Source organism: Balaenoptera musculus, chromosome 9, assembly GCF_009873245.2.
Source record: "Balaenoptera musculus isolate JJ_BM4_2016_0621 chromosome 9, mBalMus1.pri.v3, whole genome shotgun sequence".
Classification (NCBI taxonomy): Eukaryota; Metazoa; Chordata; class Mammalia; order Artiodactyla; family Balaenopteridae; genus Balaenoptera; species Balaenoptera musculus.
In genome coordinates, this window is record NC_045793.1 from 74,530,796 (window position 1) to 74,674,974 (window position 144,179).

Genomic DNA, 144,179 nt, shown 5'->3' on the forward strand with positions numbered 1-144,179 from the left:
CTACTATTATTATATTGTTCTCTGTTTCTCCCTTTAGATCTGTTAGTATTTGCTTAATATGTTTAGGTGCTCCAGTGTTAGGTGTATACATATTTACAATTGTTATATCCTCTTGATGAATTGACCTCTTTATCATTATTTAATGATTACCTTCTTTGTCTCTTGTTACATTTTTTACTTAAAGTCCATTTTGTCTGATATAAATATGGCTACCCCTGTTCTCTTTTGATTTCCATTTGCATGGAATATCTTTTTCCATCCCTCACTTTGCACCTATGTGTGTCCTTAAAGGTGAAGTGAATCTCTTGTAGGCATATAGTTGGGTCTTGGGGGTTTTTTTATTCTGTCAGCCACTTCATGCCTTTTGATTGGAGAATTTAATCTGTTTACATTTTAGTAATTATTGATAGGTGAGGACTTACTAATGCCATCTTATTGTTTTCTGGCTATTTTGTAGTTCCATTGCTTCTCTCTTCCTCTCTTGCTAGCTTCCTTTGTGAATTCATGATTATCATAGTGGTAGGCTTTAATTCCCTTCTCTTTATCTATTGTGTATCTACTGTAGGTTTTTACTTTCTGGTTACCGTGAGGGTTATTTAAAACATCATTTGCCAGTTATTTTAAGCTGATAACAACCTAACTTTGATCACATCTAGAAACTCTACCCTTTTACTCCTTCCCCCCTTTTATGTTTTAATGTAATAATTTAACTCTTTTTATTATATTGCATATCCATTAACTAATTATTGTAGCTATGGTTATTTTAATACTTTTGTCCTTTAACCTTTATACTTAGAGTTAAGTAGTGCCACCATATTACAGTGTTGGACTATTCTGAATTTGACTATATACTTAACTTTACCTGTGTTTTTTATATTTTTATATATTTACATGTTACTAATTAATGTCCTTTTATTTCAGCTTTAAGAACTCCTGTCAGCATAGGCAGGTCTTGTGGTGATGAATTCCCTCAGCTTTTGTTTGTCTGGGAAAGTCTTTATCTCTCCTTCATTTATGAATGACAGCTTTGCCAAGGTATTCTTGGTTGGCAGTTTTCTTCTTTCAGTGCTTTGAATATATCATCCCACTTTCTTCTGGCCTGCAAGGTTTCTGCTGAAAAATCTGCTGTTAGCCTTATGAGAGGGTTCCCTTATACGTGAGGAATTTCTTTTGTCTTGCTGCTTTTAAAATTCTCTCTTTGTCTTTGATTTTAGACAATTTTATCATAATATGTCTCGGAGAAGATCATTTTGAGTTGAAATTGTTTGTAAACTTATGTGCCTCATGAACTAGAATGTCCAATCTCTCCCCAGATTTGGGGAGTTCACAGTCATTATTTCTTAAAATAAGCTTTCTACCCCTTTCTCCCTCTCTTCTCCTTCTATGACTCTAATAACACATAGATTATTTCTCTTTATAGTATCCTATAGTTCATGTAAGCCTTCTTCACCTTCTTCACTCTTTTTCATTCCTTCATTTATCATTTTATTTTCATTTTTTCTTGTTGTCCTCTGGCTGGTAATTTCAAATGACCTGTCTTCTGCTTCATAGATTCTTCCTTCTGCTTCATTGATAGGCTGTTGACAGATTCTATTTCATTTTTTTCCATTCACTGCATTCTTCATCTCCAGAATTAGTTTGGTTCTCTTTTTATGATTTTTGTTTCTTTTATACTTCTCATTTTGTTCATGTATTGTATCCCTGATATTGTTGAATTGTCTTTCTGTTTTCTAGTAGCTCACTGAGCTTCCTTAAAACAGTTATCTTGAATTCTTTATCAGGCAAATCTCAGATCTCCATTTCTTTGGGATCACTTACTGGAAAATTATTGTGTTCCTTTGGTAGTGTCCAGTTTCCTTGATTTTTTATATTTCTTGAAGTCTTACATTGCTGTCTTTGCATTTGAAGAAGCAGCCACCTCTTCTAGTCTTTACTGACTGACTTCAGGAAAGAAATATACTCCATCAGCCCTGTTAGGGATTCTGAAGTTTTCTTAGACCTTTTCTGTGGGTATGTCTACTCCACACTTCTTACTCCCTCTTGGAGGGAAATTCTTAAGACTGTATGCCTTCTCTTGATCCTGCAAAGCCAGACCAGGTTCTGACAGCTTCTCATTTTCTTTATTTTCCTAGGGCATTTCTCACTTTTGTGTGCTTTTTCCCAGTCCTGTAAACTTGGGTCAGCTTTCTACACATGTGCATACATGCTCACTAGCTATTTGCAAAGCTTTGCTTCCACCATCCTCAGGGGTGTACACAGGGAGCCAGCCACAGGGTTGGGAGGTAGTAGATTGTGGGTGAGGCATACAGAATGTTGGGGGTACCCATGGGCCAATTGGGGAGATCTGTAGGCAAGGCATCTCAAGCAGCTTAAGAGCTGGCTTCTTGATGGAGTCTGCCATATGGCTAGTAGGATCTGCATCCCTTTGATATGTTCCATTCTGAGCTCTGACTGCTATTATCCCAGCCACTCCCTGTCCCTTAGTCATGCAGCACACCTCAGTGTTCTAGATGGGGCAAGAAAGGAATTGGTATCTTTAACGGTCTCCTGCATAGCTGAGAAAGTTAAACTATTCCTCTTACCCTCTTCAATCCATTCAATCTCAGATTTTTGCTCCAACAGTGTGCTGGAACTTTTCCGCTGGACTACCCCCAGACATCTCCAAAGGCACTCTTGTCTGTGAGTGATTGTCTAAATCAGTGTTTTTTGGATGGAAGATGGTAGAAATCTCCTACTTCACCATTTTGATATCTAACTCTGCCTTCACCTCTTTTTTTTAAATCATGATGTTACACTGACATCTTGTGGTAATTGATATGGCTTGTGTGTCCTAAACTGACAAAATTAAGCAAGTAGTGACATAATTCAAAAAGGAAGAGAGGTATTATTGAGTTGTAGACATTGTGCTTAGTGCTGTAGTAAGAATTAAATAGCTTGCCCAAAGTTATATGTGTGGGGAATCCAGAATTTGACTTTAGGTAGTTTGACTCTAGCAATGTGCTTTCCAATATGATAGCGACTAGCCATGTGTGGCTTTTTAAATTTAAATTAATTAAATTATATAAAACTAGAAATTCAGTTCCCTTGACAGCCACATTACAAGTGCTCAATAGCTACACATGCCTAGTGAGTACCATCTTGGACAATGTAGAGAATATCTCCATTTTTGCAGAAACTTTTATTGGACAACACTGCCCTAGAAGCAAAACTCTTGACATCTCTACTACACCACTTCACCTGTGCTTTTATATAACATTGTCAGATTATTAAAGCAAGTTTATTCTCAAAATTTTAATTATTCCTTCTCTGCAGATGACTATTACAAGTATATATCTAGCTTGGCAATTTTCCTAATTATCAGTTCCACATTTCCATCTGTATGGCAGATTTGTTCACTTGGACACTCTAATATAAACCCAAACTTTCATTTTTGAACAGAATGCCACTTTTTCCCCCAAACCAGCTTCCTCTCCTCACTTCCCCATTTCCATCTTTCCTACTCTTTTATTCCCAGTTTCTGAAGTTTAGTCATTGAACTTTTATTTTTGATTCCTTCTTTCTTGTCCTCTGAATCTGTATCTTGTCAACCTTTCCTTAAAAATATCTCTCAAATATGACTTTCTTACTGCTATCAAACTAGACCATAATGGGTCTACCTGAACCTTGTCTTTTCCCAAGTCCTTACAGTCAACCCTTGACATCAGATTAAATGTATCAAATATCAATGGCCCTGTCACTCTCATTCTCAGAAAATTATAATAGTTGCCTGAAAAATTGGGCAGTGCCTTCTACAATCTTATCTACCTTATCTCTTCCTTGATTTTGGCATGAACTGTTCATTCTAACCAGAACGGTCTCATGCCTCTATTGTGAAATAATTCACCTTTGCATTCCTGAAATTATGTTCTTGTTCCTCCTCCACAAATCTCCATTTATTGACATCTTAACCATCCTCCAAAGACTAACCTCAGGGCCCTTCTCATCTGTGTGTTAAAACCATTTAGGTCATCATGTTCTTTGTAGATGCTGGAATAGTCACTCTATGTACTATTCATCACATAACTTCCTGTCTTGCTGGGTGTAATAGTCAGGATTCTCCAGAAAAACCTATTTGTTTTGTCTATATCTATATCTATCTGTATCTGTCTATCTAGAGAGAGAGAGATTGGAAATGGGGAGCATTGAGTTTTAAAAATTGGCTCACATGAATGTGGTGGCTGGCAAGCCCCAAATCCTCAGGGCAAGCTAGGAGGCTAGAAATTCTAGCAAGAAGTTGATATTTTGAGTCTGAAGACAGTCCTTGAAGCAGAATTATTTCCTTTTTAGAGGACCTCAGTCTTCTCTCTTAGGGCTTTAACAGATTAGATGATGCCCACCCACGTTATGAAGGGTAATCTGCTATACTCAAAATCTACTAACCTAAATGTCAATCACAACTAAAAAATTACCTTCACAACATCCTTTAGATTGGTGTTTAATCAAAAAACTGGGTGCCATTGCCCAGCCAAACTGACACATAAAATAAACCATCACATCAGATATATATAATTTTGGAGCTCTTATATATAATTCTCAACTCTGCAATCTAGGTAGACATGTGGAGGGAAGAGGATAACAGCATTTGAGGAAATGCAGTAAGACAAAGTATAAATATTAGAGGATATGTAAACAATTGGATCTTGTTTTTTTTTAAATTTTTATTGGAGTATAATTGCTTTACAATGTTGTGTTACTTTCTACTGCAGCAAAGTGAATCAGCTATACATATACATGTATCCCCTCTTTTTTGGATTTCCTTCCCATTTAGGTCACTACAGAGCATCGAGTACAGTTCCCTGTGCTATACAGTAGCTTCTCATTAGTTACCTATTTTATACATAGTATCAATAGTGTATATATGTCAATCCCAATCTCCCAATTCCTCACACCCCCCTTTCCGCCTTAATAGCCATATATTTGTTCTCTCCGCCTGTATCTCTACTTCTGCTTTGCAAATAAGATCATCTATACCATTTTTCAAGATTCCACATATATGCATTAATATATGATAATTGTTTTTCTCTTTCTGACTTACTTCAGTCTGTAATGACAATCTCTAGGTCCATCCATGTCTCTACAAATGACCCAGTTTCATTGCTTTTTATGGCTGAGTAATATTCCATTGTATATATCTACCACATCTTCTTTATCATTGCTCTGTCAATGGACATTCAGGTTGCTTCCATGTCCTGGCTATTGTAAATAGTGCTGCAATGAACATTAGAGTGCATTATCTTTTTGAATTATGGTTTTCTCTGTATACATACCCAGGCAAGGGATTGCTGGATCATATGGTGGCTCTATTTTTAGTTTTTTCAGAAACCGCCATACTGTCCTCCATAGTGGCTGTACCAATTTATATTCCCACCAACAGTGAAGGAGGGTTTCTTTTTCTCCACAACCTCTCCAGCATTTATTATTTGTAGACTTTTTAATGATGGCTATTCTGACTGGTGTGAGGTGATGCCTCATTGTAGTGTTCATTTGCATTTCTCTAATAATTAGAAATATTGAGCATCTTTTTGTGTGCCTATTGGCCATCTGTATGTCTTCTTTGGAGAAATGTCTATTTATGTCTCCTGCCCATTTTTTGATTGGGTTGTTTGTTTGTTTTTTTATGTTAAACTGTATGAACTGTATGTTTGTATATTTTGGAAATTAATCCCTTGCCAGTAGCATTGTTTGCAAATATTTTCTCCCAGACCACAGGTTGTCTGTTTTGTTTATGGTTTCCTTTGCTGTGCGAAAGCTTTTCCATTTAATTAGGTCCCATTTGTTTATTTTTGTTTTTATTTCCATTACTCTAGGGGAGGGATCCAAAAAAAATATTGCTGCAATTTATGTCAAAGAGTGTTCTGCCTATGTTTTCCTCTAAGAGTGTTAGAGTATCTGGTTTTAACATTTAGGTCTTCAATCCATTTTGAGTTTGTTTTTGTATGTGGTGTTAGAGAATGTTCTAATTTCATTCCTTTACTTGTAGCTGCCAGTTTTCCCAGCACCACTTATTGAACATATTGTCTTTTCTCCATTGTATATTCTTGCCTCCTTTGTCATAGATTAATTGACCATAAGTGTGTGGGTTTATTTCTGGGCTTTCTATAAGCATGCCCATTCTGGCCACTTTTATTCAACATAGGTTTGGAAGTCCTAGCCACAGCAATCAGAGAAGAAAAAGAAATAAAAGGAATCAAAAATTGGAAAAGAAGAAGTAAAACTGTCCCTGTTTGCAGATGATATGACACCATACATAGAAAATCCTAAAATACTACCAGAAAACTATTGATACTACAGTCATCAACGAATTTGGTAAAGTTTCAGGATACAAAATTAATACACAAAAATCTGTTGCATTTTTATACACAAACAACAAAAGATCAGAAAGAAAAAGTAAGTATATCACATCTTATACACTGGAATATTACTCAGCCATAAAAGAAGAATGAAATAATGCAATTTGCAGCAACATGGATGGACCTAGGGATTATCATAGTAAATGAAGTAAGTCAGACAGAGAAATATATAATTTATATGTGGAATCTTAAAAAAAATGATACAAATGAACTTATATACAAAACAGAAATGGACCCACAGACAGAAAACAAACTTATGGTTACCAAAGGGAAAGGGTGGGGAGGGATAAATTAGGAGTTGGGGATTAACATATACACACTACTATATATAAAATAGTTAACCAACAAGGACCTACTGTATAGCACAGGGAACTCTACTCAATATTTTGTAATAACCTACAAGGGAAAAGAGTCTAATATATATGTATGTGTAACTGAGTCACTTTGCTGTACACCTGAAACTAACACAGCATTGTAAATCAACTATACTTAAATTTAAAAAAAGAAAGAAATTAAGAAGACAATCCCATTTGCCACCACATAAAAAAAAATAAAATACCTAGGAATAAACCTACCTAAGGAAGCAAAAGACCTGAAAACTATAGATGCTGATGAAAGAAATCAAAGATGACACAAACAGATGGAAAGATATTCCGTATTCTTGGATTAAAAGAATCAACATTGTGAAAATGACCATACTACTGAAAGCAATCTACAGATGCAATGCAACCCCTATCAAATTACCAATGGCATTTTTTACAGTATCAGGAAAAAAGTTTTTTTCATTTCTATGGAAACACAAAAGACCTTGAATAGCCAAAATAATCTTAAGAAAGAAGAATGGAGCCGGAGGAATCATGCTCCATGACTTCAGACTATACTACAAAGCTACAGTAATCAAAACATTATGGTACTGGCATAAAAACAGATATTTAAATCAATGGAAGAGGATTTACCACAATTTTTTTTTAATTTAAATTATACAAGGTCCCAGGTGTTGCTGATTCTGCTGGTCTTGGGACCACACTGAGTAGTGAGGCTGTAGTACAGAGAAAAACCGTGTGTGAGTTCCTTAGGAGATGGGAAAATATCTTTTTATTTTTATAAACTAGCAGCCACATCATATAAGCTCAAAATTTGCTTCAATGAATTCATGAAGGAATAGGTAAATAAATATAATCTAATAGGGTAACTATGAATTGTAATACAAGTCAGATTGCTTCAATGAACATAATACAGCTTTGAGCAATGTTCAGAAGGAAATCAGAGAAGGAGGTGATTATTTACAGGTAACGACAATGAGATAATTAAATGAATGCTTTTCATATAGGATTAGTCAATGAATATTTGCTGTGCAAATGTGCCATTGACATTGAAAAGATTTATTTTACTTATTATAATTACTAACCCAGCTAACTAAAAAATATTATGGGACGAAACAATAGAAAATTGGGTATATAGACACTACACATCTTTAAAAAGAGTGGTTTTTTTGGATTCCATATATGTGCATTAGCACATGGTATTTGTTTTTCTCTTTCTGACTTACTTCACTCTGTATGACAGACTCTAGGTCCATCCACCTCATTACAAATAACTCAATTTCATCCCTTTTTATGGCTGAGTAATATTCCATTGTATATATGTGCCCCATCTTCTTTATCCATTCATCTCTCGATGGACACTTAGGTTGCTTCCATGTCCTGGCAATTGTAAATAGTGCTGCAATGAACACAGTGGCACATGTATCTTTTTGAATTATGGTTTTCTCAGGGTATATGCCCAGTAGTGGGATTGCTGGGTCATATGATAGTTCTATTTTTAGTTTTTTAAGGAACCTCCATACTGTTCTCCAAGGTGGCTATATCAATTTACATTCCCACCAACAGTGCAGGAGGGTTCCCTTTTCTCCACACCTTCTGCAGCATTTATTGTTTGTAGATTTTTTAATGATGGTCATTCTGACCAGTGTGAGGTGATATCTCATTGCGGCTTTGATTTGCATTTCTCTAATGATTAGTGATGTTGAGCATCTTTTCATGTGTTTGTTGGCAATCTGTATGTCTTCTCTGGAGAAATGTCTATTTAGGTCTTCTGCCCATTTTTGGATGGGGTTATTTGTTTTTTTGATATTGAGCTGCGTGAGCTGCTTGTATATTTTGCAGATTAATCCTTTGTCAGTTGCTTCATTTGCAAATATTTTCTCCCATTCTGAGGGTTGTATTTTTGTCTTGTTTATGGTTTCCTTTGCTGTGCAAAAGCTTTTAAGTTTCATTAGGTCCCATTTGTTTATTTTTTATTTTATTTCCATTACTCTAGGAGGTAGGTCAAAAAAGATCTAAAAAATACGGTACTGATGAACCTAGTGGCAGGGCAGGAATAAAGACGCAGACGTAGAGAACAGGCTTGAGGACAAGGGGAAGGAGAAGCTGGGACAAAGTGAGAGAGTAGCATTGACATATATACACTACCAAATGTAAAATGATTGGCTAGTGGGAAGCTGCTGCATAGCACAGAGAGATCAGCTAAATGCTTTGTGACGACCTAAAAGGGTGGGATAGGGAGGACGGGAGGGAGGCTCAAGAGAGAGGGGATATGGGAATATATGTATACTTATAGGTTATTCACTTTGTTGTACAACAGAAACTAACACAACATTGTAAAGCAATTATACTCCAATAAAGATACAAAAAAATAAAGATAAAAAAATTTAAAAAAAGAAAAGTCATCTGAGAACTAAAAATAAATAAATAAATCTAAATTGTAGTGAACTAAAAAATAAATTTAAACTTAAAAAAAATAAAAAGAGTGTTTATTTGGCTCAGTGAATTTTCTTTGCTCACTTTGTTTCCCAAGTACAGTATGACAAGAAGAACCCAGTGTGCTTTACCTGGAAATTCACCATTGTTGTAATCAGATATTAAGGCGTGATCAGAAAATAAGCTTAGCAAAGCACAGTTCTGAGAGAGCAGTTAGTTATTGGTTGAGGGGGGAAATTACACATAATTTTGGTGTAAATGAAGAGATCATGCACTTACCAAGGTAGGCCTAAATTGTTTTGGTTTCTTTTTATGAATTTATGAGTTTTATTATATAACTGTTAATTTCTAAAGTGTAATGATTGATAGAGTTTAATTACTTACATATACGTTAAATAACTGGAGATGGTATAACAGCAGTACAGCAATTATGAAGATTTCTTGTATGAAGTTATGACCATTGGTTTCTAAAACAGGAAGCATATGCCAATGTATTTGTATCATGTCTTCCTTCTCAAGTGCTAAAACCATTTCTGACTCATTGTGATCATTTCTTCATGGAGAAGCATACTATTTGAAAGTGTATTTTACAGGTTTTTACAGAGGCTTAGGTAGTATTTAATTAATTACTAATTTCACTCTAGAGTTTAAATTTATATTTGTTATAATCCTAATTATATTAATTAATATATTAATTATATATTAATATTATATATTATAATATATATTAATAATATAATATATTATATTATAAATATAATATATTATAATATATTAATTATATATTAATATTAATATTAATCCTAATATAGGTAATACGTTACATGGTCTAACAAATCAGATTGAGGCAAAAACATCTCTGTATATTTGCAATGGAATGATAGTTTATATTGATAACTGCAGCTTAAGACAAGCTAAGATCCTAAAGTATCATCTAAAGGAATAATACATTATGCTTAATATAATTTTAATAATAAATGAGGTTTTTTACTATTCTAATTTTTAAGAGCTGTTAATTCATATATGGTAGGAGCTCTAACTTCCTTATATTTGGTGAACTAAAAACCCTAGTCCTTCAAGCTGCTGGCTAACAGAAACTACTGCATCAGTTTCTTTACAGAGAAAACTAAGCAATAGTTAATTTAAAGATTTTCATCATTAACAATAAAATCAGGGTCAGAGTAGGAATAAAATCTAACGTTCTGGGAAGACATGCATTGTTCATGGAGTCTGGCTTTCCTCCTTTTATTCCATTTCTAGAATTTTATTAGCTCCAAATCTAAGCCCAGAATGAAGCAAAGAAGTTATAAATTCATAAAAAACTCTGAGTTGCATAGCACAGGGAGACCAGCTCGGTGCTTTGTGACCACCTAGAGGGGTGGGATAGGGAGGGTGGGAGGGAGGAAGATGTAAGAGGGAAGAGATATGGGAACATATGTATATGTATAACTGATTCACTTTGTTATAAAGCAGAAACTAACACACCATTGTAAAGCAATTATACTCCAATAAAGATGTTTAAAAAACAAAAAAACAAAAAAACTCTGAGTTGGTGAGTTAGGTAACCAGAAACTTCATTTGGAGTGGGGGGTGGTGGAGGCAGGGTGAATCTCAGAAGCATGCTTTCTTAGAAGCTGTTAGGGATGTAAAGAATGCTTTATATCGACTAAGTGATAAAAATTCACATCATCATGATATACTTGTTAATATTTTATTTCAGAAGAGTTACATTGTAAATAAGATGGCAAATTCTGAAAGTGTTGAAGAAATGCAAGAAAATTATCAGAGAAATAGGTAAGCTTTGTCGAAATTCTACAAAAACTGTTCTGCAACATCAAATATACCTTACCCTTTTCTCAGCTATAGCAAAAATGTTTATAGTCTTTTTCCAAAAATAGCAGGGCTGTTTGCATTTTGCTGGACTTCAACATAATCAGTGTTATAAGTGGTTTAATAGTAAATTTAGGAAGTGTAATAGCTACAGGATTTACTGATTTAGTATTTACTTCAGATATTTATTCTTCTGAATTTCTTATAGTTTACCAGCATATAGAGAGAACATACTTGAATATTTATGTTTTAATTCTCCATGAGTCCTTCATTCCATGTGGTACATAACAAAATATTGGATTCTGATTATTTTTTCAGTAAGTAGGTGTCTATGTGTGTGTTCATATGTGTGTTATAAAATTTCCTACACCTATAATTCATTAATTTAGAGATTTAAAATGGAAATGATTTAAAATCTTTAATTTCCACTTTTACCATAATAATTGTGTTACATTTTGATGTATAAACTGTAAAACGGTAGTGAACCCCTCTAGATCACTATTTATTTAATATTCCTGAAACAAAATTTATCGAAACAAGATAACTTACTAGGTCTTAAGCTTTAAAATCCACATTTGGGTAGGGAGAAGGGGTTGTAGCCTTTATAATCTTGAAGAAATATTTTTTTGTCATCTATGAATCATCTCAGAGAAAGCTGGCCCAATATACAAGTAAATTATTAACTTCAGATGGAATAAAATTAAGTGACTTCTCATTTATCAAAGCCGCCAGAACAATATGTTATAAAGCTGAAGAAAAGACTTGGAAGTTCATCCTTCTGTGACGTCTTTCTTAGAAAATTTAATCTGATCCCCTCCACCCTTCTTTTAAAGTTTCATAATCTTATATGTGTGTGTGTGTGTGTGTGTGTGTGTGTGTGTGTGTGTAATTGACAGATTACAGATTTCTCTGAAATCAATGGACAAAAATTTACATTCTTCATCTGGAACTCCTTGAAATGTGAGCTAAGAAATGAAATTTTCAATGGGGGACAAAATTCTCAGTACATTTGTTTAATGTGTATTCAATAGAACTTTCATTTAAAGCTCTCAGTTGCTCTTGAGTAATTTGTTACAAAGGGTTTGAAAATTCTAATCTACCGCCTCATACCCATTAGGAAGGCTACTATTAAAAAAATAGTAATAATAAAAGAAAACAGAAAAAATGAAGTTTTGTTGAGGATATAGAGAAATTCGAACACTTGTGCATGGTTGGTGGGAATGTAAAATGATGCAGCTACTATGGAAAATAGTATGGTGATTCCTCAAGAAATTAAAAATAGAATTACCACATGATCCAGCTTTTCTACTCTTGGATACAAAAGAATTGAAAACAAGGACTTAGAAAGATATTTGTATACCCATATTCATAGCAGTGTTATTCACAATAGCCAAAAAGTAGAAGAAACCTAAGTGTTCATTGCTGGTGAATGAATGAACAAAGTGTGGGATATATATATATATATATATATATATACACACACACAATGGAATAGTATTCAGCCTTAAAAAGGAGGAAAATTCTGACATGTGCTACAACATGGATAAAACTTGAAGACATTATGCTAAGCGAGATAAGCCCTTCAGAAAAAAACAAAATACTGTATGATTCCACTAAAATGAAGTACCTATAGTAGTCAGATTCCTAGAGACAGAAAGTACAATGGTGATTGCCAGTGGCTATGGGGGAAGAGTTATTTAATGGTTATAGAGTTTCAGTTTGGCAAGATGAGAGTTCTCTGGGTGATGGTGATGGTAGCACAACGGTGTGATTGTACTTAATACCACTGAGCTACACACTTAAAAATAGTTAAGATAGTAAGTTCTATGTTATGTGTCTTTTATCACAATAAAAAAAAATTCTACTCCAGATGTGTGTCTTCAGTTGTTACCTAAATAATGTAGAGACAACCAGTGGTGACTTAAACTTTCCCAGTGATTATACTAAAAATCTTTGTACTGTCTATCATTAAGTTTGTTTTTAAAATGTCAACGTTGATATAAACTTGTTACCAATGAGTGAAATTTGACACTTCAACACAATTTTAATTAGAAAATTTTGCAAATTATATTCACATGGTAATCTTTCCATTGTAAACATTTGTTTTCCAGAAAACTGCAAGAACTGCCCAAAGTAAGACAGCAAGTTGTTGGACCTACTGAGATAGTAAGTGAAATTAGTTAGAAAGTATGTCTATGTATCAGAAAATTTTAGAGAATTGTCAGGAGTGCATAGAATGATTGTTTTTGTTTGATAATTTATGTCTATTTGGGGAAAAGGGGAATTTTAATAAAAGAATTCATTAAGCTATTATTTCCAATGGAAAAATATCAATATATATAAATAACCCATAAGTTCCACAATAAGAGATAAGAAAAATAACACAATATCCATACAATGATCCAATTTTGCCCAAAAAAGCGTGTATATGTGTGTATGTATGTGCAGACAAGTATGTGTGTGTGTGTGTGTGTGTGTGTGTGTGCTGCATAAATGTTATCAGAGGTTATTTCTCAGTAGTGGGGAATTATGAGTGACTCTTGCTATTGTATGTTTACATTTCAGTATTTTCCAATGAAAATACATTGAAATGAGTTGCTTTTATTATTTTTTAAATGTTATAAATCCTTTTTAAATAAAAAAAAATTACATAAATATTTTATAAATCCTATGCATCAAAAAATGTGGCAGCACAATTCTTTGGGACTATGTTCAAGGAACATTTTCAGACGTGTTCCTAAAACATCACCTCCACCGACCTAACCTCTATGTCAGCCTGGTTGTCATTGTCATTAGAAATACATAGGCAGCAGTGCCTGTTTTTTCAAAAGTCAAAAATTTAAAAACCTGGAAAGTAGCAGAACATGACAAGCTTTATCAAGGAGATAACACACTATTCTAGGGGAAGGTGGAGGAGCAGATACCTTCTTATCATCTGTAGTACTGAGTACAATGCTATGGCAGTTACTCCATAAATATTTATTAGCTATTGCATGAGTGAATGGAAAAACATGAAATTTTCTCAATATCCATTCATAAAATACGTACTAAATTCCTTTTGCTGCTATTCAAATCTAATTTTATTTCAATACCTTATACGTTTTATCTTGACCCCTCTCAGTAAGATAAATAATCCACTTTTTCAAGTTTTGTTCAAGTGTTGGTTTTGGAATAGTGCTGTAGGGACTCATTATAGCATAGACTACAAAGTGTTCACTATTTGACTTTCAGGTATTCCTTTCTCATTCCAAACAGCCTTAAAATTATCATAGACCCTTATTTACAGCATAGGTGTTGTCCTGGATACAAAAAATTTGAGGAATTTAAAATAAGAATGAAAAATATGATTCATTACATTTGGTGAACTAATTTTTACTAGATAGTTACTGTTCTCTGCACTTAGTTGTGTCATTGCTGTTACGTTGATACACCTAGGGAACTGAAAATTTGAAGATCAACTTTCATAAGGCAAGATATTTCATTCAGCCAAGATATTGTCCTTACAGACTTTTCAAATATCATAATTTATTTCAGAATCAACCAAATGGAAGGAAGTTTCTGATTTATATGCACATCTGACCTGACTTGTGTCACAGATCTACAATTTGTACTGATTTTTCTACCTTATTTTTCAATAGTTTCTCCAAAGTACATTGTAAATCCTTAAGATCAGGGGCTTTTTTTACTTTATATATAAATACTTATGCATGATTTTATACATTTATTTGGCCTCTTAATTTGTAAAATAACATTTACTTGATGGCAAAAACTGTAGGTTGGTTTTTGGTGTTTGTTTTTAACAGCTATCATGGTACCATGTTTTATTTGTTTTCCTCAGTTTTGCTTTGCTGATGGACTGGACATCACACTCATGATCCTAGGATTACTACCATCACTAGTAAATGGGGCCTGTCTTCCTGTATTGTCACTGATTTTAGGAGAAATGAGTGACAGTCTTATCAGTGGATGTCTAGTCAAAACCAACACAAGTGAGTACAATATTTACTTTTCTATATTGCTAGGGACTCAAAAGCATTAAATAAAACAAACATTAAACTCATAATACAGATTATTTTCTTGTCAAACAATATCTATATAATATTTAAGTCATTTATTCTTCTGTATTGCCAGGGACCAAAGAACCAAAATCTGTATTTGTCAAAATTCTTCAAATAAACAGAACCAATACAATGTGTGTGTGTGTGTCTGTGTGTGTGTTTATGTAGAGAGAGAGGGAGAGGGAGAGAGAGAGAGATTTGTTTTAAGAAATTGGTTCACTCAATTATGGAAGCTGGCAAGTCCAAAATCTGTAAGGTGAGTTGGCAGGCTGGAGACCATCTGTGCCCTATTTGACTTTAAATACTAATTCATACCCTCTTATTTTCCATCCAAAGCCTAATTTTTCAAATGCCCCAGTCTTGTTTAAGTGAATAAATCCATAGCTTCCATCTTCCACGTGAGGATATCCTGTCTACACAGTTATTAATTTCTTGATATTTTAATGATAGAAAGTGAAGATGTCACTTTGTAAAACAAATGGAACTGCCAATTCATTGAGCAGATATTTATTGATTGCCAAATATGTCTCTCTCTCTCTCTCTCTCTGAATGAGTGAGTGAAGAAAAGGAAGGAGCGAGGGAGGGAAGGAGGGCAGGAGGGAGAAAGAATAAGCCTAGCAACCTAAGGCAGTCTGTTTAGCAGTACTCCTTTGGTTAGATCTGCTCTATAATTGATTGCTTAGTCAGCTTTAGATAGGATAGTCAATACATACCTGACTGATATTACTGAATTTTAATTTTGTTTTTGTTTAAGGCTTCTCCATGTTTCTCGAGTTTCATTGTGTGTTTTTTCAAATGTAATGAACACATAAAGAGGTTGATAAAGATTTAGATAAATACATGGATATTATTGGTATAACATATTATTAAAGAGAAGTGGAGATATTAAGGCATATGTCCTCAACCTTCTAACATTTGTTTTCTAAAGAATAATAGAGGAGGATTTTTTTTGCTCCTACAATTGAAAATATGAATAATAACTATCATATTGATCAGAGGCCCATTTTTATGCCAGCACCGAACTTTTGCACATTCTACGTCTATTAATATAATCTCCAGCTTCCCTGGTGGCGCAGTGGTTGAGAATCTGCCTGCCAATGCAGGGGACACGGGTTCAAGCCCTGGTTTGGGAAGATCCCACATGCCGCAGAGCAACTAGGCCCGTGAGCCACAACTACTGAGCCTGTGCGTCTGGAGCCTGTGTTCCGCAACAAGAGAGGCCGCGATAGTGAGAGGCCCGCGCACCGCGATGAAGAGTGGCCCCTGCTTGCCACAACTAGAGAAAGCCCTAGCACAGAAACGAAGACCCAACACAGCCAAAAATAAATAAATAAATAAAATTTAAATATATATATATATATATATATATATAATCTCCAAAATGACATTATGCTATTTTTATGTGACTGTAGGAACCACTTTTAGAAACAATATGTATTCTCTTTATTAACTCAGTTAAATTTCATTAAAACTTTCTACTGAGTTTTAATACTTCTATGTCAATTCTGATATTTGTAATAAGCTGCTTTAAAATGCTTTCTACCACAATTCCAAAAATGGAATAAAGGAAAAATGATTGTTTGCACATAAATAAAGATCATAGACATCATCATATGTGAGGCTACTGTGGTTATGTAAGATATGAAGAGCATGTTGTCTGCAATTTATTACAAATGTTTATTATGGCCATTTAAGAAAGAAAATTATGATAGTTGATATCAACCACTGTTTTGTGCTGTTGGTAAAATTACAACCTTGGTATACTAATTAATGTATGATGTAGTTTTTCCTAGAATATATATAGAAAAGTTTACATGGCAAACTGGTAAACCAAGGATTATTTAAATACCATTTTATGATGTTGCTATCCTTGTTATACCCAACAAATTTCAATGAGCTTCTTTTAAATTTTTCCTGTGACTCCTACCTCTACAACTTTCATTTGTGTTCTTGCTTTTCTTGGATTTTCTAAATTACTCCCTGGGGTATCTCAAACTGAATTCTAAATGCATAATTTTGACAGGAAAGGAAAATTCTGTTACTTACGTACCTGTTACCTGAAATCTGAGATATCCTAAAGAATTGTTTCCACATATGAGCTACATGGTTAATATTTCCTTGTAATTTTTCATGTTGCATGTGTGCTTCCTGAAACCAGAGATAATAATTTCAAATTTTAGGTTAAAGAATAGAAAATAAGATGATCATTAACCAGTGTGTAGTCATTAAGTCCATTTTCTTGAGAAGGGACTATATTTGGTTTGGAGGGCTATGTATAAAAGACGTCATGGCCAATTATAAATTTATTAATTTCCTTTATAATTTAAAAAACTTTTTTACAGCAAATTATCGGAACTGTACTCAGTCTCAAGAGAAGGTGAATGAAGATATGATTGTGTAAGTCCAAATGAAATGTTAATATCATATTCATTGCATGCTGCTTTATTCAATACTTATAAGGAAGAAAACTGAAATGTTTGTCTGATCATTAATATTACATATAAATGAGTAAAGCAAACACGTCCTCGTCTTTCATTTGGTATAGAAAATATAATTACACATTATAATTGTGTAATTATAATTTCTTCTCCTACTTGAAAGGTATATAAGTTCATATGCTTTCAGTTTTGACAAAATTGTCATCAATAGAAATGTTGTTTTGGGATTTGCATTTTTATATAAATTTTGTTTCCTAGAACTGAAGGTACATAACCTAGAGGTTAAATGACTAGCTTTTCCTTTTTAAAATTTTTTTCTTACAAAACTTACAGAAAAATGCCACTTCTGTAAACTTTAAAAGCCAAGAAGATGTGTGCAACAAATAGTAAAATAAAAAACTAAAAAGAGTAAAGTTTTATTCAGACTAATTTTGGAGACTAATTATTCAGACTATTATAGTAAAGTTGTATTCAGACTAAAAATTATAAAGTCTGAAATAGATAATTTATTATCATTTTGTTTTTGTAAGCTTGTGTATTAAGCAGTATGCTTTCCTCTGTCACATGTGTTGAGTTTGTTAGAGAAATGCAACCTTACTGAGTATATTCACTGGATTTCAGTAGTGCCTCACTGAAACTAACAGTCTTATCAGACCTAAGTGATCTCTTATTCTTTTCCTCCAAAAATGAAGCCTCCATCCTACACAACCCCAAGAGACATCCATCACATTGTAGTGACACTCTCTGGGCCATAATTCTTGACCTTCCACAGTTAGCCACAGCCTCATGTGACTACTTAATCTTCAATTAATTAAAATTAGATAAAATTTAAAATTCAGTTTCTCATTCTCAGTCACTTGCCAAGTGTTCAAGTCACATATGGCTGGCTGCCATATTGTACAGCACAAATATGGAACATTTTCTTCATCACAGAACATTCTATTGGACAGTGCTGCTCTGGACTACAGTGTGAATAATGCTGCCTCAAGTTGTGCTTTGCTGCAGTCTCAACTTTCTTTGAGGGAAAGTTTCTATTTTTTAGCACTTTTTACATAAAGTTTATTTATGTTCCATCTTTTAAAAATTCCTGATTAGGATCCAGGAACTGCCTTCTACTGAATTCTGGTCTTACGATATTAAAGCAGGGTTCTAATGTTACAATCATTAAGTATGAGTTCCTTACAAAAAAGTTTGGAACTTTTAAAAATAGGGGCATCTATCTTAAAAACATAATAAAAGGGAGAATAAGATATGTCGATGTAATCTATGTATGGTTATTAAGAGATTACTAAACTTATAAGGAAACATTCTTAACATTTATAATGTTGTATTTGTTATGCTATTGTTTCTCAAACCAGTGTACTGTTTTGGAAATATTTGAGGTATATGGTGAAGAAGGGTTCCATAGTCAAAATGGTTCAGAAAACACTGTATATGACAGCCTCCTTGGATACACTTAGGACAGATAAGCATACTTAAGGCTCAATTTAATCAAAGTTTTCCAAACCTGTTTGACTATGGAAACTCAACATCCTGCTGAGCCAATGTTTTGATGAACACATTTCTGGGAAACCTTGTTTTATATAACTTTTTTGGTGGGGATAAGATAATACCTCTTACATCTATAATAATCAAGAACTGAAAAATGTTATTTTACCTATTTTCCAAAGACAATGACTCATGGTTTTATGTAATTTTAATGTTTTAATATTGTCTGTGCCTTTGTCTTACTTATCAGACAATTATTCTGAAAATAAGATTCCTCCTTTGCAATCAATCCCCATTTCCACCCCCAGCCCCAAGCAACTTCTTATCTGCTATCTTTAAAGATTTGCATTTTTTAGACATTACATGTGCTTGGAAACATACATGTAGGGTTTTGCACCTGGCTTCTTTTATTAAGTGCAATGATTTTGAAGTTCACCCATGCTGTGATGTGTATCAGTAGTTGATTCCTTTTCATTGCTTAATAGTAGTCCATTGCAAGGATATATCATGTTTTGTTTATCTGTTCACCAGATGATGGACTTCTGGAGTGTTTCCATTTTTTTTGCTATTTAAAAATAACGAATCTATGAACACTGATATATAAATCTTTGTGTGGACATATGTTTTTATTTCTCTTGGGTAGATACCTAGGAGTAGAATTGCTGGGTCATATGGTAAGTTTATGTTTATCTTTTTAAGAAGCTGCCAAACTGTTTTCCAAAGTGGATATATCATTTTACTTTCCCACCAACAATGTGTAACTGTTCCAGTTTCTCCACATCTTCACCAACACTTGTCATTGTCTTTTTTATTATAGCCATTGTGTAGGTATGACGTGGTATCGTATTGTGACTTTAATTTGCATTTCCCGAATGAGCATTTATTTACTTTTTAAGCATTCATATATTTCTATGGTGAAGCGCATATTCAAATATTTTGCCTATTTTATTGTGTTGTTTGTCTTAACGTTGAATTCTGAAAGTTCTTTGTAAATTCTAGATACAAGTTCTTTGTCAGATATATGATTGGCATATATTTTCTCCTAATGTGTGGCTAGTCTTTTCATTTTCTTAAAGATTCCTTTTGAAACAGAAAAGTTTTAAATTTTGATTAGGTACAGTTTATCAGGTTTTTCTTTTATGGATTTTCCTTTTGGATTTAAGAATTCTTTGCATAGGATCGTGAAGATTCTCTTCTACATTTTCTTCTAGAAATTTCAACATTTTAGCTCAGACACTTAGGTCTATGATCCATTTTGAGTTCATTTTTGTGACTGTTGTGAGGTAAGGGTCTCAATTATTTTTTGCACTTCTTTTTTTCATTTGCCCCAAGACTCTTTCTTGAAAAAACTATTTTTTCTACATTGAATTGCCTTGGCATCTTTGCTAAAAATCAAATGCCCATAAGTGTAAGGGCTAGCTTCTGTTCTCTCATTTTTGTTGCATTTATTGACAGTCTGTCCTTATGCTGGTATCACACTGCCTTGAGTACTATAGTTTTAGAGTTTAAATAAATAAATACATTTTTAAAAATCAGGAAATGAAAGTCCTCCAACTTCAATCTTCTTTTTAGACATTTCATTTCCACATATATTTCTACATATATTTTGGGATTACTCTTCAAATTCTGCAAAATAGCCTGCTGGGATTTTGACAGGGATTAATTGAATCTATAGATTAATTTGGGCAGATTGTCATCTTAACAACATTGAGTCTTCCAATCCATTTATTCAGATCTTCTTTAATTTCTCCCAACAATATTTTGTAGTTTTCTGTGTACAAGTCTTTATTTTCTCCTTTGCATTTGATCTTTTAACCCAGTTTTCTCTTATAATATTGCAAACATTTTCCCCACAACATTAAAAAAAGTTCAATAAGATTTCTATTAAACCTATAGTGTTCTATGCTGTCCTTGAACAATCTCTCTTATTAGAAAACAGTCAATTCTCGTTATTGTAATAATTATGTTCTTTTAAAGTCATCATGAACACTGAATTAGCAAATACAGAACCATTGCTTCCTGGTTTCTGTGAACCTCCAGTCACAACATTTTCATCAATTGATTATCATTGAACTCACGGTCAACAGTACTATAACTCATGTCTGAACGACGCTTATCTAACACATGTATTTTCATGTGCCATAGGGCACATCACAGCTTCCCTGCACTTAGGAACACTAGACAGCACTTCAGCATGCTTCTTGAGAGTCGTTTTAAACAGTGAAAACATCAACAAAAAGCACAAAAATTAGAAAAACTTGCCACTACCTAGATCACAAAAATGACACTTGTTTACAGTATGAGGGCACAAACAAAAAAGCAGAGTGTTGCCTTGTTCAGCCTGAGCTGGGAGTACCTGTGTTGGGTGACTCAAAATTTTTGCCACTCTACACATGTCCATAAATAACAATGAAAACAGCAAACATTGATTTTTGGATTACAGATAAATTTCATTGAGCAGGCACATTTGCCAACACAGAATCTGGGAATAATGAGACTCAAGTGTATGGTCCTCTGTGCTTTTCTTGATACTTTAGTCTCCTGGATTTCCAACTACCTCATTGGCCACTTCTCAGCTTTCTTTACTGGCTCTTTGCCTTCACCTTAAACTCTACCATGTTTGGAGAGTCCCTGAGCTCAGTCCTTTGTCCTCTTTTTTATCTATACTTTATTCTCTGTCTCTGTGGATGATCTCAGCCAATACTTTGTTTTAATTGCCACCTATAAGCTGGTGACTTTCAAATTTCCATCTCCAGCCTATACCCCTCTCCAGCACTTCAGACTCTCATTTTCAACTTACTTGATATCCACTTTGACGTTTAATATGCATGTCAGACTTATGTCTAAATCAAAACACTTGATATCTCCTGCAAATCTGTTCCTGTCTCAGTCTCCCACATCTGTAAATGGCACCCCATTCACTTAGTTGCTGAAGACAAAATCTAAGGAGTTATCCTTACATTCTTCCCTTCCTGCATTCCTCACATCCAGTACATTGGCAATTCTTGTTTGTTGTTGTATTTCCAAAATATATCTAGAATCTGTCTACTTCTTTGCAATCAGCTTCTACCATCTACATCCAAGCCTCCATCCTTCTCACCTTGACCACTGCAATAACCTCCTAACTAAACTGTCTGTTTTGCTTTGTTGTAACCTCCATCCATTCTCCACAGAGGACCCAGAGTAATATTTTAAAAATTTGAATAGATAAGAACATTCTATGCTTAAATGGTCTTCTGTTTCTCTTGGAAGAAAACCTGTACAATGCACCATAGCTAAGAGCCCTATGATATGCCAAATTCTCCAGCCTCATAATTTCATAACTCTTTGGACTTCTTTTCTTCTGGGAACATGCTAAGCTCTTTCCTGCCTCTGACCTTATTACTTGCTTTTCTCTGTCCCTGGAATGCTCTTCTTCTTGCTTTTTTATGGCTGGCTCCATTTCTCCTTTTGGATCCCAGCCATAATATCATTTCCTCAAAGAAATTTTTCTTAATCACTCTTTTTATCTTCACTAGCTCTCCCAACTCACCTTTACCCACCAGTTATTCCATGACCTATCACCCTGTTTACTTTCCTCATAGAACAACTTGAAATTCTTTTTCTTTGTGTGTTGTCTGTCTCCTCCCACAGGAATGTAAACTCTTCACGAATAGGGACTTCTTATCTTGCTCTTGACTGTATTTATTTCTAGAACTTCATACTAGTGGGCACCCAGTATAGGTTTATTAAATGATTACATTTCTCTTTCTTTTTAACTGAAGTAACATTGGTTTATAACATTATATAAGTTTCATTATAATGAAACATGATAATTCAACTTCTGTATATACTACAGCATACTCACCACCAAAAGTTTAGTTTCCATTCATCACCACACAGTTGACCCCCTTCACCCATTTCACCCTCTTCCCATTCCCTTCACCTCTGGTAATCACTACTCTGTTCTCTGTATCTATGTGCTAGTTTTTTGTTTTGCTTTGTTTGTTCATTTATTTTGCTTTTTAAAAATATTCCACATATGAGTGAAATCATGCAGTATTTGTCTATCTCCATCTGACTTATTTCACTTAGCATAATATCCTCAAGGTCCACCCATGTTGCTGCAGATGGAAAGATTTTTTTCTTTTTTATGGCTGAGTAGTATCCCACTGTGTGTGTGTGTGTGTGTGTGTGTGTGTGTGTATACTACATCTTCTTTAGCCATTCATCCATCGGTGGGCACTTAGATTGTTTTCATACCTTGGCTATTGTAAATAATGCTGTGATGAATGCAGAGGTGCATATGTCTTTTCAAATTAGTGGTTTTGACTTCTTCAGATAAATACCCAGATTGGAATAGCTGGATCATATGATAGTTTTATTCTTAATTTTTTGAGGAATCTCCATACTGTTTTCCATAGTGGTTTCGCCAATTTAAATTCCCACCAGCAGTGCACAAGGGTTCCCTTTTCTCCACATCCTCGCCAACACTTGTTATTTCTTGTCTTTGTATAATAGCCATTCTGATGGAAGTGAGGTGATATCTCATTGTGGTTTTGATTTACATTTCCCTGATGATTAGCGACGTTGAACATCTTTTCATGTGTCTCTTGACCGTCTGTATGCATTCTTTGGAAAAATGTCTCCTCAGATCCTCTGCCCATTTTTCAGTTGGGTTGTTTGTTTTTTTGTTGTTGATTTTTATGAATTCTTTATATATTTTGGATGTTAACCCTTTATTGGATATATGACTTGCGGATATCTTCCTCCGTTCAGTAGGTCATCTTTTCATTTTGTTGATAATTTCCTTTGTTGTGCAAAACTTTTTAGTTCAGTGTAGTCCCATTTGTTTATTTGAAAGGTTGTCTGATTCTAAGAATTTATCCATTTCTTCTAGGTTGTCCAATTTGTTAGCAAACAGCTGTTCATTATATTCTCTTATAATCCTTTGTATTTCTGTGGTATCTCGTGATTTCTCCTCTTTTGTTTCTGATTTTGTTTATCTGAGCCTTCTCTTTTTTCTTAGTGAGTCTAGCTAAAGGCCTGTCAATTTTGTTTATCTTTTCAAAGAACCAGCTCTTAGTTTCATTGATCTTTTCCATTGTCTTTTTAGTCTCTATTTCATTTATTTCTGCTCTGATTTTTATTATTTCCTTCCTTCTACTGACTTTGGGCTTCATTTGTTTTCTTTTTCTAGTTCCTTTAGGTGTTAAGCTAGATTGTTTATTTGAGATTTTTCTTGTTTATAGGCCTGCTATAAACTTCCTCTTAGTACCCCTTAGTATTGCATTTGCTGCATCCCATAGATTTTGGTATGAAATGACTACATTTCTTATCTGGTCTCCTACTGGTAGCTATTTAGAATGTTTTCAGTTTTATGTATTATAATTAATGCTATAATGAACAATCATTTAGATTAATCTTTGTACATATTTCCTTAGGGTAAATTCCTTAAGTTGAATTTTGGATTTAAGTATATGTATTTAAAGAATTTTATAAAAGGATTTTGACTACTATCATTTCTTTACCCTCCTTTTCTACATACAGCTATCATAATTACATCAATGTAACATTTTCAAATGAAAGTATAAAAATATGGACAGACGCTATAAGTAGCGAATATGTTTTGAAATGCTAATCTTTGCTAATAATATAAGAGAGACATACTCTAAATGTCTTACAAGGGTAACTGAGATTCCTACATCAGCATACTTCAGTCTTTCTCATGGTGGTTTATTTTTAGTTATCTTATAGGCTTTAGCCCAAATTCTCTTAATCAAATATTATGACAGATTTCATTTTTTTGGTAACAAGGAAAAAAGTTGTGCTTCAGTCTCACTAAAATTTCCAATAATCCTTTTTTCAGGTTGATCCTGTATTATGTTGGAATAGGAGTTACTGCCATGGTTTTTGGCTACATACAGATTTCCTTTTGGGTTATGACTGCAGCTCGACAGACCACAAGAATTCGAAAACAGTTTTTTCATTCAATTTTGTCTCAGGACATCAGCTGGTTTGACAGTTGTGACATCGGTGAACTTAATACTCGCATGACTGAGTAAGAGGATGGATGTGCAGTTTATCAACTTTGTTCTCATATATGATGTATAAATGACTTAACTGCATGTATTTTCTTGTTTCAGTGACATCAACAAAATCAATGATGGTATCGGAGACAAGATTGCTCTGTTGTTTCAAAACATGTCTACTTTTTCTGTTGGCCTGGCGATTGGTTTGGTGAAGGGCTGGAAACTCACCCTGGTGACTCTGTCCACATCACCTCTTATAACTGCTTCAGCAGCCATGTTTTCTAAGGTAGGCAAGATGACTAATGTAGTGTTAACTGGAAGCAGGAGTGTGAACTAGATATTTTACTGAGTTTGTATTAAAAAAAAGGCATTTCTATTTTTTTTTCTGTGTCCCAAAATAGGAAGGAATATTAACTACCTTTCTATTTTCAAGTTATTTGGCTACAATGAGGTTTGGTTTTAATACCTTACTAACATTTTAAAACATTCCTCTTCATTTAGAACCTAATGCAGTTTCAAATAATAGCATGGATAAAGCTTTATGCTCTTATACATTGAATGCTGGGAAAGCCTTGTGTTGTCTAAATTCCCACATAAATGTGTTTCAATTCATTTCACTAGAACAGAATGAGAAAATCCTAAAACAGTAAACACCTGAGCTATTATGTGACTATTTTATGTCAGCCATTTCAAGTTTATATTTTCATAAGGCTCTGAATTACCATTTAAAACGTCTGCTAATGTATATTTTTATGTAGTATGTAAATCTGTTTCAATTTTTTAAAACAAACTTTGTATTTACATTTAAATTATATCTTTAGCACTGTTATACTGTATTAATCTTAATCTCTTTACAAGATATTAATCTATTTACAGCCTGGTTTTGAAACCAATGCTATTTGTGCAAGGCAAAATATATATATCTCTGCCAATATAGTTCTACCAACGTGTATACCCATTTCCTAGATTGGAGGCACAGCGTACTCTTAAGAGATGGAGTTTTGTTTTGTTTTGGGTTTTTTTTTGAGTTTAAAATTTTTCAAAGCCAGTTGCTCTTTATGGAAGTCAAAGCCATAAAATTCGCTGAGTTTATTTGCTAGCAACATACAAATTCAACCAAACAAGAATTTTCAACAATAAAAATATCCTGTGTTTGAATAATTCCTTCACAATAGACTTGGGTGTATAGACAACAGATCTTTATTTAGTGTGACTTCTAGTGTTGACCTTGTAACCCTTGTCAAAATCTTCATCCCCAGCTTATTTGAAATGAGGACCCCTCAGTGGGAAGATTACCCACAGTATGTTACTAAAATCAGAGCTTTAACTGCCCAAGAAGTGAAGTGGACAATGAGTTTTAAAAGAACAGCAGTGGGGAAACTAAGGTCTGCTATTGCTGTTAACTAATTGCAAGTAGGAAGCAAGTAAAGTCAAAATTACCTAAATGACTAAAGATGCCAGGCTGGATGGTTTCTAACATCCTTTAATTCAATTTAATTGGGCAAATACATATTGAATACTGGCTATGTACATGGTTTTTTGCTATGTGCAGCTTCCCCTCCAGTGACAGCTGTTTTATTAAGTGAATCCAGTAAATAATAAGTATTACTCAGTTTATACTACCTTCTGCTTTAACAAACACCTGTGCATGTCTTACATAAAATTAGTTCCAATTATGTGGAATGTATTTTGAAAATGGATAGATTTGTTATATGAGCAAGCCGTAGTTACAGACTCACAACTCTGAAGACAATTTCCTTTCTTCCTTTCATTGAACTCTTATGCTAATTACTAAATTAAATCCTTTACCAATTAAAGGAATAGTAAGTGGGGTGTATAATAAAGAAAAGGGCACATTCTGATTAAAATTTTTGATAAATCTGGTAAACCTGAATAATATCACCAGGAATGATAGTCTCCTCTCTCTCTCTATCTCCCTCTCTCTCTCTATCTCCCTCTCTCTCTCTCTCTCTCTCTAAAATCTCACATTTTACTATGTGGCAATACACTGTTTACTAGACAGGCTGCATTATGCAGTATTAGTTTCAGGAGTCATATTCCTCTTCCTGCCACAGCTCTGTGACTCATACCCTCTGGAAGTGTTGTTTTTTCCATAATAACAAATCAAATCAAGTCACATCAGGCACACTGATTTCCAGGGTGCACGTAAGAAGAACTCTGTCCCTAATATCCTTCTCCAAATCAAAATTTTCCAAATTGTATTAATATAGATACTCATTTTCTAAGCTTTTAAAAACACAGAGAAAAAACAGTGAAGCTCTATTAGAAGGAAAAATAGAGATTTAGACTCTAGGTTATGTTAAGCTAAGCTTGTTCACTGCAGTGAGACTTTAAAAAGTCAATATCTGTTACCACTGGTTTCCTCATTTGCAAACTGATGGGGTTAGAATAAGTGATAAGTACCTCTTCAATAGTAAAATTTTGTTATTCTAGATTCTACCTGAATTAAATTTTCTGCGCCTTGTTACTACCCCAGGTTATTCTTTTTTTTTTTCTGATAATCAATCACACTTTAATTTTTTACTGGAGTATAATTTACAATGTTGTGTTAGTTTCAGGTGTACAGCAACGTGAATCTGTTATACATATACAAATAGCCACTCTTTTTTAGCTTCTTTTCCCATATAGGCCATTACAGAGTATTGAGTAGAGTTCCCTGTGCTATACAGCAGGTCCTCATTAGTTATCTATTTTATATATAGTAGTGTGTATGTGTCATTCCCAATCTTCCAATTTATCCCTCCCCTCTCCTTCCCCCTTGGTCACCATAAGTTTATTTTTTATCTGTAACTCTATTTCTGTTTTGGAGATAAGTTCATTTGTTGCCTTTTTTTAGATTCCATATATATGCAATATCATATGATATTTGTCCATCCCAGGTTATTCTTTGGTTAACTGTGGTCTTTGTTTATTACAGATAGTTATCTCATTGTCCAGTAAGGAATTAAATGCTTATTCCAAAGCTGGGGCTGTAGCAGAAGAAGTCTTGTCATCAATCCGAAGAGTCATAGCCTTTGGGGCCCAGGAAAAAGAAATTCAAAGGTCTGTTCCTTTAATTATGATAATATCTGCTTGGTTTTATTTTCCCCCAAGGCTATTATATTGTGTTTTGGCTTTTTAAGGTATACACAGAATCTAAAAGATGCAAAGAATGTTGGCATGAAAAAAGCTATAGCTTCAAACTCTATCTTGGTGCTGTGTACTTCTTTATGAATGGAACCTACGGACTTGCTTTTTGGTATGGAACCTCCTTGATTCTTAGTGGAGAACCTGATTATACCATTGGAACTGTTCTTGCTGTAAGTCTTATTTGAGAACAAAGGTAACTGGCCTAGATAATGTTTTCTTACCTAGAATTTATTAAAAATTTCTCTTTGAATGACTGAATGTTTGAAGATGAGTGTTTTTAATAAACAAATATTTGTTTCCTTCAAATGATTTGTATACAGCTTTAAATTATAGTTATACATTGGCAGGATTTACTCATCCTGCATATTTAGTGTCTTCTAAAAGCATGATGTTTTTAAAAGAATCATAACTGAATTCTCCACTGGGAGATAGAGTTGTCTTAATACAGAAGTCAAAAAGACCAGCCTCTAGGGAGACTGCTTCCTTTCCATCTTGCTGAGATAAGAGAGCGCTCTACATTCACCTTGCTAAATGTTTTCTTCTGGAAATATTCTGTAGATTGGAATCTCCTGCTCTTCCTCTGTCCTTTCAGCATATAATAATGTTAAAAACAGACTATATACAGCTCTCTCCAACATCACAATTTAGAGTTTTTTAAACTCTTAATGGTTATACATTAAATTGTAATTTTTTCAGTTATGCTCCCAAGTTTCAATAATAAACAGATCAGCTCAGGATTAAGAACCATTTGTCCTGCTGAACTAAATTGATCTGGTCTGTATACTTTAGTTCTCATTTGGCCTTCCCATTGTATGTAGATTTCTTTTCTGTCAACTAAAGTCATCTTCTGAACTTGAGACTTTCATTTTTAAGTCTTTAAGCTATTCATATATTGCTGATAAATGAAACTTGAGCGTGAGGAATTTTTAGCACATCTTTCCTGCTCAATTTATGTGTGACTATAGGTGTATGACTTACTAAGCTTTAGCTTCTTCATCTATAAGACAGGGAAAATAGCACTTAGCTTGTGGGGTTCTTTGCTTATTTGACTTTCGGCAGAGATGTGTCTGTCTGAAAATGAACAGGTGTCCACTAATATAAGAATTCAGAAAAGTTTGGGAAAAAATAGTACACCATCTCTAAGACAATGAAATCTATAATATCCTTTTCTTTAAAGTTAAGGGGTTAACCAGCATGCAGGGGAGTAGAGCTCACCTCCTTACCCCCCCAGGTTCATGTATGTTCAGCACTCCTCAGTAAGCAGATTTTTCTGCTCAGCTTCCCAACAGGTAATAACGACAAGATTACGGGACAATTAGAAGTCGTTCAACATTAGGAAAAGGCCAACTGCACTTGGATTAACTAATATTTCCTTTATATTCGGCAGCATCTTCCATTCTTTCCTACCTAATTTCTCTAATATACCTCTGAGTCTCAACCAAGTATACACTTCATTCTGTTGTCCCGCTTATATAACTGTGAAGGATAAATATTATTTTCTGTTCCTGTAGGTTTTTTTTAGTTTAATCCATACTATTTATTGCATTGGAGCAGCAGCCCCTAGCTTTGAAAGCTTCACTATAGCCAGAGGAGCCGCCTTTAATATTTTCCACATTATTGATAAGGTAAGACTCCTAACTGCCTTGAAAGATAACTATCATTACCGCAAGAAGGAAACCAAAAAACAGGCGCTTTCATTTCACTTAAACAAAAAGATGGGCAAAATCCATGTTGCCCAGTTGGCTATGGAAAGATTATTTTAACTCTTCAACAAGAAGATTGTGTTTTATTGAAACCTTCATATGTAACTCAATGCACTTCTAAAGCAGAAAGGAAATCACTGTAGAAGAAAACCCATCTTTAAACTACTTTTAGGATATAGAGAGTGTCAGCCTAGTTTCTCTAAGATTTATAACATCCTCTTTGTTTTTCCAAGAAACCTGCTATAGATAAGTTTTCAACAACAGGCTATAAATCGGAATGCATAGAAGGAAATGTGGAATTTAAAAATGCTTCTTTCAGGTATCCATCAAGACCATCTATCAAAGTAAGTAAAATTTAATTATGGAAAGGTACACTTTTCTAATACTACCTTCCACTGGCTAGGATCTCCTCATATGAGATTGTTTAGGATCACTTTGACCAAGATTTGGCTACTTTGTTTAGAGACTTGAGGGGAGAGAGAGAGAGACAGAGAGAGAGAGAGGGAGGGAGGGAGGGAGGAAGAGGGAGAGGAAGGAAAGAAGGAAGGATAGATTAGTAATGGACAAATAACTCTGGAAGATCTAGTTACATTTTGCAGCCTCTTCTCTATATTGAACTGACTAAAGCATTTTTGACTTCCTGGAATTCCTTCACTCTGGATTTGGGAGCACAGAAAAATGTCTTGGATTGATGTTGCCACCTATTGGTGGTCCCTGGATATTTTCCCACTCAGCATAGATCACTCATTTGAACTTTCTAAAGTTTCTAACCTGGGGGAATTGTGCACATATTGTGTCTTTCCATTATCCCTTTTTCTAGGGCTTTTACTACACCAGCATTTTTGCCTCAGTTTCTTTCTCTCTCACTTTCACACAGGCACACACACACTCAGCATAAAGTGCATCCTTCTCTCTCTATCATTCAGCCTTTGACAAATTCTTGTAAAAATGTGTCTGTCTCTTCTATTGTCTTCATCCTTTCATCTTATTAGTGTATTTATCTAAAAAGGTAGTTACTGTTAAAGATTGCAAAGAGTAATTCCTAATAAAACACCTGCTTTATAGAAAAAGGATGACATGATTTTAAGTGAAATTGGTAAAAATACTGATGTCATCAACCTTCAATGTCTTTTAAAGTGTCCAAATATCACCTGCATAATTTGCATCAAAAAAATATATACCTACTCTTACTTCCTTATTTTTCTCTAAGTCTTTGATTGAAATTCTTTTTTTCAAAGCTCTTTATTTTTTTAAAGTTTTGTTATTTAATTACCATTATTGGAATAGTGTTGTCTTCTATCATTTTTCTTAACATAAATAGAACATTTTAATTCCATTTTGCAACTATATTTGGGTTGGCTTCCTGAAGACTTAAGCACTGATTTTGTCATTACATTGTATGGGTTTTAAATAAGTATTTTTTAAATGAACATTTGAAACATAGCCTTTTTCGTTAAATTGAAAAATAAATAATTACCCCCCCAAAAGTCCACCCACTTTAAATAAACAAAACACAGATTCTTCCAAAGAAAGAACAGATGCGAATTCTAGAGTAAAAGTGCAGGTGGGAGAGGAGGTACTCTCACTGGGGGTCCCTGATTTGTCACCTCCTTTAGAGAATTTTTCTTTGCTAGGCCCTTTGAAGGTTTTGCATTTGGTTTGTTTACAGAGTCTCTTTCTTTACAAATGAGGAGATCAAAGTGAAAGAATCCAAGGGGATATTCCCATGTTTTGGGAAAATGTAAGCAAAGATAAGTGAGAGTTTCTCAACAGGATTACTGTTGTCATTTTGGGAAGGTAATTTTTTGTGAGGTTTCTCTCATATTGCAGGTTCCTGGGACACTAAATGCTGGTAGCAACCCCCAGTTATTGAGAAAAATGTAAAAGTACTCCCCCTAAGTTGAAATGTCCCTGTGAGATCCACCGCTAGAAAAAGAGGCTTTCTAGTGGTGAAATCCTATTCGTGGGAGTCCCTAAGAAGTCTGCCAATTGTTTTAGTTCAGAGTCTATTTTGCAACAATGTTACATATATTCTAAGAAAGAACTTCCTTAAAGAGCTCACAGGGATATCTGGCAAGATTTCATTCAATTGTTGCAAGTTAGAAGATATAACTTTCACTAACTTGGTAGTCATGAAATTCATATAAATTATTTTGGTTGAAAATATGAAAAAAATTTTCCTGTGGCTAGTTAATAATCTATGAGTACTCAATTTAGATCTCCTCTTTATATAGAGAGATGATTAGTGTTTTTCTCCAAAATTATGTAGGTTATTATACACATACATGAAACAAACGTAATAAGATCTAAATTTGTTTTTAAGTGCCAAAGAATTTTTTCCTGTTTATAATTATACATTAAATTTCTGAAGATAGGTAAATCATATTCTTATCCTAGTTTTATGGAATTGTTTCCCCATACTTTCCAATAGATTCTGAAAGGTCTGAATCTCAGAATTAAGTCTGGAGAGACAGTAGCCTTGGTTGGCCCCAACGGCAGTGGGAAGAGTACAGCAGTCCAACTTCTGCAGAGGTTATATGATCCTGATGACGGCTTTGTAAGTGCACCTAGCAAGATCACACGCATTCCACACGATGAGATTTGGAAATTCCACCTATTACAGACAGCTTACAGCTGTGTCAACTTCTAATTTTTAACAGTGGAACTGGGAGAGAAACCATATTGTTTTCTTTCCTGCATATTCATTCATTCAACAAATATTTATTGAGCACCTACAAAGTGCCAGACGTCCTTCTAGGTGCTGGGAATACATTGGTGAACAAAGCATAAAAACCTCTCTTCCCTCATCAAGTTTACATTCTAATAAGTAGAGACAGACAATAAATAAAATAAGTAAATTATATAATATGTTAGAAGATAATAAATGCTATAGAGAAAAATAAAATAGTAATTTGTAGCACGCAGAACTTATCAAGAATTTCAGTTTCTCAAAACATCCCAAAAGAATAATATCTGTAGAAAATACTCTTTCATTTTTTTCTGTCATCCATATGTTGCACTTAACTTTCTCACCCTTGTAAACAGCATAGAGAACAAGACTATGATAGTCACAGAAGCATAATTCTTAATGCTTCTATTCAGTTTTTCAACTGTTATTTTTAAAAGAAAATCTACTCCTCTAAAACTTAAATTTGACTTCTTAAGTCTTCATTTGGAGTATACTAGACTCATGTATCCATGCTAATATTGAATAAATAAATTACTGGATTAGCATTCCTTACATAAAGCAGTTGCATAGAATACCCATGCCCAGACAGAATACCAGTTGGTGTGAAATACCAGAGTTATAATTATCATACCTTGGCTTCTGTCATTGGAATATGTTGGGATAATAGGTAATGGCACTATCTATGGAGAAGACAATGTTCATTTAATATTATTTATAGCAGTGAATAGAATGCACTTTTACCTTTTGCAGAGGAGTGGGCTGTTGAAGGGAAGGAAGGACGTTTCCTAGAAAAAAAATGCAAAGGTCACATCAGTCTTAAAATAACAAAATTTCAGTTTTTTACATGTGTTTACATGGTAATATTTGTGGCTCCTGGAGTATATATCCTCATAATACCTAATTTGTGGATCGCAGAGTAAAGATATTCAAGTAGTTTGGCCAAATTTTAAGTCATTTTTTTTAGGTTTTATTAATTCCCAACTACCAGAAAAAGTCTATGGGCAGTATACATGCTATAAATATTTTATCAAAATATAGTCAGTCATTGTTTCCTGAAATAACCTACTTCTCAGCTTATGTTCTGGAGCAGTAAAAAGGGCTCTAACCCAGTGCAGTGAAAGGCATCACAACGTGATTCATTCCTTTGGATTCACAGATCACGGTGGATGGTAACGACATCAGAACTTTAAATGTGCAGCATTATCGAGAACATTTTGGAGTGGTCAGCCAAGAGCCTGTTTTGTTTGGGACCACCATTAATAACAATATTAGATATGGACGAGATGGCGTGACTGATGAAGACATTGAGAAAGCTGCAAAGGAAGCAAATGCTTATGATTTTATAATGGAGTTCCCCATGGTAAGTACACTATGTAACCTATATCCTTAGCTTAAGTGTAAAGCACTGAAATATTCCAAAATAAGTTAAATAACAATAACATCTACAGAGTAGGGGGAGTGTGATTAATTTTTGCATTGTCCTAGGTGACACATCTGAAAATGAGAGAGCGTGGTAACAACCAAAAGAAGAAATACATCCTTGAAAGGTCCAATTTTTAACCTGTTTAGTTCTTACTGGTTCACACTTCAAATGGAAAAGAAAAAAATAAGGGATATGTTAAAATATAACGAAGAAATATGAAAGAAAATCATCAGTACAAGCTGAGGGATAGCATGTATCTGCAAAACTGTTGGTTTGCAACGCCATCTTGTGGCTAAGATTGGGAATGTCACACACAGTGTTCAGATCGGTTCTGTGATAAGGCAAAGGAAAAATACCATTGACTTTAGACGCATATGGAACTAATATTGGACAAGACATGTGAAATGATAGTTGGAAAGAGATACAGTAAACTATAATTTTGGGTATTAGGACATATAGGATCCTAATGGGTATTTAAAATTGATAGAGAGCTCTAAAAATATTTCTATTTCTCAAAGTATTTGTTCATTGGCATCTTCTGAAATTGTTGTGGGGAGCACCTCGTGAAATATGAAAGGATGAGATTTGAAATTAAAAACACAAATAAAATTCCAACATCCCAGAAGGCAACCATAACAAAAACAGTTTGTTTTAATGGATATATTTTACAAACTACACTCCATAGGTCATAATAATTTTGTTTTTTCTTTTGTTTATTTCATAAAAACTTGTGTTTGCCATTCATTACCACCTATCCCCGTTATTTACGGTCATAATTAGGACAGAAAACATTAAAGGCTGGAGGTCATTCTTTGCCGTGTGGTTTGGGAAAACACAGACTTCCTTTCTTTGACCTTTTGACTTTTAGTGACTTCCTTTCCTCAAAACACCAACGATCTTCAGTTTCCCACCTGGAATTAGAAAGTTTTCTGATGCTTCTTAAGTCATTCCCTATAAGTTATGACTTGCTTTTACTAAAAGTCCAATATTTACACAAAAATGTCCCTTGCTATAAACCTAATAATAAATCCTAAAGATATAATCCAAAGAACAAATTAAAGATGCTGGGTTATTTTGATAGAAACTAAATTCCACAGCCATGGTTAACCAGGGAAATAAGAATAAGCATAATAATAAATAAATGTTACAGAAGTGGTTAATTCGTATAGGTGAAAATTTAGGGAAAGCTATACTCAGAAATAAATACCATTACTCCTTCTATGATATACACATATTTTTGAATTAATATATTAGGATTAACTGATACTTGCTAGCCTTTTCCCATAAACAGCCATAAAACTGGCCAAAATATATGAGACATAGGACAATTGTTTCCAAGCACTGGAAAAGAGGTAGCACAAAACTGTGATTCCTGAGAGAAAGGAAACTCATTAAGACAGTCCATGAATTTTCAGCATGCTTCCTGGGAACAAATTTCTGACCATATCTCTGTAAAATGGAATCCGGAGAGAACATGGCAGTCCTACTGAGCTAAAGGCAGAGATAGAATTTCAGGGCAGCTTAAGCAACTGGAGAGGCAAAATGAGAGAGCTGTGGACATGAGGTAGGGGGCAGAAGTCCATGTAGGCAACCCTTGGGAATCCTTCTCTTAGGATAAGATTACCCGTGGCTTACCAGAGAGCAGCAGCTACAAAGCCGAGGGTAGAGCAGAGATACTAGAAGTCAAGCGGTATAGTGGAGATGTTGAAAACACAACCCAGCCAGAGTGGAGAGGTCACATTAACACCATTTTTAATACCTCAGGCATATAGCTGAGACACCAAAAAAAAGTCACACCTTAGGGGTAAAGACCACACCTTAGAGTAAGGCTGACTCTAGACCTGCTCTAACAAATCCTAAAACCAAGCCATGACAAGATCCCTAAAGGAGATAGAACTTGGATGTTGGGTCCTGCCAAGTTTTGAGACTTTCTATAGATTCACCCCAACAAAGCATAAAATCAAGATTACCTAGTTCAAGATGATCAGTCAATATTTGAATTGCCTATGAGGATAAAAATCAAAATTTTCTTCAGAAGAAAACAGGTTTCAGAGTCTCTTCAACATATCATGCACAGAATTCAGTATATATTCTACAATACCTAGGTGTGCAAAGAAACAGGAAACTATGATCCATAGGCAAAAAAACAAACAAACAAAAAAAACAACTAAATGTTTATGCACTTAAGAAAAACTTCAAAATGCAAGAAGAAAAACTGGTACATCTGAAAGGAGAAAGAGACAAATCCACATTTTTAGCTGAAGGCTTTAGTACTTGATAGAACAAGCAGGCAAAAAATCACTAAGGATATAGATGACCTGAACAATACTATCAACCAACTAGATCTAACTGATATTTATAGAACACTCCACCCAATAACAGCAGAAAACATTTCTCTCAAGTGCACATGGACTGTTCACTGAGCTAAACAATATTCCTTTTTTTTTTTTTTAACATCTTTATTGGAGTATAATTGCTTTACAATGGTGTGTTAGTTTCTGCTGTATAACAAAGTGAATCAGTTATACATATACATATGTTCCCATATCTCTTCCCTCTTACATCTTCCTCCCTCCCACCCTCCCTATCCCATCCCTCTAGGTAGACACAAAGCACTGAGCTGATCTCCCTGTGCTATGCGGCTGCTTCCCACTAGCTATCGATTTTACCATTGGAAGAAAAAACTTATAATTTCAAAGGAAACATGTAAAGTGTGTTCTTGGGCCATAATAGAATTAAAATGTAGAAATCGATAACAGAAATATATCTGGAAAATCCACAAATATTTGAAAATTAAAGAACCTACTTCTAAATAACCTATGGCTCAAAGAGGAAGTTTCAAGGAAAGTTAAAAACTATTTTGAAGTAAATAAAAATGAAAATGCAAGATATCAGTATTTGTGGAATACAGTTGATCCTTGAACAACATGAGTTTGAACTGTATGTGTTCACTTATATATGGATTCTTTTTTCAATAAATACATACTGTAGTACTACACGACCCACAGCTGGTTGAATTCAAGGATGTGGACACAGAGGACCAACTGTAAAGTTATACTTGGTTTTTGACTGCACGGGGGTTGGTGCCCCTAACACCTACATTGTTCAAGTGTCAACGTACAGTTAAAGCACTGCTTTAAGAGAAACTTACAGCATTATGTGCTTACTTTAGAAAAGAAAAAGATCTAAAATCTGTAAACTAAGTTTCCACCTTGAGAAACTAGAGTAAGAAGAGCAAATCAAACCCAAAGCAAGTAGAAGAGAAATAATAAAGACTAGAGCAGAAATCAGTGAAATCAAAAACAGAAAAACATTAGAAACAGTCAGTCATTAAAACCAAAAGCCGTTTCCTTAAAAGATCAATAAAATCAGTAAAACTGTAGGAAGCCTGATGAAGAAACAAAAAAGAGAGCAGAAATTACCAATATCGGGGATCAAAGAAGGTACATCACTATTAATCCCAAAGACATTAAAAGGTTAATACAGGAATACTATGAACAAAGATATGCCTGTAAATTTGCTAACTTATATGAAATTCTATTCCTTGAAAGACACAAACTACCAAGACTCACTCAAAGAGAAGTAGATAGATAACTTTAGTGAGACCTATAACTATGAAAAAAATAAACTAGATCTCTAAACAGTAGCAACAACTACAAATAAAATTAAAATTAAAAGTGGCATTCACAATAGCATCAAAATATATAAAGTAGAATAATGAAAGATCTGTAAATCTTCTATGTAAAAAAGATAGAACACTGCTGAGAGAAATTAGAGAATACCTAAATAGAGAGGAGCTTCAAGATGGCGGAAGAGTAAGATGCGGAGATCACCTTCCTCTCCACAAACACATCAGAAATACATCTACATGTGGAACAGCTCCTACAGAACACCTACTGAATGCTGGCAGAAGACCTCAGACTTCCCAAAAGGCAAGAAACTCCCCACATACCTGGGTAGGGCAAAAGAAAAAACAGAGACAAAAGAACAGGGACGGGACCTGCACCTGTGGGAGGGAGCTGTGAAGGAGGAAAGATTTCCACGCACTAGGAAGGACCTTCGCGGGCAGAGACTGCAGGTGGCAGAGGGGGGAAGCATCAGAGCCACGGAGGAGAGCGCAGCCACAGGGGTGCAGAGGGCAAAGCGGAGAGGTTCCCGCACAGACGACTGGTGCCGACCTGCCCTCACCAGCCCGAGAGGCTTGTCTGCTCACCCGCCGGGACGGGCGGGGGCTGGGAGCTGAGGCTCGGGCTTCGGTCGGATGGCAGGGAGAGGACTGGGGTTGGCGGGGTAAACACAGCCTGAAGGGGGCTAGTGCACCACGGCTAGCCGGGAGGGAGTCCGGGAAAACGTCTGGAGCTGCCCAAGAGACATTTTCTTGCCTCTTTGTTTCCTGGTGCGCGAGGGGAGGGGCTTCAGAGCACCGCTTAAAGGAGCTCCAGAGACAGGCGCGAGCCGCGGCTATCAGCGCGGACCCCAGAGATGGGCATGAGACACTAAGGCTGCTGCTGCCGCCACCAAGAAGCCTGTGTGCAAGCACAGGTCACTCTCCACACCTCCCCTCCTGGGAGCCTGTGCAGCCCGCCACTGCCAGGGTCCTGTGATCCAGGGACAACTTCCCCGGGGAACGCACGGCGCGCCTCAGGCTGCTGCAACATCACGCCGGCCTCTGCCGCTGCAGGCTCACCCTGCACAAAGTACCCCTCCCTCCCCCCGGCCTGAGTGAGCCAGAGCCCCCAAAGCAGCTGCTCCTTTAACCCCGTCCTGTCTGACCGAAGAACAGACGCCCTCAGGAGACCTACATGCAGAAGCGGGTCCAAATCCAAAGCTGAACCCCGGGAGGAGCTGTGCGAACAAAGAAGAGAAAGGGAAATCTCTCCGAGCAGCCTCAGAAGCAGCGGATTAAATCTCCGCAATCAACTTGATGTACCTGCATCTGTGGAATACCTGAATAGAAAATGAATCATCCCAAATTGAGGAGGGGGACTTTGGGAGCAAAGATATATATATTTTTTCCCTTTTGCTCTTTTTGTGAGTGTGTAAGTATATGCTTTTGTGTGTGATTTTGTGTGTACAGCTTTGCTTTTAACATTGGTCCTAGAGTTCTGCCTGTCTGTGTTTTTTGGTTTTTTTTTTTACTTTTTAAAAGTTTTTCCTTAAGAATTATTTTTTATTTTAATAACTTTATTTTATTTTATTTTACTTTATTTTATTTTATCTTCTTTCCTTCTTTCTTTCTATTTTTTCTCCCTTTTATTCTGATCCATGTGGATGAAAGGCTCTTGGTGCTCCAGCCAGGCATCAGGGCTCTGCCTCTGAGGTGGGAGAGCCAAGTTCAGGACACTGGTCCATAATAGACATCCCAGCTCCACGTAATATCAAACAGTGAAAATCTCCCAGAGATCTCCATCTCAATGCCAATACCCAGCTCCACTCAACGACCAGCAAGCTACAGTGCAGGACACCCTATGCCAAACAACTAGCAAGACAGGAACACACCCCATCCATTAGTAGAGAGGCTGCCTAAAATCATAATGAGGCCACAGACACCCCAAAACACACCACCAGACGTGGACCTGCCTACCAGAAAGACAAGATCCAGCCTTATCCACCAGAACACAGGCACTAGTCCCCTCCACCAGGAAGCCTACACACCCCACTGAACCAACCTTAGCCACTGGGGACAGACACCAAAAACAATGGGAACTACAAACCTGCAGCCTGCAAAAAGGAGACCCCAAACACAGTAAGTTAAGCAAAATGAGAAGACAGAAAAACACACTGCAGATGAAGGAGCAAGGCAAAAACCCACCAGACCTAACAAATGAAGAGGAAATAGGCAGTCTACCTGAAAAAGAATTCAGAATAATGATAGTAAAGATGATCCAAAATCTTGGAAATAGAATAGAGAAAATACAAGAAACGTTTAACAAGGACCTAGAAGAACTAAAGAGCAAACAAACAATGATGAACAGCACAATAAATGAAATTAAAAATTCTCTAGAAGGGATCAATAGCAGAATAACTAAGGCAGAAGAACGGATAAGTGACCTGGATTATAAAATAGTGGAAATAACTACTGCAGAGCAGAATAAAGAAAAAAGAATGAAAAGAACTGAGGACAGTCTCAGAGACCTCTGGGACAACATTAAGTGCACCAACATTCGAATTATAGGGGTCCCAGAAGAAGAAGAGAAAAAGAAAGGGACTAAGAAAATATTTGAAGAGATTATAGTTGAAAACTTCCCTAATATGGGAAAGGAAAGAGTTAATCAAGTCCAGGAAGCACAGAGAGTCCCATACAGGATAAATCCAAGGAGAAACACGCCAAGACACATATTAATCAAACTATCAAAAATTAAAGACAAAGAAAAAGTATTAAAAGCAGCAAGGGAAAAACAACAAATAACACACAAGGGAATCCCCATAAGGTTAACAGCTGATCTTTCAGCAGAAACTCCGCAGGCCACAAGGGAGTGGCAGGACATATTTAAACTGATGAAGAAGAAAAACCTACAACCAAGATTACTCTACCCAGCAAGGATCTCATTCAGATTTGATGGAAAAATTAAAAGCTTTACAGACAAGCAAAAGCTAAGAGAATTCAACACCACCAAACCAGCTTTACAACAAATGCTAAAGGAACTTCTCTAGGCAGGAAACACAAGAGAAGGAAACAACCTACAATAACAAACCCAAAACAATTAAGAAAATGGGTAATAGGAAGATACATATCGATAATTACCTTAAATGTAAATGGATTCAATGCTCCAACCAAAAGACATAGACTGGCTGAATGGATACAAAAACAAGACCCGTATATATGCTGTCTACAAGAGACCCACTTCAGACCTAAGGACACTTACAGACTGAAAGTGAAGGGATGGAAAAAGATATTCCATGCAAATGGAAATCAAAGGAAAGCTGGAGTAGCAATTCTCATATCAGACAAAATAGACTTTAAAATAAAGACTATTACAAGAGACAAAGAGGGACACTACATAATGATCAAGGGATCAATCCAAGAAGAAGATATAACAATTGTAAATATTTATGCACCCAGCATAGGAACACCTCAATACATAAGGCAAGTACTAACAGCCATAAAAGGGGAAATCGACAGTAACACAATCATAGTAGGGGACTTTAACACCCCACTTTCACCAACGGTCAGATCATCCAAAATGAAAATAAATAAGGAAACACAAGCTTTAAATGATACATTAAACAAGATGGACTTAATTGATATTTATAGGACATTCCATCCAAAAATAACAGAATACACATTGTTCTCAAGTGCTCATGGAACATTCTCCAGGATAGATCATATCTTGGGTCAGAAATCAAACCTTGGTAAATTTAGGAAAATTGAAATTGTATCAAGTACCTTTTCTGACCACAACACTATGAGACTAGTTATCAATTACAGGAAAAAATCTGTAAAAAATACAAACACATGGAGGCTAAACAATACACTACTTAATAACCAAGAGATCATGGAAGAAATCAAAGAGGCAATCAAAAAATACCTAGAAACAAAAGACAATGAAAACATGACGACCCAAAGCCTATGGGATGCAGCAAAAGCAGTTCTAAGAGGGAAGTTTATAGCATTACGATCCTACCTCAAGAAACAAGAAACATCTCAAATAAACAACCTAACCTTACACCTAAAGCAATTAGAGAAAGAAGAACAAAAAAACCCCAAAGTTAGCAGAAGGAAAGAAATCATAAAGATCAGATCAGCAATAAATGAAAAAGAAATGAAGGAAATGATAGCAAAGATCAATAAAACTAAAAGCTGGTTCTTTGAGAAGATAAACAAAATTGATAAACCATTAGCCAGATTCATCAAGAAAAAAAGGGAGAAGACTCAAATCAGTAGAATTAGAAATGAAAAGGGAGAAGTAACAACTGACACTGCAGAAATACAAAGGATCATGAGAGATTACTACAAGAAACTGTATGCCAATAAAATGGGCAACCTGGAAGAAATGGACAAATTCTTAGAAATGCACAACCTCCCAAGACTGAACCAGGAAGAAATAGAAAATAGGAGCAGACCAATCACAAGCACTGAAATTGAAACTGTGATTAAAAATTTTCCAACAAACAAAAGCCCAGGACCAGATGGCTTCACAGGCGAATTCTATCAAACATTTAGAGAAGAGCTAACATCTATCCTTCTCAAACTCTTCCAAAATATAGCAGAGGGAGGAACACTGTCAAACTCATTCTACGAGGCCACCATCACCCTGATACCAAAACCAGACAAAGATGTCACAAAGAAAGAAAACTACAGGCCAATATCACTGATGAACATAGATGCTAAAATCCTCAACAAAATACTAGCAAACAGAATGCAACAGCACATTAAAAGGATCATACACCATCATCAAGTGGGGTTTATCCCAGGAATGCAAAGATTCTTCAATATATGCAAATCAATCAATGTGATACACCATATTAACAAACTGAAGGAGAAAAACCATATGATCATCTCAATCGATGCAGAGAAAGCTTTCGACAAAATTCAACAACCATGTATGATGAAAACCCTGCAGAAGGTACGCATAGAGGGAACTTTCCTCAACATAATAAAGGCCATATATGACAAACCCACAGCCAACATCATACTCAATGGTGAAAAACTGAAACCATTTCCACTAAGATCAGGAACACGACAAGGTTGCCCACTCTCACCACTATTATTCAACATAGTTTTGGAAGTTTTAGCCATAGCAATCAGAGAAGAAAAAGAAATAAAAGGAATCCAAATCGGAAAAGAAGCAGTAAAGCTGTCACTGTTTGCAGATGACATGATACTATACATAGAGAATCCTAAAGATGCTACCAGAAAACTACTAGAGCTAATCAATGAATTTGGTAAAGTAGCAGGATACAAAATTAATGCACAGAAATCTCTACCATTCCTATACACTAATGATGAAAAATCTGAAAGTGAAATTAAGAAAACACTCCCATTTACAATTGCAACAAAAAGAATAAAATACCTAGGAATAAACCTACCTAAGGAGACAAAAGACCTGTATGCAGAAAATTATAAGACACTGATGAAAGAAAGTAAAGATGATACAAATAGATGGAGAGATATACCATGTTCTTGGATTGGAAGAATCAACATTGTGAAAATGACTCTACTACCCAAAACAATCTACAGATTCAATGCAATCCCTATCAAACTACCACTGGCATTTTTCACAGAACTAGAACAAAAAATTTCACAATTTGTATGGAAACACAAAAGACCGTGAATAGCCAAAGCAATCTTGAGAAAGAAAAATGGAGCTGGAGGAATCAGGCTCCCTGACTTCAAACTAAACTACAAAGCTACAATAATCAAGACAGTATGGTACTGGCACAAAAACAGAAATATAGATCAATGGAACAGGATAGAAAGCTCAGAGATAAATCCATGCACATATGGTCACCTTATCTTTGATAAAGGAGGCAAGAATATACAGTGGAGAAAAGACAGCCTCTTCAATAAGTGGTGCTGGGAAAACCGGACAGGTACATGTAAAAGTATGAAATTAGAACACTCCCTAACACCATACACAAAAATAAACTCAAAATGGATTAAAGACCTAAATGAAAGGCCACACACTATCAAACTCTTAGGGGAAAACATAGGCAGAACACTCTGTGACATAAATCACAGCAAGATCCTTTTTGACCCACCTCCTAGAGAAATGGAAATAAAAACACAAATAAACAAATGGGACCTAATGAAACTTAGAAGCTTTTGCACAGCAAGGAAACCATAAACAAGATGAAAAGACAATCCTCATAATGGGAGAAAATATTTGCAAATGAAGCAACTGACAAAGGATTAATCTCCAAAATTTGCAAGCAGCTCATGCAGCTCAATATCAAAAAACAAACAACCCAATCCAAAAATGGGCAGAAGGCCTAAATAGACATTTCTCCAAAGAAGATATACAGATTGCCAACAAACACATGAAAGAATGCTCAACATCATTAATCATTAAAGAAATGCAAATCAAACCTACAATGAGATAGCATCTCACACCGGTCAAAATGACCATCATCAAAAAATATACAAACAATAAATGCTGGAGAGGGTGTGGATAAAAAGGAACCCTCTTGCACTGTTGGTGGGAATGTAAATTGACACAGCCACTACGGATAACAGTATGGAGGTTCCTTAAGAAACTAAAAATAGAACTACCATACGACCCAGCAATCCCACTACGGGGCATATACCCTGAGAAAACCATAATTCAAAAAGAGTCATGTACCAAAATGTTCATTGCAGCTCTATTTACAATAGCCAGGACATGGAAGCAACCTAAGTGTCCATCAACAGATGAATGGATAAAGAAGATGTGGCACATATATACAATGGAATATTACTCAGCCATAAAAAGAAATGAAATTGAGTTATTTGTAGTGAGGTGAATGGACCTAGAGTCTGTCATACAGAGTGAAGTAAGTCAGAAAGAGAAAAACAAATACCGTATGCTAACACATATATATGGAATCGAAGAAGAAGAAAAAAAAAGATCATGAAGAAACTAGCGGCATGACGGGAATAAAGACACAGACCTACTAGGGAATGGACTTGAGGATATGGGGAGGGGGAAGGGTAAGTTGTGACAAAGTGAGAGAGTGGCATGGACACATATACACTACCAAACTTAAAATAGATAACTAGTGGGAAGCAGCCGCATAGCATAGGGAGAGCAGCTGGGTGCTTTGTGACCACCTAGAGGAGTGGGATAGGGAGGGTTGGAGGGAGGGAGACGCAAGAGGGAAGAGATATGGGAACATATGTATATGTATAACTGATTCACTTTGTTATATAGCAGAAACTAACACACCATTGTAAAGCAATTATACTCCAATAAAGATGTTAAAAAAATAAAAAATAAAAAAAATAAAGAATACCTAAATAAATAGGATGTACCTTATTCATTGATTTAGAGATTGAATATTTTTAAAGGTATGGATTCTCCCCAAATCAATCTATAAATTTAATGCTATTTCAATCAAAATCCCAGCAGTCTTTTTTCATGTGCAGAAATCAACATGCTGATTACAAAATTTATTTGGAAATTTAAAGGACCAAGAATAGCCAAAACAATTTTGATAAAAGAACAACAAAGCTGGAAGACCTACAATAGCTAATTTTAAGACAGCAATTAAGACAGTGGTAATGACATAATAATGGACTTGTAGGTCAGTGGAACACAATAGAGAGTCTAGAAATAGACCCACACATACCTAGTCAATTGATTTTTGACAAGGTCAGTGTAATTCAATGGGAGAAAGGAAAGTCTTTTCAACAAATGGTGTTGGAAAAATTGGATATCCATATGGGAAAAAAAAAAAAGAAATGTGGCCCTTACCTCATACTATATACACATATAATTTGCCATGAATCTTAGACCAAATGTAAAAACTTAAACCATAAAACTTCAGAAATAAAAACTTAGGAAAAAATCTTTGTGACCTTGAGGTAGGCAAAAATTTCTGGGAAAAGCACTTACTATTTAAAAAAATGATAAACTGGGCTTTATTGAAATTAAAACGTTTTAAAAGACACCATTTAGAAAATAAAAAGGCAAGACAGAGTGAAAGAAAATATTCAATACACAGATCTGACAAAGGATGTGCACCCAGAATATATAAAGAACTTTGCAAAATGGTAATTAGACCAAAAAATAAAATAAAATTAAAAATGGACAAAAACGTGAACAGACATTTCACCAAAATTAATCAAATGAGAAAATATACATGAAAAATATTCAACATTACTAGTCACCAGGGAAATCCTAAGTAAAACCACAAAGAGATACCATTTCACATTCAATAGAATGGCCAGAATTAAAAGGAATAACAATTATAACTTCTCGTTAGGATATAAAGCAATTGGATCTCTCTTTCTTTCTGAATAAAGTGAAATTGGTACAATCATTTTAGAAAGAAATTTGACAGTTTACTATAATGTTAAACATAACACATATGACTCAGCATTCTATTCCTACATATTTTTCCAAAAGAAATGAAAATATGACTACAAGAATATCATGTACATGAATGTTCATAACAGCTTTATTCATAATATTCAAAAATTGGAAATAACCCAAATGTTCATCAGCAGCTGAATGTATAAACAAATTGTGATTTATGTAGGGTTGCCAGATGAAATACAGAATTTTCAGTAAAATTCGAATCTCAGATAAACAATAATTTTTAGTATGAGTATATCCGAAGTACTGTATGAAATATACTAAAAAAGTATTCCATTGTTTACCTGAAAATCAAAATTAACTGAGCTCCATGGTTCTTGGTGTGTTTTTGTTTTTGCTAAATCTGGCAACCCAAGATAGATGCACATTGTGAATAAATAGGAGTGAATTACTGATACACACAACATGGATGAATCTCAAAAATATTATGCTAGATAAAAGAAAACAGACTAAAAAAGTACACAATGCAATTATATCAAGGCTGCAGGATACAAGATTAATATACAAAAGTCACTTTTCTATATAACAACAGTGAACAAGAAGAATTGGACATTAAAAACACAATACTATTTATATTAGGACTCCAAGAAATGAAATACTTAGGTATAAATCTAACAAGATACGTACAAGATTTATATAAAGAAAACTACAAAACTCTGATAAATAAAATCAAAGAATTAAATAAATGGAGAGAGAGTCTATATTCATGGAAAGGAAGACTCAATATTGTCAAGACGTCAGTTCTTCCAACTTGATCTATAGATTCTATGCAATCTCAATCGAAATCCCAGCAAGTTATTGTGTGGATATCAACAAACTGATTCTAAAGTTTACGTGGAGAGGTAAAAGACCAAGAATAGCCAACACGATGTTGAAGAAGAACAAAGTTAAAAGACTACACTATCCAACTTCCCAAGACTTATTATAAAGCTACAGTAATCAAGGCAGTACAGTATTGGTGAAAGAAATACAAATAGATCAATTCAACAGAGTCCAGATATAGACCCATATAAATATAGTCAACTAATCTATGACAAAGGAGCAATAGCAATACAATAGAGAAATGATAGTCTTTTTAACAAACAAATGGTGTGGGAACAACTGGACATCCACAAGTAAAAAAATTAATCTAGACACAGACCTTACAGCTTTCACAAAAATTAACTCAAAATGGATCATAGACCTTAATATAAAATGCAAAACTATAAAACTCCTAGAATTTAACATAGGAGAAAATCTAGAATGATTTGGGTATGGCAATGGTTTTTTAGATACAACACCAAAGGCACAAACCATGAAGGAGGTTATTGATAAGCTGAACTTCATTAAAATTGAAAACTTCTGCTCTGAAGAAGACGATGTCTAAAGAATGAGAAGATAAGCCACAGACTGGGAGAAAACATTTGCAAAAGACACATCTAATAAAGGATTGTTATCCAAAAAGCATATAAAGAACTCCTAAAATTCAACAATAAGCAAATAAGCAACCCAATTTAAAAACAGGCCAAAGACTTTAAAAAACACCTCACCAAAGAAGATATACAGATGGCAAATAAGCATGTAAAAAGATGCTTCACATCATACATCATCCGGGAAATGCAAATTAAAACAACAGTGAGAAAGTATTACACTCCTATTAGAATGGCCAAAATCCAGAACACTGACAACACCAAATGCTGGCGAGGATGTAGAGCAGAAGAAACTCTTATTCATTGCTGGTGGGCACAGCCATTTTGGAAGATGGTTTGGCAGTTTCTTACAAAACTAAACATGTTCTTCCCATATTATCCAGCAGTCATCCTCCTTGGTATTTACCGAAAGGAGGTGAAAACTTATGTCCACACAAAAACCTGCACAAAGATGTTTATAGCAGCCTTATTCATAATTGCCAAAGCTTGGAAGCAACGAAAATGTCCTTCAGTATGTGAACAGATAAATAAGTTTTGATATATCCAGGCAGTGGAATATTATTCAGCACTAAAAAGAAATGAGATATCAAGCCATGAAAAGATATGGAAAAACCTTAAATGCATATTACTAAGTGAAAGAAACCAGTCTGAAAAGGCTACATACTGTTTGACCCCAATTATATTAACATTCTTGAAAAGGCAAAACTGAGGAGACAGTTGAAAGGTTAGTGGTTGCCAGGGGCTGGCAAGGGAGATGGAAGGATGAATAGGGAGAGCACAGAGGGTTTTTAGGACAGTGAAAATACTGTATGATACTATAATGATGAATACATGTCATTTTATGTTTGTCTAACTTAGAATGTACAACACCAAGAGTGAATCATAATGTAAACTATGGACTCTGGATGATTATGATGTGTCAGTGTAGGTTCATCACTTGTAACAAATGCACCACTCTGGTGAGGGATGTTGATAATGGAGGAGGCTATGCATGTTTGGGGGCAGGATGGCTTATGGGAAATCTCTGTACCTTCCTCTCAATTTTGCTGTGAACCTTCAAAACTGCTCTAAAAAAGTGCCTTAAAAAATACACACTGTATGATTCTATTTATATGCAGTTCTAGAACTAGTGAAATTAATTTATAGTGATAAAAATCAAATCAGTAGTATCCTGAGGCAAGTTGTGGGTTTTGACTGGAAAGGGTCATCCAGAACCTTTCTAGGGTGATGGAAATGTTCTATATCTTTTTTCAGGTGGTAACAACATGGGTACACTCATTTGTCAGAACTCATAGAACTGTTCTTTTAAAATGTGTGCATTTTATTGTGAATAAATTATTCCTCAATAAGGTTTATATATATATATTTAATGTGAAGGTCAGACTCTAGAAATTAAAAGTTTAGAAATAGTATTTAAATGTAAATCCTCGAAGAAATGAACTTTGGACTGGGGACTTGACCCAATAGAATATTACTAATTATACTTCATTAGTTCTAGAAATTACCTCCAACCTCAGATATCTAACAATATCTACTTTGTTAAAGATGCATATACCAAAAAGTAAAGAAGGCCTAAAAGGTCTCCCAAGATTGAAAAAAGTTTTGAGGAAGAAGTTTGTTTTTGCAGTAATCTTTTCATACTTTTTTTCAGAATATAAAGGAAGGAAATTATGGATAATATATTAAATCACTAATAAACATTTCAAATAATAGTTAAGTATTTGTACTACAGTGTTTCTTTTAAAGATACCAGTGCATTCTAAAAATGTCTTTAAAACTTTGAAAATTGGTTCAAATTATTATTAATCTTCCTTAAAATCCTTGATTATCCTATGTTCTCATGTCTTTTAGTCCTAGCCAAATTTTTCTTAGGGCTTCTCTTCACTACACTCTTTTAAAATAGTTGTTTGTTTTTACAAAGAACAAATCATAAGTCAATACCAGCCAGGCTGAAGTAGAGATTAAGCTGTCATTAAAACACAACTGTGATCGCCATTTACTTTTCTAATCATCTGACCATGCTGCCTTCTGTTTCTGTTTTCTTTCCTATTTTTCATTAGAAATTTAATACCTTGGTAGGGGAAAAAGGAGCTCAAATGAGTGGAGGACAGAAACAGAGAATCGTGGTTGCTCGAGCTTTAGTTCGAAACCCGAAGATTCTGATCTTAGATGAGGCTACTTCTGCCCTAGACACAGAAAGCGAATCAGTGGTTCAAGCTGCACTGGAGAAGGTAAGTGAGAAGATTCATTTATTATTTTCATATTCCTGGTTCAGCATTATTTTTAAATACAAGAAAGTATGGCTCCATAGCAGATTATTTATTAATTTCAGAGCCCTCCTTAAGGTACAGATGCAGTGATTTGGAGGAAAGAAGAAGATGCTATACTTAGTGTTAAAAATATATATGAGGCTCATATCCAAGCAATCATCCCATATATACCTCCATTCCAACAGGTCTGCACTTTCCACCTCCCCAGAGTAATTCCACACCCCTACCACTATCACAATTATAATCGCATCCACCCTTTGTCTCTTCCATATACACCCGTGGGATTTTCTTCTCTGGCCATTTTTTCCTCTTTGGGCAACCCCAGAGTACTCATTTTAACTTAATTTCACTTCAAGTGGAGAAGCATACCGTGTGGTTTGCCTTGACCTTGAACCATCCTCCTTCAACAGCCCTGGGGCCCTCACACTGGCTTCCTGCTCTTTGCAAGCTGTTGCACATGCTTCATGGCCACAATGCAGAATTGGCCCTTTACCACATTGCACTGCATCAGGGAGGGTAGTTAGTGGTGGTGATATGAAAAACCACAGAATACTTTTTTCAGTGGCCAAACACTCTTTCAAATCATAACCTTCAAACTCTTCAGAAGGCTTAATGGAACTTTTTACTTTGTGCTTGTCTGAAAATGGGTTGTGTTTTTCTCTCTAAGAAAATTACAGGCTTTTCTTTTTAAACACTGATTTTGTGTGACCAGAAATGGATACTGGCAGCCAGAGTGCCCACTGCTTATTAAAAAATCTGTTAGTTACTATTATCAACTTGCAGATCAGATTTTATAAGTTTTTACCGTTGTTTCCATCTCACATGATGAGAGTGCCACATGTTGCTCATGATATTTCTTATTTTCATAAAATAAGTAAGTGATATGAAAATCCATGTTCATTGTGGACACTTTGCCAATTTGGTTCATTTTGGTGAAGAAGAAACGATGATTCCCTCAAAAGCATGTCTCATACTTTATTCATTTTTTTTATACTTAGTAACTAAGACAGGGCTCTATTTATAGAATACACTCAAATTGTGTTTATTAATGGTGATGTTTAGTTATTACTTAGGGCTTGAATGTACTGGAAAATGATTACACTTAAGCATCTCAAATCACAGTTTTTCTAGTTTTATTGAGATATAATTGATATACATATATAAGATTTTTTTTAAATACTGTAATAGGCTGTGAAGTTGTTTAGAGGTTAAATGTTGTACCCATTGTCTTTTCATCCAATATGTTAATCACTTCAGGCAATCAAAACTTGTTCAGACTTTTAAAATAAACAGTTGCTTAGTGACATGATAAACTAATAAATATTTTTTTCCTACTGGTTGAAATGAAATCTATATCATAAGTGAAAAGAGAAGAATACAAAATGTTTGTAAACTATTATTCCAAGTATATATATATATTTTTTTTTTTAAACAGAACTTATATATTTATTTATTTATTTATTTATTTTTGGCTGTGTTGGGTCTTCATTTCTGTGCGAGGGCTTTCTCTAGTTGCGGCAAGTGGGGGCCACTCTTCATCGCGGTGCGCGGGCCTCTCACTATCGCCGCCTCTCCTGTTGCGGAGCACAAGCTCCAGACGTGCAGGCTCAGTAATTGTGGCTCACGGGCCCAGCTGCTCCGCGGCATGTGGGATCCTCCCAGACCAGGGCTCGAACCCGTGTCCCCTGCATTGGCAGGCAGATTCTCAACCACTGCGCCACCAGGGAAGCCCCCAAGTATATATTTTTAAAATTCAATTACTGTTATTGTTTTCCAGTTTTTAAAGGGGGTAATTAAATCAACATTGTAGAGATGTATGGGTGTGAAACTGCTTTAAATAGACTTTGCTTATCTTTTATGCAGTGAGGGTAAATGGTAGCAAATGAGGTGACAGGTAGTACAGTAAACTCATGAAATACATATGCTTCAGTATATAATTGACTTGTGGTGAAGCGGAGAGTTAAAATACAGGCAAGGAAATGAACACTCTAGTGCCATGAGAGTCCTGTACACCCACTACACAGATGGTGGTTGCAAAACCAAGTCTTTAAAGAGGTCCCCACCTAAGGAGGGTAGGGCATTCAACAGGTCTTGTTTCTGCTCATCTGTCTAAGAACTCTCAGACCCTGTGGCATGACATGGCCTAACCCACAGCAGTTAACAGATTTTTTATAGCTCAAAATACCATGTAAACCACTAACCAACAAAGAGGGAACAATAAAATGTATTATTTCTTACTGGTGAATGCTGCATCCACCTCCCTCCACAGCCAGCCTTCAGATATCCTCCCAGCCCCTCCTCTCCATTACCTCATTGTCTTCCTTTTATATGAAACTCTAGAACCAGTAGAACTAATCTATAGTGATTAAAAAAAAAATCAGATCAATAGTTTACTGGGGCAGGGGGTGGATTTTGATTGAAAAGGGGCATGAGGGAAATATCACTTTTGTTCTCACTTGGATTATTGCAATAGCTCTCTCTCATGCCCACTTCAATCTGTTCTCAACACCGCAGCCAGACGACGTTATTAAAATGTAAATTTGATCATGTCGTGCTTCTGCTTCAAATCCTTCAATGGCTCCTTATCTCACTTCTTACTCTAAGTAAAAACCAAATTCCTTACAGTAGCTACAAGGTTCTATGGAGTTGGGCACCAAGCTCCTTCTGGAACCTGACACCCTACCGCTCTACCCCACATTGGCTGCCCCTTAAACATACCATAACACTTTTCATCAGCTAAGATACTATGTATGTATTTGTTTATTTTGTTATCTCTCTTCCTCCACTGGAATATCTACTCTTTGTTGTCAAAGGCATTAATTGGTTAACTGCAGCATACCCAGAGTTAGAACAATGCCTGGTCACTATTTGACAGCCAATAAATATTTGTTGAATAGTATCTGGATGAGTGTGATACAGAATAGTTCCAAGGCCTGAAGTGCTCTTTTCTGGACTTCTTAGTTTAGGCTTGCGGCAATCTAGTTTTGCTTAACTAATCTTGTTCAAGAGGAGGACTTAGGATCAGTGGATAAAGATCTATACTGCAGGCTATGGAGTTCCACTCTGCTACTTGTTTGGACCCAGCATGCCAATGCATCAGGCTTCCAGGTTATCCTACCATGAGGAGTCATGGCAGTGAACACCTGCAGGCCCCTGGGGAAGCAGAGGAAGCCCACACTGATTTTAGGATAAAGCCTGTGAAAGCTCTTTGAAATGTTAAAAGTAGTATGCACATCTAAGGAATAATTATTATTAAGGGAGATTCAGCCACACCACATTAATGGAGAACCTTTAAAAAGACCCTTTGCTAATTATGAAAGATGGGTTTCCATCACAGCTTTATTCTTTGAAGAGACTGAGCTGCTTTGTTGCAGCCCTCATAGGCTTTTCTTTATCATCACTTCTCTCTCTCATGTGATGCATTCTGTTTGTCTTCCTCTGAGACAAACATACATTATGTCTATACTACTTGGAGAATTAATAAGTAAATTGATATATTACATTAAGCTGTGGGCTACCTTATTATATTAAGCCCAAGAAGTGGTTATCCAAAGCTGAAGTTAGGTTAATTATTACACATACACACACACACACTCACACATGTTTTGGTGTGTCTTTGTCAGATATCTTACTTTCTCTTTACATATGGAATTGGGAATTTTTTAGATTTTTTATTTTTCTTTTCTTTTTTTTTTTTATTTTTACCATTTGTAACAATACTATAATAGTTGGGAACAGAAAGTGGATTGCTGCAAGGGGACTTCCTTGGCTGGAATTTAGCCAGGAGAACAAAGGTAACGCAGAGAATACCTCATCCCAAAAGCATCATGGGACATTTTACAAGCTTGCTTAATCAAGCTCACATTTATAAGGCTTGGTGTTAAATCATAGGCCACTAACTTCTTTTAGGATAGCGCTTCTCCCCCTTTGATAGATCACGGTCCCATTGAGAATCTGACTAAGAAAGGGAAAAATAAACCACTGTAACTCTTCTGAAAAATCTAAAAGTGCACTTGTACAGAAAGATTTATATATAATATTGAGGGGTTCATAGACCCCCTGAAGCCATTCATAAGTCATTATTTTAGGTGTAATAAAGGATCAAATGAACAACAATAACTAATCCTTACAAGAACCCAGTGCGATTCGTACATTTATTCTTCTATTTTACAGATGTGCAAACTGAAGCACAGGGAGATTGAGTAGTAGCTAGGAAGCAATGAAGTCAGAACCTGGACCCAGACAGTCAGCCCTCTAGCTCATTCATATAACCACCATGGTATATTGCCTCAAGATTATACACCTGCTAGGGTTTGAAGCTAAATTTGAAACCAGATCGCTCTTAAACTAGCCTCTTATAGACTTACTTATATGATCCAGCAATTCCACTTCTGGATATGTAACCAAAAAAATTGAAAGGAGGGACTCAAACAGATATGTGTCTACCAATGTTCACAGTAGCATCATTCACAATAGCTGAAAGGTAGAAACAACGCAAATGTCCATTGACAGATGAATGGGTGAACAAAACATGGTATGTACATACAATGGAATAGTACTCAGTCTTAAAACGGAAGGAAGTTCTGACGCATGCTACAACATGGATGACCCTAGAAGACATATGCTAACTGAAATAACACAGACACAAAAAGACAAATATTGTATGATTACACTTATATGAGATACCTAAAATAGTAAAATTCATAGACAGAAAGTAGAATAGAGGTTACCAGGGGCTAAGGGAAGGGAGACTCAGGAGTTATGGTTTAAAGGGTACAGAGTTTCAGTATAGGATGAAGAAAAAGTTCTGGAGATGGAGAGTGGTAATGGTTACACAACAATGTAAGTATACTTGAAACCACTAAAGTACACTTTAAAATGTTAAAATTGCTTTAAATTTTTATGTTATGTTATTTTACCACACAAAAGAAGAATGAACTAAGCCTGAGCATAAAAGGATAGTGACACAGAAGGAATTGACCTCTCAGATCCAGGAGGACCCTACCCTTAAAAATGGTTAGAATGACAGCACAGCAAATATAGCCAATATTTTATAATAACTTTATATGGGGTATAATCTATAAAAATATTGAATCACTATGTTGTACAACTGAAACTAATATAATATTGTAAGTCAGGTATATGTCAATAAAAAATAGTTTTAATGGTTAGAATGGTAAATTTCATGTTATCTATACTTTACCAGCATTTTTTAAAAAAACTATTTTCTATACAAAACCACACTGCCTTCTTAGAAAAGAAACTCAAACTGTACCCCAGATTGAAGCTGCTATGTAGGACTGTAATAGACTTGTTTTTGTCCCCTTAACCTGCTTATTTTGACCCTATTGTATATATAACTAGTAAATTTTTCTTCCACAAATGAATTTAAATCATTATTACTTAGCAGGACATTTCAAAGTCTTTAAAAAACATAGGAAAAAAACTAAAAAATATACAGCAAGGTATTTTCCCATGATATAGATACTTATCTTAGTGATTCCTGTGAATTTAAATCATTCCTAAGCTTTGTCCTCCCCCACAAATAAGGAAAATTCGTATATAAAATATTGATTTTCCTAACTCTTACCAAATAAGACATCTTTACTGTATTGTTTATTGGTCAGCACTCTGAGCTAGGTAAGACAGTATTGCCTCCTAGAAGAAAGATGAGCTAATTATTGTAGTGTTTTCTTATTCACTGTTTACTTCATTGTTTACTTTTTGTTGTAAATTTCTCCACAAATAGTAGCTTGTTAATAAAGTTAAGTGAAGGAAAATGGTATTAAATGACTATAAATAATTTTATTATCTTCAGTTGTTTGTTAAGTTATTTAGAAGTGAGAATGAAGAGATTCCAGGCTATAAAAGGAAAACATTGTACTATAGTGTACTATTCCAAGTTCCTAATTAGGTAGTACACATGGTTTCAACTCAGCAAAGAGTTTAGATTTTGAATGTGTTTTCTTTTCTGAAGGGTCTTAACCTAAGCATGCATAGATATTCACATGCAAGTTGAAAGGAAGAGATCGGTGAGGAAGTGAGTCCCTTATTAAATATAGCTTCTAAGTGCCTGAAATTTTTCTTTTTGTCACCACGTTTTACAAAAGAGAAAGCATTCTCGGACAGCCGTAGTGATGTGACAGTAATTCCATATTGTTCAGCTACGGTACCAATATTGACCCAGAAGAATGCCAAGCCAATTGGATTTCAACATCATAATGATGTAGGTAAGACACCAAAAATCCTGTATTTCCCATATAACTACCATAGAGACTTTCTTATAGCAGATGATCAGTTAAAATTTGGTAGCTAAAAGATGTGGAAATTTGTTAAAGAGTAGTGAGAGGTTTGTCAGACTGTATTTTTGAAGTATTGGGTACTAGGGTTTTCCAGGAGCCTCTTGAGGTATGAAAGAAGGTGGGGAGGTGAGGTAGATGAGCAGGTAGGGCTGCACCTCCCCCCACCCCCGCCATGGACAATTCATATAGAGGAGTTACTCATTAATCTGCATGGTTTATTTACATATATCAAGTTTCCACATGTGCTTTCATTTGATGAAAGGATTTTTCACCTTAAAAAAAAAGAGTTTGGGGCTTCCCTGGTGGTGCAGTGGTTGAGAATCTGCCTGCTAATGCAGGGGACACGGGTTCGAGCCCTGGTCTGGGAAGATCCCACATGCCGCGGAGCAACTGGGCCCGTGAGCCACAACTACTGAGCCTGCGCGTCTGGAGCCTGTGCTCCCAACAAGAGAGGCCACGATAGTGAGAGGCCCGCGCACCGTGATGAAGAGTGGCCCCCGCTTGCCGCAACTAGAGAAAGCCCTAGCACAGAAACGAAGACCCAACATAGCAATCAATCAATAAATAAATCTTTAAAAAAAAAAAAAAAAAGAGTTTGAAGACCATAGGACTGCATCATGGAGCAAATGTTATCAGTGGGCCCCAAGTTCACCTGAGGCAAACTTCCAGGAGGCAGTCAGTGGGAACTTGTGGTCCCATAGGTTTCCCACCTCATGCTTTCTGTGAGACACTAGAACTCTGTGTTTCCAGGCTTCTCCAGAGAGTATATTACCCCTGTTAACTGACTCAGCAGTCAAATGCAGGCCCTCTCAAATGCTCACAGCTTTGCATTGTTCTCCTTTCTTTTTTTTTTTTTTTAAACATTTTTTTTTAAATCAATTTTTTTTTTTAAATTACACTATACTGGTGTGCTTTATTTATTTATTTATGGCTGTGTTGGATCTTCGTTTCTGTGCGAGAGCTTTCTCTAGTTGTGGCAAGCGGGGGCCACTCTTCATCACGGTGCGCGGGCCTCTCACTATCGCGGCCTCTCTTGTTGCGGAGCACAGGCTCCAGACGCGCAGGCTCAGTAATTGTGGCTCATGGGCCCATTTGCTCCGTGGCATGTGGGATCTTCCCAGACCAGGGCTCGAACCCGTGTCCCCTGCATTGGCAGGCAGACTCTCAACCACTGTGCCACCAGGGAAGCCCGCATTGTTCTCCTTTCTTTTCCTGTTGCCCACCCTTATTCAAGGCCCATGGCCACCAATGGTGAGAAGCTAGCTGGTCTCCTCAGGCCCTTATCTCTGCCCTAGCAATTCTGGGAGGAATGTTTTAAAGCATCCTCTATTTCAAACTCCAAACTAATTACCTGATGATTTATGGTTGTGCATGAAATTGTGAAGTAATCTGAAAATGCCGGCAGTGTCAAGTAGAGATCTTCCTGTTGACCTTTCTTTGGTCGTGTAACTAATTGTTTGGCTTTTAGCTTTGTATAAACTGTGAAGGAGGAGAGGAGATCTAGGAAATCCTTTCAAATTGGTACTTTCTAGAAGAAATAATAGCAACAAAGACATATTGAAAATCTATCACACCTAGGCATCTGAGAAAAACAGTGGAATGGATTGCACTACCTTCCTTATCTTTACAGTAATTCTTGCTAAAAGACAAAGCATACGCTCTAATTTCTTTGATCAGTTTTCTAAGAGGCCTTGGCTCCCAAAATCTCTTCTCTGTTTTAAGTCTGAAATGATTAGTTTGGAATTTTTTTTTTCCCTATGGCTAGTATATCAGTTTTAGGTCACATATATGATGTAGTGAAGTTGTATTCTTGTAGTGTACTTTATAGTACCTTAAGTGTGTATGGTACTTGTAGGCTCATTTGATAGACCTTTGGAGCAGTTTTTCCCTTTTAAAGTATTAGGTATTTCTGTAATTTATTTCATATACTCAGACACTAATTCATGATATAACAAATTAAATTGTAACATAATATAGACTTTATTCAAATGTTTGTAGTTTAGACCAGGAGCCTGGCAGCATAAAGATGATACAAATGGGTAAGCTCAGGCTGTTCCCGTCTGGGGAACATCAATGCACACTAAGGCACAAATGTGGAAATGGTTATCACTTATTGTCAGTTTTCAGGTTTCAGACAACAGTATGAACTTTCGCAAAATAAGTAAACCTGCACCATGTGTAATGCCTAATAAGTGAAGAAATATGAGAATATATGTGTACAAAAATGCCTGTGAGCCCCTCTTTGAAGACGAGAAGGGCTAGAATAGTACAAACCTGCACCAGGAAACCTTGTGATTCTGATTCTGTCACAAGAGGCTGCACACCACTCTCAACCTTTTCTAGTTGCAATCTCCTAATTGTTTGATTTTACAGCATTCTCTCTCCCCACATTCTCCTTTGAGTGTGATGTGTTATATGTGCCCTTTTATATTTTTAAATTAAACTTCATATACATTAATTTGTTTTAAGAAATGTTTGATAGTACTGTGAAAACCATTGAGCTAATTGGCAACATAGCTTCATCAGTAAGGTTTGAGCTCTGTTTGCTTTTAGGAAATAATATTTGTAACCTCAAGGAAATGTAATTGAATCAATGGGAGAGATATGGGCCAGGAGCCTGGGTGTCTGGGTGTTCTCACTTTTGCAGTGATAGTTCTTCTAATGCATTCCCACTCAACAACAGTGTTCTTAACGTTCTCTTTTAAGGCACTGTAATTAAGTCCTAGGGTCTCCAAGACCAAAAATCGAATTCAAACTTCAAGTTTGAATGAGAGAAGGGGAATCAGTATAGGCTGAATGTCTTACCCCTAACAACTAGGCACATCAGACAAACCCAAACTGAGGGACCTTCTATCAAGTATGTGACAGGTATTCCTCAAAACTGTCAAGTACCTCAAAAATAAGAACTATCTGAAAAATTGTCCCAGCCAAGAGGAGCCTAAGGAAACATGATGACTAAATGCAATGTGATATTCTGGAGAGGATCCTGGAACAGAAAAAGGATAATAGATAAAAATTAAGGATATCTGAATAAAGTTTGGAGTTTAGTTAATAATTAGTTTTATATTGTTTTGTTAGCTGTGACAAAAGCACTATAGAAATCTCAGATGTTGACACTGGAGTGTACTATGTGCAGGGTACATGGATATTGTACTACCTTTGCAAATTTTCCATAAGTCTAAAATTATTCTAAAATAAAAATTTTATTTAAAAAAACTAAAATGAAAAAGCTAATTACATTTTTTACTAATTTTTCATACCATTCATAAGAATGCTTCTATATAAGCAAGGCTTAGAATTACCACATAAAAGTAAATAAGAGACTGAGGAAAACAAAAAGCAAAGAATAAAAACTCATTCCCCGAGTATTATCCACTCATCAGTTTGATAAAACGTCTATGTATTTGGCAATATGAAAAATAAAGGAAGCACTAAGCATTGCAGTACTTAGACCTCTCTTCTACAGCAGAGTATGTTACACATAAATATCATCTATAGAAACTCACATATGTCCATTATCAGACCTTGCTGAAGTTAAGAAAAAGAAATCTTCCTACCTACAATGCAGTTAGTTGCTCCTCAATCTGCTTTTTTATTATATTTACATAACATTCATTAAAATGTCTCAGTCTCATTGGGGATTCTTACAGAACTTCAAGAATGGCCAGCTGGGGTGCTGTATACCGATGTTTCTTTTGTTTGACTTTCTTTTTCTTAACAGTTTTTTTGAGGTTTAATTGACTTACAATAAACTGCACATACTAAAGTATACAATTGGAAAAGTTTGGGCATATATGTATACCTGTGAAGCCATCACCACAGTCAAGCTTGTCAACCAATCACTCCCAAAAATTTTTACATGCTTTTTGTAATCACTCCATCCCAACCTTCCCAACGCTTCTTCCCTGACTCTTAACAGCCACTGATTTGTTTACTGCCACTATAGACTAGTGTGTATTTTCTAGAGCTTTATGTAAATGGAATTGGACGGTATGTATCCTGTTCTGTCTGGCTTCTTTCACTAAGCATAATTGTTTTGAGACTCATGCATGTTGTGGAATGTATTAGTAGTTCCTTCCTTTTTTGTTGGTGAATGGTATTCCATGATATGGATATACCACAGTTTGAGCTATTGGTATTGATGCCCACTTGAGTTATTTGGTTTGCTTGCAGGTTTTAAATATTATAGGTAAGGCTGCTCTGAACATTCACGTGTAAGTCTTTCTGTGGACATGAGCTTTTATTTCTCTTGGATACATACCTAGGATTTGAATGGGTGAATCTTATGATAGGAGTATGTTTAACTTTTTAATTAAGTGCCAAACTATTTTCCTTTTACGTTCCTATAATATATGAGAATTCCAGCTACTCCACATACTTGTCAATACTTGATATATCCAGGAATTTTGATTTTAGAAATGTGTAGTGGTGTCTTATTTTTCTTTTAATCTGAGTTATCCCGATGACTAATGATGAGCATTTTTATGTGCTTATTGACCATCCATATCTCTTCTTTGTTAAAGTGTCTGTTCACATGTTATGCTCATACCATTTTTTGATTGGTCATTTGTTTTCTTGTCTTTGAGTTTTGAGAGTTCTTTATATATTCTTTACATTCTGGATATAAGGATTTTATCAGATAACTGATTGGAAAATATTTCTTCTCATCAGGGACTTGTCTTTCCATCCTCTTACGAGGATCTTCCAAAGAACAGAAGTCTTTGATTTTGAAGAAGTTCAATTTATCATTTTTTCTTTTATAAATCAAGCTTTTAGTGTTCTACTTGAGAAATCTTTGCCAAATACAAGATCACAAATATTTTCCCCTACATTTTCTTCTAGAAGTATTATAGTTTTAGTTTTACATTTAGGTTTATGATAAATTTTGAGTTAATTTCTGTTCATGGTGTTTTGTGTGGTTAGAAGTTTGTTTTGTTGTTGTTTTGTTTTATTTTGTTTGCACATTGCAGTTGTTCCAGCAATATTTGTTGAAAAGACTGTTTTTCTGCATGGAACTGCCTTTACACCTTTGTAGAAAATCAGTTTGTCCACATATGTATGGGTCTATCTTTGGACTCTCTGTTATACTGATGTCTCTATGGCTTATTTTCCTTCTTTATATTTAATTGATTTCTGCTTGGATCTTTATTATTTCCTTTCTTCTGCTTACTTTAAGTTTAACTTGCTCTTCCCTCTTTGTTTTCTTAGGTTGAATCTGAGGTCATTTACTTGAGAAGTGTTATTTGGTTTCCAAGCATTTTGGGATTTTCCAGAGATGTTTCTATATTGAATTCTAATTTAACGATTTTGTGGTCAGAGAACATACTTTGTATGACTTGAATTTTTAAAAATTTATTAAGACTTGCTTTATGACACAGAATATGGTCTATCTTGGTAAATATTCTATGTAGACTTGGAAATAATGTGCATTTGCTGTTGTTGGGTGAAGTGTTCTATGAATATCGATTATGTGAAGTCAGTTAATAGTGTTATTCAAGTCTTCCTTATCCTTATAGATTCTCTGTGTACTTGTTCTATAAATTATTGAGAGAGGGATATTGAATTCTCCAACTATTATTGTGGATTGGATTTGTCCTTGCAGTTGTATCTGTTTTGGTGTCATGTATTTTGGATCTCTGTTATGATGGGCATAAACATTCAGGACTGTCAGGTCCTCTTGATGAATTGATCCCTCTATCATTATGAAGTAAACTTCTCTACTCTGGTTATGTCCTTTGCTCCTTAGTCTTCTTTTTCTGATACTCATATAACCCACCCCAGCTTTCTTTTACTTAGAGTTATCATGGTATGTCTTTTTCCATCCTTTTAATGTAGACCTATTTGTGTCTTTACTTAAAAAATGTGTTTCTTGTAGGTGGCATACAGTTGGTTCTTGGCTTTGTATTCAGTCTGACAATCCTTGACTTAATTGGAGTATTTAGACCATTTACATTTAATGTGATTATTGATATGAATTAATTTAAATATATCATCTTTGCTATTTTTCTGCTCTTGTTCCTGTTTTCCTCATGTTCTCCCTTCACTTGGATTACCTGAGTACTTTTTATGATTCCTTTTCATCTCTTTTGTAAGTTTATTAGCTATAACTCTTTGTTATTTCAGTGATGGGTTTAGGGTTTATAGTATATACCTTTAACTTATCACCATCTACCTTCAAATGATATTACATCGCCTCTCATATAGTAAAAAAACTTACATTAGTATACTTCCATTCCTCCATTTCTGGCCTTCAAGCTATTATTATTATAATTATCTAATTATCTAATAGTAATATACATGTGTTATAAACTTATACATGTATTATAAACCCAATGCTACATTGTTTTCACTGTTGTTTTCTTTTTTTTTGCTTAAATCATCAATTATTTTTAAAGAGATTTAAATAATAAGGAATAAATTATATAATTTCCCATGTATTTACCATTTCCAGTGCTATTTATTTCTTTAATGTCCTTGTCTGCTAAATTTTACATCTGTGTTAGTTCGGGAGCAGTCTCGATTAATTGATTTTTCTCCTTGTTAATAGTTGTATTTTCTAGCTTTTTTGCATGCCTGGCCACTTTTTATTGGGTGTCAAAAATTGTGAATTTTACTTTGTAGGGTCTGGTTATTTTTATATTCTTAGAAATATTCTTGACTTTTGCTGAGAGATGCAACTGTTACTTAGAAACAAGTTGACATTTTTTTCTTTGCTTTTCATTTTTGTTAGGCTAGACCAGAGCTATTTTTAGTCTAAAGCAAATTATTCTCCACTATGGAGGCAGGACTCTTTTGAGTACTCTACCCAATGCCCCTGTGAATTATAAAGTTTCGCAGTCATGCTGGTTGGAACAGATATGATACCCTCTAATCCTTTCAGGTGCCTCCTTCTCTAGCCTTGAGTAGTTTCCACGTTCTTCTACAGTCAGTTCTCCATTGAATACTTGAGAGGGATCCTCTAAAGATTTCCCAAGTTCTCTTTGCATTTTTTTCCTCTCTAGCACTCTTCTCTGTGAACTCTTGCTGTCTTGGTCTTCCCAGACCCTTAACCCCACCTCCTTAACTCAGCAAGTCAACCAACTCCACTTGCATTCCTCCTCCACACACTGCACCCTGAAAACTCTTTCAAGGAAATAAGCTGGGGCAATTGTAGTTCTCACCTTCTGTGTTTCAAGGGATCACTGTGCTTCATTGCCTAATAAATATTCAGTGTTTTGAAAACCATTTTTCCAGTTGTTTTCTTGGTTTCAGGTGGGAGAATAAATCTTATCCTTGATACTCCATCTTGGTTCAAAGGAAAATTCTGTCTTTTATTTTATACAATTGACTCTTCATTTTTTGAGACACTGCCTTGGTATTCTCCTTTCCCAATATATTTATTTTTTATATTTTACAAAATTCAGAAATCACCCATTTTTAAAATCATACTGTATAAACTATTAGAGAGTAGAGTTTATAAATATTATTTAAATGAAGTATATATTATAGAGTTGAAAATAGCTCTCTGGTATGCATGCTCAGTATTGTAAGATCACTCTTAAGGATCAGTAATTCTCATCATTACCTGCATTTCAACACAAGGAGTTTGAATAGTTCTACTTTGTTCATGTGTAAAACTGTTTACAGAAGTTTACAAAAAGAGTAGGCCGAATGAAAAGCCTACACTTAGTGCTGGTGTAAGGTACAGGAAAAGAAAACTTGCAGGGTTTAAGAAGCAGTCAATGCAAAGGGCTTTAGTCACATTAACAGGAAGACATCTCACAGAGATGCAGCGGGGTTTGTGGACTTAAAGCATTCAAAGGACCTGAGTGTGCGTTTCAGCATTACCACCTGCCTGCTATGTGGACTGACATCCATCACATAACTTCCTGAGCCTCAGTTTCTCTATCTCTTAGAGGAAAATAAGCATACTTTCCAAATCAGCTCATGGGACAGTGTGAGCAAAACCAGAGAACTGTTAGTTATAGAACCTTTTAAACTCTAACATTCTTTAAAATGTAAGATATTTTCAAAAGTAATAATTATTTTTGCCATCAGTAGTTAATAATTAATCATATATATATATAAATTAAGTTGTCTTAAGGAGTAAAAAGAGAAAAAAAAGCAATAAAAACAGTTCAAACTATTATGTCTGTAGCTATTTACCACAGCATCAACATTTTTACCTTGATTATTTTGTAACCTCTTAAATCTCAAAAACATGATAAAATAGCTTGTATGGAAAAAATAGAATCTAAGGGTTTAGAAAGACCTTAAAAGTCCTGAAACCATATGTAAAACAGAGTGATGGATAATTTGTAAAGAACAAATTTCATTTATATACACCATTCCCCTGTTCAGAAACTTCCTGTAAATTCTGTTCCGTACAGAAGAAACACTCTTTAGAATTGCTTTACATTAACTAGCCCTAAATTCTATTCCTAGCCCCATGACCTTCCATTCTTCAAACAACTCTGCTACATGTAGACCTCAATATTCTTCACAAATCCATGCCCTTTTTTTAATTGAAGTATAGTTGATTTACAATGTTGTGTTAGTTTCTGGTGTACAGCAAAGTGATTCAGATATATGTATATGTGTGTATATATATATATATATATATATATATATATATATATACATATATTCTTTTTCAGATTCTTTTCCATTATAGTTTATTGCAAGATATTGAATATTGTTTCCTGTGCTATACAGTAGGATCTGGTTGTTTATCTATTTTATATATAATAGTTTGTATCTGCTAATCCCAAACTCCTAATTTATCCCTTCCCCCCACCCTTTCCCTTTTTGTAACCATAAGTTTGTTTTCTATATCTGTGAGTCTGTTTCTGTTTTGTAAATAAGTTCATTTGTATCAATTTTTAGATTCCACATGTAAGTGATATCATATGATATTTATCTTTGTCTGACTTATTTCACATAGTTTGATAATCTTTAGGTGCATCCATGTTGCTGCAAATAGCATTATTTCATTCTTTTTATGGCTGAGTAATATTCCATTGTATATGTGCACCTATCCATTCACCTGTTGAATGCATGCCCTTTTAAGCCCAACTGCCTGATTTGCTGTAGCCTCTATCATGATTACACCTCATCTTTTTCTCCCTGGCAAACTTCTATTGTTTCATTAAGACCCTACTCAAAATCATCTATAAAAGATGGGATGGTGGTGGAAAAAGGAACACATGCTGAACTAATGGCAAAACAAGGTCTATATTATTCACTTGCAATGTCACAGGTAATGTTTACATGACATAATGTTATGTTTGCAGGTGTTATTTTTTTTGACTTTTCAGAAATCACGCCATGCTAGAAAATAGAAGTCTTGAATTATAATCTTAGGTTTCACAAGGCAACCAAGGTTTATTTATAGTTCCTTAGTGAAGAAATTCAGTGAGTCTAATATCCTCAGCATTGTGCTAGATAATGATGAAAGTTAAAGAACTAATTGTTACATAGTACCTAATATTTGCCAGGCACACTACAAATAGGCTTCAAATCTTGTATGTGGCAGATCCAGAACAATCTAACTCTATATTCCATGATCTTTTTGTTAGAACACAAAGAAATATAACACACAATCCCTACTTAAAGACTTAAAACTTAGCTACAGAGGCAAAATGCAGAATCATGCATACAGATGTTATAAGTTGTAGAAATAAGAAGCAAGACTGATGGGGATATAGGGAACTAGATTACCCATGGAAGTATTCATGAAGAAATCTTGAAGGCAAGAAGGTAGGAGGGGGACTTCCCTGGTGGCGCAGTGGTTAAGAATCCGCCTGCCAATGCAGGGGACACGGGTTCAATCCCTGGTCCGGGAAGATCCCACATGCCATGGAGCAACTAAGCCCGTGCGCCACAACTACTGAGCCCGCATGCTGCAATTACTGAGGCCTGTGTGCCTAGAGCCCATGCTCCACAACAAGAGAAGCCACCACAATGAGAAGCCCGCGCACCGTTAACAAAGAGTAGCCCCCACTCGCCACAACTAGAGGAAGCCCGTGCGCAGCAATGAAGACCCAATGCAGCCAAAAATAGATAAATAAAAATTTTTTTTAAATAAAGGTAGGAGGTGGAAAAGGAGGAGAAATTTAGGTAAAGTGGAAGTAATAAGGAACTTGGTTTGTAACTAAACAGAAAGGAGACCAGCCTTCCATGAGTAATGAGTTTTGGGGGGAATAATGGAAAATTTGGATAATGAAGGTCAGATTATGAAAAGGCTGAGACTTCCTGTGTCGGAAGCACCTACCCCAGTGCTTGGCACACTCAAAATCTATCTGCTGAATGAAAGGATGCACACATATATCCATACCGTGTACACACCAAATTCTCACAGGTAGACCAGAAAGCTCATATTAGGCAATGAAGAGGAGGCACGATAATCCTGGAGGCACACTGACAAACTCCTGTTTTTGAGGATCCACATGTCTGCATGCATATGATCTATGCTACTGAATTTCACATGGTTCTTTCATTAGGGCACATTAACATAAGTGATAGTGATTATGCTCTAGGTCTCTTCTTCATTCTGCCTTCATCTCCTGGTCTGGAAGGCAGCCTTCTTTCCAAGGGGTCTTCTGCAGACAACTAATATCAGCCTTTTTTGGTTTATTTTACTTCTTCAACTTTCTGATTATATTTTTGATATCAACATTATTATTTCACAAATTAGGAAATTTAGAAAGTTATGAGTCTCCATCTCATCAAACTTAGAATTTCAAACCCCAGCTTTCTCCACAATTCTAGAATGAAGGATTTTTATACACATCCTCTAAAGCAATGATAATAAAAAAAAATTAAAAGTTTGAAAATGTAATCTTATACTGATTTTAAAACTGCTTGATTTTAAAACTGCTTGATTCCAATTTTATTTTATATTAGGCTATATTTTTCTTTAAAAATAAAATGTACATGTTATTTGCCAGTTGAATTTGCATGATTTTCATTCCATAGTAGACTTAACAATTTATGAAGTTATAAAGTTCAATATTTTCAAACTAATAATTGTAACAATAAAAGGAAATAACTGTAGTCAAATTAACCCTATGTTGAGATTTTAAAAAACTACTACACTCAGATCTTTCTTTGAAGGAACACTTCTTTATTTTTCATTATAACTAAACTAAAACTCCATTTTTAGGTGTTAGGTGAAAGAGTTCCACAACATAAGGAAAACAAAAATGGAATGTTTGTGGTATAAGTGTATGAAAATTTAAAATACCTTATTCAAAATGGATTAGTACTCTCTGATTACCTAAAATAATGTTCATTCTGATATAATAATACAATTTTAAATATTAATACTCAATGAACAGCTCTAATATTCTGGGAAATGTATAGTAAACATAACATACATGGTATCTACATAAACAGTAACATTTCTGAAACTCTGGATGCATTTATTTGCCACTATTGCCTATAGTGTCAAAATGAATCAATTTATGACAATTCATGATTTTCATAAGTATTACAAAGTTAATGCTGCTAAGAAAATCAATCCCAAAAAGCAGCATAGGAAAATGGTTACAATCACAAGCTCTGGAGACACAGCAAGTTGAAATCCTTACTCTGCCACTTAATAGTTTTTGGACTGTGGGTAAGTTGTTTAAATTCTCTGTGCCTCAGTTTTCTAAACTCTAAAGTGAGGAAAATAATAATAACATATTAATTAATTATATTGAGTATTAAATGAGTTCAATTATGTAAAGTACCTAGAATTATTGTTAGCATAATAAATTTTATTATATTACCATTCTTAGCATTAGCGTTTGTTATCCAGTCAAACTTTTAAGGAAAGTTCAAACCATGGTTATTGCTGTAGTCAGGTACAGATTTAATGCTGTAGTTATTTATCTAGGATGTACATAATTATTTACAGACATAGTGAGTCTGTGAGCTTCCTTTAGTGAGTTTTCGCACAAAAATGAAATAAAAACAGGTAGAGATACATACATACCAAAACTTCTTGTCGTTGTTATTTTGCCTAGCAGCCTTCTCAGGAAAAGGAATTGTCTTTGATCTGTTAAAGCACCTCTTTAGAAAATTTTATTATGAGAAGTAAAAATTTTATTTTAAACTTGCCACAAAGTAAATAGCTCCTGAAAAAATGCCAAATAAAAAATTTCTTTCTTAGTAGAGAAATTTACTGAAAAAAAGAAAGTGATAGCATAAAGGAATGTCTGATTAAAGATATTAGGAGAGCTGGTTAAAGTTCATGGTAGTTTGAAATGCCTGATTAACAGTTGTTAATCTTGTTAAAGAATCACGGTGTCCCTGGGAAGCCTTCCGTATACATCTCCCTTGCACCTAAAATTATCTAAGTCTTTCCATCTCTACTCCCCACCACGGTCAGGGCCACCATCACCCTAACTGGCCTCTTCATTTCTGTCTTCACCCCTCCTCCCATCTCTTCACGAGGAAGTCACAAATTTACTCGCACCACATTCAGATAAGCAGAGAATATGTAACTCCTTTATTCCACTGAAACTGGTCTTATTTCTTGGAGTAGCAAGAAAAACAAAAACTAGACTTAGAGCAATCTGGTTTAGAACTTTATCCTATTCTATGATTTAAGCAGCTTTAAGGTTAACTTGATGGCTTTGGAATTTCTCATTCTTTTGGAGCTGGCCCCACCAATTTTGCTTTTTGGTCAGATTGGAATGGGCAGCAGTGGCAAGCCTGGAAAATGTTATTGTCTCCTGAGATCTATCTCAGGCCCAGGACCAGCCTCACATTTAACTGCCTTGCTATATGTTATCAACCTGTAAGCTCCAGAGAAGGCTGGGAAGAAGGGATCAGAGAGAGGGTATATTTGAGTCATCTCCCTCACAAACTTCTTTTACTAAGATCCATCCTTGCTAGTGGAATAATTGTTTTGAATTAAGACGTTGTTTTCTCTAGTTAATTGTACAGGTCTTTGGGGGAAAAGGCACAATAAAAACTATTGTTACTCACTAACATTTTAGTATGAGTTGGGCTTACTGTCTCTGTATCGAGTCTGAAAACTTTAGCAAGAACTGCTCAGGAATACACCACTTTCAATAACAGAAGCAGTACAATTTTAGAGGGATGCTTAATAAAGTTGCTTTGAATTTTTAAGGCATTCTTCTAGTGGTAACATGTATATTCTCCATTTAGGATATTAAAAAAGCTGATGAACAGATGAACTCAATGGCATATTCTACTGAAAAAGATATCAGCTCAATTCCTCTGTGCTCTATGAATAGCATCAAGTCAGACTTTACTGACAAGTCTGAGGAATCCATCCAAAATAAAGAGGTAATGGTTCAACTATCCACAAGTTACCACCATGTTCTCCAATGAATTTTGATACAATCCTTATAACATTTAGAACTTATTTACAATAAAATGTTATTATAGCACTAAGTTTACCAAACCAAATTCTTTCCCTAACTTCACTCTAACATCACTGTGACACTGTAAGAAAGAAGCCCTCAAATAAGACTGCATTTATGTCAGAGGAAATTGTTGGGGCAAGAAATCTCATGAAAATCCGTTCCTATGTGGCAAACCATGGGTAAAAACATTGGCTCAGGAGGTGTGGTACAGATCACAAACAGTGATGCTCAAGATCAATTTGAGTCATGCTTATCTCCACTCACTGGATGCAGATAAGCACTAGCATGTACGGGACCCAGTCTTCCAATCCCAGGGTACGACCCTAATAGCTTTGTTCAGTTGGGCAAGGAGCACTTGTTTCCATGCTTGCTTCCCCGCTCCTAACCACTGGACCGCCAGGGAATTCCTTGAAAAACTTTTTAAGAAATGAAAACATAGGCCATAAACTGGAAGAAAATATTTGTAAGTCACATATGTGATAAAGGACTGTGTCCAGAATATAGAAAGAACTCCCAAAGCACAGTAATAAAAATACCAATAACCCAATTGAAAAATGGGCAGAAGATTTTAATAGACATTTTGCCAAAGAAGATGTGCATATGGGAAATGAGCACACAAAAAGATGCCTAAAATCATTAGGCATTAGAGAAATGCAAATTAAGTCATAACCGAGATGTCATGATACACCTATTAGAATGGTTAAATCTAAAAAGACTGTACCAAGTATTGGTGATGATAAGGAGCATCTAGAACTCCACATTTTGTTGGTGGGAATAAAAAATTAGTAATCCCACTTGAGAAAATCATTTAGCAGTTTCTTAAAAAGTTAAACATACACCTACTATGATCCAGCCACTCCTTTTCTAGGTTTTTACCCAAGAGAAATGAAAGCATATGTCCACACAAAGTCTTGTATGTGGGTATTTATAGCAGCTTTATTTGTAATAGCCCAAAACTTGGAATGACCCAAGCTTATGTCAACAGATAAATTGTGGTATATCCATACAATGGAATACTGCTCAGCAATGAAAATGAATGAAATATGAATTCATGCAACAGAATGAATAAATCTCAAAGTAATTATGTTGAGCAAAAGAATCCAGATGAAAAGAGCACATACTATGTGATTCCATTTATTAAAAGAAAACTCTAGAAATTGCAAAACAATCTATAGTGACAGAAAACACATCAGTGGTTTTAGTGGAAGAGCACTGGCAGCTGAGAGGTATGGAAGAAACGGAATATAAAAGCAGGAGAAAACTTACAGGGGTAATGGATGTGTTCACTATGTTGACTGTGGTGAAGGTTTCATGGGTGTGTAGTTATGTCTAAACTTTTCAAATTGTACATTTTAAATATGTGCAGCTTATTGCATGAAAATTATAATGCAATAAAGCTCTAAAACATATCAGATTAAATTTTAAAATCTTTAAGAGATTTGTTTAGCTTTTTTAAACCTTTTCATATCTCTTTACAAAATGCCTCTAATTTCATATATTTTTATATCAAATTCTGTTAAAACATGCTATAACCTGTAACACAGTTAGGTAGCACAGAGTCCTTCATGATTTTACTAAAAATTTTCATTTTGTTTTTACATTATTTCATTTTATTCTTTTCTATCTTATAACTTTATTTAAGTAATACCCATTTTTTCCCATCTGTTTTATATTTTTAGAGGCAAAAGGGTAGATTATTCTGTAGGAGCAAGACAGCCCTCCTACATTTACTGGCTCTGTAATTTACTGGTGTTGTTCCTAGGACATGCTAAGCCTTAGTTTCCTTACAAAATGACGTAATTTTATAAAGAATTTAACAAAAAAGAAAATCTGTATTTAGTGCTCCACAAAGAGTTGGAATGGAACTTTTAAAATTTCTGTATATTCTGTTGGACAGTGACCTAACTGAAAAGTAAGGCTCTTTATGATGATAATCTTCAGAAAACTTCAGAAAGAAAGATAATTGGTAATCAAATTATTAAGTAACCCCAGGTTTAGCCATCCTGAAAATAGACTTTAAAGGCTTTAGAATTTTAAATGTTCTTTTATTCAAACAATGGAGTTTCTATTATAGTTGCCAGACTAAAATTAAAGCAAGAATTATAAACTATTTTATAGTCTTTCCTGACGTCTTTCTCTGGTTATTAGGTTCGTAAACACCATTACTTCAAGAGTGAATACCGTGAGGAAGTTTTAACATGTGAAATGCCTCGTAGTTTGCTGTCTACTTTCCTATTCAAAATAATTACTCACTACAAAATTATTCATGAGATTTTTTAAGTTTCTGAAATAAATCCCCTACATATTCCAGACAAAAGTAAGGGGAATTCACCATTGTGTTATTTATCCTCTGATTATTGTGACCACTACCTCCCCATAGCACCCTCCATGGATCCCAGGAAAGACTGGCAGATACCAGAGCTACTTGCAGTGTTCTTTCTCTGTATAAGATCTGGGATTTTGCATAACATTATCCTTCTTTTCATAATAACATCAGCAACAGCTAACATTTATTGGGTACTTACTGTTTGCAAATACTGAGTTAAGCTTAATTCTAAAAACAATGCTCGGGTTTCCCTGGTGGCTCAGTGGTTAAGAATCCACCTGCCAATGCAGGGGACAGGGGTTCAAACCCTGGTCCGGGAAGATCCCACATGCTGTGGAGCAACTAAGCCCGTGTGCCACAACTACTTAGCCTGCGCTCTAGAGCCCACGAGCCACAATTACTGAAGCCCATGCACCTAGAGCCATTGCTCTGCAACGAGAGAAGCCACCGCAATGAGAAGCCTGCGCACCACAACGAAGAGTAGGCCCTGCTCACCGCAACTAGGGAAAGCCCACGCGCAGCAACGAAGACCCAACGCAGCCAAAAATAAATAAATAAATTTAATAAAATAAAATAAAAAAATAAAAACAATCCTCTACTCAGCCGTAAAAAGGAATGAAATAATGCCATTTGCAGCAACATGGATGGACCTAGAGATTATTTTACTAAGTGAAGTAAATCAGACAGAGAAAGACAAATATCATATATCAGTTATATGTAGAATCTAAAAGAATGATACAAATGAACTTATTTACAAAATAGAAACAGACTCACAAACTTAGAAAACAAACTTACAGTTACCAAAGGGGAAAGGTGGGCGGTGAGGGATAAATTAGGAGTTTGGGATCATATACTCATATACTCACTGCTATACATAAAATAGATAATCAACAAGGACCTACTGTATAGCACAGGGAACTCTACTCAGTATTCTGTAATAACCTGTATGGGAAAAGAATCTGAAAAAGAATGGGTATATGCATAACTGAATCACTTTGCTGTACACCTGAAACTAACACAACATTGTAGATCAACTATCCTCCAATATAAAATAAAAAATTTTTTTAAAATCCTGTAAGATAGGAACTGATACCTTCCTCAAAAAGATAAGGAAACTGAGGCTTGGTGATTGTAAGTAATATGTTCAGATATTGCAGCACTTAACTTATAAATGGGAACCCCAAAACAAGCTTTTAACCAAGATATTAGAAAAATGTTTCCATAAATAAGTCACAAAACTAGAAAACTTTCAAGCTTAAAATGCTAGGAAAACTTTTATCTTTTGTCTCTGCTTAGTTCCTATCTAGATTTTGTCCTATGCTAGAGCATGATATTCAATCCAGTTTAACAGGAGTAAAGGAAAATATGCCTGTCATTTCTTCTGTGAGTCTTAGCTCTCAGAACATGTGGGTTAATTTGTACTTTTTTAATGATAGTGACTGACTGAAATGCCAAAAGGTGATAAGTTGCACAAATAGTCACTTTTGTGTAAAATTTATTTTATGTTTTGAGATCTTTATCAGTAATATGGGCAGTAAAATTTTTCTAAGAAAAATTCTACTTTCTACTCTGTTACCTATTATATTTGATATTTTACATTATAGATTTATTCAAGATTGGCTAACTTCTCTAGGTTCCATTATGCTCTCAAACTGGGGTTATAACCAAGGTATTTTATTTATAGACAAGTCTTCCTGAAGTTTCTCTATTAAAAATTTTTAAATTAAACAAGTCTGAATGGCCTTCTGTGGTTCTGGGGACATTGGCTTCTGTTCTAAATGGAACTGTTCATCCAGTATTTTCCATCATCTTTGCAAAAATTGTAACTGTAAGTAAAATTTATTTGCTAATATTTTTAAAAATTTTAAACAAAGTGTAACCTGAGAGGACAGACCTGGTATACTTTGACCCAGCAAGGGGAAAATTGGGACGTGTAGTAGGTCACCCCTAGTGTGGAATCCATGATAGAAAGGTTAACTAATGTTCTCAGGGGATAAGCCAGCCTCTATTGTGAAGTGTTTGGCTGGACCTTGTTGACTGGGCAATCAGTAAAGAAATTGCTTTGTTTTCTAATTCTGACTCCAGTGCTGTATCAGCATTCCAAAGCACTGAAGTAATAAAAGAGACAAATGCGACCACTCTTTCTTTCAACTGGTCTGAACAATGGCCATTTTTTATTACCAGCCAGCTCAGAGAGAGGAAATAATGAGAGTTTGGGATTGTGCTGGGGAAACCAGGAGAGCTGATGAATTCACGGATCTTATTAGAGCCACCTTAAGTCTTCAGTCTCTTGGACTGTTGCTACGCTGTGTCAACATAGATGCCAGTATATGTATAACTACTAATTTTAGGAACAATTTCTAGAGAAATTTATAAAGGTCTCATATTGCAGGTAGTACTCTGAATAGAGGAATATTAAGAAACCTGAGTTATGAGAAGTTATTAGAAATAATAACTCAATCAGAAAACTAATTTCAATAGTTTCTTCGAAAATATGTGGTGATATTAATAGCAGATAGAGGACTCATTTGTCTGATCCTATATTTACATAGCTTAAGTGAGAGAATTAAGAGTGAATTTTTTTTTATTGAAGTAGTGAATTTTTTTTTTATTTATGAACGTAAAGGATAGAATAATGGTACATTTTTTCCCCAGAAATGTGTGGAAATTATTATGCTGAAATTCATTTTTAAAATCCTGATGAATAGACATTTTAGTTTTTTCTTTCTTTTATAATATATTCTCCTCCAATCACCTGATTAAAAAAATCTATTCCTTTTCAGATGTTTGAAAATGATGATAAAACCACATTAAAGCATGATGCAGAAATTTATTCCATGATATTTGTAATGTTGGGTATTATTTGCTTTGTCAGTTATTTCATTCAGGTAAACTTTTAATGAATTAAACAAATATGTACATGATTACTGTTTTATGTCATCCTATTTGAGTTAAAAATAGTAACTAAATATAATAACTAAATAAAATGCAAATAAGTAAATATAGTAACTAAATGTTCCAAAGAAATAGATAAGACAGTGAAGAATAAATGTAGATTTTTGTTTGTTTGTCTCTTTTCCAGGGATTATTTTATGGCAGAGCAGGGGAAATTTTAACCATGAGATTAAGACACTTGGCATTTAAAGCCATGTTATATCAGGTCAGTGTTTAGTTGGGGTTTTTTCTTATTTTATTTTAAATGTGTTTTAAAATATTCTAGCTTTTAGTTTTTCTTCACATCAATTTCTTGACATAACCTTTCCTTTGATCATTTAAAAGCATCCTTTTTGTGTACCAAGCAGCAACTGTATTAGAATTACTGTAATGTATTTTCTAACAGAAGCAAGTCCAAAATTGTTATGTTCAAAAATGCAGTTTATACAAAACAAGATTTAGAGTCCACTCCCTGTTCCTTGCATTTATCTTGACAAATCTCTTTTAATGTATAATGTAGTTGTTCTAGAATCAGAATGGAGGCTAAATTAAAACTGAAAAGGGGTGTTAAGAACTACAGTATCTTGGGGAACATGTTTAAAAAGGAGTTAATTTCTATAGTTCTCATCCATATGCACAGTTTAAGTTTTTTCATTGCTGACTTCTTAAGGCAGCCATTCTCTGAATTCAGATAACATCAGTCTAGCTGGCAGGTCGGCTTGCCACAGATGATCATTCACACCTGTGAAATAACTAAAACTAGGTGTATCAAATAGTAATCTTGAAAAGTGAGTCTTGGGGGCAAATGGCAGGAATGTCTCAGACTGGCACCTCTAAAATTCTTTCAGAAGGCCAAGGTATATTGGGTTACCCTGAAAGCCAGTAATCATTCGAAGCCCTTTGCCACAATTTCTGTCACCAGAGCTCACCGTGTAGGAGCAAATAGCTTCCTGCCAGGGTCATTTCTTTTCAAAAGTAGAGTTACTGTCACTCCAGCCGAGTCGTCAAAACCAGTTTTTACATCTTGTGACTTTTAGCAGTAGTGCTCAAAGGACTGCTGAGTAACAAAACTCCTCCGCCTTTGTGTGCTCTTAGAGGACAGCAAGATACAAAATGAAGCGAGTGGGAGGTTTCCCATAGCAACTTAATGCTCTGAAGCAGTTGGTGCCTAATGTCTTCTCTCAAAAAGGTCCTGTCAGAGACAACTGCAGACACCCCTTAATCCAGAAAAACAAAAATCTACTTAAAGGGTCATAAAATGATTTAATGACTGCACATCTTGTCTCGCTCACATTAAGCTTGTACTTTTGGGTTTTTTTTTTTTTTATGAACAATTTATGTCTTTACCTCAAATCTTTGATGAAATTAGGTGGGGTTTTTAATTAACTAATACTATGTTTCACACTTGTTGACAATTTTTGCTCATTTTTGTTTTTCTTTGTGTATTTATGTTTTTACACATTCAAGGACATTTATTTTCAATTTTCAGGAACTTTTGAAAATGTTCCCTGAATGTCTGAATGTTTTAAATAAAAGAGTATAAACTTTAACTTTTCCAATCATTACTTTGAACTTTCTTTCTAGAGGAATACAGGATGCTTTTGGTGGAGGAGTCCCAAGGCCACAGGCCAGTTAAACCGGTGGATATTGTTAATCCACTATCCTGATGGCTGATACTGGACCTTCCTCTTTTGCCTAGCATTAGCCATGTGAACAGGAGGACAGTAACATTCTTGGATAAAGTAGCTTCTGCCCATAAGAATACAGCAATCTGTAAGCCATAAACTCTTCTTCTTCAAAACACATAAAAAGACAAACAGACAGAAACTCTGTGCTATTTAGCAGATGTTATTAAATTCTCCCATAAATTCACCTGAGCCCCTTTCAGCTTACCATTTGTTTTCCCTCTTCATTCTTTAGCACTCGTTTTGCTTATCTGCTTTCTTAAATTGAAAGAAAAGAGTAATGTATTTGGCTTTTTCTCAATAAATGTCTTAACGAATTTCACTTTTGTCTGTAGTAAGGGAAGTTCCTAATGTACAGTTTTGCCCTAACTCCTATTACCGGTTTTTTTTCCCTAAGATAAGCTATTTTAAGTCTTAGAAATCATGCTGAGACTTGCAGTGCTTTTTATAACCATTTTGAAACCTCAGTTGAAGTAGAGGTATTTATGGAATCAGGTGTGGTCTTTTTGTAGGTATAAAATCTCTATTTTATTTGATGACTTGAGATCCTTCCAGTTGAAAAGAATGTTCTAATTGTTGCTGACTTCAGTGGTTATAAATAATCCATTGCTTATTGCGTTTAAAGCTAAATTTATATTTCTTAAGGATAAATATTGACCTATAGATCTATCAGGTTTTTTAAAAGATATGAAGTTTATTTTTGCCTATTTCTCTCTAAATTGGATTGGCTAGGGCTTCTGTGGAGGGTCACTAAATCATAAGATGATGGCATTAGTGGAGATCACTAAGGAATCTCAAAAAGCTACTTCCAAAAGGATTTGAGGTAACAAATCCTGAAGCAGGAAAAACATGTCATGAAACTCACCTGTAACGTTTCAGTTAGATGGGAGGCAGAACAGGATAGTTAATTAAAAACTCTGGCATCTGGTTGCCTAGGTTTAAATCCTGGCCTCAGTTCTTTCCAGCTATGTGGCCTTGGGCAAGTTACTTAATCTCTCAGTACCTCTGTTTCCTCGTATATAAAATATGGATAGTCTTAGTATCTATCTCATAGAGTTGTGATGATTAAATGAGAAAAGACATACCACGCACTTATGATAGTGCTACTGTAATTTTTTATTTCTAATAGAATTATTGGCAGGAAAAAAAATGGATTTACTAGTATCAGAAAACCTGCTAGCCTAGCTTATAATCATTTTACCACCTGGAAGAGAAGAAGCAAGCTAATTTTTACTCAATACCAGCTGTGTTCGACAAACTCTGCTAAGTGTTTTAGCATATAATGCCTACGCTGGAAAACAATCCCTAGAGTGCATAATTGCTGACTTGTTGAAAAGCAGTTTTGGATATCTTGCTGATTGAACATCAGAGAAAGACTAAGACTAGTCAAATATGTATCCTTTGCCTTGTGTATTATAGCAATGACTATACTATAGAATCAGGAATGTAATAGTAAATGATAAATTCTTTTTCTATATTTTCACTTTATATTGTATCTAAAAATTCTTTGTGTATTCCATGTCATGTTGAAATATAGAAAGAATTATGCTATGTAAAAAATATATATATATATTTTAGTATACGATAAAAAACAGGTAATGTCTTCTAGATCAAGAGTGCTGTAGTTACTATCATTGCTGATGTGTGTTCACGATGTTAGGCTCTTGACTCGGGTTGTATTCTCAAAGTGGCTACTGTGTAGTGCATATCATGATCTCTATAAGATGCCCTTTGGGTGTCTAGGACCCTAAACTCTTTGGGACACCTTCCCAATCCAGGGGTTTAAAGAGTAGTGATGTCATGCCGGGGTTGTAATTCCCCCTGGCCGCTGCCACATTCCTCTACAGGGGCTTTCTTCTCACACAACAGCATGATTAATGCACAGCCTTCTATCTCTCTTGCTTTTGTTTTCTTAGTTGGCAAAAATGTGTAACCTGGGCATCAGGGCCCTGGCTGGGTTGTAGTAAGCCAACAGTTCTTTTGCTCTTCACTCACTAAAACTTAGTCATTTTTTAGAGACAGTCTGCATGTAGTTTAATCCACAAGAGATATAAATGGTTTGAGTGCATGGGAGGAAACAGTCAATAACTAATAAAAGGAAATCAGCATTCCTCAAGTTGAGAGGTGCTGAGAAGTGCTATCTCTATTTGCTGTTGAAAATGAAATTGGTTATAACATTAGGCTTTTATTGCTTGTATTTTTGACCTGTCTCCTTCAAATTGCATGCTTTTTGGCTGCAGGGTTTTTACAGCAGCCTTTCTGCCTCTTTAGCTTCCCACAAGGCCCAGTACTTATAAGGTCTAAGGGAAGTGTCAGGGAAAATCTCACCTATCTGGGTCCTGAAGAGAAGGAGACAGACTTTTTTTTAATTTTTTATCATTTATATGTTTAGACAGAAAGGTTTGGAAATATTTCTAAATTGTGTTGTGCATTACCTTACTTTTTAAGTAAAATCTGCTCTCCACAAATTACTTGTGGAGTAAAATTACAAATTATTTTGTGGTTCGAAATGACCATTTTAAACATTGATTATTATACAATATTGCAGCATCATAATGAGTCCAAGCTGTTGGGCTTAAGTTCTTCAGTTTGTATCTAAATATAGATCTTTGTGAAGTAAGAAACAAAAGTTATTTGATCCATAGTTCTTACAAGAATTAAGGGCCTGTGAATAAGGAGGCAGGCAAATGGCTTCTAAGTTAATATAGCAAAATCGCAAGTCAGAAAAGAATCTTTTTGATGACCATATGTTAATTCCCTTTTTTCTCTAGGGTATCTCCTGGTTTGATGATAAGGAAAACAGCACAGGAGCCTTGACAACAATATTAGCCATAGATATAGCACAAATTCAAGGAGTATGTATATTGCTTTTATTTTTAATTTATTTATTTTTGGCTGCGTTGGGTCTTCGTTGCTGTGTGCGGGCTTTCTCTAGTTGTGGCGAGCGGGGGCTACTCTTCGTTGGGGTGCGTGGGCTTCTAATTTCGGTGCCTTCTCTTATTGCGGAGCATGGGCTTTAGGCTCGCGGGCTTCAGTAGCTGTGGGGCGCGGGCTCCAGAGCGCAGGCTCAGTAGTCGTGGCTCAGGGGCTTAGTTGCTCCACAGCATGTGGGATCTTCCGGGATCAGGGTTCGAACCCATGTCCCCTGAATTGGCCAGCAGATTCTTAACCACTGTGCCACCAGGGAAGTCCCTGCTTTTATTTTTAAATGGTATATGTATATGGTATGCATGCATGCGTGTACACACATGTGTCTATGCATATATGTGAGCTATGCTGAGATGACCCACATCATTAAGGAGACCAGGTAAGTCTCAGGGCTAACAGGGAGCTCTCAGTGAAAGATATAAAGAAACCTTTCAGTTCTGGACATTTTTAACCAAAAATAAAGGAGATTTAGGACATGTAATAGGAAAACCAGAGGACGAAAGAAGATACCAAGAATGAGTTAGAGAAAAGAGCTCAGAATTAAATAGTAAGATAAGAAAAAGTAACAACATGAAAACACACACACGTAACTTAGAAGTTTTAATAAAAGAATGAAGTTTAGTTTTTCCTTCCCCCCAGAAAATAAAACCTTATTTAGCATAATATGTAACATGTTAAATTCATATGTATCTGGAAATGGTTCTGTGCTAGTTGTTATACAGATCAAGTTAAACAGATATGTGTGATCATGACTGGTCACAATATGTATAAATAAAATTCATGTTTATGAACCATATTCAAAATCAATGACAGAATGACCAGCATAATGTACGTCAAAGTGACGCTTAAATATTTATGGGGAGTAGAGTAGTGTGGAAGAGATGAAGAGTAATTTATTAGTTTTCTTCCAATTATTTTAATAAAATTAACCTTTATATTACAAGCAGGATTTCAACTATAATTGAGAAAAGGAATGCAAAACAAGATTTCCCACTTTTAATTTAAGTGAGATAAAGTTTTTGATCTCTGTTAAAATAAGAACTCTAGGAGAATTATAGACTTTCCTTTTTCCTTATCATTCACGTGATAGAAAAGGAAAGTCAATGATGCACCTCCAAATGACAGAAATATCTTAAAAGTATTTTCTTTGTTGTTTAGAATACTGAAATGTTGATTACAGTATTGCTACCAGAGCAACAAATTGTCAACTAAAATGGCTCTTCAAAATTGTATTTTCTTTTGGAAGCTATTTCCACAGGACATGGCCACTATTCTAATTTTTGTAACTTTTGCAAGACTTCTTTGTTCAATATATACATACAAGGATAGATTTATATTACTAGAGAATAAAACAAGTTGGTTACAATTATGAATATTCACATGCTTCTGTATTGGTTTGGAAAACTAATTTTATGATGTAGAAAGAGCTCAAGAGGAAAGGGGGCATCATCTTCATCTCTTCCTGAAATTCTTTTTGATAATTTTGAAAACAAGACTCTAAATTTCACTAGATAGTATTTAAATTTTAAAGTAAGGCTGAGGAGCTGGATTTTACTTGTATAAGTGGGAAGAAAATGATGGATAAAATTTCACTTAATAGTTAACTAATGAGCATAGCATTAATCTTCCATAGCACAATAGAATCAGATAAATGACAACATCTGTGTTTAGAAATTCAATGGTTCACTACTTTTGGCAGAAGTATCAATCCCTATAATTCCCTTTGAATCCCCATTCTACAAAACTTGGGTTTTTTTCCTTTGCTGTGTGCATGTTTTTCTCTTACTACCTATCATCATTCAGATCTTTTAAGAATCCAGTGAAATAGGTATTCTTACTATAAACTATACTTTATATGTGAGACATCTCTTTTAGTATTTACTTCAATGAAAAGAACAAATTAATACTAAAGACCAACATTACTCTCCTAATACCCATTAGTTTTTTCTAATACATAATGTTGTCTCTCATCAAGAAAAATTAATGAGAATATTTGTCAGTGTGATTCCTTATAAGCCTTTGACTAATACTATTTGAATCATTTGAAAATTTCCTGTTTCAGTTAGTAAATGTTGGTCTCATGATAACTTCTGGGCAAGTCAAATCATTTTCATTAAATAAGAAGTAGTAGCTAAAGCCTAGATGGCTGGAATACTGATGGCACATTTAAAGTTGCAGAATTTGGAAAGCATAGCAACCAAAGAAGGATTCCAAGAATAAGACTGTGTCTACTGGCATATAATTCACATAAACCCTTGCTTTGCCATATATAGGTAGATTCATATCTAACTTGAATGGATTCTCTTTCTATCGAAGGAAGATTATTTACTAATCCTATTTGTCCACTATTTCTTTTCTCACAAAGACACACCACACTAGAGATGAATTGGGAAACAATAATTTGGGGTCATATAGCCTGTCATATCAACTTAAGATATTTCCATCTCAGTTTCTTCATCATGTAATTTCAGTTACATGTTATTTTATCAAATGTATTAGGGTGAATGTTTATAAACTAGCCCTTTAATAACAGTAAATATTATTTTGAAACCCTTACTAATCACCAAAAATATAAGCTCCTGGCTATTTTTAGATGTTCTGATACTTTGAGAGTCATGAGAAGAACATGTTAGTGAAATAAGGTTATAGGACAAAATGATTCCTGAAATAGTTGATTGAATACAACCAATTTAACTGGTATTATTTCAGCCCAAGGTAATGGCTTAGTGCCAGTACATCTGTCAACAGACTATTTTCTGTGTAGTATGTAGTTTTATTAAAGGTATAAAGCCATTTTAAATTCTTTGGGAGACTGAATTTCACAAAATTACAAAGTATTATTTCTGTATATTTTAGCAACCCCTTTTCATCAACCAGAAGTCTTACCTCACTTTTGTCCACATGAAAGTGTGTAATTGATGCCACAGTGTATACTTGATATACCGACAGACACAGTGTTAGCTCGAAGAATTCTCATCAGAACTACAGTTACATTGCCCCAAGAAATAAAAAATTCCTTTATTAATTCCTAGAGCCCAGTGAATTGGTTAGGTAGAGCTAGGGTATCATTACATGGACAATGGTGACCTCACTTTTTGGTTTAACTTTTTGACATGGAAAGTGTGTAAAACAGCTTAACATTACTTATAATTCAAACAATGTGAGTAGTCATTGAAATCACTTTACCACAGTATAAGGTTGGCATATAATTGCTGTTTTGCATTACAATTTTAGGTTGAATTCATTGAGACATTATCAAGTCTACAGCAAAAGCTAATATCCAAAACCATAGTGGTTAAAGGTGGTCCTTCCTATAAAAAAAAATTTCAATCTCAGCCCTGAACTCAAAACTTTGCAGTGAAACTTTACCACTGCTAAGCCCTCAAACTGTTGTCTGGGAAGACAAGTCAAGAAATTCAGCTTCCACTTTTGACAAAAAAAGAAATAAAGATAGTAAGGTCTGTAGGAGCAAATGAACTTTGCCACTGGTCCAGTAATGTGTGATAAATTCATTTATTTTCCACAAAATACTTGCTAATGAATAATACAATGAATAACAATAGGCCTTAAACACCTTACATTTTCACAAACTTTGTAAATTTGTCCAACTAAGCCTTTTTTTTTTTCTGCTCTACAAATATTTTTGCCACCATCAGTTGTAATACATCTTAGCAGATTACACTTCAGGTTATACTCATCTAGTTTATCTCTCAACTTCTTTGAAAATATTCTCACCTTCAGTTGTTCCACACAGACTATTCATAGCAGCTAATTTTTCAGTCACTTCAAACTCAGTATCGACTCCTCAAAAAAACCAACAGTTGAGCAGTATCAGTAACATATGTCGACCCATCAAGAGCCAGGGAAAACTACTCAAAATGACCTACCTTGGTTTTCAATTGACGATTGATATTGCTGTCGTTTTTCTCAACTTTTTGAGCAGTTGTTCTCATCAAAACGCTAATCATCTGATATTAGTTTATGCTCTCTGAACACATTTCTTCCACTGCTGCAATCAAGCATGATTTAATTAACTCACTATCTGTGAGTGACTTTCTTTGCTTAGCTAATAAATTAGCCACTCAGAAACTTACTTTAGATTCAGCTTTGTTTTCACTTTTTAGTTTCATGAAGAAATTCTGCTAAGATGTGTTATTCCATTTTGTGTTATTTCCATTCCATTTGTTTCCCTTTTCTAATTTTTATAAATGTTACTTTCCTGTGAATTAGGAATTTTGTGATGCATGCTTAGTCTGCTAATGTCGACCTGTTTTGTATATTTTTAAGACTATATAGTCTCATGGCATAATAAAGACAGCACTGTGACATCTAATTAGAACACAAAGTGATCCACAGTCCATTGTGCCTTCCTTAAAAGCAGGACATCCAAAGTCCACTTTTCTCTTCCTTTCTTGTCTTTAGATGATGGGCATACAGTGGTAATTTTTAAAACTAGGATGAAATATTACAGTACAGCAACACACAGGGCACTCAACATGCTGCCAAATTATATACAATCTCATCACACTGAGCAGCAGTACAAAGTGAGGAGAGCGGCACATACGGTTTCTCTAGCAACCCCTCAACTCCATCGTTATAGTCGTAAGACAGCCATAGACAATAGGTAAACAAAGAGGCATGGCTGTGTTACAATAAAACTTTATTTATGGATACTGACATTTGAATTTGTAGAATTTTGATGTGGATCGTTTTCATTTATTTTCCTTATCTCTTAACTTTTTGAATGTATGTTATACAATGATAATAACTTTTAATGTCATTGTCTGCTAAATCTAACATTTGTGTCAGTTCTGGGTCAGTTTCAACTGATTGATTTTTATGCTCATTATGGGTCCTTTTTTGCTGCTTTTTGGCATACCTGGTAATTTTTGAGTAGATGCCACACATTGTGAATTTAACATTTTGGGGTGCTGAATATTTTTGTATTTCTAGAAATATTCTTGTTTTGTTCTGGGATGCAGTTAAATTACTTGGGAACAGTTTGATCTTTGGGGGGGGTCTTGATTTTAAGATTTATTAAGCAGGACTGGAGCCAACTACTGAGGCAAGACCCTTCAATATACTCTACCCAATGACCAGTGAATCATGAGGTTTTTCAGTCAGGCTGGTATGACCAAGCATTGTTCAGTTGAATACTCAAGGAGGACCCTCCGCAGATATCCAGATTTCTCTTTTTGTATACCTCTCTCTTCTTCAGTGTTCTGTGCTGCAAACTCTAGTTTCCTTGGCCTCTCCAGACTCAGCTTTGTCTACTCCACTTACGGAGTCTTTTGGGCTCTATCTCAGTTTACCCTTCCTATTCTGAAGCCTGGAAGCTCTTTTAAGGGGTAAACTATGGCAAACATAGGGCTCACCTCATTTGTTTCCCATTTCTACCCTTGGTTGCCTTAGGTCTAATATCTTGAAAACTATTGGTTCATATATTTTGTCTATTTTTTATTTGTTTCGGATGGGAGGACAAATCCATTCCCTCTCTTCATGTTAGCCAGAAGCAGAAATCCTGCCATATAGAATTTTATGTCTACAATTGCTTACTGAGTATCTTTCCATTTATTTTCTTATGGCAGCCATTCTGCTGGAACTTTCTTATCAAAGTTGTATTACCCACATTTAGCATAGCATTTGGATATAGTAGATACTCCATAAATAATTGTTATCTGCAGAACTATTTAATTATGACTTTCTGCTCTTGATTTCCAAGGAAAAATTCTATCTTCATGCATGTTGATAAAGAATCTAAAGAAGTTTAATTAAATTTCCTCTGATTCCAGTTCTAAATTCTTTCCAGAGCTACACTATTCCTCTAGGTCTTTAAGGCAATTTTTAATTTTCTTTTAGTTCTTGTAGTATTGTTCAAGGCCAAATGTCCGTTGTTTTCTGTTAATTCTTCCTGGAACAGGAAAGATATATTCAGATCCTTCTTATCCTACTGCCATCACCAAAAGGCAGGGTTTGTGGCCTGTCCATGGCTGCGTTGACTGAATATTTCAGTAAGTTTCTGGTAGCTTAAACTAAAATGCCATTTAGAAAGGTATATGATCTTACTTTCAAGAAGCAGATTAGGGCTTCCCTGGTGGCGCAGTGATTGGGAATCCGCCTGCCAATGCAGGGGACACGGGTTCGAGCCCTGGTCTGGGAAGATCCCACATGCCGCGGAGCAGCTGGGCCCGTGTCCACAATTACTGCGCATCTGGAGCCTGTGCTCCGCAACAAGAGAGGCCGTGTTAGTGAGAGGCCCGTGCACCGCGATGAAGAGTGGCCCCCACTTGCCACAACTAGAGAAAGCCCTCGCACAGAAACGAAGACCCAACACAGCCATAAATAAATAAATAAATAAAATTAAAAAAAAAAAAAAAGAAGCAGATTAGTACAAGAGTGGATAACTCAAGTTTATTGAATAAGCAAGGTTATGCAAGTGCAAGTCACTTTATAGAAAGTTCTTATGTCCCAAACAAAAATCTCAAATACAAGACCGTTCCATCAAAAATTTGGCAAGTTTACACTTGGATGTTTTTAGACATGAGGTTGGTGTGCATACTCCTTAGACTAATTTTAAGTGACTCTCAAATATTCATCTAGTGTGCCTCTGATAAGTACCTCTACCTCTTTTTCCAACACACCGCATAATTTTATACACAAAAACTACAATCTCCAGCACGCTTTCTGTCTTTACTTTTCCTGTTTTTCACCTTTTTGCTTCATTTTCTTTTGATTTCCTGTAAAGAGCTGTAATCTTAAAGTAAATAGGATAAAAACAGAGGAAGGTGATGAAAAAAGGAACTATATTATGGCCACCTAATAGGAAATACCCAAACAGAAACGAATAACTGTTCACTGGATATGTTTTACACTTTTGTTAATATAGATATCATGCCAAAAACTGAGATCTGAAAAAGGAAAAGTCATTGACCTCAAAATAAGAAAGTACAAAGTGGAAATTAATGAATGTATAAAGGCCTAAAAACATAGCTATCAAGTAATTGATGGCAAGTAATTTCTTAGTAATATTTAGATAAATTTTACATTAAAAGAACAGTGACTATCTTATTCTTAACAAAACTTGATTGTAATTTTTTAAAATACTTCTAACTATTTTATAGCAAAAACTATATATGTTTATGTGGCTGTAGGAGCATTCCATAGTTAATCTGATGTGGGGTGGGACCTTCAACAGTACAAGTACTTAAGTTCCACAGCCTCTTCATCCAGCTATCTGATCTATATAACTTTGAAACTCATGGTGAGGGTGGGAGGAGAGGAGCAAGTACAGTATATTGGTTTGCAAGGGCTGCCATAACGAAGTACCACAGACTGAGTGGCTTAAACAACAGGAATTTATTTCCTCATGGTTCTAGAGCTTAGAAGTCCAAGATCAAGGTGTTGGCATGGTTGGTTTCATTCTGAGTCCTCTCACCTTGACTTATAGTTTTCTTCTTGTTGTGTACTCATATGGTCTTTCTCTATGCAAGCATGTCTGCAACCAAATTTCCTTTTCTTATAAGGACACCAGTCATATTGGAGTAGGGCTCACCCTCAAAACCTCATTTTAATCTAATTACCTCTTTAAAGACCTTATCTCCAAATACAGTCACATTCTGAGGAACTGGGAGTCAGGACCTCAACATATGAATTTGGGTGGGGGGTGTAGGACCATTCAGTCCATAATATACAGCATCATTTATCTCTGCATCATCCTTAAACTCTCAAGAGGCAGAGTGTAAGCAAGCATTAGTACCAAATGACATTTTTATTTCAGCCTCATAGCTTAGAGTTAGTGTATAACGCCCTAAAGCATGTAAAATGGGTTACCTGTCTGAGTTTTCAGTATTTAGTGGTTTGTTTGGTGTTTGCTATTGTTATTTGTTTTTACTTTTTTGGAGTTTTCTTTGATAGTTCAGTGAAAAAATGGGAAAATAGTGGATCATTATCAGATGCAGTCTTGAAACTAAAACCACAAAAGTTTTTTAGGAATAAGTCAGAGCCCTGTGGAGAAAGAGGGCTTTTTATTGTTATTTTAGTGATGATACTAATTTGGGGGATACTTCAGTGAATATTGATATCATCTTTTAGAGAAGCAATTTGACAATATCTATGAAGAATGTAAGAGTATATACCCTTTAACTCCAGGCTAGGAATTTAACATTAGGAAATAAAAGATGAGCACAAATATTTTGCACAAAGATGTTCATTACATCTTTGCTTTTAATAGTGAAAAATTGGAAGCAATCTACTAGATATTTTTTGAAGATTATTTAGTGACCCAGGAAAAAGCTTGCTGTATAATGTAAAGGGATAAAAGCAGGATACAAAGCTGAATACACACAATAATCCTAATCTGAATGTATGTATTTATGTCTGGAAGGATGTAATTTTTAACATTATATAGACCTTTTCCAATGGCCATGTTTTCATGATCAGAGCAAAACATATGTTTGAAAATGTGAATTGATATCTTGGTTGATTATAGCTGTGTTTCTAGGTAAATAGGTGTTTCATTTTTTCATCACAGCATAAAGGAATTTAACATTTCAGTTTATTACTTAACATGTGTCCCACTGAAAGTTAATTCATAAGACATGCAGTTCTCGTAAAACAGTTATGAAGATATTTCTACCAAATTTAAGATTTTTTTCCAAATTTCCTTTAAGTTACCTCATACCATGATGTTTCCAACTCCTTTTCTATCTTGATATTGCCTCTTTAGACCTTTGCTGAGTGAAACCAAGTTATAAAGTGCAGAAAAGGGAATGCAAGATATCATATCCAAAGTATATACTTCAATGAATATCCTCAATCATTCCATTCAGCACTACTACAGTGTAGTGGCTAAAAAGTACCAGCCATTTTTCAGTGTAAGGGGAAGGGGCAGGGTTGGTTTTGGAGCCCACATATGGTAAGTTGGGCTTCCATGTGAGGCAGCAGCCTCAGGTAGGAAAGCCAAGCCAGAGAAAAGTGAGGAGGGTATGCATGCAGGGGAGACACAGGGGTCATGATAGCAGATTGGTCACGATCTGCATGATAGCAGAGAGATTGATCACGGAACTCTGTTAAAGAAAATGGGAACCAGGTTTCTCACTGTTGAAGAAGGGGATAACAAATATTAAAAGGGAGAAAGCTGGAAATAACCTTGTGTTTTTGGATTGGAACTGGAGGTATTGGTATGAACTCATGGATTTCAAGAAATGTAAATAGAGAAATAAATATAGATTTCAATAAGTGCATGCATCTACATGCACACACACGCACACACACACACACACACACACACACACACTCCCCAGTTCTGTCTACTAACATTCCACTGATAATGAGCACAACTAGCACCATATATTGATTTTTATTTAGTTAAAAAAATTTTTTTCTTCATATAATAACTCCTAAATAACATTCTCCACTAACAGGAACTGGGACTCCTTGGAGAAATGACAGATTTCAGGTGTAGGGCCTGGAAAATCTTTTTGTGTCAGAAAGTAAGAACATATTCAAAAATAACAGGAACATGTCAAAGGACAATATCAGACATAATATAGACAAATAAAACATAATGACTCCTTAGTAGTGGACATTTTTAAACTATAACTATTATTTAATCTCTAAGTATAAATTCAAAATTAAAATCTATGTATAAATCCTAAAAAAGAAAGCTTATCTTATTTTGCAAGAAACTATAATAGCAATTCTTGTAAATTTAAAATTAACTGACTTTTTTCCAAAATATGTCTGATTATAGGCAACAGGATCAAGGGTTGGTGTCTTAACACAAAATGCAACTAACATGGGACTTTCAGTTATCATTTCTTTCATATATGGATGGGAGATGACACTCTTGATTCTGAGTATTGCTCCGGTACTTGCTCTGACAGGAATGATTGAAATGGCAGCAATGACTGGATTTGCCAACAAGGATAAGCAAGAACTTAAGCATGCTGGAAAGGTAAAATAAAGACTGTTGTTCCCATCATAACATTTTAAGAGAAAATCAATAAGAGCTCCTAACCTTACAATACATAACTTCCTTTCTTAGGAATCTGTAAAGTGATGTATATGTATTGAAATTCATACAGATCAGTTTAAGATAGGGTGTAGATAATGTCATAGCAATAGGGTGCATAATTCAGAGCATAGGCTCTGGAGTCAAATTGGCTGAATTAGAATCCAGATTCTACCACTAACAAATGTGTGATCTGAGCAAGTTACATCAACATTTCTGGACTTCAGTTTCTTTCTCTGTAAAGTGGAAATAAAATAGTATCCCCTTACAGATCTTTATGACTATTACAGAAAACACTTAGTCTTATTAGTATATGCAATAGTATCTGGAAAACAGTAAGCACTCAGTAATATCAGCCATTATTACTGTTACCAAATCGTGGGGGAATTTGTTAACATTGTGATTCCACATTCTCTGATTATTGAATAATTGAATGTCTTGAACAATTCTGGGTATTTTATTTTTCAAAATGAAGAGGAAATATAATAGTTACTAAATTCAAGGCAAGGTACTGATATTGGTAGTGCCTAAAACAAAGCTTTAGAGACAAGGACCATTTTTAAAATGATCAAAATGAACAATGTATTTACTTGGAAATTCTTTTGACATATATAAGTTTCTCAGGATCAATCATATTCGTAAAAATAAAATCATTTATTAAATAAATAAATAAAATCATTTATTAAATAAAATCATTTATTAATAAAATTATTTATTAAATAAAATAATAATAAAAATAATCATTGTAGTAACGATTTAGAGAAACATTAGTAATGTAGTACCATAATATCTAAAAGTTGAAGAGATGTCATTTGATCCAGCCACTCACCCAAAGTAGAAATCTCTTGTACAACATCCCTGCTGAGTGTCTATCCATCTTTTATCCACGCTTTTCTCTAGTGGCAGGCAGTGCATTACTTTCCCAGGCTGCTGCCTACCCCTTAGATGGTAGGGAGTTTTTTTTTTTTTTTTTGGTGGCCTTCTATCCTTCTCTTCTTGGCTTTCATCTTGATAGAGGTCCAAAACCTGTTTCTTGTGACGTTATGAAGATGCATCATGTAAATGCCAAGTCTTCTCTTGGTCACCCAGCCCCAGCTCCTGTCATGATATAGTTTCAAAGATCTATATCACATTGGTGAAAGGCCTGAATATAAAAATGATTTTAATATCATTATGGTCTGTATCACAGTGACTGTATCATATTATAAATAGCATGAATATTCATGAATAGGGATCCAACCAAGCACAGGACTCATAGAAATCTGGTTTTCATGACCCTTGGACTTTTCCACCTTTCCTGCACTAGATAAGGACCCTTGGAATGTCTGCTTGAGCAGTACAGACTGAACTACTTAGCATATATTTGCTTCAGAAACACAGAAAAGTTGTTCAGCCCTCCGTGTGAACAAATTATCATAATTTCCAAGTTAATCTGGCCCTAATTAATTATATTTTATTCATCTTAATTTTTATGTCATGAGCTTTAGTTGTATATGTGCCATTTGATTTTTTTCCTTTTTGTATTATTAAAGTAACCTCAGACTATACAATCAATAACTGCAATCAAATAGGCACTTTCCCACTAGCTTTTCAATCAGTCACTTTACCAAACACCAAAACTTAGAATATGGACCAATAAAACATATTGGTCTAACACACCACTGTGAAGCAATTATACTTCAATAAAGATGTTTAAAAAAAACAAAAAAAACAAAAAAAAAACAAAAACAGAAAGAAAAACATATTGGTCCTTCTTTGGTTGCATGTGTAGATTTGGAAAAATCATCAAATGTTTTATTTTTCAGATTTTAAATGACCATATTAGTAAAAAATAAATAAATAAAATGACCATATTAGTTTTTAAAAAAGGACTATTTTCTAAGGTTCTGTTTTCAGTCCTTTCTCTATTGTGAAAAATGATCACAAGACTTTTTCATTCATTTCTTTTTGTTTTCCTCAAGATTTCAGCATTCTCATCCATTTTCCTCATGCACTACAAAATGTTACAGGTGGAGATTTCTTTGAGTTCATTTTGAAATTATGAGAATTTAGAGCAGAATCCAGGTGTCCTGACCATGGTCTACATATCCAGTTCTCTCCCGTAACCCAAGTTCTCCTTCAAATAACCTTGGGTGTCCACCTAGGTCTTCATCTGTCCCACAGTCCACTCTGCCAGCCTGAAAAGAGAATGTGAAAGCAGGAAGTTTCTCTTTCAAGTCAACATGTGTTCTCATGTCCAAGAAGTTATTCTGAGCCAAAAGTCTCCTCCATTTTTGATCCCCCTTCTTTTTGAAAACTATATAACTATGAAGAATCATTACATTTGAACTAAATATCTTTTTAAGTTCACAGACATCAAAATGAAAAACGGCTGTACAATATCTTATACAGAATTCAAAAGCCACACTCCATGTTACTTTACAGCAGTGTTCCTGAGAACTTTGGCTGCTATTTGCATTTCTGTGCTAGAATAAAATAATTATTTATTTGATTCTCTCTGCTGTCTTCTTCTTGAATCAGCTCATAATTCATAGGACAGCTCCTTTGCATAATTACATACGGACATAATGCTCACTAATGTTTGATCCCTCTGCTTATGGAACTAGTTTAAGTAGAAACTCAATGAAGACTTAAAGAGGGCTAAATTTAGACCAGTGGGCTAAATCTTTTCAAAAGGAATTTTCCTTGAGCTTATTATCCTAATATATTATTTTCCTGTCTTATTTTGGGGAAGGAAAAAAAAGAAGCTAAGAAAACTCATCAGAAAAACTTATTGACTTAATGTACTTAATATGTCCCCGTTGTGACTGTAACTCACAACCAGAGGTTTAACCACTACTATTTTTATTTCTCTATTTTATTATCTTGTTTTATAAGATAGCAACCAAAGCTGTGGAGAATATACGCACTACAGTGTCATTCACAAGAGAAAAAGCCTTCGAGCAAATGTATGAGGAGATGCTTCAGACTCAGCACAGGTGATTGTAGATTCATACTGACTGTATTAACTATAGTTTGTTCCTATAAAGGCAGTACTCCTGGGTGACTCCAGTGGTTTGCCTGCCAACTCATTTGCTCTGGAATCTTTCCTAGTAATGGTATATCTTAATTCCTTATATGACTCCACCAAGAGGAAACTAGAAAGAGGAGTTGAGAGCAAGCACATTTAGAACATATGTTTTAGGTCCTCCCACATTGCCATGAACTATAGCAAAGTGTGCATATTTTTCTTTTTTCCATGAAACAAGATTGAGGAAATAACATATTTAAGAAAGAAAATAATATTGCTTAGCCCTTTATATTGAATCTCTAAAAGAGTTCACATTTTATATTTTATATATTTATATATATTTATATATATTATATATTATATATTATATATATAATATAATATATATATAATATAAATATATTATATTTATATATTTATATATATTATTAATAATTATTATTAAATATATTATTATTATTAAATTATTATTATTATTATTAAATATATTATTATTATTAATATATTATTATTATTATTATTATATTATTATTAAATATATTATTTATATATTTATATATATTTTTATATGCACAACAAATGTGATCAATTCTTTTAATTTTAAACAAAATTTAAATTTAAATTAAAAAAAATTAAAATTAAAATTCTTTTAATTTTTTTAGTCCTCCTTACCACATTTACTTAGTGATACTCTTTGTATTACTTTATCAGAGAGATAGCTTTATACTCTTTTACACTCATGCTTGTGGTTGGTACCGCCATTTAATTCCCACTCTTTATTCTATTAGTGCAACATTAGGATAGAAAATATTTTTAAACCAAATCTCTTTAACTCTTTCAGTAGCTATCCTTTCACAGACCTTGTCCATTCATTTGAAAATACATAGAGGCAGCTTTGTTACATTGAACTATAGAGCATATAGCTATAGAGAAAATCATTATATTTATTGTTTTCTCTATAATAATTCTCGGTAGTTAAAAAGTCATTTTCTCTTTAATAATTAGAAAAAGTGTATACCCCCTAAATGATAATATGTCTTACCTTCTGTATTCATTACTCTACATTTATTTAAAGGACCTTACTATACCTCATGCCCCATTATCTAGTAAATTTTGTGCATTTCAGAAATACCTTGAAGAAAGCACAGATCATTGGAATCTGTTATGCATTCAGCCATGCCTTTGTATATTTTGCCTATGCAGCGTGTTTTCGATTTGGAACTTATTTAATTCAAGCAGGACAAATGACCCCAGAGGGCATGTTCATGTAAGCTGTACAAATATATAAACCCTGTAAATGGGTTATGTACTTAAATTAACCAGAAAGATGTCTAGTTTAGAGTGTATTATCATTTAAATCATATATGTGCAAAAGACATGTTGGGGAAATTAAAAAATTTTTTGTTATTTAATATCTATTGATATAAGTGCAGTCAAGCTGGTAAAATACTGATATAACACAGGTACTCTGCGTTAAACTCCCAGATGAATTGCTTCCTACTTCAGTTTACTAGACGTGGGAATGTGGGGGTAAAATATGCCTTCTTGTTATCCATTATCTCCCAAGGTGGAGATGGCTTTATCAAGTGTGACTGTAAATCAGTGAGGTAAGTTCCTTGCTAAGCAAATACTCCAGGAGAAACACATGTAAATGAGTACTTCTCTTCAGAAAAGTCACGTTGAGAATTGATCATGGCATCCCAATGAGGCTGCCTCTTCCCAAAGCATTTGTTGGTGCTTCTATTTGGAACTCTGTTCACATAGTTATGAATTTCTTTACTTCATAGAAACACCTAAATTCAACTTCTGAAATAAGAAAAATTTATTTTGGGTATTAATTCTGAGCTTCTTAAGTCTCCCTAAAATGTCAGATTATTACTAATCTATATCATAAATGTCACTGCTAAACGTTTAGAGCTAGAGAAATCCATACAATATTTGACTCCAGAAAGTAACGTTATTTTTTTTTAAGAAGCCCACCAAAACATACACATCAAAGCAAGGATCAGCCTCTTCAAAATAATGACTTGGGAGATTACACCTGTTTCAAGGATACTGCCATTTGGCAAAAAATGTCGGGAATTCCTCTTTGGGATTTACCTCTCAAGACTTAGACATATTCTTTTGAATATCCTTATTGGTGGCACATATTTGTACTTTGAGGATATATTCAATTTGAAGAAATGACCAAAAGTCATTTGAAGCCAAATAATTTCAGAATAACTTGGAATAATTTTCAGTTCCTCTTCATGTGTTTATTTGTTTGTTTGTTTGTTTATCTATCAAACATTAACTGAGTTCCCAGGAAGTTTCTTTGCTAGGCACTCAGAAGGAAAGCATCCACAGTTCACCAACCTAATATTTTTGAATCTATGAGGCCACTTAGAGGTTTCATGAAGCAGATTTTCTTATAAAATGGAATATCTGTATTTAAAATGTCAACAGGAATTTTAGGCTCCCTGTTCTACCATGTTTTCCTACCCTCTAAAACAGTGTGCAGTATTGTCTTTGTGAACATATAAATCACAGTTATGACATTTACCCTTGGTCTTCATTCTGATTACACAGACTAGTTTACAGAGATAAATTAACAAGAAACCAAATGTAGAATCACCTAAATTACTTCATTCAGCTCACCAGCCTGCACTAAATTAGCAAGTTGTTTCCTTGGTTCTTATGAAATGCACGCAATCACAAGCTTAAAAGTTGATTGTATTCCAAAAGTTTGCTTGCAAGCCAACTGTTTGAAACTCAGAACATGTCTTCCTTACATTGCTCTAAACTTTCTGCAGCCATCTTTAAATCCCCAGTGTCCCATTCCTTCATATAACTGTTCCTTGGTATTAGTTGAGAGCAAGCCAATTAAATATATTCATACTAATGTAGGATGTCTGATGATTTTATCAATTCTCACAGAAGAATTTTCGTTTATAAAAGCAATTATAATCCCAGTTACTTTCTAATGGATTTACCTGAAGATAGTGTAACAAAGCAATCAAGAGAGAACCACCTCATTTTCCCATCACCAAACTCACTAGGGTACCACTGATCCACCATGCCTGCCATCTCCATGGAAGAACTAAGGTCCTTGTCTGCAATAGGTTCCTGCAATCATCTCTTCACATCAGTTTCTGTCACTACTATCTCTTTGCTTTATAATCATCTGTCATAAAAAAAAGAAAGAAATCTCTCCCATGATCTTAAGTCCCCTTCTGCCTACTTTCAATGTCTCTGTTCTCCTTTGCAGCCAAACAAATTCTAGAATTGCCTATTCTTGTTATCTACACCTTTTCATCTCCAACCTCTCCTAAACTCATTCCAGTCAAGCCTTGATTCCCACCATTCCACTGGAAAGACTCATTATCAAGGTCACCACTGACCTCCATCTTGCCCACGCATAGACCCATCCAGTGTCCGGTTTTTGGTACTTTTTAAAATTTTATTTATTTATTTATTTATTTATTTATGGCTGTGTTGGGTCTTCGTTTCTGTGCGAGGGCTTTCTCTAGTTGCGGCAAGTGGGGGCCACTCTTCATCGCCGTGCGCGGGCCTCTCACTATCGCGGCCTCTCTTGCTGCAGAGCACAGGCTCCAGACGCGCAGGCTCAGCAATTGTGGCTCACAGGCCTAGTCGCTCCGCGGCATGTGGGATCTTCCCAGACCAGGGCTCGAACCCGTGTCTCCTGCATTGGCAGGCAGATTCTCAACCACTGCACCATCAGGGAAGCCCCTGGTGTCTGGTTTTCCCATCTCATTTAACTTGACCTCTCAGCAGCATTTTATACTCTCCTTCCTGAAACATTTTCTTCTCTAGGCTTTTTCTCCTTTGTTATTGGCCCCTCCTCCTCTATTTCCTGATTTTCTGCTGGGCCTCCACGTGTTGGGGGGCTTTAGGGCTCTCAGTGCTTTTCATCCACACACTCTAATTGGTAATTTCATCCAATCTGATGGTTTTTTAAATATTACCTGTATCCTGATGACTCCCTTCTGTGTATTTCCAACTCTGACCCTACTCCTAAATACCACATGCTTATCCAACTACCTACTGGACATCTCCATTTAGGTGTCTAATCATATCTTAATGTGTCCAAAACAGAATTTGAAGTTTTTCCTTCCCAAAGTGTCTCTTTTCCAAGACTTCTCCATCTTAATAAACAGCACCACTATCTATGCAGTTGCTCGGCCCAAAAATCTAAGAGTCAACCTTATTGCTTCTCTTACCTTCACCCACCACATACAGCACCAAGTCTTAACAGCTGTAACTCCAAAATACTTCTTACCATCTCTACCCATGTTACCTTCCTTTTTACCTCTTTGCCTGTCTTGACTGGACCACTTTAACTACCTGCTCACTGATGTCCCTGTGCTCACTCTCTTGCTTCCCTGTAATCCATTCTCCACACAGTAGCTAGGTTGATCTTCTAAAACACAAATCCAATTCCATCAATTTACTAAAATACTGTAATGAATTCCCATTGAAATTTGAATAAAACCAAATTCCTTACTCTGACCTGAAAGCTCTACACATTTGGGCCTCTGCCTTCCTTTCCAACCTCATCTACCATTGTCTTTTTTTGTGATCTGCACATCAGCCCCCTACTTGCATTTCTGTCCCTGGAACTCTCTTCTTAGTGTTTTTGCACTTGCTTTTTTCTCTGTCTGGAATAATCATTCAGTTCTTTACTGGGCTGCCTCCTTCTCACCATCCAAGCCTCTGCTCCTAAGTCCACTCCTCAGAGGGACTTTTGCTGATGGCTCAAAGTTGTCCTCTTAGCCCTTCTCCTCATCACTCTCTATCCCATTACCATGGTTTAGTTTGTGTATAGCACTTACCACTATGTGAAATTATCTTTTTTGTTTCCAGATTTATTGAGTACATAGACTGTAAGTTCAGTCAGAGCAGAGCTTAGCCTGTTTTGGTCACTGATGTTTCCCTAGAGCCAAAAACAAGAGCTTGGAACATCATAGGCACACAATAAAAATTCACTGAATAAATGACTAAACCAAACATAAAGGGAGAGATTTGGAGTGGTGCATAATTAAGCAGTCCAGTCATTCCTGGAAATGTATTCCCAGATTCAACTTTTCCACATCACTCCTGTTTTTTACAGATTCTTCTCTTTTTCTTCCCTTCTACATCCAAGTGCTTTGGCATAAGGACTGGGTGTAAGTCAAAGACAGCCATTTATAGAAAAGTAGAATGTTTGTAGCTGAGAGTCTACTTCTCCATACTGAGATTTGTTTAGATTAAAACTAAGCAAAGAATTTTCTTAGTTAAAGAATGATACAACTTCAAAATCATGCAATCACTATCATGTCTGCAAATGACATCAGGCAGGACATTTCTTGAATGGGGCATCTCAAGGCTGCCAACCATTCTGTTTCATATGATAATCACTATAACAACAAACTTGATTGAGTCCTTACTTAGTATTAAGGATTTGTAATAAATTTTCTGCTTAATCTTCTCCACTACCCTGTGAAATACTATGATTCCCATTTTACAGATGGGGAAAATTAACACTCAAGGAAGTTACCTAACTTGCCCAAAGTCAGTTAATCAGCAAGTGGCAGAGCACAGATTCAAGTTCATGACTCAAGATGCTAGGGGCTTTGCTTAGTTGACATTTATTATTATTAATTATTATTATTATTACTAATTCTGTGACAAACTTTCATAGAATCTTCTATAAAATTATTGTTTTTTTTCAATTCTTGTGTAGTTTTCCAAACGTTTAAATATCCAGAGCTGGGCTGATTCTTACCATAAATGGAACAAGTAACTTGCTTAGTATTAGTTTATGACCCTAAAAAAATATAGAAGAATAAAAAGGCCCCCATACAAAAATTCCTCCTCCTACTGGACTACCATACTTCCTGAATTTTTTTTTCATTAAATTCATTGAAAAGGGTCATTTCTGGAGACGTAAGAATTTTAGCTGTCAGAACACATGTAGTACTATTAACATGAGAGCAACAATTAATGAACAGTAATCACACTGGTATTTCCTAGTGCCCTGAGGGAAGGAAGAAACAAGGAGCTATCTGAGCTTGGACCATGAGTATCATTTTTGATTTGAGTTTCATTCAACCAGACTACAAACAAAGTAAGGATACCCATGCTTTTATCGTATGGACAAAGAAGAGAGGCCCTGGGAAATATGGGTATGGGGCTGCGCAAAATGTGAATAGATGAGATTTGTCTTCAATAGCAAAATCTTCAGTTTTCTTAGAGACCCAAAGTGGTCCCCAACTACCATAAACATGTCACAAGTGTCCCTTTAGACACACTAAACTACACCTGGCCTAAAGGACTCTGTGCCTTCCAGAATCTAAGGATACAGACAGCTTTCTATCTAATCAGCTAATTGAATGGAAGATTTTACAAAGAAAACTCTCTCCTACTAGAACCCTCCTTACATAAAAAGAACTTTGTGCCATTCTCTAAATAAATGGTTTCCCAACTCATCAATCGAGGAGCTGGTTAAAAATGCAGATACCTGGAGCTCACCCTACAGATCTAACCCAGAGATCTGTAGATCTGGTGTAGGGCCAGGAAACTACGTTTTACCAAACATCCCAGACTGTTCTGAGGCACAGAATCTGAAGATCACTCTTTAAGAAATATGAGCATAGGGACTGAATTCCAGGCTGCTCTCCATAGCTACTTGAAACCTCAGGGTTTTCTTTTGGCCATTACCAGAAACTTTTCTAGAATTATTTAAAAATTGGGGAAGTCATATTTTAGTTTATTGTATAAAATAAAGATGCTTTATTCGCTCTATAAAATGTGAATGTATTTTCATGATTTATAGCTACCAGAATGGATAAGCTGTCTCTCTTTCAGAAATGACAGTGTGCCTCATAGAAGGAGATGCACAAAGGGAGTTTTAACAGCAGAATCCCTTGGTGTGCTCATAATGTTACTTTATCAGCAAGGCTACTATCAACCTCAGCTTCTTCTTCTAAAAAAATAGGCAACATACATTTCTCATGGTAGAAACTGTCTCCATCCATCTCTATTATTGTAGAAGTTTCTCTGAAATGAGCATTTTTTAAAAGGTGATAACATTTTCCCTCTGCTGCCTTGCAGCCAATGCATAGGCATTCAGAAAATCTCTTACTTATGTTCTCATACACATACGTGTAGTAAAAATCTCCCCTTCTGCTTCTGTTAGCCCTGGCAACATTTTGGATTTACTTCAGTGTAAATGTACAGACTGAGAAATACAACATACGTTTATTTTCTCCCGTCTGAATTTTAGTGCCTTTAGGTTAGTTTCTACCTAACTTGCCTTTTGCAATATAGTCCAGGAACCATTAGTGCCCAGCAGAGGTTTCTGTTATTCTCCATACTCCCACGTCAGAGCTTTCCTCTTTCTGTTTCTTCCTTCTTTGCTATGCATATTAGCAGGAAGCTAAGTAGAGCAGATGGGTAAGAAAGAATCAAGGCATGACAGCCTTCAGTACAGTAATTATAAAAGCCACAGCTTTGAAAGCTGCCTGATAAGCAGAGAGCCAATCAGCTTATGTGTTGTGGCCTAGTCCTCCAAAAATCCAGATGCAGTTCTTGACAGAAAATCATATTGAACTTTGAATACTTAATGTGGTTATTGGCCAAAAGAACAATAGGTGGGTTTTCAGTGAATATTAATAGTAGGTTAACAGCTTGGAATAAAAAGGGATAGAAAGCAAGCTAGGTCTCCACCATCATCTTTGCTCTGGTAGGCCAGGCAGCCATGGAACTGTGTTAACATAATTAGGGAAACAACCTTAGTTAGCCAAAACAAGGAAAACAGGAAAGTCTTCTTTCAGTGTTCATTGCCATGGCAGCCACCCAGCTTCTGCCACGCTCCTCCCCAGAGATTATCCAGAGGATAGGAGGAAAAGATAAGGAGACCAGATAGAGGGATCAACCATTGAAGGGATCTAAAGGAGACAAATCAAGGGGGATTTGCTATCTAGGGTCCTCTGAAGATTCTAAAATGGGAAACAAGTGGTAACAAACCCCAACATGCAGGGAGAGACAGTTCTGGTCAGCTCTCCACTAGAAGGAGCACTGTGTAAGGGAAAACAGTAAACAAGGAGGTTCAAGTTCCAGTCCTACAGTTTCATAGCTATGTGATTCTGGGCAAATTGCTTATTTCTCTGAGATAAAGAGTCTCCTTATTTATTAAAAAGTGATGTGTGTGCCTTACTCCTAGGTGATCAAATGGTATCATGTATACGAAAACATTCTATAAAACCCAAAGTACCAAATAAATATAAGTTGTATATTTTCTCTCTCCCTTCTGTTGAGAAAGGGATTTATGGTGAAAAGAAAAGGATCTTTGTACTGTTATATGGATGTTAGGGGAAAAATAGTATGAGTATGGGAATAATTGTAATGGCCACCCCTGTGAGGAAAGATACTCTATCTTCCAATCAAAAAAAAAGAAACTTACTGAGTGGGGACCTCAGAAGTTGTGGTTTGACCTGCTATGCTAATCTACATCCATAGAAATGTGAGAACTTACTTTCCAACAGAAAGTGTCCCATTAACTTTCAGTTCTATGAGAGGAATAACAATAACTTAAACACTTAATGAGCACTATACTAAACACTTTATATTATTAATGTATTTAATTCTCACAACAACCCCATAAGATGTAGATAGTCTTGTTATCTCCAATTGTCAGTAAGGAAGCAGAAGCACAAAGAACATGCACAGGGTCACAGAACTAGCAAATAAATGATGGAGTTTGGATGTAGTCCCAGTGATCTGGCTTCAGAGTCTAGTCTCTGAACTGCCCAGTATACTTCCTCTTAGAATAAGTCACCAAAGGTATACAAACTGGATATGGGAGCAGGGTTAAGGGGAGACAAATAGACCTGAACCAGTAACTATGCTGGGTATTTCTATTTGGATCAATTGTATTAAAATTAGGATTGTTCATTTCTATGCTTTTTTACTTTGTTCCCAGCCAAAAGATCCTTTCAAAATTCTAATTCTATCTCAGCAGCAATGATGGGCAAGGGGATTTCCCCATTGCTTGAAAATGCTTGGAAGGATCACTGTAGCGAGGGTGCAGTGACAACGGCCCCATGAACCCATGAAGAATCCATAAAACTAGGAAAGATGAAGCCTAGCACGTGAAAATCCTCTCCAGACCTCTTCCTGCTCAATATTCTCTCCTCAACCCCAGCCAACCTGGAGGTTTTTTTTGTTTTGTTTTGTTTTTTAATTAATTAATTTATTTATTTAGGTTTTTTTGGCTGTGTTGGGTCTTCGTTTCTGTGTGAGGGCTTTCTCTAGTTGCGGCAAGTGGGGGCCACTCTTCATCGCGGTGCGCGGGCCTCTCACTGTCGCAGCCTCTCTTGTTGCGGAGCACAGGCTCCAGACGCGCAGGCTCAGTAGTTGTGGCTCACGGGCCTAGTTGCTCTGCGGCATGTGGGATCTTCCCAGACCAGGGCTCGAACCTGTGTCCCCTGCATTGGCAAGCAGATTCTCAACCACTGTGCCACCAGGGAAGCCCCCAACCTGGAGGTTTTTGCTATAAATTCAGTAAAGCAGTGTAAACTCAGTGTAAATCCATATAAGGATAAACTGTAGATAAGATTTCTTCTTCCATGGACAATTTAAATTAAGAAAGTTATAGAAGTTAAATTTTAGGTTTTTGAATTCCTGCTTTACATATTTATGGTTCAAGAATTATTCCAACATGAAAATCATTTCTGAACGGTGAAATGTTTCTTGTAATCTTATTTGGGCATGAAGGGGCTATATAAGCATTTATGATAGATTAATACTTTGACAAATGTGTTATTAGTGACTTTAAAACATTCATCATTATAGCAGATCATTCCTCTTTGTATATCCCAAATGGGTGAAATTCCCAAGACCAACACTGGCATGGGAAGTCGGCCTGAACATTTCTCTGGAGTAAGCTCTTGGTTCAGATGCCTCCAGGAGGTTGGACCAATTTGAAGGATCTGGTTTAACTCTCTCATGGAGTTAGAGCACTGGTTATTGTGCAATAAATACTTTTTAAGTGGAAGTGAAATGCAACTTAGTTCGCTCTAGCTAATTGGGCCAGACTAGGTTAGGACAGATTTTATAGCAGACCAGCTTTGGCCTCTTTATACAGAACCCACCTGCGGAAAAAGTATAAAGGAGATTAATGTCCCTGACTCAACCCCCAGATAGTCCCATCACCACAAAGTTAGGTTCCTCAATGTAATCCTCATCAATGTCAACCGCCATCCCACTTAGCCTCCCCTCAACATATACACAATAAAGACAGCATCAGGGCTTTTAGTTGGTACTCTCCCTTCTCTACTAAAACTTTTCTTCTTGCTCTATTGTGCATCCTTTGGATCATTTACCTCTCACAGAAGCAAGTTCTCCCTTCTACCCTTCTCAGTAAATTTCATTTTATGGGAGACCTAACAAAGACATTAGCCTTTGTACATTTATGCCAAATGATTAAATTGACTTTTAATGACGCAAATTTTAGAACAGGTAGATATTTTGGCACATCTCAAATCAGAGGAAAATGGTATTTTCTTAGTTGTTCTGAGAAGCCTCCATCCCTGTGGGACTAGAATCCAGGTCTCCTGACTCATAATCCAATTCTCTTCCCATCTTACCTGCTGACTCTTGGATCAGACTGAGGCTGGAGTCTGATTCAGCCTGGTTTTTTTTCCTTGCATTAAAAAAAACAAAACAAAAAAAAACCTCTGATGTTTAACCTAAATTCAATAACCACTTCTGATATTTATAGCTGAGTATTAAGTATTTTGAATGGCATTTTGAGCTCTACATAATTTTAGTAAATATTAGTACTAAAAATGCCTTGACATCACAGAACTAGTGGCTACAAAATTTTAGCGTCTCACATCCCAGTAAACTGGTTGTTTGTATATTTTATACTGTGTTTGACCTTTGTAAAGACAACAAGATTCAAGATCTGAGGTCTGTGTCACTGAAGAGATTGCATCAAAATCCACCCCTTAGTAGGTCCCGTCGCTGGAGAAATTCACAAGGAGACCAGCGTGTTTACCTTGCTGTGATCCAGCACAGCAAACAAACAACTGGGTTCTGTGATGTCTTTTTACTGCCTAATGTTTAAATATTGCCAATGAAACGGAATTGTACCTTTAACTCTGCCACTGAAATGCATTATTTTTCATTCTAGTAATATGTTTTCATGGCTAAAATGAAAAAGAAAATGAGAGGAAAATATTTAACCATGGCCACATGATACGCCACATTTCTGTGAACAATCTGTGTGCTTCCAAACATCATTTGCATACTTACCATTTTATAATTAACATATTTTAAGACTGAGATCATAATCTATAGCAGACCAAAGATCAAAGCTCTTCTTCCAGCCTGGCTAAGGTATATTTTAGTCAGATACTGTTTTGAGGACCTTAACAAAGTACAATCTCCATGCTTTGCTCTCTTTAAATCATGTAGCACTTCAGACAGATAACCAATCATCTGACATCAGTTATCTGTTCTAACTACATTATATGCAAAAAAAAAAAAAAAACATTCATATCTACTGTGTAAATTCAGATCTCACTACTGGTGACTCATTCTTCCTATTGTTAGTTGAATTCTCTGTTAAATCTCCAAGCAAATGAGCCTTATATCAAGGAGGCTAAGAAGTTTTATATTCATTAGTTAGAGCCTTTGAGCTATCTTTCTAATTGGAAAAGAAATTTTTAAGATTACCTGAGTTCCAAAGGTTATTTTGGTGTACAAGGCAAGGGATGATCACTATGTGGTCGAAAATTACAAAAGAGATATCATTGTTGGGCCTTCAGCATTAATGGTATTGTCTGGGCCAAAAGATTATATTCCAGTGCCTGATTTTTCCTTCACTTTTACAGCTCTTGTTTGAAAACAGACCTAACTGAGATTCATATGCTTTATATTTTGATAGAGTTTTTACTGCAATTGCATATGGAGCTATGGCCATTGGAGAAACACTTGTTTTGGCACCTGAATATTCGAGAGCCAAATCTGGGGCTGCACATCTGTTTGCTTTGTTGGAAAAGAAACCAACTATAGACAGCTATAGTCAAGAACGGAAAAAACCTGTAAGCACAACTCTGATTTTAAATGTCCACTTATTATTAATTGTCTATATGCATCCTCTCTAAATAGAGACTTAAATGAAGGCATTATCTGATAACTGCAAAAGAGAGTGCTATAAAGAATTAAAAGCTTGTATAAATAATTGTTATGGCTACAAAGGGAGAAAGGGGGTCTTGTCTTAATCAAATTTTCACCTCTATTACTAAAATGTACAGATTTTATATTTAAAAATATGTGCTTCTAGTTTATTTATTTGCCTGATGCCATGAGAATATTCTGGAACAAATGATTGATTTATATATTTGATTTTACTTAGACTGCAAAAGTTTTAGTCTTGGATAAAGATTTGCATTAGGATTTATTCATTTTTTTCCTCTGATAACATATGCAAAGTAAATAGTGCCCTGCTACTTCAGATGCCATTTTTCGTGGGAAATATATCTGCAAACAAAAGAGAGAAAAAGGGAACTATATTTATTAAATTATTAAATATTAAAACACGTGCACATATTTAGTCACAAACTCTAAAAGACTGTGAATATTAAAAGGGAAGTAATAGGAAGATTGTATAATTTCAAAATTAGCCTCTCAATAGTAGTCTTATACATTAAACATATATTCAATTTTTCTAGACATTTTAAATTTAAAAGAATAGCTATTAGGTATATACTTAAAAGAAAATTTTCATTTAAAAGTATTTCCCTCTAGAATTTTAACAGTAGATTTATATGTATTATAGCTTAAAATAGTACATTATCACTAAAACTTCATAATTATTAAAAGGTATGCTGGTTGTTAGAAACAAAAAGATCATGAAATTCTCAGAATACTCTAAGATACATTATTGTCAAAATAAGATTTTATACTTGTCTTTTGGAAAGTAAAGTATGTATGAAACTTTTTTAATCTTAGGATTTAGATATATAATAATATTACTACTCATTTCTTTCTAAACATTACAATAGAGGAATTGAGCATCTCATTGATAAATGTCCTCATAGAACTGTATACAAGACATAGAATGTGGAAATGTTCCTTATAAAGACTACAAAATTGTTATTTAATCTTTATTTTATTTAATGTATGAATACTTCTAAATATCAGTCCCTATGCTTTAAAAAAATTAAAGTCCGGTAAAACAAAATTGGCAAATATTGATAATTATTGAAGCTGGCAGATAGGCATATAGCAGTCTGTTACATATTATTCTCTCTACTTTTATAGATGTTTGAAATATTCCGTAACAAAATGTTTAAAATAGTAGGAATAAATTTTTAAACGTATTAAGTCTAGAAATCTAGAACATCTCTCTATGCCTTTCCAAAAGGCACCAGAGCATACACAGAAATAATTGCACTCTCATTATTCTGCAGTATCCTGAGGTTTTTTTAAAAACTTTTTTTTTCACAAATAATATTCATGTGTTGTAGTGGGCAAAACAGAAAGCATTGAATAAGCTAAAAATAAGCTACTACTAAACTTAATATTTTGGCATATGTCCTTCCAGGTATTTTTTTCTAATTCTAGACCTCTTAACCACATGTTAACATTTCTTTCCTTTGACAACAGAATAATTTCATTGTCAAACATTTTTTGGTACTCCTCCCCTCCACCTACCCCCGCCTCCTACCTATATACTGGGCTTGGAATATGCTGAGCATGACTATTAAACCTGACTACTTAAAATGCAGTTGATTGAGGGCAAACATGAAGTTCAAAAGAACCTAAAATCTTATGAACCAAATATATAAATGGAAAGTTAATCATCATTTAGTGATCATTCTGGAAAGTCTTTTATAAACATCCCTGGTGTACGTAAGTATTGGTTTACAAATTACCAACCACTAAAGAGATTGAAGCATAGAGAGAAAGATAAACTTTTAGGCAAGTGTCACTGCCAAAAAATGATCAATTAACAATAAATCTGAATTCAAAATATAATGTATATTAACTGTAAAACATGGTCCAACCTACAAAAATAACATTTATATGTACAGTTGATGAGGACCCCAGCTAAGCTGAATTAAGCAATAAATGTCTGTAAAGCACAAACTAATTTTTTTTTTGTTAACTCCTGAATAATCCAGATGGGTTTTTTTGTTGTTGTTGTTGTTTTTAATTTTATTTATTTATTTTTGGCTGTGTTGGGTCTTCGTTTCTGTGTGAGGGCTTTCTCTAGTTGCAGCAAGCGGGGGCCACTCTTCATCGCGGTGCATGGGCCTCTCACTGTCGTGGCCTCTCTTGTTGCGGAGCACAGGCTCCAGACGCGCAGGCTCAGCAATTGTGGCTCACGGGCCCAGTTGCTCCGTGGCATGTGGGATCTTCCCAGACCAGGGCTCGAACCCATGTCCCCTGCATTGGCAGGCAGATTCTCAACCACTGCGCCACCAGGGAAGCCCACAAACTAATTTTTTAAAAATGTATTTATTTAGAGCAGCTGGTCAAACAGCTAATTTACAGATCGCACTGTGACTGGGTACTGAAGCCAAAGGAAACTAGTGATTTTAGGAACTTGGTGAAGTCCAGTAGCGAAGACAAGAACTACAGATATAAAAATCTCAACAGAAGTGACAGAAACAAATGTGCAGTCAGCAACTCTATAGAGAGGAATATGATGTTTAAAACTAAAATGGTTGGACTTCCCTGGTGGTGCAGTGGTTAAGAACCCGCCTGCCAATGGAGGAGACACGGGTTCGAGCCCTGGTCCGGGAAGATCCCAGATGCTGCAGAGCAACTAAGCCCGTGCGCAGCAACTACTGAGCCTGTGCTCTAGACCCCCGCGAGCCACAACTATTGAGTCCATGTGCCACAACTACTGAAGCCCGCACACTCTAGGGCCCGCAACAAGAGAAGCCACCACAATGAGAAGCCTGCACACCGCAACGAAGAGCAGCCCCCCCTCGCTGCAACTAGAGAAAGCCCGTACAGCAACAAAGACCCAATGCAACCAAAAATAAATAAATAAACAAATTTATTTTTAAAATAATAAAATTAAAATGGTTGTGGAAACATGCACAATTTTCAGAAAGCACTCAGCCAATGTGCTATAATTTGTTACAGCCTTTCTAAGTCATCCTCTAAACACTGCCAACTTTCTTTCACAGGACATATGTGAAGGGAATATAGAGTTCCGAGAAGTCTCTTTCTTCTATCCATGCCGCCCAGATGTTCTAATCCTTCACAGTTTATCCCGCAGCATTGAGAAAGGGAAGACTGTAGTAGCATTTGTTGGGAGCAGTGGCTGTGGGAAAAGCACTTCTGTCCAACTTCTGCAGAGATTTTATGACCCAGTGAAAGGACAAGTGGTAAGACTGAATTCAAATACAACTTATCTGGGGGTTAGTAGGGCTATTCTTAAACATTCCCTTGGGCTTAAGCATCCTCGCTGATTTGGGGAGGGCAAACAGCGCAGTAGTTAAAAAAAAGATCTCTATGCCTTAACTAAGAGGATAAGCAAACCAATAACAGAAATGATGGATAGGACTTTGAGGCTAAGATCAAAGCTCCAAAGATTCTTCAACCATTATAGAGCAGAAATTTTGATCTTATAAGCCATGGAATTCTCTTAGAATACAGGTGTTGGAAGATGGGTGTAATATCAACATCTGGGCTCTCTTGTCACTCTGTTCTGCCTCCCTGGTTCAGGCTTCCTGCTATTCACTCTGGCCATCTCCACCTCCCAACCCTCAAAACCTTAGGCATGATTAGAGCTTCTTTGAATCAGCTCCATTAAGTTCTGCATCCTGATCTCAAAAAAATGCAACCTCTCCCTCCTTTGAACTCCAAGGACTGTTTTTCTCACCTGGCACTTTTCTTACTTTAACTCGTATTCAGATTTTCAATTATTCTCTCCCTACAACCACCACCAAATTACACACACACAAAGACAATTTCCTGTTCTGCCTTCTCCTACCCCCACAAAAAACCATAAGCCCATAGAAGTCAAAAACTGTCGTGTTAGTCATTCTTCTGCTGCAATTTACAGTCTTTTCCCCATCACAGAGTCTCAAAGACCCTTTGCAAAATGGAACAGTCCAAAATGGCTGCCTTGTTACAAGAGAAAACAATGAGTATGAAAATCAGGCGACATTCACCTATTTGAACATAGCATAGCACACTCCCTCCTTTAAACACTCCAATGAGTTCCCACCACAGTTACAATAAACCAGAGTCCATACCATCAAATCAAGGTCGTTCATGATCTGGCCCCTGCCTCTCTCTCCAAACTCCTCTCCTATCCCTCCTACCTCGTTGTGCACTGTGTCAGTCTCACTGGCTTCTTTATGTCCTTTAAACACACTGTGGACCTTTGTTCTTGCTATTCCCCTGCTTCGAATGTTCTTACTCTAACTTCTTTGCCAATGTCTTCTCATCATTCATGTCTCAGTCTAAATGCTACTTCCTTAGATAGAATATAATGCATCCACTCGCCCCCTTCCCATATCCTCACCACACCCTTAGTCACCCTCTACCCCATTATCTTGTCTTCATGACACTTTCTTTTTCTGATGTTATTGAGTTGTTTGTGTGCTTATTGCCTGCCTCTCTCCCCCAGAATATAAGCTACAGGAGGGTAAGAGCTTTGTCTTGTTGATTACTGTTTCCCCAGTGTCTGAAGAGTCCCCATCACATAATAGGTATGCTCATCAAATGTCACTTGAATTTTGTTATACGTCCATGTGAATAAACATGGCTTTGTACAAAATGACTTATTTCTACATGTGGACTACTGTATCAATCTGCACCTACTCTCTCACCAGGCTTTAATAAAGTGGGGTCCTGTTGCAGTGGAGGTTGGTATTTTTTCATCTGACTTCAGTACAGAGCACCAGACGTTATTCTAGACTCTGAGCAGGTCTCTAGAATATGTAGCCATTCCTAGAAATGGCAAGTAAGTTTAGGAGTCGGTACTTTAGTCAGTTACATGCTGTCTGCTTCTATACAACATATGATTTATGAACCTTCCTTGGGTAACATTATACTATGAAACAGCTTGAATTCCTAACCTTCTTGTTATGATTGGTATATGTTTGAATACAGTGAACCGTAACATGATACAGTTGTTGGATCTTCACATACCATTTTCCGTTCTGCTTTTGGCAGCTCTTTGATGGTGTGGATGCAAAGGAATTGAACGCACAGTGGCTGCGTTCCCAAATAGCAATCGTTTCTCAAGAGCCTGTGCTATTCAACTGTAGCATTGCTGAGAACATTGCCTATGGTGATAACAGCCGTGTCGTGCCATTGAATGAGATAAAAGAAGTAGCAAATGCAGCGAATATCCACTCTTTTATTGAGAGTCTCCCTGAGGTAAGAAAATGTCTGAAATCTTGAACTACAAAGCTGTCAAGTAAGCCCAAGTATTTTATTGGGCCTAAGTGGTTATTTTTATGTGCTCCATGGATTATACAATTTAGTTATTGCTAGCATCTAATGTAAAGTTAGATATAAAAAGCAAAATTTGAGATTTTTGTGTGACTATTTTTTCCAAGACCAAACTGTATTAATATTCATGAATTAATTTTCATATTTTGATTCTACACCTTCTATTCATTTATACTCTGCCATGTCTACATCACCATCATCCCCCTGTGGACAACCTTAGTAGCCTCTTAATCTATTTTCCGGCTTCCAGTCTTGCCCCTTTATAATTCTTCTTCACAGCAACTGGAAGGATCTTTTAAAAACATAAAGTAAATCATACCCCTCCCTGCTTAAAACCTCCTAATGGCATCCCTTTGCAAGAAGAATGAAGTCAAAACTCCTTATGGGGCTGGCAAGGCCTTCTATGATCTGGCCCTGCTTGCCTCTCCAGCTCCTTGCTCATCACGTGCTCCCTCTGCTCCAGCAACACTGGCTTCTTTCTGTCTCATCAATTGGCCAAGTTCTTCCCTACCACAGGACATTTACATTTGCTATTTCTTCAGCTGGGGCCTCCCTTCCTCTGGCTCTTTGAGGAGCCAGCTCCTTAACTTTCAAGATCTTTCAGATGTCACTCTTGCAGAGGCCTTCCTTGGCCACCTTATTTGAAAGAGTCCCCACCAGCCCTTATAGCCTATCACATAGTCTCCAGGGCGCTCATCACAGTCTAAAATTACCCTGGTGCTTATTGACTTGTTTAGGGCCTCCTTTTCCCACTAAAGTGTTAAGTAAATGCCTGCCATTTTTGTCACCTCTCTGTATCGGCTGTGATGGCTGACACAAAATCTCAGAAAAGTTAAAAATCTTGGCTAACTGTAGAGAAGCCTTTAGCATAGCAAGCATTGATACACATCCAGAAGTAGTGCATAGAGACACTGTAATTGCAGCTTAAAGTTCTTGCAATATCTGTTTAAACCTACATACACACACAGATAAAATAAAAATATAGATACCTACTTTTGATTGGAAACAATTTTTATAATGTGATTTTCTAGCTCACTTTAAAAGGAAATGTCAAAGTTTAGTAAGCATTATATCAAACAACTAATCTAGTGCCCTGTTCTTTGGGGGAGGATTCTGGTCACCATACTCTCTTTTATACTACTAGATCTTCCCTCACCATCTCCTGTCCACACTAATTGATGCCTCTAACTATAAATGAGCCATTAATACAATTTCCCTAACTCCAGTAAGCTTCTTCATTACTACCTATAATAGAAGGAGTGACATATTTTTATCAATATTGTGACCCTATGTCTTTCCCTTTTTTTACTAAGGCATTCACTGCGTTATTGATTCAGGGTCAGATTATTATCCACATACTCCTGATAGGTTTTTTTCTTTAATTTATATATGGTAAAATGCTATCCATTTTATATTTGTACCATTTGACTTTTGTCCTTAAATTGCTTATTATCTTTCTTTCTTTTCATTGTACTATTTCTCAGATTTACCCAAAACTACATACTGCAGAGATTCAGTGTGCTTTTTACAATAAACTTTGAGAATCAAGATGATGTTATTTCCAAAAGAAAGAATAGCTTGTTTCTCAGTGTTTTTTTTTTTAATTTTTATTTTCATACCACAGAACTTCCTCAATCTCACATTACTTTAATATCAATTTTGAGTCCTCTAACTTCTTTTTTATTTATTTATTTATTTATTTATGGTTGTGTTGGGTCTTCGTTTCTTGTGCGAGGGCTTTCTCTAGTTGCGGCAAGCGGGGGCCACTCTTCATCGCGGTGCGCGGGCCTCTCACTATCGCGGCCTCTCTTGTTGTGGAGCACAGGCTCCAGACGCGCAGGCTCAGTAATTGTGGCTGACGGGCCCAGTCGCTCCGCGGCATGTGGGATCTTCCCAGACCAGGGCTCGAACCCGTGTCCCCTGCGTTGGCAGGCGGATTCTCAACCACTGCGCCACCAGGGAAGCCCTTTCTCAGTGTTTTTAACTTTAGTTTACCTTCGTATCACTGTTACCCCTAAAATATATACAACCATAGAGAAATCTGGTGCCAAAATATCATTCTGGAATAGGACAGTGGAACTCCTAGTCTAGCAGCAATGAAAATGACCATTTGGAGTGAAGAGAAGATAGGGAATTTGGGAGATCACTTAGGAGCTCTTTCCAGGGTTAAGTTATGAAGGCCTGAATTAATAATTATAAAGTGAAGTAAAACAAGGAAAAGGGTGTAAAAGATATCATAAAAGTGGATTGTCAGGACTTAGCTTAAGGTTGTCTGTAGAAAGTGAGCAAGAAAGTACATAATACACTGGGCAGCTTGCTGGAATAAAAACACACAGAGCATATGGTGAGAGTACAGAAGAAGGAATGACAAAGTGTCCTTTTTTTTTTTTTAAACCATGCAACAAAACGTTTATTAACATTTTGAACAGGTTCAGCTATTACTAAAACTGGTAACTTCTAATCTTAAATTGGGGCAAATGGCTAGAGTTCAGACTGATGCCATCATTGGGCATTATGAATGCAAGACTGAATAATTAACAGCCACCCCTCAGACGGAGGACCAGGTGCAGGGTCGACTCTTTCTGGATGCTGTAATCAGAAAGAGTGCGGCCGTCTTCCAGCTGTTTGCCTGCAAAGATGAGCCTCTGCTGATCAGGGGGGATGCCTTCTTTATCCTCAATCTTGGCCTTCATGTTCTCGATGGTGTCACTGGAGCTCAGAGAAAACCACACAGAGGATGCTGCTTTGAACTGGGTTTTGAAGAATGAGTATTTCACTAGGCAGAGAGGGGACAACACCATTCTTAGAAGACAGAATAAGCTCATGAAGAAACACATATATGTGAAAGGGTTTTAGGTATTTGGGGAAAATAAATTTAAAATTCTGAGCATAAAGCATAAACTGGGGAATTGAGAAGAAGAAGCCAAACAAAATATGCACGTGGACTAAATGCGAAGGTTCTGATTTACCAGGCTAAGTTTGGAAATAGGAAACCGCTAGACATTTTTAGGCAGAGAAATGACATGATCAAATTTTTAAAGAAAATAATTGCATTTGAAGCTCAGCCTTTTGTTTGCTCATTCAAGAGGCTCTGAGGTCTCTGTGGCAATGGCATAGACTGCATGAAAGGGGCAAGTCCTGGTACATTACAACAGTCTAGATGAGAGAAATTCAGGTCCACATTTTCTTTCCCCCAGTTCCAATTTCCAAAAGTTCTTAAACTCCATGCCCTCCTCTCCCCTCCACACACAAAGACCACGTGTTTGATGTCAATTTGTTGGGTGGCCAAAATGATGTGAGGATTTATGAAATCTTTATTTGTCCTACTTAGAATGAGTTGTCAAATATTTCTACAGAAATATTCATATATTTGATTACTGGTTGCTACCCAGCCCTTTCTGGGGGTGTTAAATAATATATATCACATATTAAATATAAATAATATATAGTATGTACAATTTACAGTATATTTTCTTCTAAAGTAAAAAAAAAAAATAGAATTCTTAAACAAATATAGCCCTGTGGGTTTCAGATAAAGGATTATGGACCTATCTGGCAGATCAAGGCAGGAGGGTGAATAGCAGGGTGTCAACTCAGAGCGTGCTAAGGGTAACACATCTATGGTATGTGCCATGGAGATGACCTGCAGGCATTTGGAAATATCAGCCTGGAAGACGAGTTGACATAACACTGACTTGGTCTTGAGGATCCTCGGAGAAACACAACAGATGTAGATGTCCCCTAGTGGCCACAATTTCACAAGGTGGCAGCTCTCAGTCAAGCCACATCATGTCTCCCACTGGAACCACCCTGAAACTCCTTTCCAGGGCCTGCAGGGAATCTCCAGAATGCAGTTGGTTTAGGATTAGACTCTTTCTGATGTTCCTTCCAGGGTCTAACTGGTATTTAGACCCAGGTTCACATTGAACAGCCATTGCCCCTTGAGTGTCTCATAAAACAGGTGATTTCAGGGCACTCACTATCCCAGTGTTTGCCAGAAAATTTAGATTTTCAGTTTAAACAGGAAAGAATGAAATCCTATAGTTCTTCATTAAAAACAAACAAAAAAACAAAAACTTTCAGTTTAAGTGTCTGAAAATGGTTGCTATTGAGACAACGTGTATAGTCACATTTATAATCTGTTCTGCCTAATGATGGGCAAAAACATCTGAACTGCATTTTCAACCAATTCATTCTTGAGACTTACATCTCCCTGCAAGCCCGAGAAGGCCAAGAGATGCAAAGTGATTTCTAAGCTAGTATTGTATCTTCTTCAGCTATAATAGAGGAATCCACATACAACTTAAGCTGGACTGGCAGAAAGAGCTACAAGCCCATTATCATCCCCACCCAATCCTCTCTCAATTTTTGGCTTAAGATTGAATTCTCTAATTAGATGGGAACTTTGCAGTGTGTGGAAATGAACTACAGAGTTTTACCTGATTATCTGTAGCCCTATGATTCCAGTGTTAATAAAATGCATTTTAGGAGGAAGAGACCCAGCGTGCTGGCAGTCCCAGATAAAATCGCAGAGGAGCTAGCTAAAGTCTGTTTTCTTCGTAGAGCATTCACTTCAGAAAACATGCTTTTACTGGGCGTTAGTAATTCAGATACCCATTGTTTGATATAAAGTAAGCAACTGAGCATTTTAAGTTGAAAAATGAACTTTGAGATGAAGCAGACACATTTGTTATAAAGTTATATCATAGGCTCTCTCGAAACCCACTCTGCTGGAAAGGCACCTCCTGAAGGCAGCCAGGTATGGAGGGAAAGCAATTCAATCAGGCTTCTCCAGGGCACTAAGATAAATAGCACATCAGTCATGTGCTGCATCTTCTCTATAACGCTGCTACAGGATCCACCTTTAGAAGGCTGTACACTTGGAGTCACTTTCCCAGTGGAGCTCATCCATCCACACATCCTTGTCTGGGTACCAATGGCATGTATTTCTCAGACGACTGGCAAGCGCTACTAGAAAGCAGTGTGAAACCTTGGAGGGAAGCAGAGTTAACAGGACAATCTAGAAAGCAAGTGGGAGCCTGCTTGCTGATCCATTGTGATTTAGGATGGCTTCAGGATAAGTGAAAAACTTCCTTTACCCTTCCATGGAGGATAATACTGAAAAAGGGGTCATTAGTATGTAGGAGAGTGTAGAAACATTATGAAGTGCTAAATGTCACTATCATGGCCTGAAAAGGTGAATGGACTGCCTCAAGATGTCAGCCTAACTTACTGCTAGGATGATACCTGCACCTCTGAGAAGGGCATCATGGCATCTGGAGAGATATGCCCATAGAGGGTTGGTGAAAGTCAAAGTTAAGGAACCCAATGATTTCCTTTAAAATGATACTTTAAATCATTTTGATCTGAAAACAGAAGACAATTTAACTTAATGGGGAAAGATCTGTGCTTACTGGGAACTTTTTTTCCCTAATAATTTTTTTTCTTATGCTTTAACTTGAACAATTCCTTTGTAGAAGCACAATGGCAAAGGTCTACTGTTTGTGATCAGATTAGATATGTAAATGAGATGGTAGTGTTTACTGCTGGTTTAGCATTTATTTGCAACAAAGCCCAAGAATAGATTTTAGTACTTGTTGGGACACAAATTTTAGAGAGTAGCAAAATTTGAAATATTTAGATGGCTCTCGCCCACAGTTGCCATGTTAATTTAAATAACCAAGCCTTGCTTTCTTAATTGCATGTTCCTGTAATAGAAATACAGCACACAAGTTGGACTGAAAGGAACACAGCTTTCTGGCGGCCAGAAACAAAGACTAGCTATTGCAAGGGCTCTTCTCCGAAAACCAAAAATTTTGTTGTTGGATGAGGCCACTTCAGCCCTTGATAATGAGAGTGAAAAGGTAACATCCTCTTCTTTCATCTCAGAATGTAATATGAAACATGAGAGTGGAGTATTGTGGAAGAAATCAAGGTCAGTTTGGGGAAGAAAGGCCTGGAGAGAATTGTAGTCAGAGGGTCACCAGTTGTTAATTAAGGTTTTGGCCTTTATAAAAAGGTTAGAGGCTGGTGGGGAGGTGGGAGAGAGTTGGGACACAGGGCATCTCATGTTTTAGAAGGGTTTTCTTGTTTGAATTGGTCTCATTATCAAAAGGGACCCAATTCTTGAAATGTTTCTCCACTCAAGGAAAAAGCCCAATGAAAATTACTTCCCTGTTTTATTATTATTTTAATGATACCAAACAAAATAATAAGGCAATCTACATATATAAAAGAGTGATCTACACTGCAATGTCGGAGCCTGCTAGTTACTTTACCTTCTTTTTTTTTTTTTTTTTGACAGTATTCTAATACATTTATTTGACTCAGTGTATTATTGTTTATATTAATTCAACAAAAATCATTGTTGCTTTTGTTGTGGTCATCCATGTACTTTACCTTCTATAGACTATTAGCTCTGTTTGAGAAGGAAACAAGGGGGCAAACCGACATGTAACAATAAACCAACACTGCAAGGTCCTTCAGATGTTTAATTTTACTATGTCCTTGTCCCCTAATAGTTCTTGCATATAGCATGTTCTTATTTGTTAAATGAATGTTGGTTGAATGAATTATAATCTTTCATATTTATCAAGTGCTTATTATATACTACTATCTCAATCCTCACAACAACTTGATGAATTAGCTTATTTTATGCTCATTTTACAGATCAGCACACTAAGGCTTAGAAAAGTTAAGAAACTTCCCTAAATTTTAATAGACGGTGTCTGACCTAAGATCCCATGTGATTAATCACCACACAATTGCTATTTGTAGATGATTATCATTCTTGATTTCCAAGGAGCCAGTGTGTTATGAAAGAAAAAAATGGGACTTTTGGAACCAGACATATTTGGGCTGTAATCCTGGATTCATCAGTTACTAGCAGTGTGACCTAGGTCAAGGGACCTGGACTTTTCAAATCTTGGTTTACTCATCAGGGAAATGAAAATAATCCTCACAGAGTTACTGAAAGGATTTAAATGAAATATCCATCATTGGAATATTTTATATACTCAGCCAATATTGGTTTTCACCCTCCACTTTCATTTCTTTTTTGTTGTTGTTGTTTTGTTTTTGGCCGTGCTTCATGGCATGCAGGATCTTAGTTCCCCAACCAGGGACTGAACCCATGCCCCCTGCAGTGGAAGCGCAGAGTCCTAACCACTGGACCACCAGGGAATTCCCTCATTTCTCTTATACAGCATTATAACCTCATTGTAGCTGAGATGCTGTTTTAGCCAGGACAGTTTTACAACTAAATACTAAAAAAAAAGAAGAAAAAAACCAACACAAACAAATAAAAAAATAAATCTGTGAGAAGAAATGAAGTAAGTAAATTAGACAATTCCACTTGGGTATGGAAATACTACTTTCCGGCTTTGACTTTGGAACCACTTACTTACACACAAATAACCATCTAATTTTTATTCATTGTCATGAAAGCTCTTCCAATTAAAATTCTTACTTAATGTGTCTATAATTACTATTTCTAGATTTCTATTGAGTAGGGTATTTCACAAAGTAGGGTAGTTTCCTTGGAGATAAGCAAATACACAATGAATGTTATTATATTACCTTAATTAATTTGACTTGTGCAAGTTTATTAGCATTTAACCCAAGGTAGCAATCACAGGTTCTTCTCTCTTCCAGGTGGTTCAGCATGCCCTTGATAAGGCCAGTAAGGGGAGGACGTGCCTAGTGGTAGCTCACAGACTCTCCACGATACAGAATGCAGATTTGATAGTGGTTCTGCACAATGGAAAAATAAAGGAACAAGGAGCTCATCAAGAGCTCCTGAGAAATTGAGACATATATTTTAAATTAGTAAATGCACAGTCAGTGCAGTGAAGCTGTTGGAGTTAACACATATTTTGATCTTTGTGTAATGCAAAGAATAATTAGTAATTAGTAGGAATTAGGAATTACTTAGTAATTATTTGGCATGCTTTGATCTCCTTTATTGCATGTATCAATAGAATCATGCTATTCAAGTACAGACATGTTCTGTTTACACACCATCTTCCCTTCAGATTTTTAAAAGGAAACAAAAATTACTAAATTCATTTAAGTGAGATAATCCCTGTATCCCTCACTTTAGAAAAAGCACATTTGCTTATAAAGCAATTTGCTGCAAAGTGAATATTTTCCTTTCAACTTCCGCTATAAAATTGGGAATATATTCCCAGAGGGAAAAATTACCCAGTCAACTAAATTAGAAGATTTTAGCAAAGAGGGAGTAAGATGTAGTTGGGCCTGTGGCATTGCAGGGAGAATGATTTTAATTGGGAACTTCCCAAATTTTGTAGCAAATTAGAGTACTTTGAGGTAGGCCTTTACTCCAGACCATAGGACGTTCTCTCATAATATCTCTCAATGCTTCTTTCAGTGGATATCCACTGTTTCCCAAAATTCCATTCTATTCCTTTGTCAGGGGGATAGGGAGAATTACAATGTAAAATTTCTGGCAGAATTAGGTAGTTATCTTCCACTTCAGTAAGTGAAATGCCTTACATGGTCCATTCTGAAGATTCCATTATTCCAAGCTTTCGGTTTGGCCGAATAAGTAACAAGCTTACCTGTATATGAACACTTATTTACTTAAAATAAGAGCTACTTTTATTACGGATGAAAATTTTTAAATGCCTTTCTCTATTATTATTCAATCAAGTAATTTGTTTAAACTTTATATGTACTTTATTTTATGTAATATATGTATGATTTTTAAATTCTATGTAAATAACAATATTGGTAAACTGAATCATGTTTTCCCTTTACTTAAATATGTAATTTCATCTAATGATTTATCTCCATTCTTAATTGTATTTTCTTCCATTTACAGTGATATTTACAACCAGCCTCTCTAAAGTACCCTCTGCCAGTAATCTGAAATCTTGTGAAAAAAATTAGAACCATTTGTGTCTTATGCCACTTTTTAGAAAATGCAAAATAAAAATAGGCTTGGGGGATTGAGAACCAGATTATTGTTTAAAAGCATTGGCACTGAAAGCCTGTGGCCCCTTTGCTATGTGTGGCTGTAGAGCCCTTGGTGTTTTCTCTTTCCAGAGTAGGGTGGGAAGGAGGGAAAGGGCAATATGATATGGATATGCTTAATTCCTCAGAGCAGGAGCAGCCCAGGCTCCAAGTCTGAATGCCTCCTAGATTAGCAAATACCTACAATGCCTACTTTCCCCTTGAGCCTATCCATAGCAATCCTACCGTCATACCTACAGATGTCAGGGAAACACTTTCCTTTCTAATTAATAGCCCTGTCTAATTTTTTATTTGCATTTTTATTTCAAAAGATTTTAAAGGATGCTCCAGAAGCGGCATTCTCTTAAAGTCACTGCCTTCATGGGAACAAGCAACCATGCTGAGAATTAGGGTCCCAGATAGTATACAAGGATCTGTGGGGTTATCAGCTGATGAAGGCAGAAAATAAGTAGAGGCCAGCTGCTTTTAGGGACTGCCACAGTTTAAAAGTTTAAAATTGCTGTACTGTTCTTAAAATGGTTTTAAAATATATCATTTTATTTAAAACACTAGTTTTAATAGAACCAAGGCACCCCATCCCCAAAATTATTCCAGCCAGCTATGGAATTACTTCAGTGAGGTCAGGATTTTAGGAATACTTGTAGAGATTTTTTCAAAATGAACTACCATTTACACATACCTTATCAGTTTTGTAAGTCTGACTTTTTAACCCGTATACTTTTTCTTAAATCGGGGTATTCTATAACTGGAAAAGAAGCTAAGTTAGGAACTGAGATTTTTATCTTAAAAAAAATGAGGGGCTTCCCTGGTGGTGCAGTGGTTGAGAGTCTGCCTGCCAATGCAGGGCACACGGGTTCGAGTCCTGGTCTGGGTTCGAGCCGTGGTCTGGGAAGATCCCACATGCCGCGGAGCGGCTGGGCCCGTGAGCCACAGTTGCCGGGCTTGCGCGTCTGGAGCCTGTGCTCTGCAGCAAGAGAGGCCCGCGCACCGCAGTGAAGAGTGGTCCCCGCTTGCCACAACTGGGGAAAGCCCTCGCGCAGAAACGAGGACCCAACACAGCCATAAATAAATAAATAAATAAATAAATAATGTTAGCTGTTAAAAAAAAAAAAAAATGAAATGAAAAGGTACTTTAGCAGATTTAAGTCTAGGTTTTAAATTTTAAATCACTCCTTAAAGCTCTTATAAATTAATTATTAAATAATAATATGTTTAGAAAAAAAAAATATGTTTAGGTTTATAGTTCCCAACTTGATATTTACGTAAGGGCTGTAAGTAATGAATGCTGCATTATTCAGGGCACCAAATCAGCACATTTAGCTGATTCAGCGTTATCTTCTTATAGTGCCTTAGATATTGTAGATATTAAATAAATACTAGGTGACTCAGCTCAGAAGGACGTCTCTCATAGCAGGTCGCTTTATTGATACAAAAATGAGGCTTATATTTTACTGAAAAGATGAGCTGGTGGGCTGCAAATTGTTTTTGCTTCAACAGTCGCATATTGCCATCCCTTTGTCACGGGTATTATCCATCACTGGTGACCCACTGTATGGTTAGCTTTTATTCTAGACTAGCCTAAGTCCATAAAAATGTTTTCTTTCCACTCACACGCAATTTTAATTTTACTTTAACTAACTTTAATTTTAATTTAATTAATTATAGTCTTCTATCATAGTGATTGAGTTGGTTTAATTTATTTAATTTTGAAATAATTTGGCACTTGAGTGTACCTTGCCAAATCCCTTTTAGATCCTTGTGGGCCTAATTTCCCACAAGGCTTCTATCTATATTACTAGGCATTCACTAGTCTTGAGGACCTCCTGGTCTCAGGAAAACACTGACTTCTGCCGTCATGATTCATAGCCTAATACTCATTTAGGCTGACCTCAATCCAAACTTGTCCAAGCACTCTTGCCCTCCGCTTCTACTTGACCTTTGGGCTTGGATATGTTACAGGAGACAAAAATGAAGCACCGGTTGCGGGGGAGTGGGTGGTGTGGGCAGGGGAAGGTGGACAGTGGGGCGGGTACAGGAGAACCTCTAAATACCTGGCCTAGAAAGTCCTAAATATAGTGAAGGCAGCGGACCAGGGAGGTCAGGATCCATCAGAGTCATCCTTTAAATGTTAGTATGTTATAGTAGCTCTCAGTCATCCCCACATCTTGTCCTTTGCACCACCCTTCCTTCCTGGGAGGGAGGGCTGTTCACTGAGTCTTAAAATAATTGAAACACCAATGAGGGTACCAGTGGAACTGAACCAATGTAGCAAGGATAAGGCACAGATATTAACAAAAAGAAATAAACCACTATGTCACACCTCTTTTATAACTAACCCAATCAACCTACTTTATATCTTATCGTTCCTTAAAACAAGCTGTGGTGTGTTTTTATGTTAAGTCAACTTAGGTCATAGCTAACAACATGGTTTTTAGCCTACTCAATGTGTCAGTTTCATCGTATGTATAGCGTGCTTTGCATATGACCTATTATATGAAAATGTTTCCTGTTAGTGTCCACCTGTGTATTCATTGTTCTAAGTTGAGCTCTTATTCCCAGAGGGCTACTGAAGTGGAATCATAGGTTGACTGGAAAGTTCACTCATAAGAACTCGTGAAGGGAAGAAACTGGGAAAATTGGAAGTAATAAAACAGAAATTAAAAAGCTCATTTAAAAGCCATAATTATAAAAAAAATGCATGGATCATCAAATGTCTACATAGTACCTCAAGTAACACAGCTTGCCACCTTTTAGCAAAACCACACTGATAAAGCCTGTATTACTTTTCTATTGCTGCTATAACAAATTACCACAAACTTAGTGGATTAAAACAACACACATTTATTATCCTATAGTTCTAGAGGACAAAAGTCTAAAATCAGTCTCTGAGGGCTCTAGAGAAAAATCTATTCCTTGTTCTTTTCCCATGTTCCTCAGCAAGCATCCTGAGGATATCTGATTCCTTCATCATACCTCCATCTCTCTCTGCTTTTGTCCTTCCTCTCTTACTCTTATAAGGATCCTTGTGATTACATTGGGCCCACGTAGGGAATCCAGGATAATTTTCCCATCTCAAGATTCTTAATCACATCTGCAAAGACCCTTTTGACATGTGGACATCTTCGGGAGGCCCAGCCTACTACTAAGCATTCAAACTTCTATTCCATTGAAAAGAAAAGACAATTTTTCTTAGATTTCCACTGAATAAAAGCTCAAAAAGAACCCTGAAAACATCCAATCGAACATCACCGTTATATGTTGATGAGAGAGCAAAAATTCACAAATCTTGCCTCCAAGCCCTGTGCTATTTCCATTGCAACATGCTACCCATCCTCATTGCTAGGCAAAGATTTGGAATGCATTTGTCTTTCTCCCTTCACTTTTGCTACTGGATTCTGCTGTTGCTGGTATTCGCTTTTATCCTGAGACTAGATTTATTAAATAGAAGTTTATACTAAGTTCTACTTTCTTAACCTTTTTCTCTTTCCACTAAAATGCTTTATGCATTAGCAAGGAAAAATAGCATCCTTAATACTGTAAATATATGAGCTTTCACATACTTCTGACTCAGTATACTTCTGAATTTTCCTAAAACCATTTTAAACTACTGCTTCTAATCAGAGCTAATTTTTTTGTGTGAAATTTTTCACAAAGGCATGGGATAAGCACTTTATGTACATTGTCTCTTTAGTCCTTATATCAACCCTATAATGACAAATATTAACATTATCTTTCTTTAAAGAGAAGAAAACTGAAGCTTAAGGGAATTAAGTAATTTGTTGAGGCCTGGGCTTTGGGATTCACAGCGTTATCTAACTCCAGAGCCCACAGTCTCCATCATAGCACCAAGTACTTCTGTCCACAATTTATTCAGGAAGATGGCTAGCCAAACTGAGAGTACAGTCATTGCTCACAGGAGTATATCAATGTGAGGATCAAAGTAAAGTTTTGGCAGCAGTTACGTGGTCTAATAAAATTAATAAGCCACACCCTAAAAATATTCTCTACAACCACACTGCTGAAACAAGATTGAATTCAGCCCAAGTTACAAGATATGTTTTTCCTTTTGTGCTTACTTACATGTATAAGTGTTGTGGATTTGGACACTTTTTACCCAGGTAAAATTGTAGAAATATGAGAATTCCAAGCTAAAAAATTTTTGAAAGAGTCACACTTCTTAGACAAAAGCATAGTATCTGTGATTATAATGTCTATGGAAATATGCTGAAAAGCATCACCAATGTAATTGTGTTTGTTAGGCATGTTTTCTTAATGATTTATACTTAATTATCAAGGTCCAATTTAATCCTACTAAAATGTTTTACTTTTTAAACTGCTTGAGGATCTGTTTATTGAGATTTCAGAAAAGCAAAAGTTAGACAATTAGGTGTGAAATTCTATAAATGAATGCAATTACTGCTGCATTATTAAACTGAGGGAAAGAATGGTCTTGTAAACTGATCTGTGTTTTTGTAGATGTAGTAAATGATGGAATGCTATTCTTTATAAGCCAAGTAAAATTTGCTATTGAATGGAGGTATTTTGTTTGATCATCAACTTTACTACAATCCAGTAATGTAATACATGGCTAAAATATTTTCTCCCCAGTTGAAAGTCAAGAAGAGATTCTAGAAAAAGAGTTGAAGTTGTTAAATTACCAGAACATTCTGGACAATTGTAAAGCAAAAAAGAAAGAGAGAGAGCAAGAGAAAGAATGAACTAGAGAAAGAAGAAAAACCTATTTGAAAATACTCAAACAATAAAGAATGAAATACACTCAAGCAATCAGCTTAGGACTGGAAGGAAAAAATATTCTACCATCAAATCCTCAGAAAACCTAAAAAAGGTGTACAAATTTAAATGTAAAATTCTTACTTCCATGGCCCCAGGTAAAGCAGAATTACACCTTTGCCTACATTAGTTTCATAAATTCCTTTAGTCCTCAGTTTCCTAGAGCTAAATCCCTTGAGAGAGATAGGTTAAGAGCAACATATAAGCCAAAAAGGAAAAGCCTGGCTCTCACAGGATGGTATGTACAGGACACCAAAGGAAAGCAGGAGCAAGAGGGGGTCACCAAATAAGAGCAAGGTCAACAGGGCTCCCAAGGATGGAGAAAGGGAAAAAAAAAAAAAACCCTCCAAAGTAACAAAGAGAATGCTTTCTATTATAAAATGAAATGTTCCTGTCATTAGTAGTAGCAATAATAAGATCAATAATATAAAATAAGCTAGATTTATAAGTTCTAGTTTTTATATCCAATATATAGTTTTTATATAGAACTTATAAAATTAAGTTCACACTGAGCACTCATCTATCAGGCACTACGATTGAGCCTTATAGGCATTAACTTACTGACAGTAAGATTCATTCTTTTATTCAAATTTTACCAAATGGGGAAACTGAGGCACAGAGTAATTAAGGAATCTTCCCAAGGTCAAACACCAAGGAAGTGACAGAATGAGGATTCAGCTCAGAAAATCTGACTCTATAACCCACACTCAACTAACCCATTAGCCCTCTAAGATGGAACTGGAAATGGTAAAGTAGTACTTTTGAATTATTTACATAGAAAACAACTTGCACTGTGCCTCCTCCTTACACTGCAAAAATACAAAGGTGCACGGTTCCTCTTTGGTTAACATTCTGATGTGAAGCTGGATTTTTTTTTATGCCTACCCGCACTCTGAAAAAAATTCTCGTACACAGCCCAATTACAATTTGGAAGGGTTAGAAATATAGCTGCTGTGGCAATAGCACATTTTCCCCACAAGTGTTCCGTTTTCTCTACCTTCAGACACACACACTCACAAGTGTAGAGGAAGATTAGACCTCGAGATCTACATAGATTGTTTCTCTCACTGTTGAATCACCCCTGCTATCTTATTTTCAGGGTGTTTATCATAACTCTTTTGTTCCATTTGCAGCCCACTTGCTGATGCATCATTCCTCTCTTTGCCTAAGATAAAAAAGATCTTGATAGCTATGTTATGCAAAAACTAAGACAGATTTACAAATGTTGCAACTAAAAAAAAAAAAGGTAGTAACATATGCATTGGGTAATGTATTGGCTAAGGTGGAGCCATCAAAAGTGGTTCAGGTTTGCTCAACTATACTGAGTCTCCTGTTCATAAGAACGACTTTCCAAATACTGTACAATAAATACTGCTTCAGTAATAAAATTATTTTAAAATGGGATATTTAATGACGGACTATAAAATTCCCTCTATTTCCATATTGATGGAAGGCCTATGACATTAACCTAGACGAAACATTCGGAACCCAGCATACACAGAACAAGCAAGAGAAGTACAAAACATCACAAAATTTTAATCTTTAACTTCTGAAATGTGAAGGACAACACTCCCATGGTTCTTCGCTGATGTTATGTATTTCAAGTTGCTCCTTAAGTGAATACTGGAATCTTCACAGAAACTCCAGTCTCGTCAGAAAAGAGTTAACCTTTCTCCTTTCTCCACATTCATTTTTACCAAGGTAGATTACAAAGCCAAAGATAAAAGACACTTTCTTTGATTTACTCAGGTAAAATTCTTCTAAAATGTGTAACATTTTAGTAGACCATACAAACTAAGGACTCAACAGTACACCTCTAGCTCTAAGTCTTAAGTCTATTTATAGGTGTCAGAGAGGTGTTGATTTGAGATTAGCATATTCTTAAATTAAGATCTATAGCCTGCATCAAATTCTCAAAGGGGTTTATTAACAACAACAACAAAATTGAGAACCATTGTTCTAGATCAGAATTAAAAAACAAAAACCAAAAAACTATCTCCAAAACCAGCCACTTTAAATATAGGATTCATAAATAAAAGTTGTAAACCTGAGCATGGATAGAATAATTAATGAAGTCCAATAAGTGTTAACTTATTTTCTTTGCTGTAGTATAGTTTTTAAAAGGCATAGGCTCTTGTATCCTTTTTTTTTTTTTTTTTGGTGTATTCAGAATTTCCTATATATAGTTAAAAGAAAGAGCAGTTACTTTTACAAAAGTCTATTTAGCAACATCAGTGAGCTCTATTAGCTTGTTATACACAATAGAATATTTAAATTTACTTAATAATCAAGTAACTTTATTTGGAGGACAAACTAAATTAACCTCTGTCCCCTTGTAACAATTTTAGATCAAAATAGATTGGGCTTAATTCCGAGTAAGGACATATACACTCACAGACCAAGGTTTAAGTTATTTTAACACACTTTGAGCATGTTAAAATTATAATGTTATAATGCCTACATATAAATTTTTAAATAGTTAATTTTAGAGTCATAAGGTCAGAATGATGGGGTGATTTTTATTTTTTTCAAATGGTCATTTTTTCCTTAAAGAAAGAACACAAGAAATATTTTACTTCTGTTTTACAATTATAAGTTAGTTCTCAAATTATGACTGTGATTCATGATCATGCTTAAGGCTTATTTTTAACCCAAAGTACTGAACACAAAGTAAGCTGTTGACTTGTTTTTAAAAATTTTTGAACAACAGCAAATGTATCATTTAAAATATCACTCTGAGATACAGTTAACTCTACTACAAGCTGAGGCTATATTAGAGATATGATATATGTCCAATCTGCTTACCCTCTTCTTCCTTCTCTTCTCCCAACAATTCAAGTGTGAGAGCCTCTTTAGTGGCTGTATTTCAGCATTCCTTTCAAGGGCTAATGAATATGTCATGCAGGTATTACTTCAAGCTTGTTAAAGAATAACTTAATTATGTAGAATTATGTAAAAACTTTTTTAAAAACTTAGAATTAATTAGTGATTAAGTAGACCTAACTTTACTCTTGGACATTATTTCTCCAACGGTCATAAAATATCAACATTTTAAAACAGATCTTTTCGTCCCGCTAAGACAGCTGATTCAAATCAGACTCATTATGTATGGTGGCCATGAATGAATTAACTCTCTTTAAAGGTCAACTCTGTGGCTTCATGCAGCCAGAGGCCAAAACATCTGGCTCATTCAGTTAAAAAAGTAAACTATAAAAATCATAAGTCATTTTTGGGGGGTATCCTATAGACTCATTGATTGAATCTTTTTTTTTTTTTTAACTTTTCAACCAGTTACAGCTAACATGTTCAAGTGAATCTATATTTAGTACCATGTGACAGTGGTGTCCACTCTCAGTTGGGAAATACAACAGATTGCTTCCCAAAATTCTTTTGTAAAATGATAGCACATATTATGTTCCATTTTGCCCACTTACTGTAATTAATCTGGTACTAACAAATGGAAACTGATCTGCAGGTTTCAGTTTACTGGAACTGTATGGTGCAAAGCCTTAAAAGGAGTTTCTGCTTCCAGAGCCAGCACTCTCTTTCCCCGCAATGTTCTCCATTGGCCCAGATCATCTGCTTGATTTTGCAACCAAGTGGACCCTCATTCAAAAGGTCATAACCATGGAAGGACAATTCACAAAAGAGGGAATAAAAATAGCAAATAAAGATGTGGAAGAAAAGGTTAGGAATCTAAAATATATAACTTAAAGCAATAATGAGATTCATTTCTTCCTTATTAAGTGAACAAAGAATTCAGTGCACTTAAGGCTGGTTCTTTCAACTGCTGTTTCCTGAAGTATAAACTGCTAAAGGGACAGTAATCTGGTCATCCCTATCTAGAGCCTTTAAAATGTTCTTATCCCTCAAGAATTCCCTCCTCTTTTAGCATCCTAAGGAAATAACCAGAAATTAGAACAAAAAGTCATGCAAAAGGATGTTCAATCATTTGGAAACAGCTAAATGCCCAGTATTGGGGAAGTAGTAAAATTTTGATATATGAGGTCCATAACCATTTTAAATTGTGTTTGCAGATAATTTTTAATAGTGGGGGGAATTTATTTTAATATTAATGAGAAAAAAGTAGGTTATACTCTTGTACATACGTGTAAGAAAAAAGTCACTTGGAAAAAAGATAAGACATAATTGTTGTATCTCAGAAGTGGCTTTAAGGTTATCTGTTTTCTCTGCTTCTTCACAATTCCTTGTACTTTCTAGGATATCTTCAGTGAGCATCTAATAGTCTCCAAAAAAATGAAGTTTAAAACTTCTGTTGAAATGGAAAGTCTTTGGATGAGGATGGAGGTATTATGAGTTGACAAATTTGCATTTGTATGTGAAGGCCTCCCTTAAAATTTACAGAGGTAATTACATTTTTTAAAATATTTATTAATCCAAATGAATATCTGATTAGTTTTATAAAACAAAGTAAAGTGGGAAAAAAAAGTAGGGCAGTTTGTGGAAACTTGTTTACAATTTAATTTTCAGGGAGTGCTACCATCAAGGCAGCCTCCAAAATAAATTTTCCTACACTTCCGTTTCTTCTGGACCCTTACAGTAATAGGTGTATTGCCTGGTAAAAGCAGCTACCTTTAAGGCCTGGGTTTTTGATAAATTCCCTGTTTATGGATAAAAGACTGCCTGTATTGTTCTTAATGATTTATCTGATTGGCATGCAAGGCCTGTTAATATTGTTTTTACTTACCCTTTGAGCTGTGTGAAAGCAAGATGGATAAACCTCAGGTGCCAGGTTCATTCTCCCCCTCACTTCTTATTAGCCTTTATTGTGTCTAAGCTACACAGAATTTTACTCATTATTTCTGGGGATAATCACAAACAATAATTATCAAAAGGTAGGAAATTGTTAGAAAAATTAAATTAATAGTATAAATGAATCACAAGAAAGAAAACTGTTACATTAGGATAATGGATTGCTTCTTGGGAAAATGTCATGAATAAATAAATAGCTATTACCTTTATGTCTTATATAGCACTACTTGCACAAAAGGAAAAACAAACTCTCCTGGTATAGAGAACTTTAACTTCTGGTTATTTAGTTGTAATCGAAGGAATACCTGGCAACTGAATTTCATATGCAGTACTGCTACTACAACTTATACATGACTTCTGGAAATATAGGAATCCACATTTATGCAGTTTAAGTAAGAGCAATTAAACCGGGGGTACTGTAAAGTATCTAGGGAATGGAATTTGCAAGAGCAAAACTTCAGTATAGGGTCTTAACTGCATGAAACTAATGAATAGAAATTAGGGTGATTTTTTAGAAACCTCCTTTTTTATAGCATTAATATTAGAAAGAAGAGTGCACACATCAGTATAATATTACTTTCTTGAAAGCTAGAAAAATGTAGTTTCTTGGTACGGCAGGGTAGTACTAGCATTCTAAAAGTGTAAAGCCCAGATTGAAGCCAAACAAGCTGAAAAATAAGAAACAGAAAAGAGTGATAGGAAAATCAATTTTATATTTTCACCCTACAGGTAACAAGTAACTTTTAACTTCATTATGTCTTGCATTTCCCTTTTAAATAGTACAGCATGCTATCCTTAGCATGTTCATGAACAGGCATGAGTTACTTTGTTTGTATATTGCCTTTTATTTTTAGATTTGTCCTTATAGATGCATGAATTTCATTCAAAAAATGAAAAAAAAATGAAAAATCAGGACGTCCAGTTAAATCTGAATTTAAAAAAAAAATCAAATCACGTTTAGTGTAATTACATCCCAAATATTGCATGGGGCATACTCATGCTGAAAAAAATTATTTGTTGTTTATCTAAAATTCAAATGTAACTGCGTATCCTGTGTTTTATCCAACAACTCTATGTAGAGTGAAAATACATTTTAAATAAAGGATACTTTCCTTTTTTCTGAAACTCTTTATAATCTCACTTAAACGAGACAAAGACCCATGCAAGTGTATTGCTCCATGGAGTGTAGAGACACATTTATTTGTGCTTAAAAAAAAAAAAAAAAAGACTCGACCATTAAGTTTTAAAGCTTTCTATATTCTGACAAACTCAGTTCCTTAGTAAAAATGATCCTAAAATTTAACTTGAAAAATATGGAGGAAATAAATAGAATCATTAGATTATTTGTATTTTGTAGTACAATAATAATGAGGAAATAAGTCATTTTAAATTGTAGAACAAAAAATAGGTCTAGGCTACAAGTAGAACATTGCTAAGAATAAATTTTTGATAATTTTAAGTGAAACTGTCAACCATTCAAAATTTAATCTGATGCTTTCATACATAAAATAAAAAATGAAAACTGAACTAGGTATGTTTTCTTAGATTTTAATTAACTATGAAAGAAATTAAAAACTTTTTATTCTAAGACACTATATTTTAAAAACCTTCCTGAGGAATAGCTTTCTACATAACTTGCTAATGTAGTACATAGCCTCTGCATAGGCAAGTTGGCTATAAGAAGTTGAGCAAAAAGAAGTCAGCATTTTCCTAAGCTGCTGTTGACTTGTTTTTAATCCACTGACTGATGTGCAGTGCAACATTTGTTGCCTTTAATTCTTTATTTTAAAAAATTATATACCAGTATTGATTTCCTGGGTTTGACAAATATACCATCATAATGTAAGATGTTAATAACAGAGAAAACTACTAGAGCTCACTATACTATTTTTACAACTTTTCTGTAAATCTAAAATTATTCCAAAATGAAAACTTTACTTTAAAAAAATGAAGTAAAAAATGCTAGTTCTTTTGGAGTATAAAGTAATGTCATTCTAAACCACTTCACAGACATAAATGCCATTCCTCTACAACAGGGATCACTATTATACCCCTCTTTTGAAACTAAAATTTTCTCTGCAAAACAACAGGTGAATTTTAAGAATGGAACACTTCGCTGATTCTGATTTTCCTGGTATACGTATTAAAACATTCAAATGAACATGTCACTAAGCAAAGTATGTTCACATTTAATCATTACACCATATACTAAATAAATTATATCATATGCTTTCTACAAAGTGTATGCAACTGAAGAATATATAATGTTCTGTTGCCAAAATATTTACAAGATTGTTTTACTGCTTTCTATTCATTACTATTACAACATTCAATTGTGATAATAAACTAAAATATGTCACTATTGAGGGCATAGGAAATATATGTGTACAGTCCTCTACTTAACCACTACAGTTTTAAACCAAATATTTACTGGGAAAAAGAGCAAAACTTAGTTTGCCTCATAGTACAAAGGCTACTGAATTGTCACCTACAAGAACCTTATTTTCTTAAAGTTTGGGAGAAATAGAATTTAATGTTATAAAAATGATTATTTTCTCTTAAACTGAGACTTCATATTATCTATAGTCAAATTCTGTTAGAGTATGTATAACTTGATAATATTCATTCACTAAATCAATGTGAATAACTTTAATTCATTTCTACCTACTAGGTTCCCCCTCCCTTACAAAGGCCATTGTTTGTTTAATTGAAAGGGGAAAGTGCTTATAAAAACAACAAAACAAACAAACAAACAAACAAATAAGGGACAGGTATGTAAGAGAGAAAAGAAGCATTGAAGAAGAATGTGCACAAAACTTCCTGAAATGATGGGAAACCTGATGATAGGGTACCTGAATAATTAGGGACATTAAATTGGGTGCAAAATTGGGCAGTACAAATCCCTTATTTTCAGTTGAACTAGACAATCACCTGAACTCTGGGGGAGGCAGAGGGCACGGCATCTACTTTCTTTCTTCTATTTCAGTGCTTAAAATGGAGTGGCTAAAAAACTTAAAGCTGGGAGGATCGGTCGCCTCAAAGATGTAAAGATAACCCTAGATAAAGTATTGAGGTTTTTTTCCAACATTCGCATGGAGTACAGGGTGAAATGAGCATAATGTAAATCAACTCATTGTTTGGGCCCTTTCAAATTAGTTGCCAAGAGAGGAGTGAAAACTTGATAAGCAGGCTCCAGTTTCTATGTGTTGATTTAGAAATCTTAAAACTTGTGGGAGCTCAGTTCATTTAAAGGAAGAAATTTAAAGGGAAGAAAAGTAAACAAGGAAAATGCTAAGCAATGAAACACTGATGTATAAAGGATTTTCTTTAAAGAAGAAAACTATAAAGAGTTCCCCTGTACTTTTAAATTACAAATTTAGATTTCTTTGATTTAAGCTGAGTCTGATTTTAAAATGTCTGTCAAAATGTCGTGATCCATTTAAATATTCAAACTGTTGATGCTGTTTCTTATCTATCTTAGGGGGAAACTAAATATAAATCAAAATCTTAAAGAAGCCCACATTTTCAAATAGGTAGATGGCTATTTTGAATGAAGCAGCAATGCATTATGGTTTTTAGCCTTCCCCTCCCCCATAGAAAGTACGTTTCTGAACTGCAAACCAGGTAGGTTCAGAACACTAATTGCAGCAGTTCCAGGTCTTGACCCTTTTTCTCAGGAAGCAAGCAAAAAAGCACTAATTCACTAAAATAAGTGAAGAGAGATAGCAAGACTAAGTCCAGGTATTTGGTGGCAAATCCCAGGTGGCTTGTCTGCCTTTTTCCAGGAAAATGCGGCCTCCGCTTTCATGAATGTGTACTTTGTCTTGATAGGAATGCATATTTAATCATCAAAGCAAAAATTTTTTACCCTCAGACATAAGATCCTTTAGTAGAGATTTTTAAAGTATTTTTAAGCCACGAATAAAACTTAAATTTAAAAAGTGACACCAAACTGCTTTGCGGGGGCAAGAAAGGTGAGGGCAGGGAAGGATTATCCACACGTAGATTTTGAAAGACGCTTGTAGCTTACTTGTGAAGCTTCATTTAGCATTGAGGTACAGGGGAAATGCTGTTCCTGGTGACAGCGCAGTGGGAATTCCCACTCCAACAACCCATGAAATGTTACTGCATAATTATTCACCTTCTGGGGCCCATTAGAACTTATCAGCAGAGAAAGAAATTTAATTTAAACTCACCCCTCTGTGCTAAAGAATGACCGGGACATGAGATCAAAGCCCGAAGCTCTGTCCTCCAGTGGTTTGCAACACCTAGGCACAATAGGGTGAGAGAACGCGACATTCCAGCGCTTCCCGGCTTTCCGGACCCTGGAGAGAGGGGTGGAGGTGGGGGTCTCGTCACCGGCTGGTTTGAGGGGGGAGGATGATGGAGGCTCCGGAGGTGGATGTGTCAAATATATCCTGCAGCTCCAGGAGGCCAGACTGCTTCTACTGGGAGGCTCCAGGGGCTTGGAGCGCAAAGCCCTCACTGCAGACCAGACAGGCCATTCCCCTCCCTTCCCTGTTACTGGGATTGGGGTCAGTGGAGCCCGTGGATTTAACCACAAGCGGGAATGGCTGGACCCATATCACACGCAGGTGTGCAGCTCTGAGGACTCTTGAGTATTGAGGAAGCTGCTTATACTGCAGCACATCACAGGGTGCCTTAAACGCGTATAGACGGCGCATGCATAACCCAAAATACATGCCAAGTTGAATCCCTGGCATATCTAGAGAGTACAAAGTGGAACCCATAGATCCAAACCTGCACCATGAGCTTTCAAGACCAGAAGGCCCAAGTCCTAGAGGCGCCTAAGAGAGTCAGGGGCAGGGAGAGGTTTCCTGGGGCCTGTTCCTCAGGCCCCCCCAGGGAGCGGCAGGTACATTCTCAAAGTAAAGATCTTTAAAGGGAGTACGGTACTCTCTCCGAGAGATTGATCCATCCTCCCCTTCCTTCAGATGTCACCAAAATACGGGGCCTGGAGAATGTGGCTAGCGCTCCCCAAATATCCAGCTGCCCGAAGGGTGGAGGGGCAAGAAGGGAAGGGAAGAAAGCCCAAGAGAGGTTGTTGGGTTTTAGGTACAACTTGGTAAAGACAAGTTGAGTTCTGTTCAACAGGTACAGAGATTATATGTCTATATCTACCTATCGGTAAGATTCTCCCCTAGATAGTCCCTTAAGTAGCTAAACTGTTCTTTTAATTCCTGAAATAAAAAATCACAGCCAATCAGACTTGACTTTGCTTCCCTTAAGATAACAGTGTGAGAAAAGGTGCACAAGTTCCTGGCAAACCCATAATAAAATGACAAGAAGAACACTTCCTGCCGACGGAGGACGCTGCAGTTTGTTGAACCGCCACGGGGGAGGAAAGGGGGAGGAGGCGGGTGAGAGTGAACAAAGTAATTTGGCCAAGAAAAGAGAACAGTCGCTGCTAAAGCCAAGAGAGAAATATCCAACAAGTTCGGGAAGAACCACCTCGGCTCGTCCACGCCGCGGCAGGCCCGGGTGGCACCGGCAGGACGCAGCACTTGGCCTGTCACCCCAGGATAGGGTGGGACAGAGGCCCCAGGGTCCAGGCGCTCGGATGGCCAAGGGCCCCGGAAGGATGCTTGAGGATACGGAGAGAAAAAGAAGGGAAGGGAATCCCCCACCTCCCTATCCGGTCCGAGTGTCTTTTGAGCTGGGAGGTGAGCGCGGGGGAGGCTCACCGCGGCGATTCCCACGGTGGGTTTGGTGGAGCCAGAGAGGCTCCGGGAAGCGCGGGCTGCTCGGGCTGGTGTCGCCTGCGGCGGGCGCGCTGCAGCGCGGGCGCGGGGCACGTGGTGGCGCTCGCAGTCCGCGCAGCGGGCGGAGGCGGCCGCGACGCCTTTGTGTGCGCTGGCACCGCGCGGGGCGGCTCGGCCAGCAGCACGAGGGGGGCTGCGGGAGGGGACAGGGGCTCGCGGGTAGACCCGACTGCCGCCCCACCCTTCACTGCAACCCTGGGGCGGACGACGCGCCTCGCCTCCTCCGAACTCTTCCCGGGGGTCTCGGAGGGTCATTTTGAGAGCAGCCGGCACGTCGAGAAGGGAGAGGAAAGGGGAGGTAGCGTTTAGAAAGGCTGGGAAATTCTCCCGGGCTCAAAACCTACCCTTGAACTCATTGAAACAGAGAATGAGGGGAACTTTGGGCAGCCCAGATCTCCGCCTCGAACCCCACAAGGGATGCAGAGGGCGCCTCCACCTTTCCCTCCTGCGCAGCAAGAAATGCTTGTCCGAGGAGTAAAGTTAAGGAGTGGGCTTAAAAGAAGCCCCAATAAGATGGACTTGAAAGAACACCATGAAAAGCGGCAGTTTCGAGCGGGCGCTTTATTTCTTGTTCTCAGTCACTCCCCACCAGCTCTCCTCGCTGTCTCTAGCGCTCTAGAAGCCCCGACTGTCATTAGGAACCAAAGTAAAATGTATAAGGCTGCTTCCGCCAGGAGACTCCGCAGAAAATTAAATTAAATTAAACACGCGCCCAGGGACGAAAAAAAATAGATTCCACCACCCCACCCCCGCCCCCAAGCAAATCAACACTTCCGCGCGCAGGGAATACAACGAACTTAAAGAGATGGCCACTGACGCGCATCCCCTTAAACCTCAGCCGCTGGAGCCCAGGACAGCAAGGAATTATCGGCTTTCCTTTAATCCGGAAGCAGGGAATAAATAGGGCGAAAGCAAATTCTGACTCTTACTTTTTAAACAACAGCAACAATTGTATATCGAGCAAAGTCTTCAAAGGATGCCACCCAGAACTACAGTCCTAACTTAAAAATGAGTACACTTCACTCCTGTTGATCCCTTAATACGATTTTCTTTAAAGACAGTGATAGAATTAATCTGCTGGGGCATTTTTTTAAAGAAAGGGGTGGGGGGGGGAAGCAAACAACTATAGAAACCATATTTTTAAAAGAGAGAGAGAGAGGAGACTTGATCATACCTGAGTTTTTCTTAGGGGTGTAGGGAGAAATAATAATTCCTGCCTGTTTGGACAGAAGCAGCAAAAGGCAGCAGGAAATTAAAAGCCCCAGTTTATTCAAAATACCTGCATCAAATTAACCCCTCTTTGAGGCTATTTGTATGAAAAATTGAGCAAAATGTAGAACTTCTTTCATTATAATATTCATCTCTACCATTTTAGGCAACCAGAGAATAATCAAATCCACTTTTTTTCTCTAAAGTTCCTACCTTACCAGCCTAAAAGATCATCTGACCTTTGAGCTAATCCTCTAAAATAAAATATTTGTTTAAAAAATTCCTCCAGTGGCCTTCTGTAACATTCCATTCAATAATCAAACCAAAAGATCCACGGGGAGATGAAAATGTTGATGGCAGGATTATCGATCTGTCCGCCCAGGAGTCCAGTCTCATCACGTGCTTGTCTTTAATTTTTAATTTCAGCATTCTGTCCCCACGGGAACCCCAGTTGAAAAGTTATACCAAGATTGGAGTTAAGAGGACAGTGGAAGAAGGGCAAACCCATCCAGGAACTTTTTCTAATATCAGTTGTTACAGGAGAGGGATGAGGAAAACTCATCACATTTGCTTAAATTAAGTTTTAGCCTAAAATATTTTTGTTGATAGCCCAACCTTAACAAATCACAGTCACGTCCCTAAGCAAAAGACATCATCCAAAAAGAAGTTGAACCAGAACAGGAAAAAGCAGGATAAGGAAGAAACACTCAAGTTTGGGGACGAAATGAGACAGGTTAACAGAAAAGCGGGACTGAGCTGCCGCCCTATTCTAGTCTCCAGAGGGTGGGCTGATATATGCTGGCCTGACCTCTGGGTCAACAACTAGTTTAACTCTACCTTGATCTGTAAGACTGGAAGCTTGTCCCTTGGTTCAAAGTGAGACCAAGACTTTGGCTTCATTCGAGTGAGCCTGCAGGCACTGCTAAGAGGTGCTTTAGCACAGATAAAGCAGGAAGAAACCACAAGTTTGCACTTCATCCTCTATCCTCCAAAAAGATGTTCATCCCCAAAAGGGAACCCTGCCCACCCTGCAGGAAATGAATCTAGAAATACTGCTCAATAACCAACAATACAAAATAAAGCAAAGGTAGAACAGAGAGGAGGAGCCAAAGGAAGAAAGTGAAAGTTTGAACATCTATGCTACAGAAAAATCTGTCCCCGTTCATCCACCCCAAAGAAATCTTCTTCCAGACAATCTCTCTCCTTGTCATCACCCACTTCGTAAATCAAATGTGATTCTGTGTACAATACAACTGATATTATAAATGTACCAAGCTTTCTGCTTACCTGCCACTACATTTAACTCATTCAGAACTGTTTTCTCCGAATCCCTCAACTCTGCAACTTTCAATAAAAAAGCAACACTTAAATTGTGTTGTGTGTGTGATTCCTAGGAAGAAAGTGACAAAAGAGACTATTTTACTTTTTAAAACCATTATTTAGAGCTATAGTATAGCAAAGAATCAGAGCTAACTTGCTTGCCTAAAACCATAGGGATTGGAAGTCTCAAACATCAGCATAGGCAACAGGATTAAGGCACTCTGCTACTTGGGCACAAACTGCATTATTCTAAAATATTTTATCCCTAATTGTTTTTTTCTTCTGAATTTACAGTATTTATAGCATTCTATTTTCACTTCCATTTCTATGGATCATAAAGACTTTATATAAATTTCATTGGAAAATTTTCAGTTCAAGATGCACACCAAGACTGAACTTAGGGTGGGGGAATGCAAACGGAAAGAAAGAAGCTAAACTTATAAGAATCTGAACACTCTAACTTTTTATTCAGTTTGTTTCAAAATAATAATATTAATCTAATAGTGAAATAGTTTGATAAAACAGCAATCAACATTTAAAGTATTTTATGTTTCAAAGTATGGCTCAAGGAACACCCATTGCTTAAATGCACTTAGACATAACAAGACAATATTTTTTTATTGGCATCATTGACACCTATGAACAATAGCCTAGTAGATAGATTAAGGTTTAACCTTCCTTTTCTTTGGTGGCTGTTTAGAGACTTTAAAAGAACAGATAACTCATTTCAACAGGAATCTACTACTGATATTTACCTCTACATAATCTTTAGCTAAGACATGGAATGCCAAAAACCAGCTTTTGTTAGCCTGACCTCCTCCACCCCCTAACAACAAAAGTTATCCCCAAACCCATGTTTTTATTTTAGATGTATTGATCTTCTAGTGTAAGACTTGGCGTTTTAAATACCAAATGCAATCAATGGCCAACAACCTGAATCCTTCTGGAGAGTGAGAAGAAAGCAGAACAGAGAAATTTCTTTGAATTGTTTGGTGACTTTGTACAAATTTTAAGAGGTCAGTAAATCCTGATGCTTGGAGCTATATCTACTGGTAAATAATTAATTACATTTCTGAGACACTACAGTCTTTATCTTGGTAAATAGAGAAAACACAGCTTCGCCAAATATAGCATTCCATCTAAGTAATATCTTAAAGGCAATTATTTAAATATTACCACAAACAGGATTATATTTTGTTTAAATTAGACATTTAACTGAAGATAACTGCAAATGTCCATAGTTTAAAAAGGAAAAAAAATACAAATTAACTGACCTAGTCTTTTATCTGAGTTTATTAATACCATTTAAAATATTACAAATAAATCAATTACATTTCATGCATTTAAAATGCAAGTCTAAAATGTTCCAGAGAAAGGCTTTTCATTTCAATGTGAAATATCCAAATTATTTCAACATTACAATGAGCAATTAGTTTGCAGAATCTGCAAACATTTAAATGTAGTGTCAGGAGTGTTTATTAACAGTTAACAATATTACCTTCAGGAAATACACAAAGGCCAAAATTAGTTGAGATTCACTTGGACAATTTATTTAACACATGGGTTTTGGCAGACCCAGTTTTTATGAAATATAGGAGAACTCTCACTTTAACTATGCCTGAACTGCCAGCAAATGCAAATAAGTACATGCTCCATTAAATTAAGTGTCATCCCACATTTATCAAATATTGTCTTAGTTACAGTTTGATACCTATTCTAAATTCATACTCGAGCAAAACTAGGCCCGGAAAGTGCGTTTGTGGCTCTGCACCTCCAGAAGTGAGTTCAAAAAACCTGCAGCTCATCAGAACTGCAAGAATAACTCTTAATATTTTCTTGTGACAAAAAAAAAAAAAGTTTACTTCAATATATTTTCAAATATTTACTGGAAGTAATGTACAAGAAAAATACTATACAAAATCGTCTCCTGGACAACTGCACCTCGCACCCATACACTGGTGGAGTTATAGTTAATTGATACCTAATCTAGAACGATTCTCCAGTTGTACAAACCATTAGGTTCAGATATATCTTACAATTTTTTTTTTCTATTTTCCCTTTTGGCATTTAAACTACAGCCTCGTCTGAAATAAACGACAGCTTCTTCACTTCTTTATAAGTTTGAATCACACACACACAAAAAGTTTAACACTAAGAATCTTCAACGAATTGCAAAAATTTACAGAAATGGTTACTATGCAAATTGACGGCTAGACTACCAAAAAAAAAAAAAAGATTATGCTCGGGAGTGGTGAAAACGAGGTAGAAAAGGACAAACACGGAGATAGTTAATCTGGTCTCACCGGAAAGGGGTATTTTTGCATAAGAAAAAGACACCTACCCTCACCCCCACCCCCAAACCATAAGTTAAGTTAATGCGATCAAAATAACTTTGGGATCAATATTAGCAAAGTTTCGAGAGAAAGACTTGCTCACTGCTAGAGGAAAAGCTATCTAGAAGGGAAACCAAATGGAAGGAGGCTGTTTTTTTTTTTTTCTTTAGTTTTTTGTTTGTTTGTTTGTTAAAAAAAAAAGTTATAAAGATAAAAGAAGGCTGCTGCATCGATTCACCAAGACTGCCCTTAGCTGAAACTTGCTTCGGTTCCACCCCAGGGAACAAAGAAAAGGAGGCAGAGCTGACGTCGGAGAGCTAAACTAGGAAACTCTGGTCTCGGTGCCGCCAGATGGGCTCCCGACGGCTCTGCGCAGGACAGGCAGCGGCGCGGCAGGGCGCTCCGCAGCCTAGACGCCCGAGACTGAGGTTCTGGTACCAAGTCGGCGGCTAGCCCGGGGGGGCGGGGGGCGGCCATGGGTGGGCCTACTGCCTCGCCCTCCCCACGGCGCCGCTCAGCCTTGCTCAGCCTAGTTGTTACCGCCCGTGCGGAGGCCCCCGGTCTCCCAGGCACTGGATCGGTCCAGCTCTACCTCCAGTGGCCGCTTTCCTCTAAAAGATGTGCCCGTCAAAGCTGGGGATGGCGGAGGGAGGACGAGGAGGAGAGGACCAGAATTAAAGGCCCGGCGAGGCGCTGGCTCGGGCTGTACTGGGCTCCGACAGTGTCACCCGGTGGAGAGAGACAGCCAGGGCCCAGGAAAGCAACGCGTGTTACTTACATGTCCACATTCCCTTTACAAAGTTGTCACAGAGGGAGTTAAAAGAGAGAGGGACACGGACAGAAAGAGACAGAGAGAGTGAGCAGGGTGCAGTGTAGAGAGGCTGGAACTGAGGCCAGGACCCACAGGGCCCAAGCGGACCAAGGTGGGAGGGGGAAGGCGAGAGGGGCAGGGGCGGGGTGCGCGTCACTCCAGGCCGTTGCGGTGCCCGGGCTCGGGGGGCTGCAGCAGCTCCGGGGAGTGGCAGGGCGGGCTGCCCGCGGCGCTGTGCTCGCTGTCGGTGTCGCTGCCCTTCTTGCCGCCGCTGCCTGACCCCGCCGAGCCGCCGCCGCCGCCGCTGTGCGTCTTCACGTGCTTGCTGAGGTGGTCGCTGCGCATGAAGCGCTTGTTGCAGACCGGACAGGCGAAGCGCTTCTCGCCGGTGTGGGTCCGCAGGTGCCGCTGCAGCTCGTCGGAGCGCGTGAAGCGCTTGCCGCAGAAGAGCCAGTTGCACACGAAGGGCCGCTCGCCCGTGTGCCAGCGCAGGTGCGCCTTGAGGTGCGACGTCTTGCCGTACACTTTGCCGCAGCCCGGGATGTGGCAGCTGTGCAGGCCCTTGCGCCGCAGGCTCGCCCCGGCCGGGCCCAGCCGCTCCGCCTCCTGGCAGTTGGGGCAGTCGCAGGTGGCACGGCCGGAGTAGCGGCGGGCGGAAGAGCGCGGGGAGCCCCCCAGCGGCGCAGACGGCCCCGCGCTCAGCATGGAGCCCCCAGCTCCGGCCAGCGGCGACGGGGCCGAGTCTGGGTAGGAGCCGGGCAGCACAGGCTTGAAGCCGTCCATGAGGTGCTGCCCGGCGGGGCTGAGCAGGTGTGAAGAAGCGCCGCTGCTGAAGGCTGAGTGGCTCAGGCCTGAGTAATCCGAGTTGTAGCCTCCGAGCGGCGAGTGCAGCGAGGTTTGGAGCCCCCCGGCGGCGGGGTGCAGCGAGCCGGGCAGCGCCGCCGCGCCGTTCGGGTTCTGCACGTCGATCCAGCCCGCGCCCACGTCCCACCAGCTGGAGGCGCCGGCCGAGCCCACGTCGCCGGCGGCGCCCAGGCCGGGGTGCGAGGGCTTGAACCACGACTCGTAGGGGTGCGCCATGCCCACGCGCGGGTAGATGCCCTGCAGTCCGTCCACAGAGGTGTGCACCTTGGAGATGAACACTGGCTGGTGGGAGCCGTCCTGCGAGTGCGCCGAGGAGCCGCCGCCGCCGCCGCCCCCGCCGCCGCCGCCCCCCGACACGCCAGGGGCCTGGAACACCGAATAGTCGTTTGCGAAGGGAGAGCTCGAGGCGGCGGCGGCGGCTGCCGCGGCGGCGGCGGCGGCGCTGCTGGAGGTTAGGGAGAAGGCGCTAGAGCCCGGCGAGCCGCCGCAGCTGAACGAGTCGGTCACCAGGGCCGCAGCCGCAGCCGCAGCCGCCGCGGCAGCCGCCGCGGCCGAGGACGAGCCGCCGTTCCTGGAGGGGCCCGACACGCCGAAGCTCGAGAGACTGGAGCCCACTACGTTGCAGCTGCCGGAGGAGGAGGACGAGGAACGTTTCCAGGGGTGGAAGCCTTTGCCGAAGGAAGATGAGCTGTCCGAGAGGGAGGAGGGAGACGGGCTGGGGCTGCCGATCTTATTACAGGTAGCAGCAAGCATGGCCAAAGGAGTCGATCCCAACCTCGGTTCTTCCTGAGAGAAGGAGGAGAGGAGAAGGGGTGGGGGAGGGGAGGTGGGCAAAGGGCCGGTGGGGGAGGGAGGAAGGAAATGTGCATCAGTCCTCCGGTAGCCTCCAAAACGCCCCACTGCACCCCATTTCTCGCTGCGGCGCGGCGCCACCAACTCACCTGGCTCCCCCAACAGCCCCGGCGCCCGGCTGCTTCCTACTCTACGGGAGGGGACAAGTTTGGCTGCCGGCGTCTGATTCGGGAGCAAAGCGCCATGCTAAAGAAGAGTTTGACAAGTGTTCTCAGCTAAAACAACACTCTTGTGCACACAAGGCCCCAGGCACTTCGAAACAAACAAGCAAGCAAAAAGTCCAGATTGGGGAGGAAGGAAGATTCCTTTGCGGAGAAGCCTGGGGAAAAACCATTGGATTGCTTTTAAGAGCGCTACCCCTGTAATCCACAGAAGAGCTTTGAAAATCCTGTTCCGGTCCCCAGAAACCCATCCTGGGTTGTTTCTCCCAGGCCAAAAGACGTCAAACTATAGAGCTGGCTCGCTCTTCCTGATTTTCTTAAAAAAAAAAAAAAAAAAAGTCTACAATAGTAAAAAAGAGAAAGAGAGGGAGAGACGGGTTCAACGTACCTGCAAGACAAGGCGGGCTGCGGAATTTTCTAAGGGGAAGAGGGAAGATCTGCAGTTTGCCCAGGAGGAAAAACTTGCTCTCTTTACCCCCAAAATCGTCGCACGTAAAATGGGCTGGGCGCACGTCTCCCGGGCGGGGAGAGGCCGGGCGCTGCGAGGTGGCTTGTCTAAATGCCCTTCGAACCTTTTCCTGCTCTGAAAAAAGTGACTCTGCCCCCCTCTCCCCCTCTTTCTTTTCTCCAAACTCACTTGTATTTAAAGGGGGAAAAAAAGCTCTCAATAGAGACTGATAGCCCGTGGCCTGGCCGGGGCGACTTTAACCCCCTCCGATCGGCAATAAAAGGAAACTAATTAAACCAGCAAGAGAAAATCCTGAGACTCACCCCTAGAAGTGAAGTTGCCATCACACAAAAGTGCCCTCCTCCTCTCAGAGGATCTTTTTTATATTGATAAATCAGAGGCAGTGTTTTTTTTAGAGGTGTGCAATACAATGATCAGTTCCGCCCATTCCACCACAATTGTAGCTCCCTCTCCGGCTTTGAAGTGCCGCGGAGGCGCGGCCAGCCAATCTGCGGCCTCGCCGGGCCGCGCCGCGCGCGCGCCGTGAGGTCATCGGCGCCGCCGCCGGCCGCCTCGGGGGGATGGGGGGGGGTGGTGTTTGGAGCGGGAGTGGCGCGGGTGACTGCGTGTGTGTTGCAAAGCGGTTGTGTGTGTGTATAACAGTGTAACTGTGTACGAGTGTGACCAAGCTGAGAAGAAGACAGTGCAGACTGAGGGATGGGATGGGGGGAGGTTGGGGGCAAGAGTATGGCAGTGTAACAGTGACGGGGGGAGGGGAGGGACAGTGCAGAGAGGGAGAGGGGGTTGTGAGTGACAGTTTAGCTGCATGTGTGACAAAGGGGGCTAAGAGGGACGGACCAGTAAAGTGTTGAGGAGAAGGGTGTGAGTGTAGTGTAACTGTGAGTGACAAACCTCGGGAGAGAAGAGGGACAGTGCAGTAAAGTGTGCGTGGGCGGGGGAGGTGGTGTCTGAGTGTGTTTGGTGTGGGGGGAGAGGAAGGAGTGTGAATATGGGTGTTTGTGTGAAAAGGGGGGAGGGCGGATGAGTGTGTGTCCGCTTGATGTGGGAGAGACGAAGGCTGTGTGAATGTGTGAGAGAGAAGGGGGGAATCGTGTGTGCTTGTGTGTGTCTGTGCCACAGAACTGGGGGTGGAGAACGGGAACAGTGCAGTAAAGTGCACATACGTAAAAGAGAGACATGGCGATTTGAAGAGTGAAACTGCGAAGTTGAGTGAGGCTGAATAAATAAATATTCACAAACGCTATCACTGTCTCCAACTTCCTCTGGTTTCCTGGAGCTCAAATCTTGAGTGATTTTTTTTTTCTTAATTTCATGGATACTGTCACTACATTTTAAAAGAAAATCGTATTAATACCTTCCTCTCCTTTCCTGGCTCTACAGCCGAAGGGTAGAAATTTAGGGAGGCTGAGGGGTATTTTTCAGAGTCAGGGCGTGTGTGCGCCTGCGTCAAAGAGTTGTTACTTTGCTGCGGTAGCTTTTTTTTTTTTTTCTTCTGAGGTGGGATTCGGCTTTGGAAGTGCAAGTCTCACTCTAGGGGAGAGGGTGTGTTTGTCCCGTGGCGATGAGTAAATTTCAATACAAAAGGATTAGACAGAGAAGGGGGTGGGAGAGTATTGTTTTTTCTGGGGGTGAGAAATTGAGCGTTTTATGGAATTTAGGAGTTTTCGCAGGAAATCCCGCCGCCTCTTTCTGAGGAAAAAAAATCAGGATTTTGATTGAAATCTTTGAGTTTTATTTATCTAAGAATAGAAACAAGCTGTTGACAAATCGTGGTCCACATGTATGGAGGCGTCTGTGTCTAATGGCGTTTGGGCCAGATATCTATGAGTGTGTATGCATGTCAATAGACAGTTCAAATTTGGTGGGTTTTAGAACTTGCTTGCCATTTGTGTTATTAGTTGCCTTCAGAAATGTAATTACAATTTCACTGCCACCACAAGGGAACATCATAAACTACAGAAAGCACCATACCAGTGTAACAAAAAGTCCACAGCCCTTGGAGCCCTATTGAATATTCATATGTTTAAAAAAAGTAATTCACATTTTTAAGCAGTTGCAAATGCTCCCAGAAATCTAATTTTAAGTCGGAATTGATTAAAATGATACTAGCTGAAAGAAGTGTTTTGTTTTGACTGGAGAAACATGTTAATTTTAT

The 144,179-nt window shown here is 36.7% G+C and overlaps 2 protein-coding genes across 2 annotated transcripts; one reads left to right on the forward strand and one right to left on the reverse strand.

Moving 5' to 3' along the window:
- The first annotated feature begins 10,889 nt into the window (after positions 1-10,889).
- On the forward strand, positions 10,890-117,515 carry ABCB5 (ATP binding cassette subfamily B member 5). The gene is given in 28 exon segments (XM_036862953.1): positions 10,890-10,942; positions 13,090-13,144; positions 14,817-14,967; positions 17,379-17,433; positions 24,811-25,002; positions 25,088-25,259; positions 27,912-28,036; positions 28,117-28,169; positions 28,172-28,293; positions 29,635-29,748; positions 30,060-30,170; positions 32,258-32,383; positions 33,672-33,875; positions 49,425-49,595; positions 64,986-65,174; positions 69,077-69,217; positions 73,308-73,451; positions 74,407-74,511; positions 74,706-74,783; positions 79,014-79,097; positions 88,922-89,125; positions 92,060-92,160; positions 93,319-93,459; positions 104,125-104,281; positions 107,384-107,584; positions 109,383-109,589; positions 115,382-115,528; positions 117,318-117,515. Coding segments are annotated over 28 exon segments (3,801 nt in total).
- Positions 117,516-139,831: 22,316 nt separating this feature from the next.
- Positions 139,832-142,347, reverse strand: SP8 (Sp8 transcription factor). Its single transcript, XM_036864137.1, has 2 exons — positions 142,327-142,347; positions 139,832-141,328 (listed from the first exon to the last, which is right to left on the reverse strand). The coding sequence occupies exons 1-2, from the start codon at positions 142,345-142,347 to the stop codon at positions 139,832-139,834; spliced, it is 1,518 nt and encodes a 505-aa protein (XP_036720032.1).
- Between the last annotated feature and the right edge of the window lie 1,832 nt (positions 142,348-144,179).

Excerpts from the sequence above, each read along its gene's own strand:
- SP8 (XM_036864137.1), bottom strand. The coding sequence starts at position 142,347 with ATGGCAACTTCACTTCTAGGG. Across the intron at positions 141,329-142,326 it reads TGGCAACTTCACTTCTAGGG|GAAGAACCGAGGTTGGGATC; the intron begins GTGAGTCTCAGG and ends TCCTTCTCTCAG.